Here is a 143,622-nt window from a genome sequence, read left to right on the forward strand (position 1 = left end):
AATTTTCTTCTATCGTGTGAAAAGACTTGCTCCTGTGTCAAGTCCCCATTGCCAAAATACTAGCTTGAGAGAATTTTCAAATTTTAATTATAAGCCACATGAACCTTTTAAAATTTACATATGTATGTTGACATTTGCAACCCCATGACTCTAATATAGCTCATAAGTGATGAGCCGTAAAATACCATTTTAATGCAAAAATACGTACATCTAGATTCTACTCTTGTGCAGACAAATGTTCCAAAATAATTCAGAATGGATTATTTTTGCAGTGAAAATGATTTGGCTATTTTAAAAAATGCACTAAAGGTCTTACTTAGAAATTTATCTAGCAACATGAAGAACTAGTATATCTACCAGGAATTCACTATGATGATTCATTATATAAGACTAATATCTTTATGGATAACTAGTAAAACTGGAAGCAAGTTTTGAAAGGTCTTTTTCAGTCTCTTGGTAGTTGGACAAAACATTTCAATTTAAAATAAACCTACAAGATTTTCACCATAAACTGGCAGGTTTTGTGAGGAAAATTCTGTCGTTGTGGAAGAGAGGAATATGTGTGAAAACTGTGTGAAAAATGTTTTCTTTCTGTAGAATGGCGAGCAAAGATTGTTCAATGGCCCTGTGAATATTTCAGAGTTGTAGGGCTGAATGAGACTAAGGTGAACATCTTTTGAAGGGTTCTGCCAGGAAATAAATAGCAAAACACAAAAGGTTTCCAAAAGAGTTTAATAAATAATGAGGTTCTTTCTGTACTGTATAAACTATAAATATACCATGCAGTCCTTTATAACTTAAAATAATTTACAGACTGAGGTAGGGGGGTAGGAAGATGTTGTCATGGGGTTTACATCCATCTCAGGGTCTCCCTGACTTCCTGCTGAGCACACACACACAGGCTGTGTCAATTCGAATAAATCGCCAGGCTGCTTGCTTGCCCTCCATTGTCAGCGCTTTGACAAAGGTGTGTGTTGTGGTGCAGTAAGAGTTCCAGTGCTTTGCATCAATCCCTCGGCACCCACTGGAGACTGGCTTAGGATCCCTGCACTTGGTCTCAAAAAAGTACTGCTTGAAAATGTTGTTGTTAATGTTGACCTCTCCCAACACTGTCACCTCTTTGCCTTTAATGTCAGTGGCTGTGGTTTTGTCTCCAACCCACATGCTGACACTGTCACACACTGAGAATTCTCCCCGGTGTAATACAGGATGCGTGGTCCTCTTGGTCCTGGCAGTCCTGTTGAGAGAATCTGCATTGCTGAGAAATGCCATATTCTGTCCTTGCCCAGACACTGGGGGGGGCTCTGTGCTGAACAGCACCCGAGGAGACCGGAAACGCCGCCTCTTAAAAAATTTTGGGTCCATGGTGATATTTACAGCTTCTCTTCTACCTATTGCCCAAGTAGAGTGGCCATGGGTTGTCAGTGGAGCTGCCTTGGGAGTGTGGTGTCTGTTACTCCGGTGGGTATTGAGCAGGGAGTGTTCTGCAGGATACTCCAGTGGAGCATTGTCCTCTGACTTTGGAGCTGCCTGTGTGCCGATCAAAAAAGCTATAATCAGAGTGTAGTACAGCATGGGCATTACGCTATGCACCTAGAATGAAAGAAAAACGTAATATTACTGTAAGCCATGCTGGCACAAATGGATGCCGTTGCTGTCAATAAATTTATAAAATACCCAGGATCATACAGATTTCATCAGGTATTCATATGGGTGCCAGATGTTGTTCTTCCGGAAGAGCTCATTCAGACAGCATAGATGTTCTTAATAAAGCGAGAACATTAGAAAATAATAGCTAGATTATTATTAATTCCTCTGGTATTTGTTATTAGAACACTGTTTATGAAGCACTTGTTTGGTGTTATTAATGTGGAGACCATATGGTGACAGCATGTTCCCAGGAGTAAAATCTGTAGTGATTTTTGCAGCAACCTTTTTGGCCAGGGCTGGTCTCTTGGCTGCAAATACCCTGCAGAGTAGTGAGAGTAGAAGCAGTTCCTTGGCTAAAATAGCTGTCCGTTCAGTTAATTTGTCTGCAGAGGTGTCCTTGGGGCTAGGGTGGGGACCATCAAGCTGGTACTTGTGGAAGGGGGGAAGCCCCAGTGAGTCGTGCCATTATCACACGCTCAACAGCCACACTTACCTGCCTTGTGGACAGGACCCACCACTCTGGCTGGCTCAGCAGCCTCCAGCAGCCTCCGTCTATCCCATGTGCCCTTTCGGGATGCACCACATTCCTGATTTTGGGCACATAAAGCCCAGGCTCCTTCCCAGAAGAGCTCAGGCATCACATGTCACAAGGGCAGATGGGATTTTTCCATGTTCAAGCTGCCTATTAGGACAAATATGGGTATTACATAGGAGCACCATGGGTGACAGGCTACTTCTGGGTTGGCATCTTAGGTATGGCATAGCTAAAACTATTGTGGCCGTAGTACTGGGAATTATGTACAGGGAAACGCCTGCCTTTTTTCAGTGCTGTGAGCAAGAAGCTCCACAATTGTCACTGCATAGCAGATCCAGTGCCAGCGCTAGTCTTCCTTCGATATGGAGAATACAAACATCTGTTTGGGTGTGGAAAAGCATAAGACAGATGTCTCAAACTTCGCTAAAGAACAATTTTATGCTAGAAGACCAGCAGCAGTAATACCTTGTTAGGTAATTACCATGTGTTTACTAATTCAGCCACATGTTGGGTTAACAAATCAGCAGCAGGCATCCTAGGACTAAGAGACATTAAAAAATGATCTGAAATCGCAGTTAAGGGCAGACATTGTATTTCCTCTGTGAAGACTTAATAAGCAGAGACAGGGTATAAACAGAAAAAAAACTACCAAGCGAGGCTCCTCCCCTGTCTCTTTGCCTTGTTTTGCCTGACATGTCTCAGCTGGCCCTGAATTACACTGTGTCCGGCCAGCAGGCAGGCAGCCGCACACAGACTGGACAAACAGGGTTTTGTAAAAGAGGAATCGGGCTCTGCAGTTCCACTGTGATTTCCCAGCATGTCTTAATGGTTTTTTTCTGGGTGTGGGTCAATTACTGTTGAAGTTCCCCCCCTCTCTCTTTCTGTTCATCTTTCTCAGACTAGAATCCCAAGCAGCACTAAAGCACTCAACCAGAGCTTTAGCTTTGCTAGATCACAATCTTGTAGAAAATGCAGAACCCTAAGATGTCCCATAGGATCTTGTGTGGATAGTCTTTATCTCAGACAAGAGCTGAAATGAAATAACAGCAGTGTTTGTGCAGGGCTGGGGAAGCATTTAAGAAATCAGCAGGAGATGCCAAGTGAAAGTAGTGACTGAAGAGGGTGAAGGCGCTACAGTCCTGCATCAAGGGAAGAAAAGAAGAGAAAGGCCAAAAGCCACATTAGCAGTTGTTTGTGCAACAGTTGGGCTGGAAGAACTGGGGACAAAATGATGATGAGGAGAGTCAAATCTCTCTCTCGGAGAAAATCCTTACTGTTCCAAAGCTACTTTAATTTGCTTAAAACAAGGCTGAGGCTTGCTGCCTTCCCACATGCTGCTCGTGCTTGAGCAGTCATCATCATCTGTATAAGGAAATAGAGCTGGGTGTAGCTCAATAGCTTGGCTATGCATGATTCGGAGAGTAACCCCTTGTTCTACAACCAAATTAAAATCAGATGGTTCATTACATCTCTAAAGAGTTAGCTTTCCCGACAGAAATGTTAATGGAAAAGGTTTGCAGAACAAAATCCAGGCACAATTTAGACATGCCAATAGCAGCCTCAACCTATTGTGTTTATACATAAACCCTTTTTTTATTATTTCCTTCTATAGGAAAGAGACGTTGCAATGTCAGCAAAGAGCTGTTTCTGGTTTTGTGCTATACAAGATTCACTGCTCTAAAATGCAGCTATATTTATCTCCCTTCTCTGAGTTTCTTATGTTGCATATGCTAAGATTATTGCTTTAAGGCCATTAACACAAAATCAGAAAGATCTTACTGCCTTTTTTTCTTTTTTTTTTTTAAACTTGCCTTGTATTTCCTCTCCTTGTGGTAAAGCATTCTGTGGGGAGTGTGGCCCAAACGCAGAAAAAATGTGTTTGGGATACCTGGTAGTTTTCCTGAAGATTCAAATTTGAATTTTTTAATCAATTACTAAATTAGTGGAGAATAGAAACTGACAGATTAAAAAAGTGGACTAGACTTGATGGCAACACAAGCAAAAAAAGTTAACATTTAAAGAATAGGTATGCCTTGGACTGTGAGGATTGTAGACTTTTGCTGAGACATACAGGTATTTCACAGGCTTTTTGGGGGGGGTATTTTTAAGCTTTTGCAAGTACTTAGTTACTAGACCCTTTCATGGTGCTTTCTAGAAGTGTTCACAGTGCATGTCAAATGCAGCCATCTGAACTTCCAGGGAGATGCACAGCTGCCAATACTAGTGCTGGTAGTACATGGGTATCTGTTTGTAACATTGGCCACAAAGGTTATCACAGGCATTTCAATGCCAAAAATACAGAAACTGTAGTAAAACAGAGGATGTTTAATGAGAACTGTGACTTCTAAGTGCACCGACTCTCATTATGAGTAAACATTCCCCACAAAAGATTCAGTGTCTGGAGACAGAATAAAAGACGACAGAATAAGTGGAAGCTCCCATTTTAGCCAGACAATAGCTAGCTAGTGGCTATTGGTGAAGCAACTTGTTTAATAAGTCAAAGAGCTAAGCTTTTCCAGAAATAAGAGTATTAAATGCACACTGCCCTTGTCATTCTTTAGAAGGCAGACCAATGATTTTTTAAGTTCAGGATGACAGCTGTCTTTCCCACTTGTATGTTGGTCAAGTGTCATTTAAACACTTCTGGTATAGCTGTTCAGGCTACTGTGTGATACTGGTAATGGACAATTTCAGTCTGTTCTGAGAAGAGTGTGTGTGTTGTGCTTACCTCTGAGTATACTGCACAAAAAACTGCTCCCCCAGCAAGGTCTTTATTTCATCCAGACGCTGAGCTGGGGTTGGCTGCAGCATGCCATCGGGCCAGTTTGACTGCGTAGCTGAGTCTGGGAGTTGCTTATTCTGCGTTCCACTAGAAGTAGAAGTATTTGTTTCAGTAAATAGCCAGGAAATAAGTGTTTTCAGTACTATTCCCCACTTGGTAGCAGGCATACGGGCACAAATTCACTTGCTTGGCTCTTTGAACTGTGCCTTTTTCACTGCTACAGAGTAGAGGTTGTCTAAAGTGCAGTTCTCGACTTTGAAGAGCAGCACATTTGTAAGACAGACCTACCTTTATTCAGCACCTTTACCAAACCATGGTTAACAATCCACTGCTCCCAATCCCTCGGGCATCTTCCAGGCTCACCAGAAACAAGAGTGATGCAGCGTAGTGAAGCAATATCTGCTGATGTCACTATCTGAGGTCAGTTTGCACAGTAGCGATAGACAAATGAGGGCTCAGACCCCCCATCATCTTCATCTGGGAAGCAAGTCCAGTAACAAGTAAAGGCACCGCAAGTTGTGTGCCAGCAACTGCAGCCGATGTAAAACTGAGCGGCTACTCTGCTTGGTTGTCCAGACTCTTCTAAACAGCACTATCACCAGCCCTGTGTCCTTTTTCTGTCACAGTACTTCAAAGTGATGCACTCTTATTGTCAATACTCAAACACTCAAAACCAGAGACGTTTGTAGTACCTGCAGGACATGAACCTATCTATGCCCTATCCACAAATCTGCCATGCACCCATCTTAGTGACACAGTTTATGTCCCATGCTTTCTCTTCTTAGGATGCCCCAAATGCTGGAAATTCTTCAGAGACCCTGAAGAAGGGTTGCCAGCATGCATACTACCATACATTCTGAACAGCCAGTGGAAAGTAACTTTTGTTTCTTCATTGAGTTTTTGTCAAGAAAAACGGTAACATTGTCAGTGATTGTAATATTCCACATGAAATACCAGCTACCTATGGGATAGTTCTAGCCTCTCCCATCCCCCCCATCACTGAGCTAAGTGTGAAGAAAGGCAGTTGCAAAGTTGGCTGGGCTGTTTTGTTGTAGTGTCAAGTTTAGTGAAAGTGAGTGGAGTAAAAAAAGTGTGCAGCACAGCAGATTGGAGTGATAACATCTCACAGGTTGTCCAGCGATAGCAACTGGACTCTGCTTGATTGTTTGGAGTGTGAGTTCCACTTGAGAAGCTGCTGTGGGTCTGTTTCAGTGAAGAGATGATGCCTGAGATCTTTCATTCAGACATGGAAAAATTAAAAAAAAAAAAAAAAAAATTCTAAGGCTCTTAACACTGCCAGAGCAAAAAGATGCTGTGTGCTAAAAGCTAGCAAATTGGTCAGCCTCAGTGCTGGATGTCTGCAATTTTAGAGGAAAAAAACCCAGAAAATCAGTGTGCTGTACGAAATGAAACTCGGAGACAAGCTTGGGATGACATTTTGGGGGGTGAACCAAGTGTGTCCTTACCTGATGGAATCTCTTTATCAAGACCTTTGGTAAACTAGCATTGGTGAGGTGAAAAGACAATGAGTTACCCTCTTTCTGTTGTAGGCAGGCTTCCTTTTTTCACTAGTATTCAGGCAGGAATCAGGTGAGGGCCAGTGACATACTTGAGTCTTCCTGGCGTAGGAGAGAATCTGAAGACCTTTCACAGGACAAAGACCTTAAACTTTGGGGTTTTTTTGGTATGTGATTCAAAGTGGGTCCAAAAGAGCTATTTGGCTGGGATACTCTTCAGTGAGGCAACATAAACTGTAGACCTGTTCCCAGATTTAGGAGAAATTGGCCAGAAGATAAGAGTAGCTGCTGAAGCCTAGTGAAGAAGAGGAAAGCAATGGGCTGAAAGCAACAGTTACAACAGCAGGGAAATCTCTTGGTCAGTTCAGTAGATAATCAGAAGGAGAATCACAGATTGCCATTTGTTGGCAGATAATTATCTGATTGTGGCTGATACTTGAGAAGAACTGAAGCTACAAAACCTGCAGACATATGAAGGCACATATTAAATGCTTGTCCTCTGGCTACTGTAAAGGCAGAAATAACTCCAGTCTTAATTACTACAGTGTCAATGGTCATATGGACCCCAAGTCAAAGGAAAACCATTATTTTCCTCAACAGTTAAATTCAGCATACTGACACCTTCTCATCAGAGTATGTTTCTGACTGTAATTCATGAGTGGCATTGAAAGTGATAGAAATACTATTTTATTAATCTTAAGTATTTAGATAGCTTATCTGTTCTACTTAATAAGGTAAATAAGGGTTGTATAAGGTCCTCCTGTACTGCAAAAGATCCTGCTGGATTCAGTGTGGAGATTCAAGTGCATTTGCTAAGGAGAACATGCTGCTAACATCAAAGCATGAACTGGTTTCATTTTACACCTGCACAATTTCTGTCCACAGGAGAGCTGGCTGCCAGTGGCTGTAGCCACTGGGTTTGGCTCTTACCAAGATCCAAATACAAGCTACTTAATTTTTAAAAATCTAACTGAAATCTTCCAAGACCGTTTTCAAACAGTGCAGGGCACAGGAGTCAATCTGTTATGTGCTCATTGTATCACGTTGTGCAACACTTCCGCAATGATTTGGCCACTCTGTGGATTTGCTGCTGTCTGTAGATCATGTTCTACTGTACCTGTGTGGTTGAAGTATTTAGGGGTTAAGCTAGTTACAGTGATATGAATGTGTCAGGTCAAACAAAGTTCTAAAATCCAAAGCTTCATGCTACCAGGCAGTATGCTACATTTTTGCAAGAATGTACTAGTAAAGTAATAACCCTTTCAGTCGACTCTTGACAGTTTAGTAACAGTAACGATAGAGCTATAATATGCTGGCCACTGCCAAAAATAATCCAACAACTTTTCCGACTGTTCTGCCACCCTGAGAAAACACTGCTTCAGTTCCAACTGGCTGGTTTTTAACCACAAAAGAGTTTATTTTCAGCAGGGCTTTTTTTAAAGTTCTTTTACTGTCGTCTTCCCGGATTCCGGCTTGTGGTGGAATCCAGTAAATGATGCAGTGTTGTTCAAATGATGCTGAAGACAACATCTATATACTATTCCTCTCTACCTACCATTCCCAGAGATTAATAAAATATCCTACTGAAGTAAGTATTTCTCCAGAATTTACATGCACTCAGGATTACAGACCTGGGGGGTAAAAAAACCCCCCACTTCATTCTTACTTCTTTGTCTCAGCACATATAGTAGAAGTAGTGGCATATTATAACTACAAAAAAGTGCTATTTGCACGTGAATGCTTCATAGGGGTTTACAGTAAAACAAATACAGCATTTACCAACTGATCTAAGGGCTGTCTGAAAAAGGTAATAGTAGAAATATACATGATCAGTCTCCCTCTTTCTTTGCTTATTTGGCAATCACGCAATAAAGATGTCACTAGTAAAAGTTGAAGTCTAAAAGCAATGTTACAAGGGGCTTAAGGTAAGAGTAGAGAAATGGATCACATGTAAAGGAAGTGGTTCTGTGTCTTGGAAAACTCTTTGCTTGCAGGCACCTGCAAGTGAAACAAGTGCCAAACAAACCAAGTATATATAGGGAATTCCCATTTTTTTAAACAGTTATCCTACAGAATCTGAGGAAGAACGGATGAAAAGGTTGTGTTGCCTGGAAACTTATTTAGAACTGAAAATTTAGTAAATTTACTAAATGAATTGCTTCCAGTAAGAACAGCAGTGCTTAAAATTGTTGCCAAATCTCTGTATAGATCTCTGTTCCATGTAAAACTCCCAAACTTGTAACTCTTGATTCCAGTGCAGATCAATTTCAATTCAGACTGCAGTACTTGGACAGTTAGCAACTGGGTTATAAAGCATGTAAAGATATATGTGAGAGTTTTGGAATTCCAAGAGCAATTAATTTATAGATTTGACGCTTCTCAGTGAAAACTGCCGTTGAATGTTGGCACCTCTGGTTTTGCTAGAATACAGAAATATAGCTTTTTTAAACCTGGAAGCATTGATAAAGTATCATTACAGTGGGGAGAAAAAACGGTGTACTATGTTGAAGTAATTCCATTTCATGACTACCACTTGTATAACTGGAAATACAGCATGGAAGATTGGACTCCAGGACATCACCCACTCTTCTTCCCCAGGACACTGAACAGTGCAGCTTCTCACCTCAAGAATGTTAATGTTTTATTTTAAACTTTCTGAAGGAGAGAAAATGGAAAATTGATTTAGCACAACTCCAGCAGACCAGTAGTATTGATGTTTAACCAACATAAACTCATGTCTCAGGTATTCAGCTCTGTCAGGACAAATCAGAAATACTTGTTTTGCACATCTGTCACAAGCCTAATGTTCTAAATAGATTTTCTAGGGGGTGTATTTTAAACAGAAGTGACTGGTCTTAACCAACCCAGGAGAGTCCCTTCCAGTTATGTGTTCTTCTAAAATCAGTTTTTTTCACAGAATAATATTATGTATACTTGATGGTAACTGGCAAAACATCAACACCATGTTTTGCTACATTGCAGGGGTATTTTTACATTTGTGTTTAAAGTGGATTGATTTTGCTCTTTCATTGACTCAGCAGGAAAGGCTGGGGGAGACAGATGAAAACCTGCTGCTTGAAATTTACTTGAAAAACATATAATTACATTTCAGAAAGTTCATGGTCTTCTGATGTTTCTTATTTCTGGTTACATTTGATCATGAACAGTGGACAGCTTTCCAGTACGGAAATTTGCTCTGGGGCTTATAAGAACTTCCCAGTATCCATCAGTCCCAGAGCATTCAGATTACTTTGAGAAGAATCATCCTTGAGATTAAGAACAGTTTTGTTTTTTCTCATACCTGTAGAACGAAGAGAAACAGCTGCTTTCTTCTTTGCTGCCAATGTAGTGCAGTTAAGATATATTTAAGTCTTAAAGGAACATGAATTCTAGTAAGTCAGTTTCCAGCAGAAATTGTAGTCTCACTGTACTGCCTTGTTTCAACTAGAAAGAGTACTCAGAAACTGGTCATCCAGGGTTTTTTGCAGGATCAACAATAATGCTGTTCTTTTATACAGCGTGGTACCTCTAGAACAATCATTGTGAGGTGAAGAAAAATTTTTTTGTCATGACCAAGAACAATAGAAGTTTTAGCCACAAGTGTATGTAAAGCTTACCTGCTAGGCCAGCTGACAATCAGCCAGCACTTTAGTAATGATAACCTCTAAGGTTTAGTTTACAAATTGTACTAATGCAATGGACAATTGCATTGTCCTACTGTCCAATTGACTCCTACTGTCAAATTGCAGTCCTCCTTTAGGGCAAATCCCTACCTTACAGTGTCTCTTACAGTTCTACACAGATGATTTATCCCTTCTTGGTGTTGGTATATTGGCTGAGTCCCCCAGACGCTCTTAAGTTAAAAAAAGGGATTCTGTCGTTAATAGTCAGACTACACTATGGCAGAATTTAATACGCATTCTCTTAAGATAAATGGGAGTGATCATTTTTAATCATATCTCACTTAAGCAAGTGAAACTTTGACTTTTTATTTTTAAGTTGCACATGATTTAGATCCAGCCACCAAACTTTACAGGTTAAAAAAAAAATGTGGTTTTTTACAGAATGATGATTTGCTTTCCACTCAGAAACACAGAAGAGTTTTCTACAGTGAACTCTAAAGGCTGAGGATGTGCATTCAGCACTGAAAACTTTTCAGTTTTCAGCCCAATTCATTTTACGATTAGCTTTTGCTGACAGCGTGATCTGAGTGTTTATTGCCACGTGCTTTTGCTAAATGTGAGTGGGGATAGGGTGGGCAGCAAAAAGTTCCTCATTATTGGTTTGTTAGAGATTAATGTACACTCTGTGTGTTAAAAGTGTGTATTCCGTCATGTCTGGTTGGAACGTATTCTTGCTTTCCTTGAAGAGTGCCATTTTTTTTTTTTTCCTTTGAGGTTTTTGTCTTAGCATTATACAGTTCTGTAAATATGAGATTGTATTGCTTTGTGAAATCTCACCATATGAGACTTGGAAGACCAGGAAAATAAATAAAAACCTGGTGGAGCAATCGGTAATTAAAACCATACTCCTGTGTTACAGTTCTACCAGCATGAAGTGAAAACTAAGACCAGGCCTTGATTTTAAAACAGGACACCTCTGACACCTCATGTAATTACTGTCATAGTACTAAACAGGTGGGAGCATCCTCAACTTGCATGAAGTGTGCTGCTGCTTGAATTCAAGGAACAAAATTTTCCAAAATGCTTTGGCAAGCCTTTTTGCTGTCTGTAGTCCATAATGCACCAGTAAAGCTTTAATTATGTTTCAGTTTTATTGTAGATACTTACTATTTATTGCACACAGAGTACTGATTAGGCTGTTAGAGCACAGAAACCAGTGATAATACGTAAGACCTGTCTGTCTTGTAGGTCTTGAGGTTCTTGGGTATCCCACTGCTTCCAGTAATGCCTGACGAGGTAAAGTGAAGCACTAGAATTGGGCTATCAATGTGGTATTACTATCTGTAAATGTTAGTAAAAATGAAGCAAGTTTGTCTGTAATACAGAATATTTTTAGTGCCTTATTTTAATAGAGAAGACAGTGCAGCCTTCTAATTGCACATTCACCAGATTCCATTAAAGTAGCTCCTACGTTAGTAAGAGAAAAGATAATTTAATGCTCAGTTTGGCTCAAATACAGCAAGTAAATTATTTTCTAAATAAAAATAAACACTGGCAATAAACATAGGCATAGAACGTTGTAATCTAATGCATGATACAATTTGGGATGTTGTTTTCTGTCATTCTTAAAGTTGTTGGCATACTTTAGGGATGTGCAACAAAAAAACAGAAATTTTTGAATTTGAATTTTTTTGTCTTTGTGATTACAGAAACACTGATATATCTTGAATTTATGAAATGACGTGCATTTTAGAAGTGAGCTCCCTAGTGCAAATAACCTAGTTATTCTCAAGTCTCATGCAGTTCATGCTGAAGGTGTGGAACAATAAGGGATTAGGCTTGTGAGAATACACATCTGATTTACCAATTTTGTAATTCAGATTACAGGAAATAGAAGAAAACCAACATCATAATAGCAGGAAATAATAGTTTTCAAAGTACTGTATGAGCCAATAGAGTCCCCAAAGTATTTGATTAGACTTCTCCATTTCAGAGATGAGAAGCGTTTGCTTTACTCAATGACAAAAGAAGTAGTTCACACTATATAGGGTTTGACCCAACAGTGAAGTTTGTGCAGTTCTTCCCAATGACACAATATGGAGCATGTGTGCTGTGCTAGGGCTACTGGTAGCAGACGGTTTGCAGCCAGTAAACTGCCGCTTGTTTTCCGGTATTATTTGCAATGATGAATGATGTGCTTGGCTTTCTGTGCAGCAGATGGGATCACGGAGGTCACCAAAATAAGCAACAAATAGTGTATTAGTTTTATCTCGCTGCTTCTGGTGGTAAGAGAGAAAGGAGGGAGGGAGGCAGTTGCTGCTGAAGTTGCTGTTAAAGAGAAGGTGTCTACTGGCTCACCTTCCTCACTGAAACACTTGAACAGGTATATGAATTAAAATCTAACAGTAGCAATTCAGAGAAAAAACTCCTGAGACCTGAGAGGCCTTGAAGGGAATCCTTAAGCCATTATGACTAAGAGCAGTGTCAGAGGCACTGCATTTCAGCTTTCCCTTGATCTTAGCTGATGAGCAAGAAAATGGGAATTTCTAATGGACTCAAAATTTCATTCCTCTATTATATGTACAGTGACTCATTCTGTAAATAATAGCTTTATGTGTGTTGAAGAGCCAGTTGGAAGCTACCTGTGTCTCATACACTTCCTTTTGTTCCAAATGCCTCCAGTACTGAAATGTTCCTTTGAGTATTTCTAGGGAGAGCAGCAGACTGAGAAAAATGCTACCCTGCAGCAGTGAGCATGCATCATGTCACCATGATCATCGTCATCACAGGATGTGCAACAGATAACTACCTCTAGATTTCTGCCTCAAGTTTAGTCTACGCAAGGGTAATAACAAGAATGCTTGATAGCCCATGATGTATCTGTCCATTTTGGGTACTTAAGGGAAAATAGCACTATGAGTCTTGACCTGCAGGGTGGGGATTCACCAAATCAGAAACCAATAAGGCTTTGAAAAATGCTTCTTAGGGTTTATTTTATGCGTATTGGGGCATAAGTAATGGGAATGGGCTTATTTGCAAGAGCCTAATTTTATCACTTCTATCCTTCTGAACCAGTACATAAATATTTCAATTGCTAGTGCCTCTGCAAAGAAGCCCAAAAAGAGGAAGACAAGTCTATTGCCCCTCACCTTCATTGACACTCCATTGCCTCAGAGCACAGGGTGCCAAGTGAAGCTACCTTATGGGAGAGATCCAGCCTGCAGCAACAGGTGGTGGTTTCTTGCAGTAGGTGATGGAGACTTGTGACACAGGACAGGCAGAGCTCAACTTTAAAAGGCTCGCTTTGTAACTACTGAGTTGTAAAACATAATTGAGACTTCTGTTTTTAAGAATGTGATGTTTGGCATCATGATACTCTCACGTGTAGAATACACTCATAGGAATTTAGAGTCATCAGCAGTCATCTAAAATGGGGCTTCCTTTGGAAAACAATACGTGATCTTCAGGTCATGATGGCCATACCAGTAAAAACTTACAGTGGGATGCAGCTCTTACTGTGACAGATTGGCTGTTAGTACAGTGTTAAACATGCACAGAGCCACCCTCACAGAAGAGAAAATTTTATCCTATTTAAGATAACAAAGACAAACTGACAGTCATTAAATAAAAGATACAGAAATTGTCAGGATAAAAATCTCTGAATACAGTGAAGGAACAAATGAATTAATGGTCACTTAATAAAACTAGTGAGAAATCTCTCTGAAAATAAATGACAGAAAACACCCTTAGAAGGAGCATGTGAATCTGATTCTCCTGAAGTTGATGGCTTCAATGGCATAAAGCTGGTAAAATTAAGTGAGCTAGGAGTAAGAATGCCAGCTACAAATAGGTTATCTGAGCATACTAGAATTGTATATCATCTATAAAGCAAATCCTAAAATTAATGATTGACATGTGATTATTACTTTGGAACTTTCCATATAGACTTCAAACTGTATATATATATATTTTATAGGACTCCAGGGTTTCATAAATCCTAATTCATTGACACAAAGGAGTGACTAAAGGATCTCAGGCACTAACTGACAGGAAAACTACTGCAGCAAAAATGGGATTAATCCATCCCACCTATATAAAGTTGGATGCCTTTGAGTTCTATGGAAACAGATGCCTCCAGCCTACCCAACTACCAGCGAGCATGAAAGATTGCTGCTGACTCACAGTTCCTGTCCAAACACAAGAAGAGGAGTCGTTCCCTAGTTGCTGCTTAAAACAGCGAGTCCAAAAGAAATGCATGAGGGTACACAGCCTGTCCTTCTCTCCCTCTACACCTTTCCCAAATGGATCTTGAGCTGGTTCTGCCACGTGTCTAGCTTGCTGTATTTGGACCTGAGGTTTCCAATACAAAATGACTAGAAATGAAAGAATGGGAATTTCAGACTTCATGAAACTACTAAAATCAAACTGAAATTCATCTGGGAAAAGAAAGTATGACGGCAATCAGACTACAATGTTACTATCCCATCTTACAGCCAAAAGTAGTTAAGGCAGAAAAATACAGTATCTTTAAGGGCCAGTAAACTTTTCCAACTCGTGATCTTATTCCAGCTATTCAGGAGGGAATATAAAGCCTGATTCATGTCCAAACCCTGATTAATAAGAACCAGCTGAATCCTAACAGCAATGTTAGCATTTAATTTTTATTCAAGCTCATAATTTTCATTTTTGTTATCCTTTTTCACTTTTCTACCACTGTACAAAGAAATTTGAAACAAATGAGATTTTTAGTGACTGGACATGTATTGTAGTGTAATGGATAAAATGTGATGACTCCAAAAATGAGGTAGAAAATAAAAATGAGCTGGTGTGTCATGATCAGATTCCCAGAGATAGGTTCCATCATCTGTAATGTTTCTCTAGATCTTGAATTTGGAAAAGAACATTATGTAAGTACAAAGAGCATCCAGAAATTATGGCCAGGATCCTCATGACTTTTGATACTTGATGCTGGTGTGTTTCAGGCTTTCCTTTTCTAGTCATTCTTTACATAAAAAAGGAATTTTATCTTCTACAAATCTTCCAATGCTTTTATAACTATTTTAAAAGCCTCAACAGTATTTTAGTGGGGCAGGAATTCTGAAAATACAAAAGGGAGGTTGAAGGTGTCTGTACTTGGCAAGTCAGAATACAGGAAGGATGCAGCAAAGAAGGCTAGAGTTGAGAGAACGTTAAAATGTATGTTCTACTGAAGATGAGGATCTGGCTGCACTTGATAAAAAAATTTTGTAGCTGGAGCAGTTCAAAATGACGTGTTGGGTTTTTTTTCCATTTAAAAAACCCCTTAAGGATATAGACAAAGGATTGGAAAATAAAACTTCCACCTTATGAAATGGAGATGCTCTTGTGTTCTTCAGAGATTTCTGAGATGGTGGAGAAAGAGTCAATACTGAAACAGAGTATTACTTTGCATATGTAGGATTTTCCATCCAAAAATGTCAAGACATTTTACAAGCGCTTAATCAAATGGGCCTCGCCACTAGCTTATGGTCTATCAGTGGAAATGACTTCTGTAGCAAGTGAAGAACTTGGAGAAGAACATAGGATTCTTGCCAAGCAGTAGCTATGTTCCTTTTCTCCTGTGCCCCTTTTTTTTTTAAATTTTTTTTTTAAACTTCTAGGATATTCCTTCCTATTTCTAAATCTATTCTACCTTCATGAGACCTATGAAATTCAATTACCTTCTTAGTGATTGAATTCCCTCTCCAGTGATTTACTTTACATGACAATATGGAAATTGTGACAAGCAAACTCAAATGAGAGCTTTAGAAATCGAATTCCTTATTTTCTTTGCAGTTGAAAATGGGTATTGACCCCACAGCAGTCACATTCATTCTGTGCCTACCTTATTGTTACTACATTTAATTCATTTTGTTAAGTCCGCATAAGGTATGGGAATAATACTTTTAGTTAGATTAAAATATTAATATTTTTCTTTAAATCAACATGCCCCAAGTTAAATTAAATGTATAAAAAACCTAAGTAATTGGGCAGTTGCTCATTAGCAATTTGACTTCTGTACTCTTCGACATATCCTGTAAATTTGAGAAGTATGTAATTTCTAGATGACTACTGGATATAAGCAATGGAGAGCAGTGAGCTGTGTCCTGCTATACATGAGGTGACATGCAAAGATTTGGGCAGATATTTGTATATCGTCTCATTGCAAAGTCCGAGCTGGTTCTGAAGTTTGTAAAGATGTAGCGATGCTCAAACTCTTGTACTCCACCTGCCTTTCCAATTTAATTTGTGTTGAAAACAATTTCCTTAGAATTTGTAAGTACTCCACTACAGAGATTTGAAATATGGTGGGTTTTGCCATCTAAACTAAGCAAATAATTTGAAAGTTACTAAAGAGGTGGAAAAATGGGTTTTCCTTCTCTGCACAGCAAGACCCTTTTAAATCTGGTGCAATTTTGAAATGAGAGGGTAAAATCTCCTAAGAACAGGGTCTATAGAAGAGCTGTCCACAAAAAAATCTGGAAACACTGCCAAATAAAACAAAGTAAAACACAGAAACACTGAAAGAGTTATCAGATTGCAGCATCATCTGTGTAACTGTTGTAACGTTCTCTGGAAGCACAAGTAGTTCTTGCAGGAGAAATAAGAGTCTCCTGACATCTAGGGTAGTTTACCAAGAAAAACAGGAGGTTCTTACTATTGCTTAGACCTTGAAGCCATTTGTTCTAATACTTTGGCTCATACGGACATGATCAGAAAAAGGAAACAAGCAAATAGGATTTCATCTAAGAGTTCTAGCACTTCAGAAGCAATGATGCTACATCATTTTCTATGAAGAGACAGAGCTGTTTTGTAAACTGTGGTGCTGCTGGAATTTTTACGCATGTGCATTCATAATTCATAAATTTGTACTTGGTTTCTGTGTAAACGTGTTGACATTATGCAAAATGTTCCATACCTACATTTTTTTTCCTGTATGTTTTCTGTTCTGAACTGTTTTCAGCCTAGAAGATCGTCTTGATTAATTGGCAGCAGATTAAACTGTTGCAAAGCTGATCTGCATAAGTGTTCAGGATGTTTGGGAAACAGATCCTATTTCTTTACACTCTTTTGTTTGCCTTATTGTCCTTATTTGTTTGTTACATTTTTGTGTGTGCGTGTGCTTCAAGTGGTAGAAAAACAAGTGTGTGTTTGTACCAGTTCCTTCTCTCTTTACCGTAATCTTCTTTTGCAACTTACTTTATGGAATGAATGGATTAAAAAGCAATAGGAGAATGGGATTACCATCACCAAGTCCAGCCTGTGACTGCTACTATGACTAAGTGGTACAGCAGCAAACACACATGATACGCACTTGCACTAAATCATTCCATCAGGGCTAGACCTGTGCATTCCCTGACTAAATAGAACAGTTGTTCTGTGCAACAGTTGTGGTGATTTGGTAATGATTAGCCAGGCAGCACACTCGAGGACCAAGCAGTATATTCCTGCTGGTAAAATCTCCTATTCTGTGGAACTTAGTCCTGCCCCTGGTCATGCTTAAGTCTTGACATACTCTTTTTTGTTTCCTCTCCAGCTCCAAGTGCTGTTGCTCCACATGCTTTTTGACTCTGTCCTCTCCTTTATTTGCAGGTCTCCCTGACTTCTTTCACACATTGAGACAGGCTGCCTCAGAGTTGCTGCCCTACCCAATCTTAGCTGCAGTGCATGTTGGACCTTTTGTCATCTTAAGCATCTTGGCTTTCATCTTCTGTGGAAGGTATTTACTCATTGCTGTATTAACCCATTGCACAGTGACTTGCGCAGTTACAATGCTAGACAACTGCTGGCAACCGTAAAGAGAGGTAGTAACAAAATGTAGTGGATTCTGTACATTAGCAACAAAATACATATTCAGAAAAACTAATTCAAACTGCATTTCCTTGTACTGACTAAGTAAATACAGTGACTTGATTTAGGAGATTGCTCCGTTCCTATGCTCTGAGAATCTCAGCTCTGCTGTAGTTGAGACCCTGACACGAAACCTATGAGGCCAGAAAAATACAGTCCAAACTTCTGCACTGTGCAAAGCTCCCAGCATCCTGAATGTGTCAGGCAGCTGCTGCATAAAAAACCTGACTAATGCTCCCAGAGAGCAAAGATAGTTTGAACTGGGTCCATATTTTAGCTAGTGTGGGCTTCTGGGCACAGACCCAGTGAGCAGTGGGCGAGTAGGAGTTTTCTATCTTTGCATTATGTCAGAGTTTGAGGGGAGGCAGCTGGTGTGAATGTTTTAAGATAGGAGGTTTTTCTTCCCCACCCAGACATTTAAGGTGAAATGAAATTTAAAGTGAAACTTAAATGTGGGAAGGGGTTTGTCTGGATCTTGAACCAGCAGCCTCTGGAGCCTGACCACTCTGCAACATCCTTACCTCACACAAAGCTTGAACGGTGATCAGTGTAATATGCAGAGAAGTGAATGATCATACGAAGTGCAAGATGTCCTCCCTTGCTGGGAGTCTGCAGCTGTCTCTGAAATAAAAGCCTGTGTCTTTGAACAGTTCTCCTGATCACACAGTTATTCTGTGCAAAAGGACAGTTAAACAGAAAAGTGTTTGTAAAGAAAAGATCGGATCCTTTCTCGCATTGTTCACTCCCTTACGCATGGGAATACTTTAAGCAAAGAACAAAGTGCAAAGAAGTTTAAATGAAGTTCAGGCTTCAGCAACCTCTGCTTAAGAATAGGAGACGGGGAGTTGGACTAACCTGTCAGCCTCAACAATTCTTATAAATCTGCATTTGGCAACACACTTGCGTTAGGAACGTTTGCAGGGTTCTTATCTGTTTCCTGGCATCATCTGGTTGCTAAATGCATTTTTTGCTACAGTCAAAAAGTATAATGGGGAAGACACATCTCTTTCCTTTTAATTGTGCACTTGCATGTTTCTGCCACTTTCTAGAGCTCTCTTTGGCCTTGTTCTACGTCTGAATAAATCTGAATGTCTAAATTGCAAAGCAATGCTAATCGCTGGTGTCGTTGCACGTCTTTACGCTGTTCACACTTCAACTTTCTGCGGGGTTCACTGACTTCCCTGGTATGCGGAGTTTGAAATGTGGGAATTCTAGTAAAAGTAGGCCAGGATTAGAAGATTACTGTTACTGTGTTTACCAGCATGTTATTTTCCTTGCTGTTTTTTATTATTTTAGGTATGAACCTTTTTTCCATTTCCATTGTGAGAACAATTAATAGATTGAATGTGTGAACTCTTGGAACTGGGATGGTTAAACTGCTGTAACAAGTTTTCTCATCCTACATTCATCAAAACAATCTTGCAGAAGCTGATTAAACAAAAACTTATTTTAGTACCGTATCACATACCTTATAGAAGATATGGGGGAAGGAGTCGGAGTGGGAAGAGGTACTTCTGAAAGTTGTGGAATGGTAACTTGCTATACGAGTGAGAACCTACGGCTACAGCTGGTAGGTGCAATGCAGCTTGAAGTTTAGATCATGCTTTTTCCAGTTCAGTAAGGGAAAAATGTTGCAAGCAAATGCACATATGTTCGTAGCATGACTAGATATGAAAAGCCTTTGGTTGCTTAAACTACTGAGAAGGATGGCCGTTCCAAAACCTGTAAACTCATCAGCTTGAGGCAGCACTGCAGCTAGCTATGGTATGCAAATGCTGTTGATACCAGTACTACAAAATGGAGCGTGTTATTCAAACCAGTGTGGATAAAGAGTCATGGCCTGCATGGAAGAGTGCTGTGTGCAAACTTTGATGTTAAAAAATGGTACTTGAACTCACAGATATACTGATTACCCTGCTAAAAGAAGACTTGGAATCTCTTGCCAGAATTACAGCACTTTAATTAGAAGAATGTAGGCAAAGTCTTAATCTTCTTAATAGGGATGGACACGGATAAGGCAGAAACGAAATCCACAGCAATATAGCCTAAACATGAAAATCAATGGCTTGAAGGCTAGTAACAGTAATGCTAGCTATAGCAGCAAAACTGCTCCCTGTCCCTACTTTTAGTACAAGACTTAAGCTTGACAGTGAATAAGTTGGAAGAAATACCTCTTCTGCCTTGTAACATTGAGCTATATCACACACAGCTATTTGAAAACACATAGCTGAGATGTAGGGAAAGGTATTTTAAATTTACAAACCAAATCTACAGATAGGTGATTATGTTCTTTAAATTTCCTTTTAGCCCTTCTAAATTCTTGTGACGTTCAGGGATCAATAAGAATCTCATCTGTAGCTTATTCTGATGGATGTTAATCTTTCCCTTGGCTTTGCAATCTGCTTGAAATAGTACTTGTTTCTTCATGTCAGGCCTCTGGCAATGCTTACTGGAGTCAGGATTACAGTCCCCAGTGAATCCCATTTTTACTGTCATTAACTTTCTAAACTGTTCCTCGTAGTTGGCAACCTTTCTGGAGACCTACTTAGTGGGGAGCTGGGAGAGTGATGTTTTTGTCTGTCTAGAATCATTGTGCCTTTAGTTGAGATTTGTTTAACTTTGTCATTAAGTCCATTTACATTGTAGGCATTTCATGACAATGATAACATACTTCGCTGACTGTGTTTCTGTTGTGATTTTACCTATTAATGAAAGAAAAGAAAAAAAGCTCCATGTTTACTTAAGATTTTTACAAGTAGCCTTTTTTTTTTTTCCCCTTCCATTAACTTGGTTAATAAATTCAGCAAATTTTTGGATTGGAAATTAGAGACATGGCTCATATGCAGATTCTGTGCTATGTTCTAGCTAAGGAAGTGGCTAGATTTATTTAGCAAAATACAGATGCTCTGGTTTCAGTAGCTACTTGTACAGATAGCAATTGATACTGCTGTCAGAACCCATAAACCCTGGGTTTATGGTTGGTTCCAAATTAGGGACAAATCTTGAGCAGAAAGCAGCAGGAATGGAAACATTTCTCCCCCAAATGACAAGGACTTTGTGGTGAACAGAAAACACTGGGTGCAGTATTGCTATTTGTGTTCATCAGTCATATAGCTGTGTAACAGATCATAGGTTACAGGTTACTTTCCTTCTCTTTGAATGTGAGTCAGGGGTGACCAAAACTCTGTGAGTTAAGACATGAGCTTGACAATGATCACTTTAGCAGTTGGGGAAGGCAAATACTTGCTTCTTAATAAAAAAAAAAGCAAGCTGATTAATCAGCTGAGTCATCCTGCTCTACTTCAGTGTTGGTATGAATGGCATTCCCTACGGATTGGCCTACACAGAGGGCAATGCCAAACCATAATCAAGACTGAGTGACTGAGTTCAATCAAATGTTTCAAAATATCACCCATGAGTTTTAGATAAAATAAAAAGTAGGAATATTCTCAGTCAAGGAGTTAATTGCTTCCTGAAAACTTGTATTGTTCTTTGCAATAATTTGAAGATTTTCACTAGGGCTCCCTCCAAGTAGAAGAACTTTATTTCCATTTTACAGGTTTACATTAGCTTACACTGTAATGTACAGATTAACAGACTGGCACATAGCACCTGCCCTCTCTCATATTCTTCTTTCTGAACAGTGCTGCGATGCTGCCTTGTTTCTGGGACAGATAATTTGCAGACACTCTAGGAATTAAAACAAGTTTTTAGAAGCTTTTAGAAAGATAAATATTTGCCAACCTCTTGCAAGTATTACTACTAGCAGCAAAAATCACACCTGAAAGGGAAATGGGGTATTTTACAGTTAAGTCAGTAGGTTTTTCCGTTATTATTTTTAGAGAATTAATCCCCAAAGGATATTTCTATGGGGATTGTTTCTTACATCTAGCAAAAATTGTTTCAAATAGAGCTGAAGACAGGTTATGTCAAATTTTTTGCAAGAGTTTGCCTGGTTGAAAATAATGGTGGTTGTTTTTTGTCTCGTTCCTGATGTGCCCCAGGTTGTATGCAATGATGAAGAATTTATCATCAGCACATCTGTAAATGAATCATCTTTCTTCCTGCACCCACATGGTTGCACAATTTTACTGACTGCTTGCTTTGATGAATATTTGATATTTGTCATATGAAGCTATTCCATCACATTTGTAATATCGGAAATTCCAAGCACACTTAACACCTTAATACAATGTCACAGTTAATGTATTCATAATCATTTTGTGGCCCAATACAATATGACACAGTAGTCTTCTTTAATTACTGATCATATGAAGCTAAAAGTTACAACACAGACATCTGGCTGCAAATTATGCAGCTGGATTAAACATTTTTCTCATCTGGCTGTACTATACTATGTAGCACAGACTGTGCAAAGCAGGTGGTAGAACCTTAGGTAAGATCCATTATTACAAAGTAAGCAATTGCTCTTCTTGGTTTTTTTTCAGTGGATCAAGATGATAAATTTATCTCATGCTGATAAGGCTTCACTCAACACAAATGCTGGAAATGGAAGATTCTTCCTTTTCCTTTTTATTTTATGATTTGTTGGATGGTGGCATTGCTGGGAGAAAAGTGAAATAAAGCTGAAGGAAATAGGAGAAAGAGGTTAAAGGGTTTTGTCAGAGCTCTTCTTCGGAGTTCAGTTCTGTTTCCTTTGCTTTGTGCTTTACCATGAGTCCATGCTGCATTGCTTCTAAAACAGGTAATGTGGAGCTCCCCCATATGAGTGGGAAAGGTGGGAAGGGATATAAATTCTCATTCCAAATTCACACTGGACCTTTTAGTAACAAGTAAAACTTGTTACTAACTCAGAGTATAAAACTAATTTTCAGTTCTGGTGTTCTGTGCTGGGTAACGTAAACCAAAAATTGTTTCTTTTTCTACCTTTATGTTCAACCCTAGATTTTGTAAAGAATCTAGGCACATTTACTCCAAAGCTTATATACTGCACCTACAACTTATGGTCTGCTGGTAACCTGCTGGTGATACATACAAGCTGTCTGATACTGGTTTTGGTCTCTGTTGTCTAGTCATTAGTCACAATAGAGGAAGCATAATAAAATGCATAATCCTTTCCCCACATAATTATGACTCTAGTTTGTATTTCAGTTTAGTACAGATCACTCAGCAGTGCGCAGGACAGAATGAGAACAGCTGCCTGAACAGAATACCTAAAAATATTTTCCCATAATGAAAAGTAGAAATTGCATCCTTTATGAAATGTATGCATTTGCACAGTAGGTGAAGTGCCAAGTGAACACATTCACAAAGTGTTTGGCACTCTTCTGCAGGCAGGACAGCATGTCATGTCTGGACTCTACACGTTCTCTAGCTCCACAAAAAGCATCAAGAAAAGTTTGATTTCAAATCTGTATTTCCATGTTTTGTGTGCCGATATTAATTAGTTCAAATAACCTGATGTATTTGAAATTCACTGTCATTATATCACTTCACACTGTATGTAACCACATATTTCCTTTGTCTGGATATTTGATGTGCACCTTGTTGTATTTATTACAGTATTATTTGTTAATGCTTTTGTCTGTTGAATCAATTGTCAGGAACAATCATAATAGTTACATGAAAGCAATTTTATTCTGATTTGGAAGGAAGGTAGTATGGATGAGCATATAGTGGAAAGAGACAAAAGGTGACATTTGTTGCCAGATGTGATCTGCAGTATGAAAATCCTAAATGCTGTTGAAGAGTGGGACTCCACAGATTGTTGTCATAATCATGGCATTAGGAATAGATTTGTCTTAGGTATTTGCCTATTTTTACTACAGTTTTCATCAGGTGGTGAACACATGACAAGTTAGATTGTCTAACACCAGAAAAAAAAGTTGGTTTTTTTGTTGTTTTTTTTTTTAAATAACGTATGCCTAGCAGGTTTCTGACTTAAAAATCTTTTTAAAGAGGCCTATTATGTTTGCATTTAGCGTATTTCCACTTTTCTGTGGTTTTTTTTGGATTAATATTACGTTCAAAGCAGATAATCAAGTTGTACACCTTACAAGATCATTTTCTGCCTGCTTAAAATGAAAACCAGGGGGAAGTTTTGATGATAAGGTGTGTACCTAGTTTCTGTGCACAATGTCAGATTTTAAATATATGTCACTTGGAAATGAGGTTTTGCAAATTTGTTCTATTTCAAAGATAGAGAGGTGAACTATAAATCTGGCCAACAATATTACATCAGTTTTTCTGTGCCATTGGAAAGGTGTTATTTTCTTAGAAAGTATTTTCTTTCATTTTCAAGTGATGGCATGATCATGGGTCGAGTGCTGAAGACTGAATTCAAATTACTTGAATTCTTTTAAAAATTTGAAATATTGAACAAAGGTAAGAAATTCTACAGTTCATTAAATAGCTTTCTAATTTCTTTGCTTTCAAATAGAAAAGAGGGAATGGGAGAAATGAGGAGAGGGCCACATGCTTTTCTCTCTCAAAACACACAGAGAAAAACAGTGGTCTTTAGCACAGTCCTTCACAACGCTAGTCTGTTTCACAAAGGCAGTTTACAGTGCAGGAATGCACATCTAGGGAGAGCTCACGGATCAAAGTCCTTCTAATGCGTGTGATTCTGCATGCTTTGGCAAAGCCAGAAACTCACACTTTTGGCATATATAAAGTGTCCTGGAATGTGAGGCTGAGCAGCGAACCTTTGCACTCTTCTGTTTACAGCATGTGCCTGAGAAAATGAGAGGAAGGTTTGGCAAGAATGACTGGGGCAGGGAGGCTTTGGATCTAGGCAGAACAAAAACATAGTTGTTGAATATTTATAGCATTGATAAGAAACACCAATAACAAAGAGAGGAATGGAGAGGATTCTTGACATGGAAAATAAAAGCATGCCTAGTTTCTGTGGCTTGACATTTCTGTAAATAAAACACAAGCTACCACACAAATGCAATGCATAACTGAGTACACAGTTTTCAGTTGCTGCATACACTTCAAACTGAGTTCAACTAAGAGCATCAGCTGTTTTTAGTCTGTTTTAATACAGAAATGACACTTGTGAAATTACACTGTCTTGTGAACCCTTGACCCAATGACCCTTGAAATTGTTGAGTGTCAATCACATCTGACAGAAGGTTAGAAGTTTTAAAGGTAATAGGTTTCTACATAAAGATAATATGTTAAAGATGATATGTTTCTACAAGTTTGATGAAAATGCGGGATAGGTAGAGGTCCTGACCAAAATAAAAGCTATGGTGTTAGAGGTCCATTTGATTAGAGAATTTATGTTAGGGCAGGCATGTGCACCTGTATGTCCTAAAAGTTACTGAAACCTCACAGATGCTTGCAAATTTAGTAGACACCAGAAGCTCTGACCACCACAGAGAGCAAGGTTTCATTATTTCTGCTGCTTATTCTACTGCTTGTTTTAATACAGTGAAGGGACTGAAGTAAAAATACAAACCCAGAGGAACAGAGAAGGGTAGACCCTAAACTATTTAACATGCGTGTCCGTGACCTGCAGCAACAAATAATATTTGCAGTTAATGTAAATATGAAAAGTATGACAAACAAAGAAGAGGAAAAAACTTTTCATAGAGCATTATGGATCGCTTAGTAAACTGAGCATAAGCAAATGACACATGTTATGAAACAGCCAGCATGTGGTAGGAATATCGAGGAAGGCCATCCATAGATGAAAAAAGAATACCAGCCTTATTTACAGGGCTGGAGTCTTTATTATGGGAAGAAGTGAGTATAAAACAACCTTGAATGAATGTTAGATAATTGATTGAAAAATAACTGGCTCCATGTTGTACCCACAGTAAAAAGAGTTAAAACAGGATAAAGAGACAGATTTCTCTCTGTACTTATTTATTTCTCCTGACAGTTTGTGTACTCTTTCCTTCCAGGTAAGAACTGCAGGTAGTACAATCAGTTTCGCTGAGGGAAATGAATAAAATTGCTAACACTATGATCAGAAGAAAGAATAATCAACTTGTTCCCCATTAAAGAGAACTCCTTTAACATACTATCACTACATAAGAATGACTGTGCTGGACTGCATGAAAGGCTCATCTTGTCGATCCTGTCTCTGACAGAGGCAAATGAAAGATCCTTAAGGAAGTGTCTAAGAGCAAGATAAGCATATAGTGGTACTTTTCCAACCACTCTCCTATCCTTCAGCAGTGTCTGGATGAGCAGCTTTCTGTGTCAGAGGGGTTTTCTGTGTGTTTAAAATCTTCAGTATATTTCCCTTCCACATACCTGTCTAGCTATTCCTTGAATCCATTTATATTTTTAGAAGCAAAATACCTTGTGACTAGGAGTTCTGCAGCGAGCAACTGCTTTCTGTTGTTACTGAACCTCTCATCAGGTGGTTCCCTTTGATGCACTTAGCTTTTGTAGCAGGAGAGGCACCAAATATCTGAGCCTTCTGAATCTGCCCATGATTTTAAGCCCCTTTGGACTTCTACTGTTTTGCTTAAGTCCAAAAAGAAGACTTGGGCCTAGTCCCCAGTACAGCAGCCAAATAGTGAGGAAAGAATCTAGCCACTGAAAGGATATCTTTTTTATAGGCGATGGAAACACTTAACCCGAACTCTTGGTCAAAGGCAATATATGATAAAAAGAGAAAGTACCAAAGCTGGTGACGGTACTAGCTAGCTGGAAAGGAAAAGCAAAAAAGAAACCCCTAAAACAAACCCCCAAACTGAGTAATGAGAGAAAGAATTGGGTGGCTTCTCATATAGAAAACCTTGTAGGTGTCAAAACAATAATAAATACGGGCCATAATTACATGGACATCACCCTTCATCAGTGGAGCCAGGAGTGAGTCTTACCTAGGAGACTGAATGTCACCCATAATGCTGTTCCTTGGTTCTGAGTTCCTTAAAGAGGAACAGCTGTATGGCTGTACTCTGCTCATCCCCAGAATTCTGCATTGGTAACATCTATCCCAAGAAAATAATATTGCAGAAAGTTTGCTGCTTGTTACTGACTACCCAATCCTAGTCTTCTAGTAAATGTTACATAGATGCTTCTTTGAGCAGGAAGCTGGGCAGATGACCTCCTGAGGTCCCTTCCAATTTCATTTATTCTTTGATTCTACACTTTTCAATATTTGAAGGCCGTCTTCCTCTCAGGGAACCCTGTATAACTGGCTAGCTTAATTTGTTCTGTATACCCTTTTTTTTAGCAAAAATGTATTTATGTTTGTCACTTTGAAGTATTTTCCATGTTGAAAGTCCAATACAAAGCTTAGTCCTTTTCTAGATGTGTGAAGATGGTAGCAACAATTAGAAAAAAAAAAAAGAAAATGTAACTATGCGTTTATTTTTCCTGCTACTTAAGAATTCTTAGATCAGAAACAAACGAAGTATACAAATGTGACATTTTCTTGTATCAGCGATCTGAACAAACTTATCAAACATGATGCTGTAGGTGGTGTCCATAATTCTACTTGTGTTCATAAGGTACTAGCACACACAAAAAAAGACAGAAAGCTATGAAAAACTTAAGATACCTGCTATGTTATTAATTTTGGATGTGGAATTTCCTGTTCTCTTACTGGTACATACGGAGCATATATCCATTGACCACAAAAGTCTCTTAAGAGATTTTCTTAATTCAGACAGAAAGCTGTATCTTTTGCAATGCAAACTGTTAACCACTGTCAGTGTGCAAGGTAGACAGTAGGGAGTACTCCCTTTATTCATGTGGGGCATGTGTGCAACATCATTCTCCAGCAAGGCGTCTGGTAGAAAATGGAAGTGAAATAAGCCTATACTTGGGTTACTGAAGTTATAACCAAGCAAACCTATGGAAGCTTGATATATTAGTACAAAACAGAATAAAGTCAGTGGTTACTTGGGAATCCATTGTCTTTCTAGAGAATCTGAAAATCACTCAAATTTAATGAAATGTAGAAGTACAAAGCACAAAGTAGAAGCAACAATTCCTATATCCACATGCATATTTAGTTCAAAAGCATTAATGTGTTAATGTAATTCAGAACATTTACATCCCCCTAAGATTACATGCATGCGTATTGTCTCATAGGTTTTGAGCACTTCACACTCATGGTGTACTTGATTCCTTGAGCTCTGTAGAGATAAACAGCAGTAAAATTTGAATGGAGTATGAAACTGTACTACATGTGAATTATTAGAAAGCATTTCTTTTGTTTGTTTCTAACTTACTGAAACCTTAGGAACAAATGGACACAAATTTAAACACAAAAGCAGCATGTATGGTTTGTTTCCTAGGGACTTCCAGAAATGCAAGTGGAAGCTGATACGCAATGCAATGTAAGTTAGCGTACTTCTCTTGGCAAGTGCCCTATAGAACACATTATTTGTGGGTATCTCAGTTTTTAAATGCCCTATTTTCAGTTCCTGGGATCGAATTTCCAAAGCCATTGCGCTCCCAAACTCTATATTGATTTTCAGATGCTTCAGAACCTGCTAAGTGGGTCCTAAATACGACACACAAATACAGTGCAACTGGAAATTAGTAGCTGCTTTTTAAAAAAAAATTGGCCTTTCTGTTGTAGATCATCCTGCCCTAAAGCAAGTTGTCCTATGAAGTCACAAATCTATGAGCAGCAGCTGCCTGCAAACTGTAGCAGTCCATCAATTGCAGTTAGAAAGTTTGCTTCATACACGTGAATAAGATGAAAAATTTGTACATTTTCAGAGATGGTTGTTCTATGCCCCCTTGCCCATTATTAATGAGGGAAAATACCATTGTCGAAAGGCTGCTGTGTAGAACTGTTAATTTTCAGTCTGAAATATGAAAGCACCAGAAAATTAAGGATATGGACAGCTGCAGTGTCAAAAGACATCCATGCTTGCACAGCTTGACAGTTAATTCTTGCCTACTGACCCACGGCAGCTGACATGCCCTGCTGACCCTCCCTAAAGGCCACAGTGTAATCATTTTCACGCTTAATGAAAGTACAGTTCCTAAATAGGGCTGAATTTATAGTTATGTTCATCAGAATTGTGAGTTGTTCTTGAAATGTGTTAAGCCATGAATAGTTCAAATGAGTGATTTGTATGGCTGTGGTAATGCACGTGCCTGAAACACCTTGCTGGTCTGGGGCTGATACACAGGGCGTCTCAAAAGGATCGTGAAATAATGGGCAGGAAATGATGCATTTTGGAAAATGTAGGCTGTGTCATTCACCACAGGGCAAATCTCTTTGTGAACAAACACAGGTCTTTTTTCATACCTGAATCATCCAGCACATAAGGCTTAAAAAAAAAAAAAAGATAAGTTTCAAAATAGAAAAACACATATTCTGTAAGCCAGAGCTGTTAAACATATCATAATCAAATTAATATATAGCAATGAGATGCTTGGCAAATTTCCATCACAAAAATTTCAGAACTTTTTTTTTTTAACAGCCTGGATTGCATATGGTTGTGTAAAGAACAAAATAAAGACAATCAAAGTAAATCAGTGAACCAGACCACAAGAAAATCTGTGTCACCTTTATACCTATACAATACAGAGGGAAAAATATGAAACAATTAAGAATGGGAAAAAATCAAAATAGTAATGTTTAGACTAGCAAATAGGAAGTTGTCAGAGAAATAATCTGCTTCCCAGCAGTATTTATACTGGGCTAATTTACTCATTGTAGGTTAGAACTGTCAGAAACAGTCTACTATTTTATTAGTTTTCTGAGCAGTTAACAACTAACTGAGCTAAATCAATTTTTGTCACATACTCTTTAACACAGCAACATTTCTCAAAAGTATGGCAGTTCAAAATAAATGACCAAGCCTGAGTGTAAGCAGCAGATTCATTTTATCCATTATTCATTCATTTCATTAATTTTATTACTGGAAGGAGCTTCGTGTTTGCATAATATAAATGTTCGTTATGATTTTGTCAATAATATGTAAACCAAGGCCCAAAACAAAGTCAAGGAAATTGTCTTACCTTGTATTTGATTTTTTTCTGTCTTTGTGCTTGAATCTTTTTCCACTGAAATCAATGGGAGTTTTGATACGTAACAAGTCAAGCAGAATCTGATCTTTTATTAGCACATTATTATGGACCCTACAGGAACACGAAATTTGATTTTGGAGCCAGGAACATAAATTAGGGAAAGATTTTTTGGAGTCAGTTTAATGGTTTGTGTTCAATGTTCAGTTTTAGAAAATCCCTGTACAAAAGAAGTCTTCAACTACATCAAGTGGTCTGGTTTCTGCAGGTACGATTTCTGACAGCGATCAGAGTTGTGTTCAGAAAGTATTTGTAGGGACTGTCAGACTGAGGGGAGACTGTGTTAGGGTTTGGGTTGCCAGGCCACACAATTCCTCAGGATTTTTGCTATGCGTTGTCACCATCTCACAGTTTCTTCCAGGGAACACCACTATGAAATGTGGAAGCCGTGTTCGTTCATATGATAAAACTGATCCCAGAGAATGTGAGTCTGATAGATCTTGATTTGGGTCATCTGATAGTGTCAACTACTATGCCATAAAATCTCAAAGCATTGTTGTAAATGCAAGAGCCTAGGAAAAAAAGAAGAAAGGCTCTTTACTGGGAAATAAACATTGCCTCCAAGATAAGGAAAAGTCAAAGGTGTTTCATTCATTGAACAATGGCACAGGAAATTCAAAGGATGCTACAGAAGCCTGGCAGTCAAGCCATCAAGCATGTTATTTCAAACTACTTCATGCAGTCATTTTAATTTTGGATTTAGATAATATGCCAGAGAAGTCTTGTTCATGTATACATGTATGTAGGGCCTGATTTCTACATGCATACAGCAATTTTCATCTTAATAGCTGTATACAGGCTCAAAATATTGAGCAGCGCTTTGCATATTTTCTCCTGCTGTACAGTAATGGTATAATCTAAATATCTTTCACATGAATATAGCCATACAGACATTATGCCTGAAGATAGTCAAGTACTGTATGTTTCTGTCTCATTCTTCTAAACATATGAAAGCAGCTGTGCAGTGTGGTGTACCTGGGTGTGCTTCATTTGGAGCTAATGCATTCAGAGACGTGCTGACTAGTGAATTGCTGTAGCGAACTCTGTATATCCTTAGTGACTTCCCAGCTCTCTGCCAATTCAGTCAGCGTCTTATGTCTTCATTTGTGTATCCATTAAATTTGATTTCATCCCTTCTCCTGTGTTCACATAATTGTGTATGAGTGCCAGGTGTTAACATTCTAGTACATCATAACTCATTTGCAAGTACTTAATAATCTCAGAGAAGCAAAATTTGTAGGCACAAAATCCCACTTTTACACACAGGAAGTTCTGTATAATTGTAGTGTCTCTTTATGTACGCTACAGGCCGAAAAACACATTTAATGCATCAACAGCAAGTCAGCTACACTTGGGTATAGGTTAGCAAAGTCAGGTTGACATCTCACGTCTCTGCCTTTCAACCTCCGAATATGCTGGCGGTTCTTGGCATTCAGGTTTCACTGTTTGCATTGCCATTCTCTGGACTGTTGCATTTTGCAGGGTGATGCAGTTCTCAAAGTGAAAGGTTTATTGTCAGTGTAATTAATGATGGAATATTTCCATGCTACTTTTTACTTAGGTGTATGTATAATATTTTTAGTGAAAGCAGTTAGAAAAGTTTTGAGTTCAATAATGAGTTTCAAATAAGGTGTCAGCTCCACAGATAAACAGGCCACAAAAATATGAGATAGAATTGTATTTTCCCATTTGCAGTATATTTCAGTGAATTTCACAAGATAACCAGTACTTTTGTAGGCCTTTCTCCAGTATCTCAGTCATAATCTATTTAGACATTGCTTTGCCTGAATAGCTGTAAATCTCAGCATTAATGGCTTTCCGTAGTGGAAACTTACATTAGCACATGCCTACACCTAATTCTTGAACAACGACAAAAAAAAGGAATGCTATCTTTACCTTCTCGTTTTGCCAGAATTGCCATTCTTTCACAAGTGAACTAGCAACCCATAGTAAATATTACATTGTCACCTTTTTTCTTGCTCGGACAGGTCAAGTATTTGACAGGCTAAAACACTGAGGAGAAGGTTGGGGTGTCTGTACTAGAACAGATGTTCATCCAGGTTAGTACTCTGTCTCCTGCAGTAGCTAATAATGTTTAGGGAGTGGTGTACGAATAGGACAACCCTATGGTTATCATCTCCTTGGTGTACTCTCCCACTCAGCAGTCATTTTTGAATCACAGATTTCCTGAGCCACAGGTGGTGTCTTTGCTTTTAGTATGTCTAATTATTTTCTGAACCCCTGCAAACTACAATATCCTGTGGAAAGGAATTCCATAGCTCAATTATGCATGGAGAGAGGAACCACCTTCTTTTGTTTGCCTTGAACTTGCCACCTACTAGTTTTATTTCCCACTCCTCAGTTTTTGAACTGGGAGATAAGACAACAGCCATTTGCTTTTAAACATCTTAAGGACAATTGTGGTTATAAATATCTTCATTATACCCCTCCTCAGCCATCTCTTTTCCAGACTTAGAAATCGTCATCTATGTAGTTTCTCTAAATATGGAAAATGTTCCAGGGCTTTCATCGTCCTGCACCTTTTCTTGTTTTCCTTTATTCTTTTTCTGACATGTAAATGGTGACTAGAACAAGCAATATTCAGGATGTGGGGACAGTATAGGTTTATATTGAGGGTCTGAGATTTTCTTCCCACCAGCTAAGTTACGTAGCTTTAGTATTAGTGGAACCGGGCAGGTAGGAGTGCACATAACTCACATTAAAAGATACTGTGATCTCTTAGCAACAGCAAAAAAGATTTTGCTTTGCTTGACCACATCATTTTTGGTATAAATACACACACAGGTAAATATTTAATGAATTCAGCAGAGCTGCACAAAGGGCATTGTGTCAGGAGAACAAGCCACACACATCCTATAGGACATCTATCCCAGAGGGGGAGATGCTTCTGTCATAGAGATGCTCTTAAATACACTGGCCTCTGTGACTGGGCTCAAGTCAAATTCAGCATAGGGAGAATTTCCTTCTTACTGTGAAAGAAATGCAGTTGTAGTAGCATTGTTACATGCACCTTTCACTTTCTTTACCATGAGGCAAGTTTCATGGGAAGAGATGTTATCTTACGTTTCTATAAGTGTATGAGCTGATCTAATAAATGTTTTAGTTCATGGTAACTTTCTGAATAAGCCCTTAAAACTTCTTTTCATGAGAGGGCAGTTGCCAGCAGAGGTCACCATTGCTGTAGCCGGTTTGAAAGAAGTTGAGTTTCACTAGCTTTTATTGGACTGAGATTTGAAGGATAGACAAATATTTCTAAACCCACCAATCCGGCATTGACTTTTGGTGTTAGAGTATTGAATCTTTTGGAATGAAAGCATTAAGTTTATTAACCCTTTATTTTTTATCAGCAGAGTTTGTTCTTAAAATATAGACTAAAAAAATAGCAGAATTATCTTAAACTTCTTAAAATTACCAGTATTTTTTCCACATGCCTTTAATTTAATTCAATTAATGCTAATTAATATGTATTCAATATTCTGTTAGCCCTAAAGGCATTTCATAAAGAAACAGAAAATCAATTAATAGAATTGCATTTAAAGGAACATTTTTATATGGGCAAAGCCATGGAGTAGTAGGGGAATTTAAGGGGCTTATTCTATTGATTGAAATAATATGGTTTTTAAATTTCTTCTATCTGACCCTTGTTCTACGTATCTCATTAAAGACAGACATTTTACACTTTAAAATGCTAATCTGAATACGTATCTTAGGTATTTTTCTGACCTGTTTTTTTAAATTAACATCTTAACAGTGATTACATAGACTGCCTAGTTATTCTATGTAACAATTGTTTACTTAGCGTATGGGTTAGAATGATCCTTTGTGCTCGTTGTCATTCCCTACTGAACTTAAATGAAGACATCTGAAAAGATAATTTAAGCTTTTGATTGGGAAAATGGACACTGCTTAGCTAAGAGGATGAGAAAAAGAAAGCCACAGTTACTTTCTTTACTACCTTATTGTGAGACTGACAGATCCCTTTAGGGTGAGTGGCTGGGATTGATCAAGATGTGAAATCACTATTACTCTCCTGCACAGATTTGTCAGGAGGGCGCCTCTCCAGACCTTGCTGAGATTTGTTATAAAATGATTCATAAAAATAATCATTAATATATTTAAAGGCTAAATCTTTCTTATCATACTCATGTGAACACTCCAGTTTATTTGGTTCTTCATTCCATCACTCTAACCTCTTTGTGAAAGTGCAGAAAATATTGTAACCTTCTGAGTTTCAGACAAATGTCTGAAATGGTAGTTGTCAGGGTTATTTTAAAAATCCTGTTTTCCATAATATCTGAAACAGCTCAGAAGTGCAAAGAGTTTGAATGTACAGGCAAATTAGCTTCCCCTCTGTCTTTTTGCAGATAATTGTCACATTTTATTTTGGCTTAGCAAAAAAGTGCCCAAAAGACTTTATTGTGATACTCTAATGCATGAAAACACCCATAAATTATCTGTCTAACAGTTACAATGCAACTTTGAAGTTGTGACAACTTGGAAAAACCAGCCTGACAAGCATGCTCACTTTCACTGTTTTTCTAAAACTTCTTGAGCATATAAGGAGAATTTAAAGTGAAGAAAGCAACTTAAGCACAAACACTTTTGTTCTCAGCACACAAATTCCTTCTGCCTCCCTGACTGGGGTCCCCATTTTTGTCTCTGAGTAGTGTGTCAGATAAAACAGTGTTATCACCTGGTATAAATCAATAAACATTGTCAGTTTCATCCTGTCACTAACAGGCAGGCAGCAGGGAGTTTGTAAGCTTTTCCAAGTGGACATCCTAGAGGATACACAGTCTCTAGTGAACTACTGCTCTGCCTACAGCTAAAAGGTTTCTGCCTTGGGCCAGTCATGCTTTGATTTACCAGAATTCCTATTTATTTATATTATTAAAGAAAGGAGTTCTTATCTAGAGTAGAATTATCATAGGAAAAAAAAAAGGAAAGTGTTAAGTAAGCCTTAATATTCAGAACAAAGACAGTAAAGAATTTTCATATAGGTATAACTGCTGTACAGTGCAAATAAATCTAAGTTCTCATATACGTGGATGAAAAGAATGAGAAGAATACTTAGTTTCTCTAAGATTAAGCTGTTCTTACTGAAGATGTTTTTCAAGCTTTAAGCTTAAACACAAATACTTTATGAACACCTTCCAGATGTGCGTGGAGTTTAACCTGCATTAGTAGACGCAATTTTCAGTTTTACTAGACCACGCTTTTCTTGCAAATGCTATTTTTAAGCAACGAGCACTCCGTATTTCAAAGACATCTGATCTGTTCCTCCTCAAGAGAGTGAAAATCACTGTACAGCAAAAACACATTGGCTAATTTTGAAGATACCAAACTTCCACAACTGGTGCAACAGCCGCATTACTTGCTTTGTGAAAACTGACTGTTGTGGGGTCACTCACCTCAGAGCAGTATCACTGGACGCCGGGGGTACAGGGAATCCGGAGGATTGTCCAAGCTGTTTTGTAGTCTGTAGCACCCCAGTCCGTGGACACTTTCCCAAGCCAGAAGAGCCATTCACATTCCCTCTGCCTTTCCAGCCTCATTCACTGCTCTCAGGCTCAGCTAGCTGCACTGACTCACAGAAATTAAGCTCCCTCTGGGTCCTAGTGCTGTAAACGTGTGGGAGCTGCATGGACTCGTAGGAATTCAGCCTTTGGCTTGGTGCCTAGTCCATGCAGTGATGCACAGATGTGCAGTGAAAGTTTCAAAGCGTGCACTAGTTGTATGACTATGCGTACATAATACCGAGAAAAACCTCCAACTTCCTGGTTCCACTGTCAAGAACTGAAACCCTCTTTAAGGGACGTTTTGTCTTCAGCCTTTCTACTTTGCATCTTAATCCTTGCACTCAATTTAAAGATGAGAGCTCACAGAAAGAAACTCTGAGCTCGCTAATGAATGGATCCTTTTGAAATCATCTCTAGAGTCCTTTACTCATGTCATGAGTCTGTAAACAAATCTATAGGAACACTAATAGTTAACTGGTGAAGCAGTGCACTGGGTTCCCTGCAAAAATTGTGCCGTTCCCATTATCAGCTGTCTTTAACAGGGGTCAGCCGAACACTGATCTAGAGTAGCAAAGAAATATTTGACCCTGACTTGGGGCAGAGGGAACGATCATATATGAATCCTTCCAGCCGTAATATTCTCTGTTTAACATGCTTACCTTAAGCAACAAAGAGATATGGAAATGTTTCCCATTATGTTTGTGGAGGAGGATTAGTGCTTTACAAGGAAACAACAGTGTGTTTGAAGTACTGATAAATATAGGAAAGAAATACAAAAGTGAAAAATTTCATAAGATACAGAAAAAAAAGCAAGTTGGCTAAAAACTCTACTCTAAAAAAAAGGTTGGCTAACTATGCAGAGAATTATGAAGCAGCCCCTCAGAATTTCATAGTTCTCATTCTGGCATAGTGTAACCTTTGTGATTACACAGACACAAGGAAAAAATTTAAATCGTCCTCCATTGAAAATCAGACCACTACATTTTATCTATGTGGAAATAATCAAACATTTTTGATTCCATCCAGAAGAGGGCAGCCATCTGGAGAGACTTGTCCTTAAAATCCTTTGGGGAGGGGAAAGATGCGTGGAAGGTACTGTGTAAAGGCGTAGAGCAAGAAGGCAAAGTAGCTTTCAGATTATAATGTTTCTTATTTGCCACATGGATATGCTGCTTTCTGAACCTGAAGCAAACACATCTTCATATATTATTAAAACTAGTAGACAAACCTTAAATTTCTTTCACACACTGCCAAATATAACAGTGGCTTCAGTGTTAGACTGTTTCTTGGAGGTGGTGTGCATTTAAAATTGCCTGAAATATCCTTAAGGAAGTTGCAGCACAAAATGCCTGATGCAAGTGCAAAAATTACCTTCCCAATTTGCCAGAATTATGCAGATTGCTTTGTTTCTCTAAAAGAAAAATGCTTTCCACACATGATAGCAGTCACAGGCCAAAGCGTGATGTCTTCATTTACACAACCAGCCATCAGAGTTTCTGAAAGTTTTGCCTGTAAAACTTGACCTCGGGATTTGGCCTTAGCTTCATATTTCATTGCAGAAATGCCAGGCTGTTCTTGTGTTGAGCATTTGTCTCGCTTCATTAGAATATCCTCAGATTAGGACTTTGTGCTGGAAAATTTGAAAGAGCATTATAGCTCATTGTGACTGTAGCAAACAGCGTCAAAACAGCGATATAAAAAGATACGCTTTTTGTTTTCCTTTACTTAAAAGTTAGTGCACACTTGGGTTTAGCATCCTTACAATTGATTTCTTGGCAAGAGCTGCCTTTTTTTTCTTAAAACTGTGGTCACAAAAGCTCATTGGGACACAGTAATCAATAATATACTGTGTTTGTACTTAATCTGTATCACAAGCACTTATTTCTGTCGTGAAGAAATCCTCCTCTTGTACCTTGTTCTTGTACCTTTTGAGTTTACACCAGCAGGCTGATAGCAAGCAAGGAAGACAGCTGTGACAATGTCTGGGAAAAAGCACTAGCTTGTATTCTCTTTTCTTATGTTCCCATGTAACCCAAACAAACACTGTTTCTAGCTTTTGGAGTAGGTGTGGCCCTACAGGCACACTAGCAATGCATGGAAGAATGCCTAATCCCAGGTGGACTACTACACTCTGAGCTGAGCGGCTGAAAGCATTGCACCGGGGTCATGTATCTTTCTCTTTTAGCAGTGGTCTGAACCACAGATTTAAAGGGAAGAGTCTTACTACGTGCATGGTTGCTTAACTTTTATCCTCCAGGAGCTGAGGATTTTCTTGCTTTGGCAGGTCACTGCATACAAGGTGAGGACTGGTAATGTTAGGCTGAGGAAGGAAAAGATGCGCTCTGGAATCAGAGAAGCAGCTGCATAAAGAGAACTTCTGTGAGCACAGAACTAATGAATCCTGGTTCTCTACAGATTTACATCCAGTTATTTCTCTGCCTCTACTACAATAATTCCACGTCTCCCATGGTCTCTTGTACGAGCTTCCTTAAACAACATCTCCAGTTCCCCCTAAGAGTAAATCAATCTAATGCATGCCTGAGTACTGCCATGTAGTGCACTAACACATTTCATTTCAGGAAAACAAAAGTGCTCAGACCAAAAGGAAGAGCAGCACTGTTGAGAGTCATGACTACAGGTAAAACGTTTTGTGCTCTCCTGACTGTAGTGCTGTCTGTTCCGACTGCTAGGCTCAGTTCAGTGTTTCCCTAAGCCCCACAACAGCAACCGTGGATCGTCACAGCCTCCTCCTTCCACATCAGCGCTTATGTCCAAGAAGGCTGAAGGGTGGAGGAGGCACAATGTATGAAAAAAGTGCCTTAAGCTTATGTGGTATGTTTAGGGTTGTAAGAGGGCTTGAGGACTGTAGGTGGATTCCTCCTGGAGTCAGTGTCTTTTGTGCTGCTGAAAGTCTCAGGGAAGGCGTTTGAGAAGTAGCTGGGCTTTTCTGTTTAGGAGCAACACCCTTCAAAGGAAAAAGCTGCCCAAAATTATGAAAGTCCTCATTTATTTCTGAAATCGTCCTGGGTTTGAAATTAACACAGGTGAGTACAGCTGCTGTTCCTAAAATCTCGGCACTTTAGAGAGGTGTGGGGTTGCTGAGAAAGGGGCACACAGTTTTCAGAGATCCCGTAAAAGCATAGGGGCATAGGATGAGGTTAACAAGTTTTATTTTCTTCAGAGACACTTATTTACATGTGTGTATGCAAACAGTTACATTCAATACTTCCTTGTAATACTAAGTTTCTGCACGAAGAAAGATGGATCAAAAATAACCGACTTCCCCTAGTTGTCCTGGAGGTGCTTTGATGTGTATGCAGGAAAAGTTTTAATCATGTCAAATGAGGCATTCAAATTATAAGACAGTGTCTGTTTTACCTAATAGAGTATTTATCATTTCCAGTTTTAAAAATTTCCAGAAAACAGAACATAGCTATCTTGGGTAAACTTGTCTGAGAGCTCTCTTCCTAAGGCTAAATTGAATGTAAAGAGATATTAAAATTTTCCCTTAATATTCAGTGGGAGGAAGCTTACCCATGTTTGGCTAAGTAGAATTTAATCAAGAGGTTGGAAGGAATGATCACAGTGCAAATTCTCTTCTTGTGTTAGTTAAAAAAAAATGAAAAAGTTGATACAGGAATTAAGTGGTCTGTTTTGTCTTTGTTAGTTTGTGTAGCATTGCTTTATAGTATGTGCATGGTAGATGTTACTAGAAAAAAGCAGAAGCTCACTTATGGGTCATGAATAAATAGGTCAGACAAACAAGTTCATTACTGATTTACTGTAGGACTCAGTCTCCTGTAAATATTTTCTTAACTGTTTCTGCCACATGGCTTCACAGTTGAGTCAATAACGCATACAGAATGTAGCTTGGGTGCGTCGGAAAATTGATCTGTACGTGATGCATTTCCAATACACTGCAATTCAAACCAAGTGGTGATTAGAAACATTCATTTATGGTGAATTATGGAAGTGATTTGCACTAATCTCTTCTTTCTCTTTTGGTTAGTTATATAGTACACAGTAGAAAGAAACCCTTTTACTATAAATGAAAACATTTCAAAAGCCTGAGCTTACTAAAAGCAAAATGTTGATTGTTGAAGTGCTGTTACAGACGGAGAATATAATTCTAATGGCAGTGGCATATAGACAGAGCAGAGCTACAAGAAAAGTTTTTCATTACTCTTCAGACTCAGCAGAGGTTTTGCCTGATAGTTGACTGGAAAGACAGTAACTACAAATATTTCTGGAATACACAAGGTCTGCACTTCTGTTGGAATACCTTTTTTATTAACGCTCAGCTATTGGTTGGCAGTGAGGGTCAAACGAGAGTGTATATGCTATTTAAAATATTAAAGGAACTATGGATTTTGAAAATCAGCACTCAGATGTTTATTCCATGCTCTTCTGTGAGGGGATAAAAAGTTTTAAGATATTCTGCTTAGTAGCTGCAAAGTTTTTTCCCAGGATGTAGCTTTTTGCCCTTGGCTGAACCAGACCTGGTTGGAAACCATAAAGAGTTTGTCAGTCAGAGTTCACTAGTTGTGGACTTTTTTATGAGGTCACTCTCCATGGACAAGAGCTCCTTTGATGCAGTTTTGTAGGAAGCACACATGGTCTGGTGTACCTTTCATATTCATCTCTGTGACAGGAGCATTTTGAGAGGTAGTAAAATGCATGCTTCCCCTGTTTTGGGGTTGGGGTTTTTTTTGACTGGTTATATGCTACTAACACTGTGCTAGCATTAATCTTTCTAAGATCCACAGAGTCTGACAGCAGTATCCTTTTTGGGGGGGTGTTAGCACTGTCAGTGCAGCTCATAGCTGTTTAAAGACTCACTCATCCAATGTCAGCATGAAATGAGACCATTCTTCAGGAGGTCTGGACATGCCACCTGTTGCTGGATAGCGAGGCTGTCGTTTGCAGATTCCCCGAGAAACCATGGCTTCCAGCATTGCTGCTCTGCTTGCTGCAAAGGATTTGGGACCAGAGAGGAGTATTGACTCTGGCGTAGAATGGCTCCTCTCTGCTCTGGTCTATGAAACAGGCTTCATGTTTTCTCTTCTTGCTCTCTACCGCTCTGCCACCATGCTCTACTAGAAACTATGTCTCCTTGTCAAAGTCTGGCTTCATCACATGTGCATAATGTGCACTGAGATAATGAGAGTAATTTGCCAGTACGGCCATACTTTGCTCATGACCTTTGGGAGTTGGCAGCCGCTTAAGAGATTTTATATCCACAGGGGATGAGTATTATAATCTGATCCTTTTTGCCATGTTAGTGGGCAAATGACATATGATCACATCAGAATTTTTCCTTCTTTCAGGCTTGCAGTACAGAATCTTCATATACAGCAGCAGGTCTCACTAGAGGGACAGGCACATCGAATATGATGTGTATCAGAGTCTGACCTACAGGCAATCCCCACAAGGCAGTATGTTGTACTTGTTCTTAAGGGAGGCTTCAGTGGCCCTGGATAGGAGGCAGCTTCGGAACATCACAGGAACTATGAGCACTGTGCCAAAGATTCTTCTACAGAAGTATCTTCTTTTTTCAATGCGCCCTAAAACATTTCAGGGTGCCCCTTGACCTTCTGTCATAAAGTAGACCTCAAGAGGAGAACTTGGTGCTATCAGGGAAGGTTGCCTTGTTGCTTAAATCTTGTGGAGGAGATAGGACAAACACTTTGGCATTGAAGTTGCTGGTATGTAATCTTTTTTAAGTGTAAAATTAGGCTTCTCATTAAATATCTTTTCCTGCTCTTTGGTCTGAACACGGCCATAAGGGGTCCGGCTTGCTTGGCCCACCTCTTTTTCTATAAACGTGCTGCCTAAAACTTCTTTCATAGGGGCACTGGTTTTGCTGAAAGTTTTTAAGAGAATATTTGTGCTGCAACAGAGAAGACTGAAGTACTAACTAGCAAAATTTCACCAAGCTGTGGAGTTGAGGTAAAACAAGTAATTGGTAAAGTTAGCAATTACTTTGTGATAACAGGTATTACATGGCTGCTTTAAAGTTCATCTATGATTTGTGCAAGCTCTGGTACCAGGACAGGCTTTACAAGATCAGCAAATTTCTTCAAACACTTAAGCTCTGTAAAAGTTTTCAAGCTACCTGTGCTTTATCATAAATCAGTTACCATGCTAGAGGCCATACACTGGGGAGAACCACAGATTGCCTCGCAGTCATTCAAGATTTAATTTTGTTAAGTTGAATTCAGTGTTTGAAAAATAATCCCATCTGCAGGATTCTCCCTGACCAGTGCTTCTCTGTGTTTCTGAGGAGGAGCACACTTAGGTGTTGCTGTAAAACATGATTCTCTGTTCCTAGCATTGTTGCATGGCAGTAATTAAAAACAGTACTGTTACTCACTCTTTATGTATTGATGCCTGAAAGTGTTAGCTTTGTTAGTCTGTAGTCTGTGGTAAATGTACTGGTTTTGGTGTTTTGTGTTTGGTTTTTTTTATTAAAGCTTTAGGAACAGAAAAGAGTGTTTAATGACTACAGCAGAATTAGATTAATAAAAAATGCACTTTGTCTCCAGAAGTGGCAGCAGGAGATAAGATTTACTCACAGTCACTGAAGTAGGGACGTTGAAAGCACACCCGTAGCCTAATTCCATTTATATCTGGGTGAACCTGGTGTCCGTGAACTTGTCTGGTTCTTTTTTCAGCCTACAGGCACTATTTGCTTCCACAACCTTTTGCGGCAGCAATATCCAGTAGTTCTCTACCATCTGCTTAAAGTACTTTCTTGTAGGTGTTCTGAACTGATCTCACGTAAGTTTCAGTGAGTGTCTACGAGTTTCAGTAATGTCAGGTTTCTTGAACAGCAGTTCCATATTCACCATATCCACCAACTTCATCATTTTGTAAACCTTCATCATGCCCTGCCCTACCTTCTTAGTCCCCAATCCAAGGAGCCACAGTCTTGCTAGTCTCTCCTTGTAAGGCAGCTGTTACCTCATCTTAATCTCTTTACATTCCCTTCTGTGAACCTTTTCTAACTCCACTGTGCCCACCCTGGGACTAGAACTGCACATGGACTCAGCATATGGATGCAGAGAGGTGCCCCGAGGTTTGTGTAGGTGATCTCTGAGGCATACTTATTTTCTGAGATGTCTGACATTTGCAAGCAGTGGTGACATCTGATAAAACCATTTTTATGTCCACAGTAGTCAAGCCATCTGTTGCACTAAATGTTCATTAAAAAAACAAGGAACGCCTTCACCCTTGTGCAGAAATCATTTTGATATTCTGCAAGAGTGTATTTCAGCTCATTAGTCTTGCATTTTACAAGTCCTTACAAGCTAATCACTACACCTGCTGTTCTGTCATTTATTCTTGTCATGGGGAAATTTTATTTTCAAAATGTTATTTTAATTAAAAAGGAAAATATGCTTGAAGAGACTGCCACTTTCTGGGGACACATAGGCTCGCATAATCTGATGGAGAGAAACCGTCCAAACCTAGAGACCACATTCACAACAATGAAGTGTAAAATGTCTCTTTTTTGCAGTGGCTTTTATTCACTGAAAAGAGCAGTGCTATCACTTTGTCAGGCTGATTCCTAGTTTTTCTGTTGGTTCAAATTCTGCAGATATTGACAAGGCCTTTCTACTTTCACAGTAGTAAGATCAGACCTTGACTGCAGTTTTCCTTCAGGCATGTGCACTATGTCTCAGACTGGACACCACTCCACCCTACTGAACACCACTCCATGTTGGTAAAAGAAGCTAGTTCTGTCTCTTTTGGAGAGAGCCCATTTTTTTAAGGCAGTCATCACTCATAAGTTTTTAAACTGCCTTTCTCTTACTAAATACCAGAATATGAATATTATCTTTAAGCATGAGGGTTATCTCCTGCATTTATAAGTGTTCTCTCACTATGTCAATGTGTACTCACGCAAAGGAAAAATTTCGTTGTCTAGCTATGACTGACCCTAGCTTCTGCACTCAGCTATGGTCCCTTCAGTACTATCTGGGGGAGTTACAAAGGATGTAATAGAAAGTCCTGCTATGAAATTAGGAACGTAGGCTTAACATCAAACTCAGAGTGAGATGCATTTGACTACTGAAGGTGGGACATTTTAAAACAGCTTAAAGAATGTGGTCAGTTGGAGGGATCCTGCCCTGACACGAGAAGACTCAAAGGATGGACTTGCTTTTCACAATCTCTGTGTCCAGTATCTTCTTGTCTTTAGTGTGAAATCTTAAAGAGGCTTTGGGGGAAGGCTGAAAAGAAGTGCAAATGATTGCATTTAAAGCAATGCTCTAAAAGTATTCCATATCATACTTGTCTTCCAGGACCTGAGCTCTGTATTGTGTTAACAACAATAGAACTGATGAAAGTGTAAAAAGCTGGGACTCCCTGCCAATGTTACAACTTGTCTTTACTACTAAAAAAGGCAGTAAACTGGGAGGGTATATCAAAGATTGAATTGCTCTGCACTTGCCCTGTTTCTTGCACTTGCTTTCTATGCATATTCTGGGCAATGTTGGAGACAGAGCTCCAGGCCAGAACTACCTTTAGACTGAGCCAGTGTGAGAGTGCCTACGTACGTTAAGTTGTTCTGCAGTAAAAGGCATAGTTCTGTGTGTGAGAAGTATTCTAAGCTGAAAACTGAATGAAGGCACAGCTTTTCAGTTTTGCTATGAGGAAAACTAGTTATGGAGTCAACCCTTGGTAGGACTGTAACACTCATGCACCGGGTTTTTCTTTCAGTAATACAGACATTGTTTCGTCTTCGCTATATTTTCACCTCTGTATTGCTGGGTAAGTCTTCTCAAACTCTGCAAAATTAAAATCCCTCAGCCTTTATCAGCAGTGGAGTGAAGCTCTCAACAGACTCACTTTTATGTGTCCTGGACTTTCTTGCCTTGTGCGCTAATGTGGGACCACAAGTATTAACGGGGAGGTGGGGGAGTCTGAGGAATACAAAGCTTTAAGGAGAAATAGTGAAAAAACTGTAGTGGAAATATGGGATGCTGCAGAGGATGAGATGAAGTAGTGGTGAGGGGCCAGGTGAGATGGGGAGAGAGGCACTCGGGAGAAGCAGAAGGCCGCGAGTAACCACAAGTCTGTGTCGGCACAGGGAGAAATTAAAAACGTGCATGTGCTGATTTATATTTTTGTATGCTGCACAGATCTACATAAATAATAGTATTTTCAGCGGGCTAGCAGGAAGAGGGAGAATCTTGGGGACAAAACCTTTTTTTTGGCCAAATCAGGGTAGTGGATGAAGCCTTGAAAATGGAAACAGCTATGCTTTTCAGGGGCACTTTCACACACACCCCCTCCTAGGGGTACCATGAAGAGGCTCTGTGGCATTGTCAGTGGACTTGCAATACCATGAAGTGAAAGTACATCTGTGAAAGTCAACCATACAAATCAATGCAGGTTTAAGACATGCAGCTGTAGCATTAGTTGAAAATGCTCTTTGCATGCACAGGAGGAATCCAAACCAATTTGGGTTTGAAGAAAGCAGGGTTTACTCAAGGACAAAATGTGCAGCGTTTGCAGATCATTGGACAGCTCAGTCTAGTACAGATCATGCCTTTTTATGGGGACATTCCAGCTCCAAAGAAAGCAAATTCTTCTGAAACACATTGTCTTAGTTAAACTTTTAATATGTTTTGATATTGCTAGCAGCAACTTTATATAATGTGGTCATGCAGTGCTCAGCAAACAAAAACTTACTCTGCGTGCTGTTGAAGAACTGGAAACTACAGATGAAGTGGATATATTACCACTAAGAGATTTGTACAGTATTTTATACCTGGAATCAATGGGTCAATTACCTTGCTGGCACTGCCTTGTTTCTGGTGAAGTACAGTGTTTCAATGCGAATGTTGTTCTGAAAGCAGTGGGAGAAGACACATGTTTTTGCTGGCTTATCTTGAGCCTGGATTACGAAACTCATGTGGGCCCTCTTTGGATGGCAGGAAGAACCCCACTTAGACCAGATGATCCCCAAACGAGAGACAGTTATTGGTTCTAACCTGGATATTGATTTTATTCCTCTTTTCCTTAATGCAATGCACATGTCATATCCTCTTTCCAAACATGAAGAAGATAAGACTAGAGCAGTCATTGCCATAAAAAGGAGTTTTGATTGTCTGTCTTATGATTGCTGTTTAGAAAAATGTGCAGGTGATCAGTATTGCTGAAGGCTCTTGCCTCATTTTGTCTTCATTCTTGTAATCTGAAAGACCATGCAGTGTAGTCGATGACTAGACACGGACGTGTAGCTGACTTGTGGATAGCATCATGCCTGGCTTCTGCATGAATATCCAAGATCTGTAGCGTTAAAGACTTGGCGCTGCATGAGTTCCTGCCGTTCTGCTATGTGTCTTGGCACCATTCTCCTCGCTATGCTGTGATTCTTTTGAAATGCTGAACCACATTATGTCTTAAAACTATTCTTCGTTATGCAAGAAGGGAGAGTTGGTATTTTGGGTTTTCCTCTTCTTACTATTCTCCTCGGGACATGCAAATACAATTTTACATTGCATTTGTCATTCCATAAGCCTTTCCAAAATTTGTATCATTCCAAACGCAAGCTGTCAGATGGGTAAAGTAATTCTGCTTGGAAATTAACCTAGGAATTATAAGTGTTACTATATTAAGAGCAGAACTCAAACTTATAAATCTCACATAATACATATGCTTAATGTTTTCCTATAAAGAACAGCTACTAAGGAGTTCTGGAGGTCCAGGGTAACTTACAGGATATTCAAAGAGTGCCTCCCTTATTCTTCAGCTCTAATCTTGATTTTATGCATGCAGCTCTTTAGTGGACCCGAAGTCATTGTACAACCTTGTGATCAATGTGAAACGTTGTGTGTGTGCCTTTTTTTTTTCTCATGTATTTTCTGTTTACATATGGCCTATCAGTTCCTTAACCACTTGAACTTTTGAAAAAGTATACAGTACTGTTCGCACACTGTCCTTTTGGAATGAAACCGTGCTTTTGTGACAGCTCTGCTAAGGAGGAAAGGACATTAGTTACCTGCAGTTTGCATGGAGTTTGCTGAAGAATAGGGAGATACTGAATTGGAGCTTATCATCCGTAGTCTTGGTTGTTAGTAAATCATCAAACAAATCATCATCCATGCTTGTAAGTCTTAACTCCTAGATTCTTAAAGGCATTCTCCAGGTAAAGCAGAAAGAAAGAGTGATGGAGGACCCTATTTTCAAGGTGGTGGAAAACACTATTACTTGACTGAAACTTAACCACAGGGAAAGCAGGGCATGTAAAGACTCTGCCCAGTGCTGGAGTGGAAGTGAACTGTTCATCTCTATTTTTAAACATCTCCCTTTCTTTTAGAATTATATTTAACGTTGTAATGCCTTTAGATGTCCAGCATTTAAATTACTAGCATTTACGTAGTGCATTGATGAGAGACTGCAAACCAAGTTCTAGCATGACTGGCAAAGAAAGTGTTTATGTAAGAGGTGACTGACAGCAACTTGTCCCACTCTGCTAAGTTTCTTCTCTGACTTCTGTGTCAGAAGGGAGTTCTTCAAAACCTCCAGCTCCCTTAGTTTTTTAACCTGCTTGCTGGGAACAGGAAAATTTCTCTTTCCCAACATTCTCCATTTCACATTGCCCTTATTACAAGGAAGAGCTGAGTGAAAAGGAGAAAAACCCAAACTAGAACAAAAAAAACCCAACACAACCTTCATTCCAGAGTCAAATTTGCAATGAGAATCTTTGAGTCTATTTTTGTCCAAATGGAATTGGACAAAATTCAAGAATTTGATTTTTCCCATTGCTTTACTTTGTACTCTAGTTGACTCGGAAAGCACAGGCTAAAACCAATGCTGAACCACAAAATTCAATTAAAACACAGGGAGTAAGCAGGGAGAAGGAATCAATGGGTGGATTATTCTATCAGCTGCTGTTCCCATGATCTTCTTATCTTACCCTGCACTACTAGAAGAGCTGTTGGGAAGTGGAATCATTGTAAAATCAGAGCAAACTGCTGCATCCTCTCAGCACATAGCAGAAAATTGGATCAATAGCATGAGCCCATTCTTCTTTGCTTTCCTTCTAAGCAGCTGGACTGCCAAATCCATCCATAGTATGGAGTCTAATCTGTTTTTTAATACTCTGCTCTCCTACTATGAAGTTAAACAACAGTGCCTGAAACAAGCATAAATCAGTACAGATGCCAGGCTTCTTAGGTATATATTTTACTGCTGTTATATGCATCTAGCAACTAAGTCAGATGTTTGGAACAGAAATGTTTATCAATCATGACATTACCCGTGTGTCTATCAAAAAAGAAAATCTAAGGCAGGAGGGAAATGTTCTAAAATGGCAATGTTCAGTTTTTAATTTGTTCCTACGTCTATCACATAGTGTCACTTTTCCAGGTAGAGTATAATAGCAGCACTTCTGAAGTTTGATATCAAGGCTCCTAGAGACCAGTGGCAGCTAACAGAAAGAAGAGAACATGTTCTTGAGCTAGTATGAGCTGTTGTAAAGACTGTCGATTGGTATAGGGACTTTTATTTAAATAGATTGACAGTCTTCATTTTGAAAAGGCAATGAGCGAAATGTGATCTTTTTCTTTCTCTTCTATTCACTAATTATGTTAAATTGGTTTACTGATGGAAAACAAATGATGTAAGCCTGTATGGATAGTCCTAAATCATGGAGTGGCCAGAACACTGGAGGAAGAAGAGATTGCTGGTGACTCCCTTTAAAAAGCTCACTATTGTGTATCTGCACTGTGCTGCAGAGCAACAGACTTCATGTGTCTTTGGTGATAAACAAACTGAAACATTTCACTCTAGTAAATGCAGTTCAGCACATTCATATACCTGGAATAATTGTTATACCATAATACCTACTTTGTAGTTACACAGCGCTTGTTCTGATCCTTCATTCCCTACTTGAAACTTGGTCTCTTTGAAAGTTTAATATTTTTAACTGGGTTCAAGTGGTAGATACCAATCTTTTGCTGTTGAATTGGGAGCTGTAAGGTGTTTGGGATGTGAGATGGCCTGCAACATTGTGTAGTGATGTACTCCATTCATAGACTCTCCTGTGTACTCAGAAAGTATGCCAGTGAGAGTAGTATCAGTGTCTGCTTACAGAAATAGATGGATAGACATAATCTACTAAACTTACTTTAGGTAGCTTGAATGGCTTCCTGACTGTTCATCGTAACAGTACATTGTCTTTCTTAAGCACCTACAAGCAACTAAAAACATGTCTTCCTTTCTGCACTTCTTTCAATATTTATTTTTGTAGCAGAAAGGGGGAGATGGAAAATCCCCTGTGCAGTAGCCACAGAAGCTGATCTACCACTGAGCAGGCACATGGCCAACTGGACGCATGGGCATATATGCAGACAGCCGAAAGGACAGATGTATCAAATCAGATTTATGAGGTCAGTTTTCCCAGCCAATAAAGTCCAGATTGCTGTCTGCCCTGTTATAACCTTCCTGTGTTTAAATGGATGTGAAACAGATAATCCAGCCTTTGGCGGGAACAACACTGATAAAACACAAACATTATTTCTGTAGCCACATAAGATTATTTTTCCAATTCAGCAGAAAGTATTGGCTTGAAAATTGTTAAAGAGGTCACAGTATTTTTATACTGGTTGTGTGTGAATAAAAATTTTCTCAGTCCAGGGGAAGAGACAGAGTATGCTTATTTAGTAGACTATAGCAGAAAGGAAATTTACATCTTACTGTAATGCAGCAATGACAGATATGTCCTCAGTAAACTTATGTAAATGCTATCTACTCTTCAAACACTGTAAATCAGCTCATGCTATTGTGAGCTTTCTGAGCAATATGAACAATATGCCAATTACAGTTTTGTGAACAAAGCATATTTGAAGTGTAAATGAAAGAACCATTTTAGTCTATGCTGCTGCTCTACTCTCAGGTGGAACTGATTCCATCTTCCTGGGTGTTTTTGAGTTTTGTATGTATGAAAATCTAGAAGGGATTGTGAGAGCGCTGAACTCAAATGCCCTTGGCACAAAGAATGGTCCTGAGCCCTAGAACAGGCTGGTGTTTCCTCCAGATGTGAACCTGAAGGTTCCCACTGCATCACCCTGCAACTGTGACAGCAGAACACAGGACTATGTGATGTGTGATTCCTTGCAAGCGTGCTGCTCAAACGTTAAGGGAAAATTGGGTGGCATGGGCTTAGCCACAGCATGTAATGCTAGGCCAGGAAATGCCAGTTTCATGGAAAAATGGCACATGCACAGAGATCCACACAGACTGCCTCTTGAAGGGCCAGTTGTAGCTGTTTAAGAGTTTGTTCTATGGAATGGGACAGTATTTTGAGAACTTTTCATCCTACCATTTATAATGATAACTGAGCATGTTATTTTCCCATACCTATAAAATTAAATGCAAATGTACCATTATGATGGTGCTGTATCGGTTATCTCCAGTGTAGCCATCTGAAACATAAAGTTGTATTTTTTCCTTTTTTTTTGGTGAAACAAAGCAGTTTTCCATTCTATAAAATTCTTTCTCTCAGCAAACAAGCCTAAATTCTTTCAATATTGTTGTTTGAATCTTTATTTACTTATCCTATGGGAAAAATGCAAATTAAAATATGAACATTATATGCAAGACACTTCAAGAAGATACTGAAATTGAATAGTAAAAATAGCTTTCTGATGGGAATATATTAAATAACATTGAACATAAAGGCTCATTGGCAGTGTCAATTGCCAGCTGCAAAAACATACAGTGTTAGGATGGGAAACATACTAGGAAGAAGCAGGCACTTGGGAAGAATACATAAGTAAAAATGCTATTTTTATTTAAAGGTCTATACAGTCAAAGTTCATCTTCCAGTGTTTTCTAAAGATTAGGATTTCAGTGACATTGAAACTTTTGGACCAAACACATTCCTGGAATCATATTGCCCTCACTAGAATCGAATGAGAAGAAACTAATGCATTATATTAAAACTTATTCTTGTTGTGGACTTCATAAGCTACTTTTTTTCTCAGATTTTTGTTCTGCCATTCCAAAACTGCAGAAGGAAGTGATAATTAGCACCCCTGGAAAGAGGCAGGTCATGTTGATTGTTAAAGCCAGTAGGCCACACTGGAAACTTATAGAAAAGAAACAGTAAAGACAGATAATTCAGATTTTAAGTTTTACAAAGCTGACACTAGAGTGAAATGTACGCTACGGCACCATCACAGTCAACATGCATCACTTTGCAAAACTGGACCTTGCCCATTTCTGTTGTAGCTCATGCAATGTGAAGAATGGATTTGGCTGACATTACAAACATTTTCATAGACAACTTGTCTCATGCCTTCTTTTATCATGCTGGAGCTTGTGTCAGATCTGTGACAGATTCCTTACCTAAACTAGCATTTTCCTTCACCTGCTGCAAAGAGGGCTTCTGACACTTTTCTTTGAGAGAGTTGTCAGGTGTGACTTTCTCCACTTTCTCTGGGAAGAGGACGCTCCTGTAACATCTTCTGAGAACTTTCTAGCATTTAGAGTTCTTCCATACTGAGACAGAGGTGTGCTAAATTGAAGCATTTGTGTAACTTTTCAAAAAGCTTTAAATTAAAATGTGTTTATATTTGAAATTAGAGCTGTGCATGTATTTCTCAGGCTGTGCTCTACAGCAGGCACTTCCAGAAGACCGTGTTCTTTCAAGCTGCCATCTCCGAGTAAGTTAGTAGAATAGGAAGCTTTTTAAAGCGAGAAGTGGTTCTCCTTAGTTTTCCCTCACAATAGGTAACACCTTGTAAGTGGTTGCATCTTGTTACCTAACTGTCATCATTTCAGGAAAGCTTCCATGAACATAGATTTCAAAAGGGAGGCACTATTTACTCCTGCTCATTTCCTCACTTCTGAGGTTTTCAAGGGCACTTCTCAATTTAGCACTGAGTGTATTTCAGCGAGGATGATTGAAAACATCAGTACCTTCACATTAGCTCCCAGCTAACAAAAAGCAAGCAAGCTGTTGCTTCTTAAATTTTATCTTGACCCTAGGACATAAGCCTCAACTTCTGTTGCCTTGGCCTGTGTTTGCCTGCCCTAGACAACTGTAGGTGTTCACAAAGGTGCTGCATGAATAAGATTGCATTTAGTACCCTATTGTGTGTTTGATGTCTTTTTTTGGGCTACTACTGATAACCTTTTGCCATTATGTAGGAGGTTTTGCTCCGATTTCTCCATTATTTTGTAATTTCTGTCCAAGTCATAGAGGTTTGTCAGTCTCCATCACCTATGTTGAGAGCACCGTATCTTGTCACTACTTTGTTGGAGGATCTCCATGGAATAGCACTGCTTATTCATTTGAGTTCAACTTCCTTTATAGGTCTGGCCCTTTTCTTTTCAGTCCTTTCATACAGTAAGATGACTATGTTTTTGGGTGTAAGTGATCGTGTACCACATTTTCAGGCTGTCCCTTGGAATTACTTTGCAACATGCTGACATAAATTGATACATATAAAAATATCCCATATTAAATTGATGTAATTAAAATAGCTCCAAGTTATCCCCACCCCACTCTGTTAAAGGCATACAATGCTCTGCTGCAGTTTTTGGTTTGTGGATGCATGTAACAAAAGAAAAGGATCCAGATGTTTTATCTGCTTGAGTTAAAATGTCACAGCTACACAGTGGTAAAAAGGCTCTGAATGTAGCATGGATTGGTTGACACATGCAGAACTGAGCGCCTGTTCAAAGGCCTCCTGTTGCAAAGTGGGTTTTGGAAGCTGAGGATATTTGATATGTAGTCAGAACCACACAAAATATTGCAGTTTTCAGACTTCAGGGTCCAGTTTTACTTCGGTGAAATAGATAGCATGACTGTCTTTGTACTTACAAACGTTTCCTACTCCCACTGACAGCAGTGGTTTGAACTGGCATAGTGAGAAAGGAAATACTAGTAACAGTTAATCTATTTGGGCCCAGTAGTTTTAAGAAGATTTTGTTCTCTGAATACCTCAGAGTCAGAATAGCTTTGCATTTAATTATATGTGGACTAATACTGTGTCCCAGTAAAAGCTGGATGAAAATGTGGCAGTATTTTGTTTCCTAGTGATTTAGCAGACATGATACTGTAAACCTGTATGCATCTCCAGCACCCCAAATCTACTCCAGCACACTGCTGTTTCTCTGCCTGAACATTTATGACAGTGGAAACAGCAAGTGCTTAGAATGTGATGCAACAGTTTCCTCAAGAGAAGTCAAAAACAGTTCTCTAGCAAACTTTAGCTAGAGGCTTGTTTGCAGGCATCTTGGAAGGGAATGGTAAATAAATCTTCTGCAGTTGGGAAAAGAATCAGTGACAGATTCTGTGTGAGAAGGTGCTTGCACCACAAAGGAAAAAGGGCTTCTGTCCTTTATCTTGTGTGCCTGCGGTTACAGTTATTCCATTAATTTTTGTGATGTAAATGTTAAACACATGGTGAAGATTACTTCAGAAGTCTGACCTTTTCCATTTTCTTATTTCCTTTCCTTTAGTTGAATGGGGGAGGTAGTTACGGTATTGCCAACAAACCCTGTGAGGACCAGATAACAATAAGGTGATAGTACACAAATGTCAGACTTCATCGAATTAATCCCAGGACAGTCACCCGGATGCGTTTATAGCAGATAATCTAAACGCAAACATAATGTTCTAATCTCTGTCACGGTGACTCAGTAACAGATGCTGAATGCATCCATTTTAACCTTAAGGCAAAGCATCAGCATCTGTTACATAGATGTTTAAGACAGTGTTTTGAAGGTATTGCTTTTATTTCTATTACAGTTGCAATCACATTTCACAGTATTCAACTGTCCCTTGAAATTCTTAAAAGTAAGAACAGTAAGCAGTGTGAAACATGGAGTAATTTCAGATGCAGTCAGAGCAATTAAGGAAGTCAAGGCTAGTAAACTTGATGTATTGCATTCTCTGGTTTTCTTTGGATCCTGTTTCTGGTAAAGGAGAAGTCTATCGTCTAGAGTATACCTGTGGCTCTTCAAAAATTATTAGACTGAAATGTAAATACGTGGTTATGTATCACAGGTTGCTGGAGTCTATTTCTTTTTCATCTTTTTATTGTGGGTGAAGTGCTTCTGTGGTCTGCAGCCCTCCAGTCACAGCAACTGTGGATTTTTGTTCCTTTTTCTGGATATTCTGAAATTACGCTTACTTGTTTGCATATGCTGTTGAATGAAGGGAATTCTGCAGTGCCTTCCACTTAGAAAAACAAAGAATGATTGCCTCTGTTTAAAGTCTGCACTCGTCCTTACAGGCAAGAAAAAGCAAAGTACGGAGTGGCATTTCTGAGGAGTTAATATCCTGAGGAACAGTGACTTTCCTTCTACAAAATTAAACTGCAGTGTAGCAGATCACCAGGTTCAACTTTTGATAGACTGGTATATTTTAGCCACCTAGCATTAGCAAATAATTCCCTATAGTCATTCCCTTGAAAAGAAAAATAAGATTCACTGACTGCCACTAGGAGATGAGAACAAATTCCGTATAGCTCCTGAAATGTTGCCAGCTGATCCACCAATGTAACATTTATTCTTAGATAGTGTCATGTTTCACCTTTATTGCTCATTTTGTTGTTTTCAAATTTTAGGCTTTAAATATGTCAGGATGGTTAATCTGTAGGCTCAGGGAATTAATGTCAGATAATAAGTTCTCCAAAGAGGGGTAAGGAAACCCAAACTTCAGCCTTGGGGGTGGGGGCATGACTCCATGACACAAAAAAGAAACTGAATGTTAATTCAAATACCGAACAAAACCACGGCAGAAAGTTCTCAGACCAAGATTCCCAGGGGACACGGACACGTAACTACAAAATAAATACTAGGGAATCTTGGACATAAAGAAGTTCCATAAAAATCTAATGCTGCCAAAAATACCACCTCCCATCCAGTCCAGATAACAGGTGACATTTGTATGTGCTCTTTCATATTCAAAAGACTTTACATAAAGAGCCAGATTCAAAGTTCAGAAAAATCAGAGGGCTAAGTTTGGTCACCTAATTTTAAAATAGTGATGTGGAAAAACCTTTGTGTATCTACTGCACTACCATCAGCTGTCATCTTACTCTTTTATTTTAATTAACTCCCTAGAGACGCAGCAATCTTGGAAAGGCTTAGCTGTTTAGTACATAGAGCCATGAGGCTCTGAAATGAAGCAGTTGCCTTCCTTGAGCTTCTCAGTAGGTAAATCGGATCAGATTCTAGAAATGTGGCGATTACCTCTCGCGATCCCAAAGGGATTGCATCCTACAAATGTTCTCAGAATGTGGTTAACACTGGCCTGTAGGTTAGGGGTCCTCAGAAACAATGGGGTGGGCTTTGCTTTGCTCTGCTTTGCACTTGTGCCCACTCCTAACATAACAGGTTGGCAGTTAGAACACTCTCAGAAGATGGGAGATGTGGGTTATTATGTTTTTACAGAAAGAAGAAATTCACCTTGTGCCTCCTGCTTCCTGGATAGGTGCAATAAAGACCGAGGCAGTGTAGGGAATGAGTGCAGTATGCTGTAATGCAAGCAGTTGCATTCACTGCCACATTTCCAATGAATGGGGGCTATAGGGAATTTTGAAAATAAAGTTGCAGGTGCCTAATATTGAGAGAGTGGTTCCAGTCTGTGAATCCTACATGGTTCCTTACAGACTTGATTAAAATACCCAGTTCCCAGTGAGCTGTAAGTTTTCAGATATGCTCTAGCCTCATTGTCACTTTTTGGGTAGTCTTTGCTCATTAGACTGAGCCAGTTGAACATGTGGCACGATCGTTGCTCTGGAGTGCCTTGTTCTTCGTGTGTTGCGGTACCTTTAATCTTAGCACATGGTTCTGAATTCTACAGTTGAGATCAACCATGCAAAACTTAGGTGTTTCAATCATTGATTTAAAATTGTCTGGAAAGATTTGAAGTGAAGACACATAGAATTCAGTAGAGCTATGAGTATTTACATCAGCTGAGAGAGGAACTTCCCTGGAAATTACTGGCAACACTGGTAAATTTTGATATCACTGTTTTTTATGAATTTAGCTGTTTAATGATTTAACTTCCTCACTAAAAATACATGTAAAATTATAGCATAGAATTGAAGTTCATAATCTTTATGTAATTTGTTTTCCTCACAAAATGGAAGAGCAGAGAAAGCGGAGGAGCTCCACAATTCCTCTTCATTTTCCTCTCCTGTTGTTCTCCTCTCTTCCCTTTCCCCTTCCCCTTGCCCATTCCCTTCCCCTTTCTTTCTGCCACGATATATGAACTACAGCTGTAGGCTGTGGAGGAGTACAACTGTCTTTCTCGCAGGAGACACCATTAGTTTCCACTTACTGACAAAGCATAATTCAGATACTTCGTGCAGTCTGCAGATTTATGAATCAGCTGTAAAACCAGTTATCTTCAGTAAAAATTATTCCTCAGTCTCTCTGACTATAAACAGGAAATTTACTATTTGTTCCTAGTTAGTGACAAAAGCAATATACTGCTAAAGCTTGTTTTTTCTTCTTGTTTTAGGGGACTTTCAAGTAAAATTTCACTTGTCCTTAGTGTGATGTCTCCATGAACTGAACTTACTCTAGTGACAGATATTTAATGTTGCTACGTAAACTATGACTACATACAGTAGTACATCTGTCTTGCTAAAGTGTTTAATTACATAAGTTCTCTAAGTAATGTAACAGTGTAAATTAAAACTATGACAAATTTTGGTTAAGTGAACATTACTTAGTTATACTTCTCTTTGGCGTACTTGAATTCCACATTTGCGGTATGCTGAAGCTATCCTTCAATAGAAGCCTTTAGCATTGAAGACAGCTCTACAGAGCAGAGAATAAGCTACCTCGTTACCTCGCTTGTTTGGAGTAGAAGTCGTGTAGTTATTGCTGAACAACTGATGTGCAAAATCCTGTTTATGCTAAAGCCTGGTAATGGGAAATGCACTTAAATAGAACCAAATAAAAACATTATAAAATTTTCTAGTCTGAAACTATATTAAAATCATTCAGAAACCACATTTCAGTACTGAAACCGCTAGGCTGTCATGGTCTCTGAGAGTAGAGTCCTTATACATTGAAATGAATGGTTTAGAAAGTAGGCAACAAGACCTGATGAAATAGTCAATTTCCAGGAAGTCCTGCAGGGGTCTTAAACCCAGGCTCATCAGCATTCATAAGTGATTGAGAATGGGAAAATAATGAGGAGACTCCATTTTCACAGTAGGCTCTAGTCTTCAATCTCCCTGAGGAATTACAGAAGGATGTTGTTACATTATGTGTCAAATGAAATGAAAGATAAAGGTCAATGTAGATAATGTGAAGTGATGTACCAGGATAAAAAAGCCCCAAACCTCAAAAACCTAATTTTACATTTATAGTAATTGGCTCTGAGCTGACTTAAAAATCAGGAAAAATATCTGTAATAGTCATTGGAGGTTTTTGCTTTTAATTACTCTGTAACGGTGAAAAAAAGCAAGGTGACTTGCAGAATAAATTCTGTCACTGTAAAAATTCCCTGTGCACACATGTGCAGTTCTCATTCCACTGCTTCAGAAGGAAGATAGTAGAACAGGAAAAGGTTTAAAGAAGGGTGAGAAGGACAATGAAGAGTATGCAATTAGTTTTCATGCAGAAGCAGCCTAATAAATTGAACGCTTTAGTCTGAAAAGGAGTAAAATAATGGGAAAAAAGGGAGATGTCTGACAGAATTCTGTTAAGTCATGAGAGACATTGCAAAGGTAATGCTAGTGTGCTTTCTACAACATGAGAAGTAGGGGGCAACAAAAGCCACTCTCAGAGTAAAGAGAAGATGACTATTCCTCCTGTTGCTGTAGAATGTTGTGAACATGGGAAATTTGTATGGGTTCAAGGGAAAATGAACACATTCCTGGAAAGGAAATCCAGGGAGGACCAATGCTGTCTTCTGATTTAAGAAACCCTTAAAATGCAAGTTTCTGGAGGGTGAGAGAATATTCCGGAGCCCTTTAATACATGAATGTCCTAATCTTATACACCTCCGTGGTTACCCTTTAGACATTATTGTAGGAAACAAGATATTTAGCTAAACAGATGTTTGGTCTGATTCATTATATGTGAAGGCACTTTGTGTTGGAGGGAAGTTAAATATTTGTTACATTTACTTGCCACAGTGTAATATGGAATTTATTGAAAAAGGAAATCCCATTATGAATTTTGCGGCTTTTACATTGAACAAGACAGTTGAAGGTGGACATTTTCTTTCCATTCAAGTTTTTTGCCTCCACAGAGAGTTGAGTCGAGGAGGGAAACCCTACTTCCGTGTTGCTTATTTACATATGGCTTTTATACTATTCAGTTCTGGACAAACAGTGCACCAGCACTTAAAGCTGTGAGCAGAGAGTAGCTCGCTACCTGAGGTACCTATGACTCTCAGTGTAAGCACAAAAAAAAGAGTAAAAGGGTACAGAAAAATAGTGGATACTTACTGTAGTACAAGGATTTCTAACAGTGAGAGAGTAGTTTTTATATTCTGTTGTATTTCTGGTGATTACATAGACATAATATATAACATAATATATAGCATATAATGTATAATATAATATTATACATATTACATTATATTCCATGTAATATATATCTATTATATATCATTACATATATATATATATATTTCTGGGCAACGCTGTTAGTCATATGATTTAGTTTTAGGTAGTCCTGCGTGGAGCAGGGAGTTGGACTCGATGATCCTTATGGGTCACTTCCAATTTGAGATATTCTGTGATTACTTAAGGCAAAATATTGTGGCTTGTATGTAGTCGCAGCCCAGAGCAGGCTTGTGTTATGGCTTGTGCTGTACTCTAATCAGACATGTTGAGACCAGGCTTTTCCCTGCTGTGGCGAGAGCCCACTGAGCAGAGCATGCAGACTGTGGCTTTCGTTGTGTCTTCACACATTCATGCAGGAAAGTGTATTACAGTTTCAGACCTCCATGCACATAATGTAGCTGCCCCCAGGAGCCAGTGGGATAGTGGCCTCTACAAGCACTAGGTGGGTCTAGCAGCACCAGCAGGAAATACTTTTAAAGCAAACAGAGGAGATGCTCACGGTGCGGAGGCTGGAACTGTGCTGCTGAAAGAACATTAGCATACCTGTGTTTCTGGGACAGCAGATCCAGACCTTCCGTGAATTTTGTGCTGAGAGTGCATTTTACCCATTCAAAACACACCTAGAGATCCATGCTAGCAGCTGTGTCCCCTCTGGCTGATGCAGGCATCAGTGGCTCACTAGGTGGTGCAAAATCTCTCTAAACCTCACATCCTCCCTGTGGAGAACCTGTGACGGGAATTTGAAGCAGTCGCAAAAATTGGATAGACAAACTGTTTCATAGGTTTCACTTAAGAAAGGCTAATCATAACCCAACAACTAGTGAATTGAACTAAAAAAAAATAGTGTACTGCAGTTGGTTAGTTTTAATATCTGATACTTAGTTTATTGAAAAATTCTCCACATTTATCAATGTTACCTTGGTCTGTGGTGACTTATGATAAAAATGAGACTATACTAACCAGGAGTTTTTTCCAAGAAACAATAGCGGTTATCATTAGCCTTCAAAAGGCCTTGCATAACAGTCATGTCCAAAAATTTTTTGAGAAAATACGCCATTAATGAAATGCCATGCACATTTGTATGAACGTTGGGGGGGAGAGGATCTGAACACTTGTTAAGTGCTGATGTTACTCAGTTTAAACATATTTACACATACATGCTTCATAGATGTATGGATCACCAGGAAAGTGCTTGGCACTGGTTCTACACTGTTACTTACAGCGCACTCCGAACACCAAAGGGCTAAGCGTGAAGGGTAGGGATCTGCTGACGAGGCAGTGTTAGATTCTCTGTGCATGTCTGGGCTTTTACACTCTCCTGTGGGAAATACTTATTGAGTGACATACATTTTTTTAACTGACTTTTTTCTTTCTGGTTTCCATGCCTCATTGGACTGATGAGTGGCTTGGTGGAAAAAAGTGAGAGTGTCCCTGGAGAAGATTTCTAATTTTGCTCCCTGGGTGAACAGAAACTTCTACAGAGCAGGCTACAGGCTGATACTGGTGGAGGAGGGCTGGGAAAGGTCAGGGACCCCTGAATCCTGGCTCTTTTTTCAGCAGCTTCACTGGTAAAGCCCCATAGACATTATCCTAGGCGCTCTGCTCAAGACAAGAGACAGATCATTTCCCCCTCTAGATTTATAAGACTGTTCAAGGTTATGGCATCCTTAGAACCCATGAGGCAGCCAGGATCTATGGAAATAGCTGGGAAAACTGCAAACACAGAAAGTGAATGAACGCTGCCGTTTTTGTAAAAGCAGTGTCAGTTTCAACTTCGCTCACCAAGTGGCTTAGACAGAAGACATGCCTGTGTGCTGCATATGCTGTGCACAGTTGTAGACTGTGTTGAACAGTCTACACGTGGAAGGCAAAATCCTGGAAATTTTGTTTCTCTAACTCCAAAACATTCTGGTTTTACTATTTGTTTTTTAAAAATAATATGGTGAGGCACATGTAAATATAGTGATGCTCCTTCTGTATCTCATATATAATACCAGCAAACTAGTTGTCAGATTGCTTAAATTAATGTTATATGTAGCAGTAGATTTATTACATTGTTCCATCTTGTTTTTAAATAGATTAAAAAATGTTGAGTTTTTTTGAAATCAAAGCTTTCACAGCAGTGTTTTTTTTTGTTGTTAAATTGGTGAGATGAAGCATTTAATTTGAAGAATTACCTCTTCTGACAATTGTAGGAGAGTTTATACCAATAGAGCATTTCATTTTAACATATAAAATCTAAATCATGTAAGTAATGTCATCTATTTTCATACTCTGTTTAGACAGTCTTGCAGGCTACCAAAGTACATTTTCTGGAATGTTGAACCTAGTCAGTTTTCTTTTATACCAGAGAGACATGAGGGGAAATATCAGATATCTGGAAGGAAAACTTGTGGTTTTGTGCCCCTCTTCCCTGACACACACTCAGGCAGGGTGCCTGTGATAGTGGCAGATTCAGGAACCCCAGGAAGGCCTTATTTGCAATGCAAGGTTAAAACACACTAAGTTTAACTTAATATTCCAGTGTTCTTTATGGAAAGTGGAAGCAGACGGAATAGACAAAGGGATAGTAATCGTGTCTAACGCTAACCAGAGGGAAAAAACCCCAAACCAGCTATTCCCACATTGGTGTTTGCCTTTTCATCTTGAAGATGTTCACGCAGTTCAACATCTGTTTTAAAAACCTTAATGAGCACATTCATATCTCTTGGCTGCTGGCCTGACAATGAATTAGATATGGGTATCCTTGCAGAAGGGTGATTGTCTTGCGTGGTATCGGTAGTGGCACTAAAAGATGCTTTCTTAGTCTGAAGCCATATCTTAGCTTAAAGCAGGAAAAGGAAACATAAGTAACCGACTGTGGTAAGAGTGAGCAAAAGTCTGGTTAATCAAGAAATAATATTATTTTTGTCTAAGACTTTTTCATATTAGAGGGGAAATTTGGTAGTGCCTTTCTTGTTAATTACAAGAAAAAGGTGACAGGAAGCACTATTCTGCGCAAATCTACTGACACTGAAGTATGTTAAAAAAGTTCACACAGATGTCAAGAACGGTAATATCAAAAAATGTCTGTAATTGAGAATCAGTGAATGAATTATAGTAACACATAAATAGTGTATCTGAATGACAAAAAATCCTAGTTTTTCTTATTGAAGGAAATATTTAATATTTCTTTATTAAATATCGAAGGAAATATATACTAACACATTAATATAAATATATTAATATTGCCAATAGATATTGGAATTAATACAATAACAATTAATATATTAATATATTAATATTTCCAATATTAAATATTGAAGGAAATGTAGGACTTGGGGGTATTGGTTGACGAGAAGCTCAACATGACCCGGCGATGTGTGCTCACAGCCCAGAAAGCCAACCATATCCTGGGCTGCATCCAAAGAAGCATGACCAGCAGGTCGAGGGAGGGGTTCTCCCCCTCTACTCCACTCTGGTGAGACCCCACCTGCAGTTCTGCCCCCAGCTCTGGGGTCCTCAGCACAGGAAAGACAAGGACCTGTTGGAGCGGGTCCAGAGGGGGGGCCACAAAGATGATCCGAGGGCTGGAACACCTCTCCTGTGAGGAAAGGCTGAGGGAGTTACGGTTGTTCAGCCTGGAGAAGAGAAGGCTCCAGGGAGACCTTACAGCAGCCTGCCAGTACCTAAAGGGGCCTACAAGAAAGCCGGAGAGGGACTTTTCACAAGGGCATGAAGTGATAGGACAAGGGGTAACGGCTTTAAACTGAAAAAGGGTAGATTTAGGTTAGATGTAAGGAAGAAATTCTTCACTGTGAGGGTGGTGAGGCACTGGAACAGGTTGCCTGGAGAAACTGTGGATGCTCCATCCCTGGCAGTGTTCAAGGCCAGGTAGGATGGGGCTTTGAGCAACCTGGTCTAGCGGAAGGTGTCCCTGCCCATGGCAGGGGCGTTGGAACTAGATGATCTTTAAGGTCCCTTCCAACCTGAACTATTCTATGATTCTATGATTTTTTGGCACATGTAAGGTATGGATCATAAATAAATGTTTTTGAAAAAATAACATCTATAGCTGCTGTATTATACTAAATTATTTTTCTTAACCCATCATATTGAATTGCATTTTTCTTAACCCATCATATAAAATTGCATTATTCCTGGGTGTGTTAATATCTGAGCTTAGGTTTTGTTGCAGAGGGTTTCTTTTTCTTTCACCGCCTGCTTATACGGTTCATCCTTGAGGGTAAGGCTTTTTCCACATCTAGAATATTTCCTGAGGATAGTTCACTTCCTCTGTACCATGTGAGTACTGGCACACCAATCAGACAGCTGGATTTTATCCGTTTTCAACTGCAAGGAAATTAGTTTTAAGAATTCTTCATTTAAACCAGTTCAGCATGCAATGTAATTCTTTCATATTTGTATTGATTCATTAATTTCTAAGATCAAACTTATAAAGTAACCAAAGCCGAGACTTCCATCCCTCTTTTGCTGTCTCTTTTAATTTTTTTCTTAACTGTGTCATATCACACATCGTATTGCTGCTCAGTATTTATATGTATTTGGATTTCATCTGACCAGAAGTAGTTTGGTTTGACAGATTCTGTATTTGCAACATCAAAATATGTTGCTATGGAAAAAGTTAGGAGTTCTAATTAAAAATGCAGAGGTCACAACTTTCCCAGAACCAGTAGGGCATAGATCCTAGGAGACAAAAATCACAACATAAAAAATCCAGAGATATGTCAATCTGCAACTTTCCAGATCTGAAAGGAGAACAGCAAGCATTCAGAAGAAAACACGAGGCTGCAATTTTGATCCAGCTCCGTCGTGTTCATTCAGATGCTGTATGTCTCCCTTCCCACTGGCACAAGTTGCTTCTGAAATTCATGCAGAGCACTGATATTTGAAATGTCATCCTAATACAACTCAAAAAAGAGGAGAGAGAGAACTTAGATGGAAATTAGTAAAGAGAGAAGTTAGACCTGCCTGGTCATCCTTTCAAATCAAATACCAATATTGAAATAATTGCCACGTAATGGTGTTGAGTGTTTTGTCAACTACATGTGTCCATCAGTTCCTTTGAAAGTTCGTCCATGTTCAGTTGTCTCATTGATTTCTCTTCAATACCTGTTCAGTTGTTTAACTGTTTACATTTTCCCTTTTAATAAATGTTTATTTGTAAACAATTATTGTGTCTTTCCACCCCTTTTGCTCCAGTTTAGCCAAACTACAAGAATCGTTGGTACAAGCGCAGGCTTGAGTTACGGGTGCCTGAGCAGTCCACAGCTGTGACAAGGTGTGCCCACGCAATATCTTAATCAGAGCGCAGGATTTAAGAGCAGCTCAGCTGTAATGAACTCCTGCTCAATACCACACTGATATGAACACACCTGTTCTGTGCTATGTTGGAGATTTCTGCAGTAGTGCGTTACATGACATAGTCAAGACATAACCATTTTTGCTCAAAATGTATTTAGCTTCTAATTTTTTTACTGTGTTGGAGGTCTCAGTGCTTCCACTGCAGTCTTTTTTTTTTTTTTAAATGACAAATATTGTGTAATTGTCTTCTAAGTGTGTGCTCTCTGCCCTCCAGTAGTAGGGCAAAGCAGTTTGTCTCTTTGAACTCAGTTCTGCAATTCAAAAGCAGTGATGTGTTGCTACTACAGCACAGTGCCAAGTTATCTCCAGTTTCCTCTCAGGATAGCTGCTAAGTATATTTCTGTCTTATGGAGATGGGAAGCTTGGAGTCTGATGGGTGCTGCTCACCCAATTACTCTTCTAGATACAAAAAAAAATAATTAAATGTCATTTCACTGATGACTGAGCTTGCCAAAGTACAAAATGTCTGTGAGCACAGCACTTTGTTCTCCAGTGGGAAGTTGCCATTTAACAGCAGGTCTCATTATGCACATGTGCAGCTTTTTGTAATCAGCCAAGACTCAGCCCGAGATTCACATAGCCCATAGAGAATCATTCTCGTGATTGAAGGACAATCAGAAATGTTCCTTGTAGGTAAGCAGACAATTGTTTTTATGTATGTTTTCATAAACCATATGTGAACTTTTGCTTAAGGTTTCAGTTATCTGCTAGAGGTCTTACGAAAGGTACAGCATGAGAATTGTGAGGTAGACTTACCATTCAAATTTATTAATGCATGTATGCATACAGGATTTTTTTTTTTTTCCAGTTCCTTTGAGAATTCTATACTTGGTTTTTTGCCGGTGTTATATATAGCTCACTATCATGACTTTGGCCTCAGGCCACATCCCTTATACTGAGGAGATAGTCAAGTGGAATACCAGAACATGAAACTAAATTTGTTGTAAGCATAGCCCTTTTTTCATAACTACAGAAACTGGCTTTGGGATTATGTATTTCAAAGCCTATATGCATCATTTTAGTCTAATAGAAAATGCCATAATTGATAAATCAACCACAGATATCTGCGCGCCCCCCCCCTTTTTTTTTAGGTTTTAAACTACCATATCTAATTAGGAAGAGGGCTAGATGCCTTCATGAGGGCTTACAAATGCTGATCTGTAGTTTTATGAATGTAGGAAATGTCATTCTTCTGTATTTAATGAGTCTTGTTTATATTTTTGAAGTCTATGAACTGAGCTAATTACCATGAAAAATTCTAGGCAGCTGCCTTGAAACTGTTTTACCAGCTATTTCCTTTTACCATTCTTTGTTTTTTAATAAGGCAAGAAGTTTTCAGATAGTTACAGAATATGATCAGGATCCACAATTAACGTCTTTCTATTGAACTGAAGCAACATCAGATCTTAACTTCCTTGCTTTAATTCTAAGTCACACTAGATGAGAGACTGTGAATTCAGATGGCAGTTTAGAGGGCAGCCATACTTCTGAGAAGGTACAAACTTTACACTTTACCCATTTCTACGTTAATCATTTACTTTATGCTTTTTAATAAGTGTACGAATTAAGCTCATCATTTAGGAATCCTTCCTGTATAATATAATATTAGAGACTGAAAATAATAATGTTCTCATTTTTGTGTGCAGATAGTACAGATCTGTTTTCTATCATAAAGCAAAAAACCCCAACATACTACAGTCATTTTACATAAGTGTAGTATTTCCATTTTCCCATGTTAATTGTGGAGGTATTTTTATTGCTGTCTTTCCTTTCAATTTATTTAAAAAAAAACCAAGCAAGATACTCTGAAAGAGCAGTATCCCAAAGGGAAGCTGTGGAGATCTTTCCTTGAATGGAGTCTCCTGAAAAATTTCTCAAGAAGCCAGAGTAAAACTGTTCCAGAGAGCTTGGAGTAACAGGATAGACTCTGTAAACTGATTTGGTACTAAAAATTCTGATTCAGAGTGTTACTAAGTGCAAACAGAAATATTTTTCTGTTAGTTGCCAAACAAGTGGAAGACTTCCTGAGTTTCTTTTCACCATTTGGAACTCTAAAAAGGGGGGAGGGAGGGAATTCTGTCTAGCCTATCAGGATCTGGTTCCCTTACCAGGCTTTTTATAACCCTGTTTGTGTTTCCCCAGAAAGGGTGTAAACCCAGCATCAGACCAGCAGTCTCATAATTGGAACCCATTTTATTCAAGTACAAGGCAACAGAACAATGTGAGGTGCTAAGCAAGGCATTCTGTCTTCTAAAACAGACTAGGATATATACTGGAAATTAAAATAAAATGTAAAGTCACTTAGTAATAATTCCATGTGAAGATTTTCACAGCAAAGTTGGGCCAAAGATACTTCTTATGTGCACTGATGATTTAGGTTAATGAAGACTATTATGTGAAAATGTTTTTATGTGATTATAGGATGAAAAAATCTGTGAAGTCATTAAAAGAACCATCCATTTCAGAGCAAACCATATAAGGCGCATAGAATTCTATCATGCTGACATAGACTAGGCAGTTGAGCAACACTTAAAGGAAAAGACTTCTTAGAACACAGAAGTAGCTGTCCTCTTTGTGCTTCCTTGGCCAGGCTTTCAGCAGTGATCCTGTCACTGTTTATTTCATGAGTCTTTTTACACCTCTGTTCTGTGTCTGTATGTTCTAAGGTCTGTTATGTCTCTTAGCAGGTTTTTGAGGGCCCTAAGGCTGAGGAATACCATGCTGGTATTTTCACTTAACCTACCTATATGAGTGAGATAATATTTAAGCCATATGCATGAAAAACCTTGCCAATCAGTACTGAATGGCTCTAGTTGCCCTTTATGGCTGCACCTGGAAGGAGCAGGCACACCCGGAGATGACTGGCTCTGCTCTTGAAAAGGGAGCTGGAAAACTGGTTTAAGGTAAGTTCAGGATAGAAGGCAGCTGTGGGTGGCAGATTTGTATCTACACAGCCCTCAGAGAGGCGTTAGTTCCAGGTAGGGGCCTTGAAAATGTATTGATGACAAGGGGGAGCTTTTTTAGCATCAAAGCTTCTTGGATTTTATTTTTGACCTTATTAACAACTGGAATACTTGGGTATAAGCTGCAGCCAGTAGATCACATGCTCCTCTGGAGAGGAAGGACTCTAGAACTTGGGTTTAGTTGAAGTGCATTCTTAAAACAGTGCTGCTATTATCCCAGAGCCATGCTGGTTTTGGCTTAGAAGACTAGCTTTGTGGGAGACAGTTGGCCTTCCTGCTGGAATGTTATGTCTAGAAGGTTAAATTGTAGAAAACAGCTGTAAGACCTCTATCAATACTTACAGGAGGTGGCAGGTGAATTATGACAAGGATGTGGTAAGATGACTCCTGGGCTTGGGAGAAACTGATTGAGCACTAGCTCTAAGTCTAGGCAATAAGGAGCATGGCAAGAGCAGGCTATTGTGGCACTATGGTCAAATGAGAGGGCTATTTAATGAAAGAGGAGTTATCAGCAATATGCATGAGGTCTGTCTGGATTAAAGGGGTATACAATAGGTGTGTATCAGTAGGCAGATTGCTTCTCTTGCTCTGTAAATTTCTCATCAGTGGCACACCTCTGACAGCAATCCTGCAGGTGCTCTTGTTCCAGACTCTCAGGTGCATTTCCGTTACTTTGTCCCTTGATGGTCAATGCTGGTAGTACAGCGTGGACCATCAAATGGAATTGACAAACAGGAGCATGACTTTGTATTGATTTCTATGCTGTGACAGATTGTGCCACAGGCTAGTTTCAGTGTAAGGGCTAGAAATAAAATCTGGGAACTTCCCTTATCATAATGCAAGTATGGATCTTAGAAGAATCTGGCCAGTGTCTTAGTTAAGCATGTTGCTATTAAGTAAGTCTTTGCCAACCTTTAAAAATGAAAGCATGCTTATGCAAAACTGTAACCAAACCCCATTTTTTGGTTATAAGCTATGAGTCAATTTACTAATGTCAGACTATAGATTAGATACAACTTGCCAAAAATAACTATCAAAGCAGGTCACCATTGTACATATGAGACAAGTTTTTCCAGAGGCTGTACTAATACTGTCGTGGTATTCTGTGTTGGTTATGCGAATTAATAGACTGTAAGCTCACTGCAATTTAGGACGAATTAAGCGTCTTTTTACTATGCTCTTAAATACTATCCTACCTGAGTTGACTGGCTGCTTGTGGCTGTTAGTTTAAAAACACACACTTTTTAACAAACTGTGCGCTTGCTAGATCGGTGGCCTATGTTCAGATCACTTGACTGGAAAAAGCAATTCAGCCTTGTATTTGCTGTCTGCCAAAGCTAATCTAGTATGCCGCAGTCAATCTGACCTCCTGAAAAACCTCCCATAGTTTAAATTTAATCAATAATTTGGGATTAACCAGCATGCTGATCTTTGTATTCTGAGCTATGTACAAGTTAAATGCGTATCTTCGATCAACTTTCGACAAAACTTGCAATGAAAAGAGCGGTCTTTTCATTACAGTGCTCAAGCTTTATTCTGCCAGAGATGTTGCTTCTCTGTCATCATTCCTTGTAAGAAATTCTGAATAAATACATTCTTACAGGTGCACTTAAAAAAGGACGCAGAATAGTTTACCAGTACATATTCCCAGTAGCACACACCAAACTCCCAAAGTCCCATTGCTTTCTGTAACCCTAACACCAGCTGGACTAAAAACTGTATGAAGTGGTCCTTAGTTACAGTGCTTCATAAAAAATAATTGGAGCCAACTCTCATGCATGAAATGTATTGAGTACCTGTGGTCCTGTTTCTCATCAGTGCCAGTTTAGCATAATGTCATAATCTACAGCAAGAGACAAGTGGTTTGGTCCTGTTTTGTTGGTTTTTATGCAACAGCTAGAAAAACTGCATGGAGTTACTACTGAGAAGATGACGGGGGAATTTAAATAGCTCCTATAAACATATTGGATTTGAAAATTGAAAACAAAGGGAAGTTTACTTAGTATACTTACTTGGTAAGGGAAGTTTCTTCGTACATCTCTTACAAAATTTAGCAATGTTTATTGCAAGGCTTAGCAATGAGGTTACATCTACTCATTATGTGTGCGCACATGTGTATTTGAAAACAGGTTGGGAATAAGAATTGAAGTTTCTTACACCATGACCCAGTATCCTATTGGACAGGTTAGTTCCTGCTCATGCAAGCTTTAGTGACACTTTAATTTATGCATAGCACAGTGCAAGGTTCTCGGTGAATTAAAATCTGGTCACTGTCTGGTTGGTCACTGTAACAAATAGGCATAGCTAATTCCCAGGTGACAAACGTGTTTTCACATACAGAAATATTTTTGAATACATTTCTCCCAAATGTTCATCCCAGTTAGCAATGAGAGAAGAGAATTATCGTATTGTCTTTGTGTCTGACACTTGGAAGAAGAAAAAAAAGTCATTCCCTTTCAGTCACTTTTACCTGAAGAGTTTTGATTATAATGTTCTATACATAAAGGTCTTTGAAATAAAAAGAGTAAACTCATTGCTCTTGTAAGTGGATTTACTGTGATAGCCAGCAGGAGACACCAGCTTGCTGAGGCAAATCGTATTGACGTGTGTTTTGAAGTATATTTCTCACAAACAAAAGTAAACAAAGCAGTGAAATATTCTCATCCTCTTTGAGCTTATCTACTCACAGTGTGTGTTATTTTCAGGGGAGGGAAGTGCACAAAGAAGTGCCTTTCTCCCAGAAAGAGGCAAGTACCCCCAGCAACAAAGGAGCTTCCTGGGGCTGATGGTACGTAAGTTCTTCTTTATTGCTATTTGCAAAAGCAGCATCCAAGGAAAGGAATGCACAATTCTGTCTGCTCGGTTAAGGCCGCTTTAATGTATCTGTGTGGATGTCAAACTTCTTTTTGAAAGAATAAATGCATTATTGAAACATACATAGTGCCACTTGGTCCTATCGAGCAAAATAAAGATGAAAATATCCTTTGCACTCTTTCAAGTTAACTTAAATGGGTGCTGTAATGCGTGTGAGTGCCTTGGGCAGCAGGGTGTTACACAGTATTCTCGAGACTTTCACACAAGGCTGCCTTTTGTCTTTGCTTTGAGTCATCCATTGATTTTCAGCAGAGAATCAGCCTGCTGAAACCATACAATAGAGTAACTTTTGTATTCTAGAATACATATATATAAAATATATATAACATATATATTTTTTATATATATATATATATACAGCTCAACCTGTGCAGATGGAAGGCAAATAACTTAGATTAAGCAATAGGACTGGTATATGGTAAGGCAGTATTTATGTTCTTCAGAAATTGACATGATACATAAACATGCATTTAGCATCAATCTCTGTACCCATATAACAAGATTCTTTGTTTTCCTACTTCTTAGGCTTATGGTCTTATTTTATTTTCATTAAGAAAATTGGCATTTTTCTAGCTGTATGTTTAAACTGACTAATCCAAATTCTAAATCCTGAGGAGGTGGGGTCAAGGAATGCTTTCAGACTAGAACTGGAGGTAGTACAAGATGGTAGTTAGAACCTTCCTGTTTGATTTCAGGGTTTTTGTTTGCTTGCTTGCTTGTTCGTTTTGTCTGTCAGAGGAACTATAATACTGCGTAATGACTCATTTAGTTAGGGCTCTGATACTTCAGAAAGTTATTGTGAAAAGTCTTTTTCTAGGTGGATATTCTGATGTGGATGGGATCTCTTTTTAGAATCAAGCTAGCATGAAGTAATAACTAATATCTCATCTCTCACTTCCGTATCAAGGGACCAGATTAGCAGGCATGGACAGGTAGAGAGAAAAAAGGTTCTTTCAGCTCCATCATTAGAACTGATGTTGGCTATGATCAAATCAATATAACGAGATGTAACATTTTCCCCACCCTTAAGAATTTATGTCGCAACTTTTTAAAACACAATCTGACAGGTTCTCTTAAAAAAAAAAAGAGATTAAAAAAATAATTATACAATATGTAGTAAACTTTTTTTCTTTCCTAGCTTTATTGTCAAAATTCAAAGGCTGTAGGGGTTCAGTGTCAATCCTCAGGGGGCAGTATTAACAAATTCTCATGGCAACTAGAAAATATCTTTGCTAACAGGTCACTTTTCTACAGTAATAAACTTCCATTAAAATGATCTTTCAGCATTCCATTTGGCATAAGATATATAGATTCTCACCAGAGCCCATTCCTGTTTCCTATTGGGAGTATGTGGCTTTTTCAGCATAGAATCATCTGGGATTCATAGGTGGCACTGTTAAAATGATATAAAAATACAACAAATGCAACTGATTTTTTTTTCTGTATCGGAATAGGAGCAAGGCAATGAGACATGGGAAGAGTATGTGGTGTCCACAAGGATACACTGACATGGATGCTTATGCAGTCCTGCAGTGTTGGAGGGGAGCAAACTGCAGGAGCTGATGCTTCATCTGCTACTAATTGCAAAAGCCATGCAGCTATGCTTTTACTCCTGATGCAGGCCAGCTAAATCAAAAATGGGTAGCTGCAGGATTGGGCCATGCTAGTGGAAAGCACTCTCAGGTTCCCCATTATAAGCGAGATACGGAGGTAGCTGTTGGAGAGAGTCCAGTGAAGGACCACTGAGATGATTAAGAGACTGGAGCATCTCTCCTATGAGGAAAGGCTGAGAGAACTGGGACCGAGAAGAGAAGGCTCAAGGGGCATCTCATCAATGTGTACAAATATCCGAAGGGAGGCAGTAAAGAAGACGGAGCCAGGCTCTTCACTGGTGCCCAGTGACAGGGTAAGAGGCAATGGGCACAGACTGAAACACAGAAGGTTCCATCTGAACATCAGGAAACGCTTTTTCACTGTGAGGGTGACCAAACACTGGCACAGATTGCCCAGGGATGTTGCAGAGTCTCCATCCTTGGAGATATTCAAAAGCCGTCTGGACGCAGTCCTGGGCAACCAGGTGTAGTGTCCCTGCTTGAGCGGGGCGTTGGACAAGATGACCTCCAGAGGTCCCTTCCAACCTCAACCATGATCTGGTTCTGTGAAAGGGCTCATTGTCCACTCAAGCTTGTGTCCCCAAGGAAGCCAAGCTACAGAATAACATTGGTCCTTTTCTAAGCTTTAGGTTTTTAGCTATTTATAGTTCCTCCTATGTCCTTGTCTTGAACATTGTGTGCAGTAATACTGGGTGGCCCATCTTAAAAATAATTATTTCAGAAATAAGAAAGCTGTACAGGATCGATGACAAGGACGATCAGAGCTATAAGCCAGAGACGGTTAAGTCAGCAAACACAGAGAAGGTAAAAGTGGGGAGCGATTATTTCTGTAATTCTTGCAGTGCAAGAAATACAAGCTCCCACCTAAATTGTCTGGTAGGTGCTTAAAACAAGCAAATAGAAGGATAATAGGTATTCTGTTGCCAGAGGGTACCGTGAAAGGTAAAAGTATAAATTGGTACAAAGAAGAGTTAGGCCACAGAAGAGTAGTACAGTGAATGTTCTTGAGCACAATAAACTCAGCTCACAACAGACAAAAACCTCAACTGTTTTGTTACTGCATTATTCTCTATAAAAGTATTCCCATTCATGCCAGAGGTGAATTCAGTCCAGTGTTTTTTTTCCAAATAACTTGGATCAGTATGAGATGTGCGAGCTCTTCCTCCTGTTCATTGTCCACCACCCAAGAGTTACCCATTTAACTGCCAAATTTTAAATAGTTGGCCAAATAGCTGCTAACTGTTGGGATCCCCCCCAGACTCTCTACCTCATGCTTTGACAGATTGACCTTCCTCATCTGACATTGAAATAACAACTCGTGGAAGAGATGCAGTGTGACCACTTAAAATTTTTTAAAATGAGGAAGGTCCTTCATTTCCAGTTTGGCCATTTAATGTGCTGTTTCACCAGACTTCATTTGTTTTGATGGTTTGCAGTGAATGCGAAGATACAGATAATTCCAGAGCGTGTGAGTCAGAAGTTAAGCAATTTGCCCAACTCCGTTTCTATAATTTCCTGTTTGTTAGTGCCTTAGGCTACAAGAGCATCAAGAAAGGGACAGAGAACTATGCAGAGCAGAAAGCAGTTGTGCTCCTGTACAAATATATTTTATTCCAAACAAAACCTCTTAGCATTGATTATATGTATTGGAACAGCAACGCTGTGTGCAAAAAATGAGATGAGAAGGGCAATTCCCTGCTTTCACATACTAAGGGGGCAGTAGAGTATGTCCCTCGTGTGCTTCAATCTTTCTCATTTGTGCTTTGAAACTGCAGTCTTTGGAATGCTTGTCAAAAGGAACCTAGTACAAAGTAGGCAGGTTCTCATCCTGCTTATTGTTTCCAAAATACGCTACTACAGCACATCAGTTTGAAGCAGCAGAATTCAGATTATTTCCTCAAAGGGCTGTGCTTTAAAGCAACAGTTGTCACAAATATAAATCTTTAATTTTCTATTGCACTTTCATGCTGCTCTCTGAAGCATTTAGTAAATGAAAAAAACATATTAAGCAGTATTTTGTCATCAAAACACTAGAGACAAAAGATCACTTTTCAAATTTGTCAGCATTAGATTATTTTAATGAATGTCACAAATAATAGCAAGCTGTATTTCTTTTTTTTTACCCAGACGTTAAATCTATTCTCCTATTAATACATATGACTTCCTTTACAAGGGATTTTATATAATCTGAACCAAATAAATTAATACAGGTTACAAAAGACTGCTGGAAATGTACTTTTAAGGTTAGTTCTCTACAGTCTTTTAAGCAGTGGCAGTGGTGGAATCAAGGCGGAAGGGATATTTTGCCCCTTGGTTTTCACTTAAAGGTTTCTTTCTTGAATTCCTTTTCACAAGCTCTGAGTAACTTGGTCTGACCTTATTCCTGACCCTGCTTTGAGCAGGAGCCTAGAGACCTCCATAGGTCCTTTACAACCTGAATTTTCATATGATCCTAAGAACAAACACAGATAAGGTTCCACTACATTTCTATGAATGTAAGTAGTTCAAATTTATGGCAGCTATGCTGGAGTGATTTTTCTACACGATACAAGGTCTTATTCATATTTCTAATTTGCAATCATTTAACTGGCCTGAAGGAATTAATTGATTGAATTTGAAGTTGAAATTCCAATGACCTTTTATTCACTGGCCTCATATAGCAAGCCAATGTTTCAAAGTGAAACTTGGCTATAGTCACTGCCTGTGCCCCAAACTGTATTTTCTACTGACAGCCATACTAGTGACATGTGATGGTTGGCCCACTTTTTTCCAGGCTTTCAAATTGTCCATTTATTCCTCATGCTGATGCATGTAATTTAGTAATTTTACGTACAAACTGGATGATGAAACATCCGCACATTTCCACAGCTGAGTATTTGATATACTCAACTGTATCTTACACAGGCCCCTTAATGTGGAAGAGATGTTCCACTGAGGACAACACGGGAGGATGTATGCATACATTTTTACACAAAGAAACATCTTTCTCAATGCACTTGACAATAATGTGTCAAGAAACCTCAAGTTTAGCTGTAGTGCTACAGAATGCAGCAGGCCCTTTAAAGACTTTAAAATGCAACAGAAACTTAAGCAAAGACCTTCAGATACCCTTGTGCTTGGAGGTTGGGGAACTGAAGACACTGCCTAAGACACATTCTTTTTATCCTCATTGCTTTGCCTCAGGCTCACTGAATCCTAAGTGAATTTATGAAGTATATTTGGTTTTGCCATGCTAGAACCACCTTTTGTAATTATTACTAGATGTAACTCTGAAATTATTCAGAATTGGAAGAGTGACCTGTCAATAAACAGCTTGTATTTTCCATTGAAAGCTGTGACAGTCTGGGGAGTTGGTCTTACAGAACAGATAGTCTAGTGAATTTTTTGAGGCAGATTCTGTCATTTGAGGGCCATGTCACAGCTGGTTTTGAGCAGACAGAGGTTGTTGACTTAAAACTATTACTTCTACAGCTGGGAGAGCTCGTTCTGTACCGTTCTCTCAGACAACACTAGAGCTTTGCATGGAAAAAATCCTCAGCACAGAACAGTAAAATGAAGCTGTCATTACTGACCTTTTAAGAACCAAAAAATTTTTGTGCTTGAGAGTGCCTCACTGAACTCAAGAGTGTTTTTGTATGATAGACACTTGAATGCAGTCAGTGATATCTGGATGCGTCACAAGTGTGTATTTACTCTTAAACTACTGAGAGAATAGCTACTTTAGATTGGCAGAGCAAAGACATCTGTGAATAGACTGTGTGCAGGCAATTTACTACGGATAATATTTCAGAAAAGCGCTCTTGCAACTGCTATTCAGTGAGATTTGCATGCCTGTGAAATGTCATATTATCTTCCTGATTCCTTTTCTCCTTCTCTCATGAATGAGGCACTCTCCGTAGTTGCCTAAATGAAGGCTTTGTTTTTGTCTTCAACATTCAGCACAAACTTTCTGGTGATCAGAATGAAAAATGCTGTCATAACAGAGATTTTTCTTCTCAGACTGCCAGTTTAGAAATATTGCTTACTGGTGGATAGAGCTGAGCATTTACTGAAAGCATTTGGATAAATCCACTAGCCTTTTCCTCTACGGGGCCTGATGCGTGTGTCCCACCAATAATGCTTTTGGAAAGATTATTGTGATACTATGCGTAACACTTGAGGACTTCTCACTTTTCTTTTGGATGCTTGGGTCTGTCATGTTGCATACTTTTTTCTTCGCTCCACACAGGACAAACAGGGAGGTTTGTCCAAGGCCACAAAGCATGAGTGGCAGTGCTCAGTAGTATTGCTGTGCTTTACTGACAGTCCAAAAAGAAGGGAGGAGGACCAGTTTAACATTGCAACACTTGGTATTATAATCTGTCACACTGATACCCAATTTGGGATTACATGTTCAGAAATCAAGAGGACCTAATAGGGAAGTATCTTAACTGCAAAACTCTCTGTCCTTGGTAATACAAAGGAACTCAGTGGAGAAACACACTTACTCAAGGGAGTTATCATAAGGGGACTTCCTGTAAATGTGTCTCAAAAGCATTTTCTAGTAAGATAAATAACATGGGTGACTGTTCTCAGAGTCTATACTGATGTGTTTAATTTTCTGTGAATGTGGGCTGCGTAGATAATAAAGACAGACAATGGTAAGAGGCTTTCTTTTTTTTAACTCTCTGCTGCACTACAGATTCAGTCTGGGAAAAAAAAAAAGCCTTTTGACAGTAAATAATTGAAATGGAAATACTGCCTGAAATTCACTTATAAAGTCACTAAAGCTCAGTCACTGTAGGAAAAAATAAGGGCTATCTAAGCAAGGGTTGTATGTCTATCTGATGCATCTTTTATAAAATGGGGGAACTATTTTTAGCAGAATAGAGAAATCTATTTTCCATGTGCATTCAAGAGAGGAAGGAGAATCAGTGTGGCTGAAAACACTGGTGGAGGCAGCAGACACATCTTTAGCAAAGCGAGTGGGTGTCAGGAACAGTAAACAATGAGAACATGGGAATAGGTGGAAAGTCAGTGTTCTGGCAATCTTAGAAGCTGTTGACTAGAGGTGTGTATTCAATGCAGTTGATCGGATGGCTTAAATACAAGAGAAACATCTCAAAAGAGGACAGGGGAGAACAGGAGCTTTTGACCTGTGGAAACTTCTCTTTCCGTATTATCTCTAGCCTAAATGCATCTCTGCCAAGAAAAGCTTGTAAATATGCACAAGGAATGTAACCAGTTAGGTTTAACTTCCAATGGCAGTTGTTCAAAACAAATAAAAGAATGCTACATGTTTCTCTCTTCTTCCCATACCTTCCCCCTCAGCTGGAATTCAGGGTGCTCCAAAAGAAAAGAGTTTTCACCCATCATCCCAGGCACTTATGGATAACTTAATAGGGAAAGCTAGGCATCTACTCAACCAGAGATCCAGGAAATTTTTTCTGAGCTGTATCACAGTAGAACAAAAACCTTCCTTGAGCTGTAGGGTCTAAGAGAAAGGAGGTTATATATGGCATTATTTTTCTGTTCGCTAATGGAAACTATTGTCTGACTTTGCTACAGCCATGGTTTCCTAATTGTTGGAAGTAATTTGCCCAGATTAATGCTCTCTGTTCAATTCACTTAATGTGACTTAATTTCATAACACTACAGGCTTTATCAGTAGTCAAAATAACCCCTGGAAAACCCCAGGAGGCAAAAATGCTTGTCGAGTTTAGCTGTTGAGGCTGGATGATGCAGCTTCATGAAAAATGAAGTAATTGTTTTGAGCGAAAGAACCATCAGAAAATTACTGGGTCTATCAGAATTCTTTGTCTTCCATCAGAGGTGTTATTTGGTCATAACTTGGCTTTTATTTTTATGTTTATCACAATGCCTTTTTTTGTGTCTCTGGTAATATGGGAGTACTGTGAGACTTCCCTAAGCCTATACTGCAAAGTATCATACAGTTAGTTACCCATAAAAAAACCCTTATGTAATTTTTTTTAATCAGATTGAATTTGGGATATTACCTATTGCAAAGAGGCACATAAAGGCACGGAAATTTTCTGTTTCAACTTCGTGTTGAAAGTGTCAGCTTAGATAAGATCATAAAAGCTGTTGTGTTTGTTCCCCCCCCCCCCCCCCCCCCAAAACCCCCAAACTTTCTAGTATGTACAAGTATCCTGAAGTGTTCTCTGCATAACCAGTATGGTAGTTCTTGTTAGCTTTCCCTATATACCATGTATAGTTGTTTGCAATAGCTATAGCTAAGGAATTGCGTGTAGTTAGGAATGTTCTCTGTAATATCTTTTCTCCCTTAGATGTGGTAACAAGTACTCCCAATTCTGCCCTGGAACCCATTTACACCAGCAATAGCTATCAGTCAACTGTCTTGGCTTTTACTAATCACTCTGCCGATTCTGAATGCTAAAAGTAACCTTTGATTTGAGTTAATATTATCTCACATGTAATTCAGCATTGTTTTGACCCCTTTTTTTCCTGAGGCTGGTCATACAAAGTACCATTCAATGCCTTTATTCAGAATAGGAAAAGGTCTTTGGAATTGTAAACATGTTAAATATGTTAATAGTGTATGAGACTTCTCAGAAATAACATTTTGCAGCCAGAAGCTACTATTCTGCACTCCCCTTTGGAAAAACAAAAAAACAAAACAAAAAAGTTGTAAAACAACTCTAACAACATTTCCAGGTTTTCACCCAGCTTTAGTGGTTATTGCTTAGTGTTGATGGTTTAGCCTTCAGTGTTTGCCATATATTGCCAGGAGTTTATGACTTACAGGATATCACTATGATCCAAGGCTTATGGTTTATCGATCACTGTACTCTCAGGCCTCATGCTTTATCATTTAGGATTCAGACTCTGTGTTTAGTATTTTGTGGTTTGCTAAAGTAAATTATAAACTCCTGAAAGATACAACTCTTGAACTCTAACCCTTAAGTAAGATTTGTTATCTTCTTCCTTCACTATCCAGGGTTCATCTCTCTGTGGTCTGATTCAAGATTTGGTTTTGATAGTTTCATTATATGCACTCAGACTTCTCAGGAAATTGCTAAGTTGTTGGAGAGAGCTGTGAGGAAGTATATACTGTATAGCAATGTGGAAAAGATAGTGGAATCACAGACCCATGAGCCTGAAATGGGGCTGGGTAGTACCTCAAGGGTTTGAGAAAGAGGGTTCGTGGTGGTTACCTACCCACAGAGACCCACAGAAAGCATTGAAATAGTAAAAATCTCAGTAATTTTGAAGGAAAACTTTAGGAATTGGCAGCTAGTGTCTCAGAAACACCAGAAGCAGAAGCCAGTCCTTCTCTGAGCAGTAGCTGCCTGGGCAGTGGCAATTGTTTGGATTTTGTCAGCATGGTCATGGTGAAGATAGGCAGTGAGCATATCCTGCTAGCCCAGTAAATCCTAGTTCTTGTCTGCTTTACACTCTGTGTAGACACTCCTTTTGTGCTGCTTGCACACAGTAGAAGTTGTCCTGGATAAGCTGTCCCACAGACAAGGTTATGCAGCATCTCTGAGGCCACTAAGGATTGTAGGAGGGAGTGCTTCCAGGATTTGTTGGATTACTGTAGGGTTCCTGGGGATCCTTTGGTGTCTTTGAGGGGAGTGGGGTGGGTGGAATCAAGATAACACACAGATCAACACCCCCCCTCCAACCAGTGTTTTCTCCTGCTCTGTCAGGGACCACGTGTTAAATGATACTGGGACTCCTCTTAATTTAGCTAATGAAGCCCACAGAATAGATCAGACACTGGAGTGAGGGAAAGGGTGGGTGGGAAGGGGTCAGACAGGACATCCCCCTGTAAACCCAGCCTAAGTATTTCTCTTTTAAGAGGTGCTCCTGGGGAGAGAAAGGAGAGGCAAGAAGAGACTCTCCTATCTCCTGAGATTCCCCTTCCTCCTTCAGTAGTCGTATTCAAATCAATACATACTATAGTTTATTTGATCACCTTTATGCCAGGGAGCACAAAGCACTCAAAATTGAACATTGCCGGAGCCTGGGGTGAGTTTTTCCTTGCCTGTGGTGGATAAAGGCCATGGCAAACATGTTCCTCTTTGTCACCAGGATTTCTCTTGTCCACGCACTGAGGATGACCCTGCCAGAAGGTGCTAGGGAAAGGGGAGGATGACACCACCCAGCAATGGCTGCAGGCAGCCTGGGGTTAGCCTGGGTGGCCTATTTGATCCTCCCCAGCTTTTCTTCTCCCCTTCTGGTCTGAGGTTCCTTCCCAATATGGGCTGGTGCCTGTACTCTCGGTCCTACAGACACAGACACCTTGGAGCTGTGAGGAGGCAGTTGGGCCCACAGGCAGGCTTTTGGCACATCAATGAGGGGAGAGCCCTGCGTGCTGGGTGGGCGAAGGGTGAGCGGGGTTGGAGCATGGCATGGACTGGTCTGAGCTGTCTGATCAGGGACAAACATGGAAGGAGGGGAAAGGAAGAACATCTGATGGAATATGAGGTGGAATTCTGTGCAGGGCTAGCTTTTTGGAGAGGGTATGGAGGCAGTGGTTTTGAGCTTATTCAACCCAACTCACTGGTGTGATTTCCTTATGCTCATTATTTCTTAAGGAGAAGAAAAAAAATTGTATTTCATGAGGACCAAAATTTTAATGGTAAATTTCCTAAGCACCAAAGATGGTGCAAGCGAACAACATATTAAAAACCCAGCAACCTCAGAGTCAAACACAAAGGAAGAGATTCTAAGCAAAGCCTCATCAGCAACTGACAGTAAATTCAAAATGCATAAAGCATTGTCTGATAAAGCCCTAGGATGTCTACCAGACCGCTCACCTCTATTAAAAAAAAGATTTTATTTTCTGTTTAGTCTGTGTTTTACTTCAGAAATTATTCAATATATTTCTTCTCTGCACTAACTTGAGATTTCTATTGCATGAGTTTTTCACAACATCTAGGCAAAACTTCTGTCAGTAACCCTGTGAGGCAGCGTGACAGAAGAAATATTTATACAGTGTGAGTGGACGACTCAAAAGTCAGTGTAGCATGACACACACCTTCTAAGGTCTTAATTTCTTCCTCCACAAACTTTGTGTCAGCAGCAGAACTGCAAAATGACAAGCTGATTTGTAGAGAAACAACAAGAATCTTGTAACACTTTAAAGGACATTAGAATTTACTGTCACCTTATTGTCTCTTCAAGATAAAGGCTGAAGTTACTTTTGATGCTTGGCTTCCACTTGGCGTACATATTTTCAGTCCATACTTTTAATTTAATTAGCAGAGATGTCCATCTAGCACTCAGTCCTGCACAGTGTTAGTGCTGATATCCATTAAAAAAAGAAAGAAAATAATCTCTCTGCATAGAAGATACCACGTTGGACAACAGTACAGAGATCTAGTTTGGGACAGCTGTTTTAGAATTGAGTTACGGTCACAGCAACACTGGTGTTTTTAGGGTACCACCTAGGAAATGAGCATCTAGCTTGCAGCTGGCAGTGCAGCAAAGCAGAAAAGAAATAACTTTTCAAGGGGGTGATGGGTAAAACCTTACACACTGACACCCGTCTAGTACCTCAAAGCACCAGAAGAACAGCCTGGAAGCGTAGCCCCTTCCTGCCTTCAAAGCTCTGGCATGCCTCGGTCACAGCTCCACCGCTGCTCTTGGAGACTTCGAATCCCCTATTTATTCGCTTCCTTATCCTTCCCAGCATCTCCCACCAAGTTCCAGACCGAGAACCATCTATCGCTGTCTTGAGACATGCAGCCAGCGTTTTTTCACAGCATCCCATCCGTGATCTCAAAGACATTCTCAAACGACCATTACCATCTTCGATCTTTGAACAAATCTTCCCTTAGAACCGCTTAAAAACCACCCCTGTCCCTCCCCTCGTCTTCAAAATTCTCACAAAGGTCGATCTTTTTTTCTGTAGCGCTGCGCGGCCGAGAGCAGCCCGGCGGAGGCACTACCCAGCAGACTGCGCCGAGCCGCCCCTCGGACCACGGCGAGCCGAAGGACAGCTCCTCCCGCCGGCAGCCGCCCCGGACCTCCGGACGTGCACCGCGCCCCGGCGGGGCGGCGCCCGGCGCGCTCCTCCCGGCGCTGCGGGCGGGGGGCGGGGGGGGTGCGCCGCCCTCCCGGTCCCGGCGGCACTTCGGGTTCGCGCACTGCCCCTGCCCCCTCGCTTCCCCGGCCGCTGCGGAGCGCGGGGTGTAGCCGCGCCCTGTGCTCGGTCCCGCAGGTTGCTTCTCGCAGTAACTCATTTCCCCTCACCCTCCCTTCCTCTTCTTCCCTCTTTTCTTCACTTCCCACCTGCTTTTTTGCCCTCTTCCCTTCCCTTCCCTTCCTCTCCCCACTCTATTTCTTACTTCCGTCCTTGTTTCCTTTCCCTGTCTCACCCCCATTTTCCCTGCCATTCTTTCTTCTCTCTTTCCTTCCCCCTTAGAATCATAGAATCATTTAGGTTGGAAAAGACCTTTAAGGTCATCGAGTCCAACCGTCAACCCAACACCACCAGGCCCACCAAACCATGTCCCGAAGTGCCTTGTCTACGTGTTTTTTGAATACCTCCAGGGATGGTGACACCACCACTTCCCCGGGCGGCCTGTTCCAATGCCTGACAACCCTTTCAGTAAAGAATTTTTTCCTAATATCCAATCTAATCCCTTCTCTCCTTTCCTCTCACACTTGCCCCCCATTTCTCCTTCTCCCCCCTTCCTCCCCGTCTTACAAATTCGCCTTCCCTTGTCCCTCCCATCCCTCTTTTCTTTTTTCTTTCTTCCTCCTCTTTCCCCCTTTCTGCCACCCCTCCCTTCAGATCTTTAGACCCTCAGGCGTAGACAGCCAGGGACCACTCCCACACCCATGTACAGACTGGAGGTGCCAGCTAAGGTGAGCACCAACTAAATCCTACCCCAAAACACCTAAGACATCCTCAAACCCCGCCTCAGTGCTCCCAAACTAACTCTGAAACAGTGAGACTAGGCTGGGTAGATTTGTTTCTTTTGCAGGGTAATCATCTGAGGACCAAAAACTTGGAAGAGAAGCAGTGTGACCTGATTTGTTCATGTCAGTGACGTTTTTCTAAGGAAGTACGTAAGTATAGAAGGGGCCTAGAAGGGGTAGCAAACAGAAAAGAAAAGAGCAAGGAGTGTTTGAGAGAGGAAGAGCTAACTAAATGCCATCAGCACTTAAGTTGTTAAAAGCTGAAGGAATGGTTGTTAAGCATTGTTTATAGGAAGGTCTGAGGGGGCATAACGCACAAGGAATGGAAAAATACCGTGGCTGAACCCAGGGTTCTGCCTCAGGCCTGCAAGCGGGCTTTTGGCATGGAGTCCTCGTGCTGAGCCCAGGCACGTCAGTGTGGGGAGGGCCCTGCATGCTGGGCGAGTGAGGGGTGAGTAGGGCTAGATCTTGGCGAGGGCTGCTCTGTGCCAAACGCACATGGAGGGGAATGGGAGATGGGTCTGAAGGAATAAGGGGTGTGGGCTTTTAATCTCCAACAAGGTCCCTGATGTTTCCACTGGGTTCCCCCGCAATGTACTTGAAGACAATGCTTCTTCTGGGGTCCCCCAGGACTTCTCCTGCAATATCACTAGCCACAGGTGGTACCCAAGGCACTGTCACCTGCACGCATTTAGAACCCCTCTGGTAGATAGCCCCTACCCTGACCTGCTGCTTGCAAGCTTTGTCACCCCGAGGGCTCTGCAGGTGCTACTCAATCCAGCCCCCGAAGCCCCTAGCCACTAAAACCTGCCCCAAGACCACCACCAACCTCTGAATCCCTGGACCTCAAAACCACCCCCAAACCTGAACCAATCCCCTCCTACAATCTTAAAACTGCCCCTAAGGCCTGCCCAAGACCACCAATGTCTCTGACAGCACCCCTGAAGCCTGCTGTAAACTGTAAACCCCCATCCCCAATCCTGCTTTCATTCCCCTTCAAGTCCACCCCAAACAATGCTCCAGTACTCACAGCAACTGCAAACCACCCACAATCCTGCCCCCAAACCCCCATGACTCCAGATGTCTCTTTATCTCCCTTCACCGGTTGAAGTTGGCTTCTTGGTGCCCACGTGGTCCTGTGTGCCCTTGGTCCCGTGCCAGAGGAGAACGGGATGGATGGCTGGACACGGCTGGGACTGAGGCACAGACCATTCAGAGACCCAGCAGCAGCAGAGGATGGGTCGCTCCCTGAGGTTCACCAGCATTTCCTTTTCCCATTGCAGTAAGACAAGCACAAGCTAGCCCTTGACTTCACTTTTTTGTCAGTTAACACCAAAGTTAGATTACATCGGGGAAAGAGTGAGGCTCAGCCAGGTGGCTCCCAGCCTGACTCCAATATAGGCTCTGCTGGAGGCTGATGTGCTTCCTACTATGCTCAAACTGTATTGGGGTCCTCCTTGCTGCCTGCAACATGACCGCATCAACTCGGCAGTCCCCTAGCACTGCTGCACAGCTATGTTTTGTTGGATGAGCGTGGGGCTGTCAGAGGCAGAGGGGAGCAGAGTGTAGTCCCTTGCTTCTCTGCAAGGTGTGATTTCTCTCAGCCTAGCATGCTCCCTGTAATATTCCTCTGGCCGCCTGTGGTCAGAGTCAGTTGTCTCTCTCCTGGCAGCACTTCCACTTGCCCTGGCCCAGGAAAGTGGGGAAAAAAAATGTGCTTTGAAACCGACAGCAGCTTCTGGATTCATTAGTCAGCTCTCTCCAAGAATCACACCTGCTCTGGTGGGGCACCATCAGGCTTTAGAGTATGGAAGAAGCAGGCAGGGTGCGAGGAAGGATGGAGGCTGCAAACGGAAGCACCAAGGGGTGAGTGCAATTACCTGAGCAGGTTGTTCAGTGGGTGACATGTGGGCTGGGCTGGGCTTGGCTGCTTGGGTCTGTAGTGGGGTCTTGGGTGCAGGTTTGCGGTTACCTGTGCATGTGACGAAAGGTTTGTGGGGGGTAGCGTGTGGAGGAGATGGGATGCTGTGTGTGTCTGGGCTGTTGGGTGCATTGTGGTGCTGAGGGGAGTGCCTGCATATGCCTGCAGGATTACTGCACAGTGCTTTTTTCCATGCTGGTGTCTGTGTTGTCAGCTGTACCAGTGTTCATGGACGAGCGTGCATGCACCAATGTCTGTATGGGAGGCTGTTACGCCTGTAGTGCCCTACCCATCCCTCTTCCCCTGGTCATGGCATCTGTCTGCTGGACAGGTGGAGAAGTTAACTGTCTGTGGGTGGGTGTATGTGCCCATGTTTGTGCTGGCCATGAGGCAGAGCTGCTCCCTCACTGGGGCTATGCCAGGTATGCAGAATGTGTCTGCATGTGTGTGTGCATGCATGTGCTTGCATGTTTTGTGGTACGGGAGGCTCTTCCCCTGACTCTGTGTGCCTGTGGAGATGTTTTGGGGTCTGCAGAGCAGGTTTTTCTGGGTCCTCTGTGGCTCTTTCTGCTTCCAGGGAGCCTGGGATCCCTGAAGTACTCTGGTCACCTCTGTCAGACTGTTCCAGGGGCCTGTGGGGGAACACTTGTGGGTCTGCGGGTACTGTGATCTCTGGGACTTTGTCAGGGTTTCCGGTAGGTTTGCAGGAGCTCCTGGGGCTTTTACTCACCTTTGAGCTCTGTTCTCAGTGTGGGGGTGCTCATTTGGGGGTCTTCAGGGCAGTTCCTACCACTTTGCTCCCACATTTGGGCTAGTGCAGGGGTCATCTTGAGTGTCTGAAGATTTTGGTGGTTCCCTGGGGCCGTGGTGGGGTGCCTTGAGGTGTTTGCCATGTTTTTCAGACAGCTTGGCGATGCCCAGACCTGGTCTCTTTTGGGAGAGTTGTTTCAGAGTCTTTGAGTTCCTTCCCACAGGCTTGTTGAGCAATCAAATGTTAAGTATGGAGGGCTCTTTGCTAAAGCTCTGCTCAGTGAGCTTCACTGCCAATCTGTGAATGCTGACTGAAGCAAGCAAAGTGGGGAAATTACAGAAAAACTGTCATAACCAGCATTTTGAAGGGCACAATGCTTGCCCTGCCTTATGCAGCAGGAGAAGTGTATTTGGAAACCTTTTGAGCGTGAACTGGTTTTGAGAGCTGGTGGTTAGCGAGACCTTCATCTTACCCTAACTGGCATCCACAGCAGAGCAGCAGTGACCTGAGGAGGGTTAAGGTCAGACTCTGCTCCTCCTCATCTCCTGTTCTTCTCACTGCCTTCTCTCGCTGTCTTTCAAATGGAATGGCATCCAGTATCTAGACTCAGCACAGTAAGGGCAAATGCAAGGACTGAGGGGCAGAGGGTGTTTTATGACTGGCTGGCTGGCCTTCTGCCAGTGGCCTGATCCCAGATAGGCAGACTGGTTGCAGGGCCTGTTCTGCAAATGCAGGCTGGAGAAATGGGCTGAACCTCATGAAGTTCAACAAGGGGAAGTGCAGAGTCCTGTACCTGGGGAGGAACAACCCCATGCACCAGTACATGTTGATGGCCCCCCAGCTGGAAAGCAGCATGAGCCAAAAATGTGCCATTGCTGCAAAGAAGGCTGAGGGTGTCCTGAGCTGCACTAGGCAAAGTATTGTCAGCAGGATGAGGGAGGTGATTCTTCCCCTCTGCTCAGCACTGGTGAGGCCACACATGGAGAGCTGTGTCCAGTTCTGGGCTCCCCAGTGCAAGAGAGACATGGAAATGCTGGCAAGAGTCCAACGAAAGGCCACAGGGATGATTAAGGGACTGGACAGTCTCTCCTGTGAGGTGGGACCTTGGCCTCGCTTGCTGCTGCCCACAGGCGCTTGCCCGCCCGCAGTGCAGGTGGCCATATGCCCAGCTGTCATGTGCGCTGCGGCCGTTGCCCTCGAAAAGCCTGGCACTGAAGTACGCCGGCTCGCTCCTGCGCACTGCAGCCCCGGTAGTCGCTGCTGCCCTCCTTTGGTCCTCATGGACCAGAAGCACGGACTGTCTTTGGCCATTGTCTCTTCCCAGTGTCTGCAAGATGGTCTGTGCAGTCTCACTGCGCTTGGGCCTGTTTGTCAGCTCTGTGGAGCAGACTGCCCGTCCCCGGGACACCGCGCAGGTGTGGAGGTAGCATACAGTGTGACTCAGGGGGTGAGGGCGCTCCTATGCACATGTGAGCGAGCAGAGCTCTTCGGAGCACTCGCGTAACTGTCCGACGGTTCCGCAGCCAGAAAGCGCTGGTCTGTGCCCCGCAGCTTGACGTGCTCGCGGCTGCCCTCGCTCGATCGGAGTCTGGCCGGGGTCGCAGCCTGTGGCTTCACGCATGCGCAGCGTGCTCGTGGGTGCCCTTGCGCCATGGGAGGTCAGTGCTGCGGGCGATGGGATGACGCGTGCGAGTTTTCGTTCGCCGTGCCCGGTGTTGCCCTCTCCCGTTGCGCTGTGGTACTGCGGGCCGCCCCATCGCGCATGCAGCGTGTCATCTGTATGGCCCACTCTTTCTGCCACGTGATTTTTACACAGCGCAGCAGGCAGGCAGCGTGAGTGGCCGCGCTCCCCGCAACCTTTCCGCCCGTACACCGAGTACCGCAGCCAGCCAGCGTACGCAAGTGCGCAGCGGCCTGCGGCGCACCGCTGCTCCCGCGCGACGACGGCCTAGTAGCGTAGCTGCCGGCAGGACGCATGCGCATTGGGGCCGGCCGTGCCGGGACTGCCGCCATCAGACTCCCGCATGCGTAGTGCACCATCCGGGGTCCGGCGTGGACGTTGCTGCTCGGCGCGTTTGGTCAACTCGCGCGGTGTTTCGGTAGCGGGTAAGGTAGCGCTGATGCTCATCACCCGGTCCTGGGGCTTAGAGTGACCGTCAGCATAGCCAGTCTGTGTTCGGTGGCGTTCCTCCGTGTCGCCGGGCTGCTCGGCGGCGAGCGCGGCCGGGGTCGGCCTCCCGCCGGGGTCTGCTGCCACCTGCTGCCGCCTGTGAGGGGCGGAGGCTGCTCTGCGCATGCGCGAGCGGCCCGTCCGCAGTACCGCCCCGCGTTTGCCGGGGGCAGTCCGCAGCGCCGCTTGTCCAGGCGCCGCGCTCCCCCGGCTGGCGGCAGTGGCGTTGCCTGCGGCGTGGCACGCTGCTCGGCAACCCTTGTGCTCACGAAGACGTTTGGAAGTACCTCGGTAGAAATCTGTGCTTTGGTACTTTAGAAGAAACCGGCCTAGGCCGCATCCTGCTGCCCACGTGCAACTATGTGACTTTTATTACTCACGAGGTACAGGAGCCTGGTTTTGTGCTGGCTTGTGAAAGTTTAGAGTTTTTCGTGGGTATTTTAGCACATTTGCCTGTGGCCTTAGGGCTGCCTCTTGGTCCCTTCTTTTTTGGTAGTAACAGGCAATTTTCCTAATCTTGTGACACCAACAAAAAAAGGAACGTAAACAGCGCTCGCAGTGTGAATCATCACGTTGACGTTCATAGCTTATATGTGCTGCGCTTTTAGAGGAAATGCACTAATATGTTTAGTCCATTGCTTTTTAAACAGTTGTATGTTTGTCTTCGACAGTGATGAGCCTTGAAAATAACGATGTGTGTCCTATAGTAATATCAGTAATATCAGTACTGAAAATTTTGCAGGTGTTCCCTGTAAGCTTGTTCGGTACTGAATTACACACACATTTAAAAACTGTCAGCAAACCATTTTGTGGAGACGGAAAAAACACATGCCAAAGAAACGTACCTATGTGTGAATTTCTCAGACTGGGCAGCTTGCTGTTGTTATAGACAAATCCTTAGATAATCACTTGAGCCATACATCATCACACACTGCAGTCATCTGGAAATAATACAGTTGTTCTTCACAAAATTCTTTTTGTGAGGAATTGCAAGCAAAGTTTTCTGTATCTTATTAAAGCAAGTCAACTGCAAATACAAATAAATACGTACTTTTATACCTGTACTTTAAAATGTAGAATAATGAAATACATGTAGTTGACTAGAGATGACTATTTGGAAGAAGTCAGAAGGGAAACCTGACCTTTTTTAAGTATTCATCCTTGTGCTATGTACACCATCTAGAAACTGGATACAGGAAAATTATATTGTAGCAAGACTACAGTACCGTAATGTGCTGGATTCACAAAATACATAGAAGCAAACTAAATAGATTTTCAAGATTCATTTTGGTATTTGGTAAAGTTCTGTGTTAACTTATGCAAGAATATAATTTTTAATGTGAATGCCATTATGTTCTCACAATTATTTTAGCCTGGGGAATAATAGATTAAAATTGTGGTATCTCAGGGTTTTTACAGTTAGGATCTGTAATTTAACTGAGTCTATGCTAATTACAGGTAGATCCCAAGCTGCATGTTACAGGCTTATTATTAGTCTTTGAATAGCAGATTATTAAAGACATACTTGTTTGGTTCTATATTACCATTTAGAGTATCCTAGTATTAAATATAGGTGGTAATATTATTGCTGTCACACTATGCTTATGTAACTGTGGTCATCGTCAGACCCTAAATAAATATGGAATTTATACTGATATTCGTTTATGGAAGCCATTAACATTTTGAGTGTACAGACAGAAAGGATTTTGTGAATGAAATTGTCCTTAATAGAAAGTATATTATTTGTAATGCATACTCATTTAATTTAGTGAACTGTTTAAAGTTGTTAACTCTTTTCTATACTATAGCATTTCTGCGATGGTTTACAGAAATCATGGAATTATTTTTATTACCAACATGGAAATAAAATTTTTATCTTTATTTCTGAGCTATATTGTGTTTAGACACTCAAAAATGTACAGGTATGTTTTCCTCTGCAATCTAATTATGGCATTCCTAATCATTTCAGAGTTTCAACCATTGGGATTGGCATTTACTGTTTCAGTGGAGAAAGAGGTCTAACTATGATACACAGAAACTGATTTAGCAGAACAGTCCATAAGACAGATGCTGTCAAAGTAATTAAAACACAACCACTTTTCCATTCCGTTCTTCTCTGTACTGCATGTCCTAAGAATATACGAAATGTCCTGCTGGGCTGGAGCTATCGTCATAAGTCTACACCAGCATTCTGTCCCTAACAGTGGCAACGGGAGATGCTATTTAGGAGGAGCACATAAGTCTTGCCTCTTTCTGCAGTCCATTCCTCTCATGCCCTCCTCCAGTGTTAGGGATGTTAGAACCTGCAGCCTATTTAGGCTCACCTTACACAAGATGGTAGCTTTGTACCTTTCCAACTTAAACTTTGTCCTTCATAAGATGCAGAGAATGTGACAGCATGCAGTACTGAGGATGTGGATTCACCAAGGTTTTCTGGAGATGTGAAACAGTAGCTTCTTGATCTGTTACCGTCCATATCCCTCCTGGTAATGCCCAGGACTTTTTCAGACTTTTTCAGACTTTTTTTTTCCCCCAGCAGCCACTGCACATCTGGCAAGGCAAGTAGATTAAAGTTGGTTACTAAAAAGTCTCAGCTTACATGCTGTCCTTACATGAGAAATTCCATAATGAAGGTGAGGATAGAGTGGTGGGAACAATGCCAACAAGGTGGAAGGGAGAGAAACACACACAATAAAGCTGTAGAGATGCATGCCTTTCGGTCTTCCACGTGCCTTCCCATATACCCCAGGGCCTTGCACTTGCCCTGCAGGAACCACCTTTTTCATCTAGCTGCACCATAAGGCCCCCCAGTTTGCTTTCTGATGTCCTTAAATTTGGAGGCATCTTGTAACCCCTGTTTGCATTTTGGTGTGCCCCAGAACCCTCAGTTCACATTTTGGGTTGCCCCCAAGTCCTCCATGTGCCTTCTGGTGAACCTCCACCCCCTGTGTTTGTCTTGCAGTGGGCCACAAACTTCTCCATTTAGGTATCTCCCCTCTCCCACGGTTTTCTGGGTGCTTTTTGGTGTTCTTCACGATCAGCTGTTTTCCTTTCGGTTTGCCCCAGGAGCCCTCCTTTACCTTGCCGTGCCCCAGAAAGGAGAACTGCAGCTCATGGCTCCAGGAGCCAGCTGACCAGCTGTTCCCTGCCACCCCGACGAGTGCGGCTCCAGGAACGGCTGCCGTGGTGTCCCAGGGGCAGGGGAGCATCGGGGGCCCCGAGCCCCGGAGCAGACTCGCTCACAGGACTGTTACGTGCGTGACTGAATAAACACTCGCCGACAGTCCCCTTTGCCCTCCGGGCTGCGTTTGCACTCCCTTTGCACGGTGCGAGGGGCCGTGAGGGAGCCCAGGGGAGTCGGAGGTGAGGTGCTGTGGGGGTCGGGCGATGCCCCCCCTGTTCCTGCTGGGCTCCAGCTGCGGGCCGGGGCTGGAGGACCCCCAGGTGCGGGCAGTGAGGCTGATGGCGACGGCCCCTCCCTGTAACGGGGGGGCTGCCGGGGGAGGGGCCGGTACTGCCCTGCCCCAGGTGGCCGTGGCGGGGCCGGTGGGAGCCCAGGGGGGAGCGGAGCGGTGGCCGGGCTGCGGCTGTCCCGAGGGAGAAGGTGAGCGGGGCGGGTCGCCCCTCGGACCGCGAACGTCCCAGGCGGCGGTGGCCCGAGAGAGGTGGGGGCCGCCTGTGCCGAGGCCGGGGGGGGACCTGGGGGCTCACAGGGGGGCTGGGAGCACGTGGGCGGGGGGCGGGGGGCGGGGGGGGGCCCGGGCCCCGTGGCGGGGCTGCGCAATCGCCCGGCGGGTCCCGGGGAAAGCCCCGAGGAGGACGGCGGGGGGTGCCGCGCCGTGCCGGAGCGGCGGCGGCGGGCGCTGCCCGGAGCCGGGCGGGGGGTGCCGCGCCGTGCCGGAGCGGCGGCGGCGGGCGCTGCCCGGAGCCGGGCGGGGGGTGCCGCGCCGTGCCGGAGCGGCGGCGGCGGGCGCTGCCCGGAGCCGGGCGGGGGGTGCCGCGCCGTGCCGGAGCCGGCGGCGGGGACTGTCCGGAGCCGGCGGCGGGAGCGCGCCGGAGCTGCCCGGAGCGGCGCTCGGTGCCCGGCGGGGATTGCGGCTGCGCCGGCGTGGGGGTGGGCGGAAACGGAAGCGGCGTCCCCTCGGGGTCAGGCAGCAGGGCAGGCTGCCTCCCGGGGCATGCCGGGAGCTGTAGTTTTCGGCGGCCGGGCAGCCGCGTGGCTCTCGGGCGCGGCGTAGTCCTCGCTGCCGCCGCGGCCCCCGGAGTCCGACCAGGTCAGACTCAGGAGCGTTGCCGGTTTCGCGTGGTTTTCCGCGGGCTTCCCGCTGCGCCCGCTCCCCGACCAGCCGTGCGGACGCGCCTCCCGGGCGCATGCGCCGTCCTGCGCGTGGGGCCGCCTGGCGTTCGCGCGCCGGCTCTGGCCCCTCCGGCGCATGCGCGGTCCCCGGGAGCAGCGTGGCGGCGCGCAGGGCGCGGGTCTCGGCGGCAGCGGGCGAGCGCCGGGACCGCGGGTGAGGCGAGCGATCCCCTCCGGCGGGGGCGGGGGGTGCCTCCTGCCCGCTGGCCTCCCGGGGGTGGCGGGACAGGAAGCTGCGAAGCGGCCGCCGCGGCAGGCTGCCGGTCCGCCGGAGGCGAGCCGGGCCAGGGCAGCCCCAGGGAGTTCCCCGAGAGCCGGTAGAAGGGAAGAGGGGACGGAGGCGGGCACCCCCAGGCGCGGCCACCGGGCGCCTCCCCGAGTCTCCAGAGCTCCCTTGGAGCCTCCCCCGGCCCCGCTCGGCCCGTGCGGCTGCCCCCAGCTCCAGCCCCTCCCCCGAAGCCTGCGCTGTAGCCGCAGGCAGCCCCCGAGCCCTGTCGTGAGGGCAGCAAGCTGGCCCTGCGGTGTTCTCGTGAGACAAGGGGAGTCAAAAGAATCTCAGTAGACATAATAAGGGGGCTGAAGGATGATGTCTGGCGCTTACATTGTTGAAATTAGCTGAGGCAAAGACAGTCTTTGATAAGAAGAGCTAGTCCCAAGGACCAGCTAATGAAGTAAAGACAGCTCCTGATAAGAAGCAGGAGCAGGCCCCAAGAGCCAGCTAAGACTGGTCTTGCGGCTTGGGTGAATACCAAGAAATCACTGAGCCTGCGCAAGAAAAAAGGTTACTAGCGGTGACGAAGAGGAGTCATCTCTCTTCATCTCTGCGACCACCAGATGACCACCATAAAGAGGCCCTGCGCAAGCGCAGTTGAGAGGAGACTATGGCAATGACCTCTCGGAGCTAATTTTAATAGGAAGCGGGGATAGGTCATGCATATGTATAGGTGTATTGTGAATATGTAACACTTGACTGTATGAACTTGAGACAAACTGCCGAGTCGGGCGCGCACGACTTTGGTGGGACTACCCCCTGTGCGGCCCAGCGCTGAATGAACATACCTACTTTACAATCTCAGTGATTGTGGAGTCTGTTTTCCGCATGTCACTCGAGTCTCCCTTAACATGGGTGCCGTTAGCAGCGGCGCGGGGAACAAGCGATGTCTGCGGAAGCCCCTGCGGAAGGAGGGGCTCCGGCCAGGGTCGAGCTATGGTAATAACGGTCACTGCTGCCTCCTTCCCTCTCCCAGAGGCCCCGCTGTGGATGCGGTTGTCCATTCGTCCCCTGGGGATGCCGTTGACTGCAGCAGCCTCAGGCTTGCATGTGCTGTCTCTGCCTGGCCTCCCTCTCCTCGCAGCATGGGAGCACAGAGGGACAGGCGGAGCGCTTACTAGCTGTGGACGGGAGCTGCTGATGCTGGAGAGGCCAGAGAAAGCTAAAGAAGCAGAAATGGAAGGCCATCCAGCCAGCGGCTGCCTTCTGCTGCAGGCAAGAGAGACCCTGCCTCTCCGCCTGTGGAAGGATCCCTCTTCGTAGTCCACAGCAGGTCAGACTGCCAACGTGCACCACAGGGTCTGTATGTGTCAACCCACAGCATGGTATGGCCGCGTAGTGTGCGAGTGAGCGAGGCTATGTGTCTAGGAAGCCACATCTTATAAGAGCTGTGAGACATCCATTTATTCTTTTAGGTGGAGGACAGTCAAGCGACAGGAGTTACAGAAGAGGAAGGGAAGAGAGAAGGAGAAAGAAACGTCTGAACTGGCAAAGGCTTCTGGCAGTGCTGACAGCAAGAGCTGTGGTGAGTCCTAGTCCCTACCTGCCCCCCTCCTGGCCCCCTTTTTTTCCCATGCTGCTGTAATTTTTTTTTTTTTTTTTTGCTTCCTTGTACCTCTCCTCTTCTGCCTATTCTCTTGTCCTGCTCCTTCTTCCTCTCTCCCTTTCTCTCTTGTTTGACTGCTCCCTTTTTTTTTCCTCTCTGGGTTCTTGTCCTGTTCCCTCTCCCTCCTTTTTTTCATCTTCCATCTCTCTCCTGCAGCCCATAGGTGGTTTTTTTCCTTTTCCATCTGTCCTGGTTTCAGCTGGGATACTTAATTGTCTTCCTAGCAGCTGGTGTAGTGCTATGTTTTTGAGTTTGGTATGAGAAGAATGTTGATGACACACCGATGTTTTCAGTTGTTGCTAAGTAATGTTTAGTCTAAAGTCAAGGATTTTTCAGCTTCTGATGCCCAGCCAACAAGAAGGCTGGAGGGGCACAAGAAGTTGGGAGGAGGGACAGGCAGGGCAGCTGACCCAAAGTGGCCAACAGGGTATCCCATACCATGTGATGTCATGCCCAGTATATAAACTGGGGGGAGTCGGGCTAGGGGAATCGCCACCTGGGGGCTAACTGGGCGTTGGTCAGTGGGTGGTGAGCAGTCGCATTGTGCATCACTTGTATATTCTAATCCTTTTATCATTACTATTGTCATTTTATTAGTGTTATCATTATTAGTTTCTTCTTTTCTGTTCTATTAAACCGTTCTTATCTCAACCCACAAGTTTTACTTCTTTTTCCTGATTCTATCCCCCATCCCACTGGGTGAGGGGCAGTAAGTGAGCAAGCAGCTGTGTGGTGCTTAGTTGCTGGCTGGGGTTAAACCACGACACCATCTGTTTGTCCTGATCTGCATCCGTCTCTTTTTTTCCCCACAATTTCTCTGGCCTGTTCCTTGGCATTCTTTTCCTCTCTGCGCCTGTACATGCTGCTCCGTGTCCCTGCCTTCCTATCTCTCCCTCCTTCCTTCTCTTTTTCTCTCTATCTCTTTGTCTTGCTTGCTGTTGCTGTTTTGCTGGGTTTTTGGGGTTGTTTTTGTTTTTGTTTTTTTTATTCTGTATCTCACTGTCCCCGTCCTCCTTCCTGTTCATCTCTTCCTCTCTCTGACCCTTTGTGCTGCTCCCCGGCCCTTTTTTATTCATCCTTTGTCTCTCTGCAGGGCTCCTAATACCTGTGTCTCTTTCTCCAACCCCCTGTGCTTCTCACGGTCTCTGTCTTTGTCTCTTGTCATTATTCTTGTCTGTCGCTCTGTCTTGCTTCCTGTCCCGTCGTTTCTTGCTGTGTCCCTTTGTCCCATTCCCTGCCCATATTCATGTTCCTCTCTGTCCTGTTGACAATCCCAGTTTTGTATCTCCGTCCTGCTGCTGTCCTGATTCTTCTTTCTCTGCCCAGCTCCCTGTCCCTCCTTCTGTCTCTTTTCCTCTGTCCCTGCTGCCTATTTCTCCATCTCTGTCCACATCCCTGTCCCTTCCCCCCCCCCGCTGTCCCTCTGCCCTGCTTCCTCTCACTATCTTTTCTGTCTTTCTCTCTCTGTCCCATTCCCTCTGCTATCCTGTCTAACTGTATCCCCCCGTCCAGCTAGCTGTTCTTCTCTCCTTTGTCTTCCTCAGTTTCTTTTACTTTCTCTGTATCCCTCCAATGCTGGCCTGCTCTCTGTCCCTTTTTTCTTTCTCTGTCCTTCTGTCATGCTCCCTGTGTCTGTTTTTTAATTCCTTCATCTCTGTCCTGCAGCCCACCACTATTTTTTTCTCCTGTTTCATCCCTTTGTCCTGCTCCCTGTCCTTGTCTCTCTTTCCCTTGGTTCTGCCTCCCATCCTTTTTTCCTTTCTTGCTCCATCTGTCTGTCCTGCTCCCTATCCCTCTCACTCTCTTTCTGTTTCTCTGTCCTTCTCCTTGCCTTCCCCCCCATTCTCTGTCTTGTTCCCTCTTTGGTATTTTTTGTTTTCTGTCACTTTGTCCTGCTCCCTGTCACTTGTGTTTTCTCAATCCATCTCTGTCCCGCAGCTCAGTGCTTTTTTCCCTTCTCCAGCTATCTGTCCTGCTGCCCATCCTAGGCTTTTTCTCTTCCATCTCTGTCCTGCTCCCCGTCTCTTCTTTTTGCCTGTCTTCCACTTTGTCCTGCCTCCCTGTCCCTTTTTTCTCTCTCTGTATCACCTTGTCTTGCTCCCTGTCTTTCTCTGACAATCTGTGTCCTGCTCCTTGTCCCCACCCACCCCCATCTCCCATCCCTCTTCCTGTCTCTTTTCTCTTTCTATCCTTCTGCCCCAATGCTTCTTTCTCCACCTCTGTCCTGCTCCCTGCCCCTTGTTTCCTCTCATTGTCCCTCTGTTCTGCTTCCTGTCCCTGGTTTTTCTGTCTTTATTTCCCTGTCCCACTGCCTGTCTGTATATTTGTTGCTATACCTCCTTGTCCAACCAGCTCTGACTTTTTTCCCTTTCTCTCCTCCTCTTTCTTGCTACCTGGCCCTTTATCTTCCTCTGCCTCTGTCCTCTAGCCCATTGCTGTTTTTTTAATTTTCCCTTCTTGGTCTCTTTGTACAGATCTGACCGTTTCTTTCTTTCTCAATCCCTTTGTGCTGTTCCCTGTCCTTTTTCTCTCTCTGTGTGTTCTGCCCCCTGTCCCTGTCCTTCTCTCTCCTTTCTCCCTCCTCTCCTTTCCCCCCATCTCTCTATCCCTCTGTCCTGCTCACTGACGCTATGTTTTCTTGTGCCATCTCTTTGCAGGGCTTCTCGTCCTTATTATTTTTCTTGATTTTTCTACCTTTCTGACCTTATCCTTCTACCTTCCTTTCTCTCTCTGCTCCTCAGTCTTCTCCCTTGTCTTATTTTTCTTTCTAGTTCTCTCTCCAGCTCTCCACCACTATTTTCATTCTCCATTTCTCTGCTCCGCTGCCCATTCCTCTCTTTCTTTTTGCATGCTGCTGTGGTGCTCGCCATCCGTCCTTCCCTCCCTTCCTCCGTCTTTCTCTGTCATTATACTTGGGTCCCTCGTTGTCTCTCCAGGACCCGTCTGTCCTGCTCCCCATCCCTAATTTTCCTTTTCCATTTCTCTGTCCTGCTCTCGGTCCCTGTTTTTCCTCTGACTCCATCTCCCTGTCATTCTCCCCATTGCTCTCACTTGTTCTCTATCCCAGTGTCCTGCTCCCCGTCCCTCTCTTTTTCTCTGTATCCCATTTTCTTGCTCCCTGTCCCTCACTTGTCTTCTGTATCCCTCTCTCCTTCCTCCTGTCCTTCCTTCCCCCTGTCCCCCTCTCTGGCCTGCTGCTTGTCACTGGTTTTTTCTTTCTCTTGCTGTCTGTCTGTGTTCTGTCACTCTGTCTTAATCTTTATCCATTGTTCCCCTCTGCCCCATCCTTCTTCCAACCTGTGTTTTCTTCTCTCTGTCCCTAATGCTTCTTTCTCCATCTCTCAGTCCTGCTCCCTGCCCCTTTTTTCCTCTTCCTGTCCATCCGTCCTGCTTCCTGGCCCTTTTTTTTTTCTCACCATCTGTCCTGCTGCTTCTCCCTGATTATTCTGCCTTTGTGCCTCTGTCCTGCTGCCTATTGTTTCTAGTTATAACCCCCTGTCCAGCCAGCTGTCCCTTTTTTCCTTTCTCTCTTCCCTACTCTGGCCCTACTATTTCTTTGTCTGGCAGCCCATCTCGGTTTTTTTTTTTTTTTTTTTTTTCCCCCAACCCTTCTCTGTCTCTTTGTCTTAATCTACATCTGATTCCCCCCTCCCCACGACCCTTAGTCCCTCTCTCCTGTTCCTTATCCAGCTTTTTGTCTTTCCATATCCCATGCTCTATCCCCATCTTTTTTTCTCTCTCCCTCCTTCCTTTCCCCTCCTCCTTTTTCTCTATATCCCTTTGTCCTGTTGCTCATCAGTATTTTTTCCTTCCATTCCTCTGTCCTGTTCCCTGTCCCTCACTTCCCTGTCAATGCCTCTGTCCAGTTGCCTATCATTATTTTTGCTGTCTGCATCCCACTGCCCTGCTTCCCATTCATCTCTTTTGGCTCTCTCCTCCTGCGCTGCTCCCCAGCAGTATTTTGTCTTTCTCCAGCTCTCTGACCTGCTCCCCACTTGCCTCGTTTTCTCTCTGTCAGTCTTTCCACTTCCCTGTACGTCTCTCTGCAATCTTGTGTCCCGCTCCTTGTCCCTCTCTGTGTATATATTCCCCGCTGTCCTGGTCCCTGTCCCTCTCTTTGCCTCTCTCTCCCTGTCCCTGTTTGTTCTTTCTTTCCCTCTCTGTTCCCTTGTTTTATTTTTTGCTTCCCAGCCCTCCGTCCTGCTCCCCGTCGCTGTATTGAACACAGGCGGGGGGCGGGGGGGGCAGGGGGGTTGGCGGCGGGGGCCAGCAGAACGGCGGCGGCGGCGGCTGCCCCGGCTGCTGGGTTCCGCTCTGCTCCGGGCCGTGAGGGAGCGGGAGCCGCCTCGGGGCGGGGGAGGCGCGGCGGGTCGCGGAGGTGGGATCCCCCGGCCGGAGCCTCTGCGGGCGGGTCCGGGCTCTGCTCTCCCGGGGTCGTTGCGGGGGGGGGGGGGGGGGGGTGGTTCAGGGCCGAGCCCGTGTCCGGCCGGGGGGGAGCAGGGGCAAGGGCAGCCCCATCCTGTCCCCGGCTGCTCCTCGCTGGGGCCGGGCGGCCTCTACTGCTCCTGGGCGCAGGTCGGGTAGCGGCGGCCCGGGGGGGGCTCCTGCGGCGGCGGGTGGGTCCTGGTGCCTGCAGGGGCGGGGAGGGGCCTCGGCTGCTGCCGGCGGGGGGTCCTGGAGCAGGTCCAGGCTGGGGGTGGCTGGGCCCGGCTCCCCGCGGGGGTGCTTCGGCTGGGGTGTTTGGGGTGCGCGCCTGGTGCTGCCAGTGATGCCGGGGAAAGAAAGCTTGAAATGGCAATAATGAAGCGACGCCCTGCCTGTGCTGGGGCTGCTCTGCAGAGGCGTGGGGCCAGGCCTTCCGCAGGTCTCGAGCACTCCCCAAAACTGTGTGTGGGGCCCCGGGTGTGCAGGGCTGTGGGGTGGCTACGCTCCCCCCAGCCCTCAGCATCACCCACGGGGACTGCAAAGGGGGTCAGCTGGTTTGGGGGCCAGAAATGGAGACCAAGTTTTCTGTTCCTGGGGCTTGAAAACAGGCTCATGTGGCTGATCTTGGGGCTCAGAAACAGATGGAGTTGCATGGCTTTGGGCTCAGAAACAGAGGTCCAGCCCTGTGTTTTTGGGCCTCGAGAACAGGCTCAGCAGCTGGTTTTTTTGGCTCATAAATGGGCACTGAGTCAGCTGTTTTGGGGGCCAAAAGCAGAAGCTGGCGTCGCTGGTTTTGCAGGTGGGTGGGAGGGTGTTGGGGGCTGTGGGGGAAAGCAGAGGGTGGGCAGGGTGCGTGGACCCTCCCTGGAGGTGGCGGTCTGGTTGTGTCGGACGCCGAAGTTCGGGAGGCCAGCACGCAGCAGGCCGAACTCAACATCTGTGATGGTCTATGGGGGGAAAGGCGCTTTTCAGACCCCACGTGCCCTCTTTGAGTCCAGCTCTTCTTTCTACACTGCTCGGAATAGTTTTTAAGTAATTAATCACACAAACTAACGAATATTTATACAGCGTGTAACTCTGATGTTTAATCCTAATGCTCCAGTTTTGACAGCAGTTGATACACAACCTTATCGAAAGCCCAGACCGTTGCACATAGCTGGAGCGTGTAAGGAGAAGCAGCTGAAATCAGCTGGAGCTTCAGTGCCAAGCTAGGGCTTCAATTAGCCAGAACTGTAGCAAGCGGGAGCTGGAACGAGGTGGGGTGTCTGCTGTTTGGAGTGTTCATTAGCCAGAGGCAAAATTACCTGCGGCTGTAAGGAGCAGGAGCCAGTCTGCCTGTCCTCTCCTTCTCTTTCATGGCTGTAATTGTCATTTGGATAATTGTAGAAGAGCAATTAAGTTACTTGCCTTTGTGAATGTGCTGGTAATACCAGGAAGGCAAATGCTTGAACCAGTAGGGAATAACTTGGCTACAAGTAGAATTTCTGAAGGAAGAACAACAGCAGCAACAGGAAGCAAATAGCAAAGTTACCAAATATTTGTGTGTGTCAAACGCATCAAAGCTTTATTGCCAAAGGTTGTTTGGCAATATGTTCCAAATGGCTTTTTTTGGTAAACATAAATTTTCAGGAAGTTCAGGGTTGTGTGTGGCAAAACACGTCCCTCTGCGTATGTGTCCTGCTACATAAATAGCATGGGGCAATGGCAAGTCCAGTGGCAGGGCTGTTGTTCTGTACTCTCGACGTTGCCATAGTAGTGTTGTGGTATTTAGACCTTAACGGACGGGCTGAGGAATGGAAGGAGAATGCCCGTTTTCTGTAAGGGCTTGGAATGCCGACCCTTTTCTCTGCCTGCTGCTCCCCTGTGTGTGAGATGAAGCTGTTTTATTTTTCTCCCTTGTTCCTGGTCTAAATATTTCTGAAGCTGTTGCTGCTGTGGGTTTGCAATTTGTGTTACTGCATTTTTGTAGCGTTCTAGTGATGGGTCGTTTCTACTGTGGCGAAACATCGAGATACGGTTTTCGGTTTTAAGCGTCAGAAACTACGTTCACTGAAACCGATCTGGCGTGTGCAGCTGTGCTCGCAGGGATGCTCGGTGGCTCCTCATCAAAACGGCAAGGTGTGTGTGTAGACATCTGTAGGGTTGCGCTCTGGGTCCGAGAGCGTTAACGTATTTTTGCTGTTGGAAGATGGAATGGAGCGTGTGCCTGTTAAATCTCAGGGCAGTCAAAAGCTAGGAGGGACCCTGAGTGGGTTTGGTGGCACAACTGCGGTTTTAAAAGATATTGACCGTTTGGAGCAACGACCTGGAAAAAATCGTTCCTTTTTTGCATTGAGGCAGTTCACAAGGACAGATGTGTTGCTGTGCTCTTAACAAAAATACTCAACTTGTGACATAGAGGGTGAGGAAGTCTTGGCTATACTTAGGCTTGAGAAAATGTATGTAGATACCTATGTCTGTGTTCTGCATGTATCTAAGAAAGTGAGTTCTAGTGAAACTAAACCTGCTAATGAGTCAATAAGGAAAAAAAAAAGGCATGGTTGTTTAAAAAATGCAAAAGCTCTAGTGGTCTGTGTCAACAACTGTACTGAACATGATGCAAAATACTTTTTCCTTCACTCAGTTGTACTGTCTTCACAAACCTTCACAAAAAAAAAGGCAGCTTTGGATTCCTACCCAGCTTTATGCTAAAGGGTTTTTTCTTCTCTCAGCTGGATGTCAGCTGGCACCGTTTTGCTGTGGTTGCCCTTTCTTCTGCCATGACGGTATGAGACAGATGGAAAGAATCCATAGTGGTCTGCAGGTACAAGGTACATCTATCATGTGTGTCTGCATTTTTCCAAAGGTACTTGCAGTATGGACTTTAACATTAAGAGTGTGCCAACTCTCCTACATTTTTTTTATATGAAATATTTTAACACAAATACTAAAAAGTTCTGTTCTGGAGCATGTTACACCTATGCAAAGTTTACCTCCCTCCGTTTATTTTCTCTTCCTGAAAGCATAATCTTCTGTTTCTGTGCATTTGCTAGTAAATGATACTGTGAAAATAATCGTGCACTAAAAGAAGCAAGAAACTGTTCGTAAGAGTTCAGCTGTTCAGAAGAAACAGACTTTGTTTTCATGATAAAGGCTTTATGCTTTTGCAGTCAATGAGTTTTTTAAAATATCTTATAGTACTCAAAAAGCTTAGTGAGATAATTAGCATCTGTACTAAAAGCAATCGAAGTCAAAGAAGAGATGTGGACAAAACAGGACAAATTGGTGTTGCATCGGTGTGTTTTCCAGGCTTTCCCAGGAAGCATTAGCAGCCTTGTAACTGGTGACAGTGAGTCCTAAGGTGTTTTTGATGAGTTACTGCTTCAATAATGTATTTTTTCCTTTAACCTACAGTGTGTAATTTTGACTTCAGTTGGAAAGAGATTTTTCCAAAATGGAAGTCTTTCTCACTCAAAGAAGTTTTGTTTTATGAACTTCCCATCAGAGTGGATCTTCAGAGGTGATCGCCTTGTCAGTAGAAGTTATCAGTAACAAGACTTTTCACTCTCTTTAAAAAAAGAAAAAAAAAGTCAATTTCCTTCCAAAGACCCAAGCACAGCCCATCTTCCTAAAGTTGGTGGCATCGCTGGTCTTTGGTTTCTCAGCTGTAACAGTTGAGATAACGTGAAAATGTGTTGCTCTGCGTGCTTCAGTACAGCCAAAAGCATTAGGAAATCCGCCAGTCCTTTCTGGTAGTCTGAGGTATTGCAGCACTGGGGATTTTACAAATTGACTTGCATTACAAGTTACAGTTTAAACTGTAACTGCCGAATAGCTGTAGTATATAATTTATTAGGTGTGTGTAAGCAGTTAGGTATTTTTCTAAACGTTTAGAAAGAAAGGCAACTGAATGTTATGGGGTTTTTTTCCTGATGTTTTGACGGAGTGCTCTGAAGTACTTTCTTTCTGTCTCACTTTCAATGGTGCGTTTCCCTGACAGTTCAGTAGCATCTCTCTTGGGCAGCGCAGCTGGCCAGGTGTCCCTCCTCATTATGTAACACACACAAAAACCCCTAGTCAAATTATAACTGTGTACTTTGGAGATAGATAATTTTAATGGTATGAATTCAGAGCTGTGCAAGTTAAGGTAATGCAAAAGGAAAATCAAATACTTTTATAGTATAAGTATTTTTATTGGATATATATAAACGTGGGCACACCTTTTTAGTATAAAGTGAATTATTGAGATTTATTCTTTATTTTTCATTTTGCTTTTTGAAGTTTTCCACTTCACTTTCAGCTTTATTCACCAAACAAGCAAGATGAGCAGCAGCAGCGCAAGGGCTGTAGCTGTTGTGGTGGATCCATAAGCGTAGATTCTGATTGTGTACAACCTCGTCCCACAGCCTCCCAGGGTTATGTCCCTGCAGCAGTGCTGTAAGGAAGGGAGGAGACGTTTTCCAACACCGGCAAGAGTGTTTACTTGTATGCTAAGAAGGTGTTCAAAATCATATCAATTAGCCTAAATGCTGATTTTAAGTGTTCAAATCAGTCTTAACTTTTAAAGGAGGTGGTGTATTTCGAGCTGACCTGTTTACCTGGAATCCTCCTTTAGCTCAGCGACTCTTCTTGTGCACCCCCAGCCTCTGCTGGCAGGGCGGTATGAGAAGCTGGAAAGTCCTTGACTTAGTATGAACACTGCTTAGCAACAACTAAAGCATCGGTGTGTTGTTGTCCTGGTTTCAGCTGGGATAGAGTTAACTGTCTTCCTAGTAGCTGGTACAGTGCTATGTTTTGAGTTCAGTATGCGAAGAATGTTGATAACACTGATGTTTTCAGTTGTTGCTCAGTAGTGTTTAGTCTAAAGTCAAGGATTTTTCAGCTTCTCATGCCCAGCCAGCGAGAAAAGCTGGAGGGGCACAAGAAGTTGGCACAGGACACAGCCAGGGCACCTGACCCAAACTGGCCAACGGGGTATTCCATACCATGTGACGTCCCATCTAGTATAGGAACTAGGAAGGGGGGGGGGGGGGAATCGCCGCTCGGGGGACTGGCTGGGTGTCGGTTGGCGGGTGGTGAGCAATTGCACTGTACATCATTTGTACATTCAATCCTTTCATTATTGCTGTTGTCATTTTATTAGTGTTATCATTATTAGTTTCTTCTTTTCTGTTCTATTAAACCGTTCTTATCTCAACCCATGGGTTTTGCTTCTTTTCCCGATTTTCTCCCCCATCCACTGGGTGGGGTGGAGTGAGTGAGCGGCTGCGTGGTGTTTAGTTGCTGGCTGGGGTTAAACCACGACAGTTGTCAACATTATTCTCATCCTAAATCCAAAATGGCCCTGTACCAGCTACTCAGAAGAAAATTAACTTTATTCCAGCCGAAACCAGGACAACCCCAAACCCCCTGATTCTGGGTCTGCAACGGAAAAAACCAAACGAATTTGGGACTCCTGGGAAAGCCAAATCTGCCTGGATTTGTGCAGCTGGAAAGGAGAAAACCCACCCCATTTTCATGCACAAAAGCACAACCGAAAGATCACCCCTTTTTATGTTGTGGAAAAGCACTGAAACGCACCCAAAACTGAGTATTTTGAAAAAGCAGAAAACTCCCCAGTTTGGGGAAGATTGGGGGTGAAGCACAGGCAGTTTGAGGAGCACTGCTGGGGTTCCTCCCAGTGTGGATGATCTGGTGTGGATTCTCTGTTGCGGGTTATCCCAGGTGAGTTACCTGCTGTGGATCATCCCGGGTGGACTCCCTGGGGTTGGTCATCCCCACCCGTGTCCCCCCATGCACCTTTGTACCCTCACCTACCCTCCCCCCGTGTGTGTTTCTCCCCCATATGCCCCCTGTTGCTCCAGCCCACCCCCTTCACCCACGCGAGTTTTTAACCCACGCGAGTTGTTTCCCCCCGCATCCCCTGCTCTCCTATCTCCTGCCCCCACCTCCCTCCTTTCCTTCCTCCGTATTCCACACCACCGCCCCCCATCATCCATCAGGCTCCAGACCCCTGGCATGCTGCCTGCACCCCATTCTCTGTCATTTTTTTTCTTCTTTTCCTTACAAGTTGTTGTTGTTGTTGTTTCTTTTTGATGATTCAACTGTTTTTGTTTCAAGCCACAAGTTTTCCCACTTCCGCCCTTCCGATTGTCTCCCCGTCCCACTGGGGGCGGGGGAGCGAGCGAGCGGTCGCGTGGGGCTTCGTTGCCGGCTGGCGTTAAACGACGACACGAGGTGAGTTGGAAGCCCTGCCTGGCTAATGCTGGAGGCTCTCTGTGTTCCTCCTGCCGTCTTGACGGGCCGTCCTTGTTCTTCATTGCCGCTTTATAGCGAGCGCCTCTTGCTCCGTAAGCAGCAGTACTCAGGCCGTGCAGGTACTGCGCGTTGCAGGCAGCAAAGGGCAATTGTGACGCTCGCTGGCGGGAGCGGCAAGGAGTGCAGAGCCACGCTCCTGTAGGGAGCAAAGATGGAACCTCGAGGGCTCTACGGTCATCTGCTGAGGACATCTAATATCCCGACACGCCTCTTTTGCTTTCCCTGCTTCCCGTCTAATTACTTTGCACGCCGGAGGGCAGGGCGGTAAGTAACACCGTGCAGCGTCTCTTCGATAAGAGACGAGCCCCGCACAAGAAGCCTTGCGTGCGTGCAGGATTAGGAGAGCAGAGTTGTGATAGCACAGAGGTGAGGAAAGGTGCGCCTACCCCAACAGAGCCCCAGGATCGCCAGGGTATCGCTCACTTGCAGGTCGGCCGCTCGCATTTGGTCCGCTGGGACGCGCCGTTTCCTGCTGAACAGAGCTGCCCCTCTGGCACGAAGCAGCTTTGGGTCTCTCGTGGCCTGCCTTCAGGCTGTCACCTGAACCAGGCGTTATTTTTTTTTTTTTTTTTAAATCTCTCGCCAGCATCTGTTGACTGGCTGCTGTCCCTCCCACAACCCTGATGCCACATGCAGATGGATACAGCAGTCCCTGGGGCTTGGTCCAGGGCAACCCCCCCTGCCCCCTGGCATTTGCAGGTTCCCTGTGCTGCTTCTCCTCTCTAGATGATGGGGTGGGGGGGCAGGGACAGAAGCGACTGCCTGCATTGTCTGTTGTTTGCGCTTGACTGCTGTAAAGGCTCCAGCCACTCGGGTGCTTTTTGGAACGGAGGCAATGAAGAGGACTGCCCGGGCTGCGAGTGGGGAAAAGGCAGGGAAACGTAAGCCCTGTGCCCCCAGTAAGTAGTTGCCGCCTGTGGCTGGTCTCTACTGGGCTGAGCTGTCAGTGGTGTCTCATCCAGCTGATGCTCAGAAGAGGATCGTTGCGGGGGTGCTGCTGCCCGGCGAGCAAAGGTGGGAACTGGCGTTCCGGAGGCGCGCTTGCGCGGTGGCGCGTGTGGCTGGGCCTCCGCTGTTGCCTGGTAACGGAGGCTGTACGGCAGGTGTGGAGGTGCGCATGCGCGCTGGTCCTTTTACGGATCTCGCCGCTGTTGCCTAGCAACCGAGATGCTGTACGGCAGCTCGGAGGCGCGCATGCGCGCTGCTCCTCTTATGGCGCTCGCCGCTGTTGCCTAGCAACCGTAGCGCGACAAGATGCCTCTGCAAGCGCGCATGCGCGCTGCCGGGCTTTACGGCGCTCGTGCTGTTGCCTAGCAACCGAGATGCTGTACGGCAGCTCGGAGGCGCGCATGCGCGCTGCTACTTTTACGGCGCTCGCCGCTGTTGCCTAGCAGCCGTAGCGCGACACGACGCCTCTCAACCGCGCATGCGCGGTGCCGGGCTTTACGGCGCTCGTGCTGTTGCCTAGCAACCGAGATGCTGTACGGCAGCTCGGAGGCGCGCATGCGCGGTGCGCGTTTTACGGCGCTCGCCGCTGTTGCCTAGCAACCGTAGCGCGACACGACGCCTCGGCAACCGCGCATGCGCGGTGGCGCGGTTTACGGCGCTCGTGCTGTTGCCTAGCAACCGAGATGCTGTACGGCAGCTCGGAGGCGCGCATGCGCGGTGCGCGTTTTACGGCGCTCGCCGCTGTTGCCTAGCAACCGTAGCGCGACACGACGCCTCGGCAACCGCGCATGCGCGGTGGCGCGGTTTACGGCGCTCGTGCTGTTGCCTAGCAACCGAGATGCTGTACGGCAGCTCGGAGGCGCGCATGCGCGGTGCGCGTTTTTACGGCGCTCGCCGCTGTTGCCTAGCAACCGTAGCGCGACACGACGCCTCGGCAACCGCGCATGCGCGGTGGCGCGGTTTACGGCGCTCGTGCTGTTGCCTAGCAACCGAGATGCTGTACGGCAGCTCGGAAACCGCGCATGCGCGTTGCGCCTTTTGCGGCGTTCGACGCTGTTGCCTAGGAATCGTAGCGCGACACCGCGTCTCAGCAACCGCGCATGCGCGGTGGGGCGGTGTACGGCGCTCCTCCTGTTGCCTAGCAACCAGAAGGCGGTCCTGGCGTTCGGGAGCCGCGCATGCGCGGTGGCGCGTTGTGCCGCCCTCCTGCTGTTGCCTGGCAACCAGAACGCGGCACAGTAGCTCGGGATCCGCGCATGCGCGCTGCCGGCGCGTGTCGCCGCCGCTCTCTTCCGCCACCTCGTGACCAATGTTCGGTACTGCCGCTGGGGAGCCGCGCTGGCGCCTCGTGCCAAGCGCTCGCCGCTGCCACCCTGCGACCAATGTTCGGTACTGCAGCTCGGAGGCTGCGAGTGCGCGGGGCTGCCCCCGTCCCGCACGTGCCGTCCGACGGTAACGGCAATGCGGCGCCGGCGGGAGGTGCCGCCGCGCTCGTTGCTTCCTCCCGGTAAGGAAACGCCGCCGGAAAGGAAAGCTTGCATGGGCTGTCTCTGCCTGGCCTCCCTCTCCGCGCGGCGCGGGAGCACAAAGGGACAGGCAGGGCACTTACCGGCTGTGGGCAGGAGCTGCTGCGGCTGCAGCTGGAGAGGCCAGAGAAAGGTAGAGAAGAAGAAATAGAAGGCCGGCCGGCCGCCCGGCCGGCAGCTGCCTCCCGCTGCAGGCAAGAGAGAGCCTGCCTCTCCGCGTGTGGAAGGATCCCTCTTCGTAGTCCACAGCAGGTCAGACCTCCAGGGTGCACCGCAGGGTCCGTGTGCAGCACCTACGGTGCGGTACGGCCGCGTGACGTGCGGGCGAGCGAGGCTCCGTGCCTAGGAAGCCTCGTCTTGCAAGACCTGTGAGACACGTGTTCTCCTAGGGGGAGGACGGCCGTGCAGCCGGAGTTACGGAAGAGGAGGGGAGCGGGAGAGGAGCTGAAAGAAGCGTCTGAACTGGCAAAGTCTCCTGGCAGCGCCAAGAAACAGAGCTGTGGTGAGCCCCGGGCCCTCGGGGCCCTGTCTCTCTCTCCCCTCTTCTGCGTTCTGGTCCCTCCCTGCCCCTCCCCTGGCCCCCTCTCTTTCCCACAGCGCTGCTTTTTTTTTTTCCTTTCCTCCCTTGTACCTCTGATACTGAAAAGCCGGTCCAAGAAACTCTCTAAGGCTCGTTTTGGAGTTTTAGAAAGCGGGCATTCTTCATTGCAGCGCTGGATGCACGGGGGATAGTTCCACCTAGCGTGCGTGCCACAGTTTAGCATAAACAGGTCATATAGACTAACTAATTGCATATGAATCAGATTAGTATACGTATACATAAAAACGATGGCAACTGATTATCATAGCACTGCCTACATCCGATCACGTGCAATGAAGGATCCATTTGAGACGAAGGGCTGCTTTTGCGACCACCGACCCATTTGAAGTTCTTGCTGGCTGTCCTTGAAGTCTTTATTCTTGTCCTTGTTCTTTGATCTTGAAGCTTAACGCAGTTTCAATCGCATGCGGTCAGTTTCAGCATTGTTCTCATCTAGTCATAAAAGCAAAGAACTGCAAAACTTAGGAGTACCTACCTCTGCTAGTTAATTGCTTGGCTATACTTTTGTCTATTGTTTCAATCATCGTGTTAGTGTAAGATTTCTAATAATTATTTACTAAATCTCACTTTTACAGTCACCTAGCAGCAAACCAGTTTCCACGGCTGGCACAAAATATTAAAACCATCCAAAAATATTTAGACGTGCCATACAGAATGTATGGAAATATGCTATCAGAGGTGTCCCAGGGGCAGGGGGAGCGTCGGGGGGGGGGCCCCGAGCCCCGGAGCGGACCCGCTGGCAGGACTCGTTAGGCGCGTGACTGACCGAACGGACGCCGGCCGGCCGGCCCCGTTGCCCTCCGGGCTGCGTTTGCGCTCCCCTTGCACGGGGCGAGGGGCCGTGAGGGAGCCCAGGGGAGGAGGAGGTGAGGCGCTGGGGGGGGTCGGGCCATGCCCCCCCTGTTCCTGCTGGGCTCCAGCTGTTGCAAATATTCTGGTAAAGAAATCAAAATTTAATCACATAGAAGAGTTAGGTTTGATTAAGAAGTAAAATTGTGAAGCGTAACATATAGGATTGTTACGTCTGAAACGTAGCCATAGAAACTTTAGGAACTGCGTTACATGTGACTATCGGAACCTTAATATTGTTAAGGTTGGAAATAGCTAACCCTAGAAACCTCACCAGGAAGTTACAGGTTTTTCTATGTTCCGTTTCAAGAAACGAAGGAAACCGTCGTGGATGCCAGTTTGCTGCTTGGAAACCCCCTTACCCTTCCCATCTTGATTTGAGTATCGAAGATTGCAGTCAGTAGAGCTAAGTGTAACTGACCAACGATTGTTTTTAAATAAGAATATTGATAAGGTTATATAATCAAAGGACCAATCCTTAGAAAGGTTAAATTTAAGAACGAGCATAGTATGCCTTTTTATGGAAAGAGCTTACGTAACAATGACCTGACAGAAAAAGTCTGTAAAAACTGACGGATTTTGATACTAAGTGGGACACGCCTTTGGAGGAGCGATCCCCCGTGTCCCCAGCGCTGCGATAAACGAAGTGCCCGCTTCTTAACTTCACGTTGGTGTTAAGGAGTTCTATTCCGGATTTCGGTAACGGTTTTGGCGACCCAGACGGGACCTTGCGAGTGAGACCGGACGAGATCGAGTGTCGATCGAACTCCGGCCGGCGCCGAGGTATTCTCGGGGAGAACCATCGCCCTCGACTCACAAAGCTCCTCGCGGCGTTCCCTGGAAAAAAGGTAAGGCGCTGCTGCTTTGGAATTTGTTTGGAAAGCCTGCCTGTGAGGCGCGGCGAAAGCTTCGCAGGGTTGGGGCTTGGAGGGTACCCGTTTGCAGTGGAAGCCTAGGCGTCTGCCCCTAAGTCGTAAGCGAAAGCTATTGCTGGGTTGGACTTTGTGTATTATTTGGGACAACTGTCATTTGCGTTTGTTTGGTATTTGGGATTTGAATGTATATAAGTATAATGGCATTAGCAAAATTGTTTAAGAATAAGAGTGCAGGAAATAGAACTGCTGATGAAAAGATACCAAAAACATCACCGTTGGGATGTTTGTTGGCACACTGGGGTGAATTGCAGGAAAAATGGGAAACAAACAGAACTTTGAGTTATAATACTATATTGCAATTACTGTTGTTTTGTAGGAGAGAGAGTAAATGGAATGAAGCGCCATATGTAGATTTGTTCTTTTTAAGTGAACGTAGCTGACGGGGACCGGAGGGGAGTCTCCCAGCAGAAGCTCTGGTTACAGCTAAACTGGGAGAACAGAAAATTGAATTTGAATTGACGCTAGAGTCACCTTTTCAGTTTTAAATACCTTAGAGGGAGAGTTAAGTTTTGAAGAAATTGGTGGTGTTGGTGCAACAAGTGAACGAGAAACTAGACCCTTCTTTAAATCTTTAACAATGAAATTAGGAAAGCAATGGGTCACTCAGCAGTTTTTGTATGTGCCAAATTCTCCTAAACTCCTGTTAAGGGGAGATCTACTGGAGAACTTAGAGGCAGAAATTAAATTAAAAAATGGAGAGATTAAAATTTTAATTCCAGAAACTAAACGTATTGAAGCAGTGGCTTTGTTGTTACAGGATGGTTACCGAAAGCAGAAGATCATACCAGTCAAAGTATAATGCTGTAATTCCAATCGTCTGGACTGGGAAGTTCCCGGTAAATCCAAAAAGCAGAACCTGTGAGACTTGATGTAAAGCCAGGATCGAATCCGCTAAGAATTAAGCCATACCCCCTAAAACTGGAAAGCCGGAAAGGGTTAGTATTGATAATACAAAAATTTTTAAGATATCAATTGTTAACAGAATGTGAATCCAAATATAACACCCCGACCTTGCCTGTTAAAAGGCTAATGAAAAAGATTATAGATTAGTTCAACACCTCAGAGCAATAAATCAAATAGTACAAGATATTCATCCGGTAGTAGCAAATCCTTATACTTTGTTAACAACCCTAACAGAGAAACGAGAACGGTTCACAGCGTTAGACTGAAAGGATGCCTTTTTCTGTATTCCCTTGGATCCCAACAGTCAAGAGCTTTTTGCTTTTGAATGGGAAAATCCTGAGACTGGGAGAAAAAGACAATATACACGGACAGTCTTGCCTCAAGGCTTTAAGAATAGTCTTACCATTTTTGGAAATCCATTGGCACGAGAATTAGAGCTTTGGAAGAAAGAAAATAATCAAGAAATCTTGTTGAAATGTATGGATGATCTGTTAATTGTAGCTGAGATGGAAGAACAATGCACAAAGTTAACTATTAACTTTTTGAACTCTTTGGGAATCAGTGGATAGCGAGTGTCAAAAGAAAAAACCCAAATAACCCAGAAAGAAGAAACTTATTTGAGTTTTAAAATCCTAAAAGGACAGAGACAATTAGGAACTGAGAGCAAAGAGGCAATTTGTCGTCTCTCCGAACCTAACAAATTAATGATGAGCATTTCCGGGAATGGTTGCGTGGTGTCACCTGTAGATTATCAGTTGTGGCTTGCTGGTCCGACCTTTATAGGAGCAGCTCAAAACCTCAGACAATGGATTGGACTGATGAGACAAGGGGAGTCAAAAGAATCTCAGTAGACATAATAAAGGGGGATGAGAGATGATGTTTAGCGCTTACATTGTTGAAATTAGCTGAGGCAAAGGCAGTCTTTGATAAGAAGAGCTGGTCCCAAGGACCAGCCAATGAGGTAGAGACAGCTCCCGATAAGAAGCAGGAGCAGGCCCCAAGAGCCAGCTAAGACCGGTCTTGCGGCTTGGGTGAATACCAAGAAATCACTGAGCCTGCGCAAGAAAAAAGGTTACTAGCGGTGACGAAGAGGAGTCATCTCTCTTCATCTCTGCGACCACCAGACGACCACCATAAAGAGGCCCTGCGCAAGCGCAGTTGAGAGGAGACTATGGCAATGACCTCTCGGAGCTAATTTTAATAGGAAGCGGGGATAGGTCACGCATATGTATAGGCGTATTGTGAATATGTAACACTTGACTGTATAAACTTGAGACAAACTGCCGAGTCGGGTGCGCACGACTTTGGTGGGACTACCCCCCGTGCTGCCCAGCGCCGAATGAACATACCTACTTTACAATCTCACTGACTGTGGAGTCTGTTTTCCGCACGTCACTGATGCCGAGAAAGCTACTTTCAAAGAATTGAAACAGGCTGTAATAGGGGTGCCAGCCCTAGGCCTGCCAGATCTCACAAAGACATTTGAACTTTTCACTCGCGGAAGAAGAGGTATAGCTCTGGGCATCCTGGCCCAATATTTAGGGCCAAGGGGGCGAGCTGTGGCCTACTTCTCGAAGCGATTAGATCACGTGAGTCTGGGATGCTCTGGTCGTCTGAGAGCCGTCGCTGCAACTGTGCTACTGATCCAGGAAGCTCGTAAGTTCACCTGAGGACAAAGGATCGCTGTACGTTTCCCATACGATAACTGTTGCGCTAAAACAGCAAGGGGGGCATTGGTTATCCCCTAGCAGAATGCTGAAATACCGAGTGGTGTTGCTGGAACAAGACGATGTTTACTTAAGAACTACTACCACCGTTAACCCTGTTGCGTTTTCAACAACTGATCAAGTTAAAGGAGAACTGGAACGTGACTGCTTGCAGACAATCGAAAGAGTTTACCCCAGCTGACTGGATCTCGGAGATGTGCCGCTAGAAGAAACAGACTGGGAACTCTATACCGACGGAAGCGGTTTCACCTGTGAAGGAAAACGTTTATCGAGATAGACAATAACAACCGAGGAGGTAATTGCGTTGCGAACTTTGCCTTCGATGATATCTGCCCAAAAGGCTGAACTGAGAGCTCTTATTCGAGCTCTGGAACTAAGTCAAGGAAAGCGAGTCAGCATTTGGACAGGCTCAAAGTACGCTTTTGGAGTAGTACGTGCGCATGGAGCGATATGGAGAGAGAGAGAGAGAGGACTGTTATCTGCACAAGGAACCACCATTCAGCATGCAGAACAAATACCGAAATTGTTAGAAACCGTTCAAAAACCAACAGCAGTCACGATAACGCGCTGTAAAGCGCATCAGTTAGGTAAGACTGTTCCTAACGCAGGTAACCGACTGGCTGATAAAGCTGCTAAAGAGGCTGCAGAAGAAGGCATCCTAGCGCTAGTTCCAGAGAAAAGTATAAAATTGCCTAAAGAAACTCCAAATTATAATGAAAAAGATGGAAGAATTAATTGTTAGATTGCAGGCTAACAAAATGAAACAGGACAGGCTGTAATACCGACAGGTCAAATAACAGTCCCGCCCACAATAATAAGAGAAACTGCCCGAGCTGAGCATAACAAAGGCTATCGGGGAACAGAAAGTAAAATATGACAAAGATTGTTTAAACATTTATAAGCGGATGTGAAATTTATATATAAAATGATCCCCAAATCAGTAATAAGATTATCTTTGGAATTATTAAATAAGGAAATTTTTTAGGGGAATACTTGCAAATTGATTTTATAGAATTGCCTTGAAAAGAAGGATCTATCCTAGTTTTAGTTGATATCTTTACTGGGTGGCCCGAGGCTTTCCCTTGTCGCACCGACAAAGCAAGAGAAGTAGTTAGAGTCTTGCTCAAAGAGATAATACCAAAATATGGGGTGCCTGTAAGAATGTCATCTGACAATGGCCCTCATTTTATAGCAAAGATGATGAGACAAGTTGAGCAAAGTATTATCTATAGATTGAGACTATCACACCCCATATAGACCACAAGCAAGGGGGGGCGGGGGCGGGGGGAAGAAAGAGAATGAACTATACCCTTAAGCAACAGTTGAGTAAAATTTGTCAGGAAACCTCACTCACTCACAAGGGTTAAAGCCTTACCCATGGCTCTATTAAGAATCAGAGTATAGCCAGAAGAGAAAGAAAATTTAAGTCATTATGCAATGTTATATGAAAGACCGTATCAAGAGACCTATGTTCTGAGTATCTTGAGTGGCTTTGGAGATATGTTTTTAAAAGGTGTTATGATTTCTTTAAGAAATTCTTTTCAAGAACTTCGTCAGTATGTCTCCGCAGCTGGACCCTTAGAATTGGACGTAGCAGCGCATCCCTTCCGACCAGGAGATTGAATATATATAAAATCACTGAGAAGCGGAAAGGACCGTATCGAGTCATTTTAACAACACTTACAGCAGTAAAGGTCTGGGAGAAGAACCTTGGCTTCATTATTCAAGACTAAAGAAAGCACCAACAGGGAATTGGAAGTCTAAAGAAACTGGCCCTTTGAAACTGAAAACCTGTAAGTAAGTTTCACGTTATCTATTTGGGAAAACAATTGTGTAAAGTTTATAATATTGGGGTTGCTATTAGGAATATTGTCAAGGGCAGTAATCTTTTTGTGTGTTATAGGGTTTAAGTATTTTTTTTGAGGGGTTCTAAACACAAGATAAACAAAATGAAACAATTATTGTTTGAGCTATTAATCTTGATATTAACCGTTTCTGTAATTTTGATTAAAAAAAAAAAAATTCTAGTTTTGGAATTGATTCAAAGTTTTGTAAAGACACAAAATTTAACCTCGATAACAGCCTGCCTTCCGATTCCAAAGTCAGATGAAAATCTAGTTCCGTGGAGAATACTGACATTGAATTTAACCAAAACTTGAGAAAAGACGTAGAACAATGAGAATCATTTTAGCAAATGAAATTGGATGGATTTAAAAGGCAATTATTTTTTTTAAATTTGAAAGAAGGAATTATAGCATTTTGAATTATAACATTACCAAACCATCCACCTCACGGACAAAAGAATTAATTTATCGCCCTTCGGGAGAGACTTGTACAAACACCCCTTGGGGCGGTCAGCTGCCAAAACCGTAGAGACAAGTGCGAAAAGGAACTTGGGATCCTATTTAAAATATAAAACGATGTTTGGAATTTACTGGAGTTCCAGGATCCTTGTTAGATCCACCCAGAGTCAGGACCATCTACGGAAATTTAGATTGGTTTAGACAAAGAGAGAAGAATCACACATCCTAAAGAGAAGGGTATGAAAGTTTAGACTCGCAACTCCTCTGACCCCAAAATCCAAAGACTTTCTCTAGTAGCTAAAGCTCTAAGATGGGGGATGTATTTGTAGAAAGTAGAATAATATTTTAAATGATCCTGGGTCCCCTCTTAATAGTGGAAAAAAATTAGCTTGGAATTGACTGTAGTAAAGGACAGGTGAAAAGTTTAGGGTTAACTGTTTGGGTGACTAGTGATGATATACGATCCACTCACCTTTTCCTGAAGGACAAAAGCAAATAATGGACTTTAGACTTAATAACTCTCTCCTCTCTCTGGAAGAAATCTCCCTTGTGGCCTCGACGGTGGACCTGGGTAAATCGAAAAGATGATACCTGGCAATTGCCAAGTCTTAGAACTAAAATAAGACGGGTATTAAAATCTGTATTTTTACCCCAGTGAACAGCTCGTCAAGAGTCATCTTACTTTGACATCTTTCATTCCATAAACGAAGCGCCTGCTTCTGAACTTCCCATGGGTGTTGTGGAGTTTTATTCGGGATTTCGGTACCACAGCTGCGGGCCGGGGCTGGAGGAGCCCCAGGTGCGGGCAGTGAGGCTGATGGCGACGGCCCCTCCCTGGAAAGGGGGGGCTGCCGGGGGAGGGGCCGCGGCAGGGCCGGTGGGAGCCCAGGCAGGAGCGGAGCGGAGCGGAGCAGAGCAGAGCAGAGCAGAGCGGTGGCCGGGCTGCGGCTGCCCCTCGGAAGAAGGTGAGCGGGGCCGGGCGCCCCTCGGACCGCGAACGTCCCAGGCGGGGGTGGCCCGGGGGAGGTGGGGGCCGCCTGTGCCGAGGCCGGGGGGGGGCGGGGCCCTGGGGGCTCGCGGGGGGGCCGGGGCCCTGGGGGCTCGCGGGGGGCCGGGAGCACGTGGGCCGGGGGGGGCCCGGGCCCCGTGGCGGGGCTTGCGCAATCGCCCGGCGGGTCCTGGGGAAAGCCCCGAGGAGGACGGCGGGGTCCGTGCCGGACGAGCGGAGCGGCAGCGGGGCGGGGCCGCGCCGTGCCGGAGCGGCGGCGGCGGGCGCTGCCCGGAGCCGGGCGGGGGGTGCCGCGCCGTGCCGGAGCCGGCGGCGGGGACTGTCCGGAGCCGGCGGCGGGAGCGCGCCGGAGCTGCCCGGAGCGGCGCTCGGTGCCCGGCGGGGATTGCGGCTGCGCCGGCGTGGGGGTGGGCGGAAACGGAAGCGGCGTCCCCTCGGGGTCAGGCAGCAGGGCAGGCTGCCTCCCGGGGCATGCCGGGAGCTGTAGTTTTCGCCGACTCGGCGGCCGGGCAGCTCCGTGGCTCTCGGGCGCGGCGTAGTCCTCGCTGCCGCCGCGGCCCCCGGAGTCCGACCAGGTCAGACTCAGGAGCGTTGCCGGTTTCGCGTGGTTTTCCGCGGGCTTCCCGCTGCGCCCGCTCCCCGACCAGCCCTCCCGGGCGCATGCGCCGTCCTGCGCGTGGGGCAGCCCGGCGTTCGCGCGCCGGCTCCGGCTGCTCCGGCGCATGCGCTGTTCCCGGGAGTAGCGTGGCGGCGCGCAGGGCGCGGGTCTCGGCGGCAGCGGGCGAGCGCTGGGACTGCGGGTGAGACGAGCGATCCCTTTCAGCGTGGGCGGGGGTAGGGGGTGCCTCCTGCCCGCTGGCGGGATGGGAAGCTGCGAAGCTGCCGCCGCGGCAGGCTGCCGGTCCGCCGGAGGCGAGCCGGGCCAGGGCAGCCCCAGGGAGTTCCCCGAGAGCCGGTAGAAGGGAAGAGGGGACGGAGGCGGGCACCCCCAGGCGCGGCCACCGGGCGCCTCCCCGAGTCGCCAGAGCTCCCCCGGCCCCGCTCGGCCCGTGCGGCTGCCCCCAGCTCCAGCCCCTCCCCCGAAGCCTGCGCTGTAGCCGCAGGCAGCCCCCGAGCCCTGTCGTGAGGGCAGCAAGCTGGCCCTGCGGTGGTCTCGAGTCTCCCTTAACGTGGGTGCCGTTAGCAGCGGCGCGGGGAATGAGCGGCGTCTGCGGAAGGAGGGGCTCCGGCCAGGGTCGAGCTGCGGTAATAACGGTCACTGCTGCCTCTTTCCTTCTCCCAGAGGCCACGCTGTGGGTACGGTTGTCCGTTCGTCCCCTGGGGATGCCGTTGACTGCAGCAGCCTCAGGCTTGCGTGGGCTGTCTCTGCCTGGCCTCCCTCTCCTTGCGGCGCGGGAGCACAGAGGGACAGGCGGAGCGCTTACTGGCTGTGGACAGGAGCTGCTGAAGCTGACGTTGAAGCTGGAGAGGCCACAGAATGGTAAAGCTGCTGAAGAATAAAATAAAGAGGATCCAGCCACCAGCTGCAGACAGGAGATAGCCTGCCTCTCCAGGTGAGGATGGATCCTTCCTAGTGTAGTCCTCAGCAGGTCCGATCACCAGTGTGCACGGCAGGGTCTGTATGCATAACCAAAACCACAGTACAGCCATGTAGTGTGTGTGCATGTGAGGCTGTGTTTCTAGGAAGCCTCATATTGTAAGAGCTGGAAGACACCAATCTATTCTCTTAGGTGGATGACAGTCAAGTGAGTGCAGCTACAGAGGAGGAAGGGAGAGGGAGAGAGAGACAGACATGTCTGAACTGTCAAATTCTCCCAGCAGCTCCAACAGCGGGAGGTACAGTGAGTCCTGGACCCCAGGGCTGTGTCACCCCTCTTCTGCATCCCAGTCCCTCCCTGCCCCCACCTTCTCTTTTTCTCAGTGCTTTAATTTTTTTGGTTTTTTTTTTTTCTGTACCTCTCCCTTTCTTGTTCTCTAAGTCCCCCTCTTTCTCTGTTGTTCTGCGCCTCTGTTTTCTTTTTCTCTCTGCACTTCTGACCTGTCCCATCCTTCTTTTTTTTTATCCTCTGTCTCTGCCTTGCAGCCCATCACTACTTTGTCTTTCTCCATCTATCCGTCTGTCTTCTTATCCCAATCTTGTTAATTTCTCCCTGTCTGCCCTTTAGCCCTTCACAATTCCCACCGCTCTCACCTGTCTGATGCTGTGTCTCTATTTTTAAATTCCTTTCTCTACCCTGTATTCTGGATACACTTTTACTTTCTTAGATTCTCTTGTTCCAGGTCGCTGTCCCTATGTTTTAACTTCTTCCCTCACTGTCCCATAGCCCATTTTTGTCTTTATTATTCTCTCTCTGTCTGGTTCCCTGTCCCTATTCTTTATTTCCCCTCTCTCTCCCCTTTAGATCATCAGTGTTTTTGATATTTCTCAGTCTCTCTCATCTACCTCACTGTCCCGTTTTTTAATTCTTCCTTTTGCCCTGTGGCTCATCACTAATATTTGTTTTTATCCATCTCTCTGTCTGGTACCCTCTCCTTTTTTATTAGTTCCTCCTCTCTGTCCTGTAGCCCATTGCTATTTCCCCACCCTGTCTCTCTCTGTCTCCCTTTCCTTACTTTTCAATCCCCCCTCTCTGCCCTGTAGCCGATCACTGTTGTAGTGAGTTTGTGTGGCAAGCTGGGGCAGGGGAGTGGATAGGGGCTGCAGGGGTGGGTTCTGTGAGAAGACACCAGGACTTGCCCCCATGTTGGGCACAGCCAGTTCCAGCTCCAAGATAGAGCTGCTACTGGTCAAAGCTGAGCCAACCAGCAACGCTGGTAGCACCTCTGTGATATTTAAGAAGGGCTAAAAAAAAGCTGTGCAGAAGCTGTCAGTCCTGCAGACACCAAGGTCAGTGAAGAAGAAAAAGGAGGTGGTGATCCAGGTCCTAAAGCAGAGATTCCCCTGCAGCCTGCAGTGAAGACCATGGTGACACAGGCTGTCCCCCTGCAGCCCACGGAGGTCCATGGCAGAGCAGATATGCACCCTGCAGCCGATGGAGGACCCCTCGCCAGAGCAGGCGGATTCACCCGAAGGAGGCTATGACGCTGTGGAGAGGAGCCCCACACTGGAGCAGGTTTTCTGGCAGGACCTGCGGCCCCATGGGAGTGACACCACACTGGAACAGAAGAAGAGCACAAAGAAGGAAGGAGCAGCAGAGACAACTTGTGATGAACTGACTGCAACCCTCCCCTCCTTCTCCCCCTGTGCTGCTCGGTAGGAGGAGGTAGAGAAGTCAGGAGTGAAGATGAGCCCAGGAAAAAAAGAGAGGGGTGGGGGGAAGGTGTTTTTCAGATTTGTTCGTATTTCTCATTGTTGTACTCTGATTTTGACTGACAATAAATTAATTTCCCCAAGTCCAGTCTGTTTTGCCTGTGACAGTAATTGGTGAGCGATTGCTCTGTCCTTATCTTGACCCACAAGCTTTTTTGTTGTATTTTCTACCCTCCGGTCTTGTTGAGGAGGGGGAATGGTAGAGTGTCTTGGTGGACGCTCGTCAGCCAGCCAAGGTCAACCCACCACAGTTTCCTTCTCTCAGGCTCCCTGTCCCTATTTTTGAAATCTGGCCTATGTTTCTTGTATGTCGTCACTTTTGAAACTTTCTACCTCTCCATCCTTATTTAAATTCTTGCATGTTTCTTAAACCCAGTTGCTTTTTAAATTTTCTTGCTACTTTTCCTTCTCTTTGTCTCCCTGACCTTATTTTAATTTCTCACCTGTGTTTCTTGTACCCTGTTGCTTTTCAAATTTTGTTCTTATGTCTCCCTCTATGCAGCTCCATGTACCTACTTTTTGATTCTTGTACCCTGTTGCTTTCAAAATTTTCTGTTTCCTTCTATCCATCTCCCTGTCTCTAGTTCTTAACTCTTCCCTCTCTGTCCTGTACCCTGTCACTTCTTAGATTTTCTTTCTACGTCTCCCTCTTTCTATCTCCCTGTGCCTATTTGTTAGTTCTTGCCTATGTTTCTCGTATGCTGTTGCTTTTTGAAAATTTTCTCTCTACCTGGCTCCCTGTTTCTGTTTTCTAGTTCTTGCTGTTTCTTCTCCCGTATCACTTGAGAATGTTTCCCTGTGCCTTGTCCTGTCTTTATCTTGTTGTCCTGCCAGTCCCTTCACCTTCTCTCCCCCACTTCCTATTATTTATTCCTCCATCTCCATCCCTGTTGTTTTGCTCAGTCTCTCTGCGCTTCTCTCTCTACACTGTTTTCCTGCTTCTTGTCCCTCTCTTGTTCCCAGCATCCCATTTTCTGGCTCCCTGTCTTGCACCTCTGTGTCCCTCTGTCCTTCCTCCTGCTTTACTCTTCCCTTTTATCACCCCATCCTGCTGCCTTTGGGCACTGAGCCTTGTAGCCAACTCATTGCCAGGATTTCTTATATGCATTAATGAATAAATTTTTCCTGCCTCCTCTGTGTGCCTGGATGTGGGTAGGTGCAGGGGCAGGGATAATATGCTGTGGGGCTTTGGCAATGGCCCCTGTTCCTGATGGGCTCCAGCTGGGGCTGGGATGGCCCCAGGTGTGGCCAGTGAGGTTGAGGATGGGGCTGGCCCTGCTGTGTGAAGGGGCTCCAGCTGTAAAGGGGGCTGCCTGGGCAGGGGAACTGGCTGAGGAGGGAGTCCAAGGGGGTCTGGCTGGTAGGTGCCTGCAGCAAGGAATGGCCAGTCCCTGTGGCAAGGAAGGATCTCTCTGAGCTGTTCCTGGCCTCTGTTGGCTACATGCGTGAGCTGCCACGTATCAAGGAAGCCTTGTGGATGAGGAGCATTGAGGCGTCCGCTGCGTGCTGCCGAGTGGGTGAGGGTCAGGCAGCCGGCACTGGGGAGGAGGAAGGGGCAGAGGCAGAGAGAGAAACGTCGGGGCGGTGAAGGTCTCCTGCCGGCACCAGGAGCTGTGGTGAGTCGCACATCCTCTCCTCTACATCCTGGCCCACCTCCGCCTCCCTTCCTCCGTCTCCCTCTCTGCCTGCCCACCTATGTGTATGGCTCCTCAAAACTTGTTATTCTTCTGTCAACTCTGCCCAGTACCCTGTTGCCTTTTAAATGTTTAATATGCCTCTCTCTAACCAGCTGCTTCTCCCTGTTTTTTATTTTTTCTGCACCGCCTTGTACCCCATTACTTTTAAAATTTAATTTCTATGTTTTCCCCTCTCTGTCTCCCTGACCCTATATTTTAATTCTTCCCTCTTTGTCCTGTACCCAGTTGCTTGAGACTGGCTGGGCATCGGTCAGTTGGTGGTAAGCAAATGTTTTCATTTGCTGTTTTTTTTTTTCTGTTACAACTTTTAAAAAAAAGTCTTTTTAATTATTAAACTTTTTATATCAACCCATGAGTTTCTCACATTTACCCTCCTGATTCTCCCCCTATCCCACTGTAGGAGGGAGTAAGTGAGCAGCTGTATGGTACTTAGTTGCCAGCCAGGGTTAAACCACGATGCTACATCTACATTTATGAAGCTGCCTATTGCTATTTTTTAATTATTTCCTGTCTGTTGTGTACCCTGTTGCTTTGAAAATTTGCTTTCTATGTCTACTTTTATCCAGTTTACTGTCTTTATTTTTTATCTCTCTGTCCTGTGCCCCTGTGATACTTTTAAATTTCCTTTATATTTCTCAGTTTTAGTTCACTGTGGCTATTTTTAAATTTTTTTTCTGTCCTGTACCCAATCACTTCTTAAATTTTCCTTCTATGTCTACTTCTATCGAGCTGTGTATCACTGTTTTTTAATTCTTTCCTCACTATTGTGTACCCCGTTGCTTTTTACTTTTTCTTTCTATGTCTACTTTAACCTATTCACTGTCTTTAAGTTATTCCTGCCTGTCATGTAGCCCATCACCTTTTAAATTTTCTTCCTATGTCTGTTTGTTTAGTTAGCTGTCCCCATTTTTTAATTCTTTTGTCTCTGTCATGTACCTTGTTGTGCTGGTTTTGACTGGGATAATTTTCTTCCCAGTAGCTAGTATGGGGCTACGTTTTGGATTTGTGCTGAAAACAGCGTTGATAACACAGGGATGTTTTTGTTATTGCTGAGCAGTGCTTGCACAGAGTCAAGGGCTGTTCTGCTTCCCACCCTGCCCCACCAGTGAGCAGGCTGGGGCTGAACAAGGAGCTGGGAGGGGACACAGCTGGGACAGCTGACCCCAGCTGACCCAAGGGCTGTTCCAGACCATACGATGTCATGCTCAGCATATAAAGCTGGGGGAAGGAGAAGGAAGGGGGGACATTCAGAGCGATGGCATTTGTCTTCCCACGTAACCGTTACGCATGATGGAGCCCTGCTTTCCTGGAGATGGCTGAACACCCGCCTGCTGGCGGGACGCTTCAAGGAATGAATTCCTTGTCTTGCTTTGCTTGTGCGTGTGGCTTCTGCTTTACCTATTAAACTGGCTTTATCTCAACCTGTGAGTTTTACTTTTTTTCTGGTTTTTCTCCCCCATCCCACTGCAGGGGGGCAGCGAGCAAGCGGCTGGGTGGTGCTTAGTTGCCAGCTGGGGTTAAACCATGACACCTGTCACTTTTTTCCAATTTGCTTTCTATGCCTACTTTAACCTATTCACTGTCTTTGTTTTTTAATTTTATCCTCTGTCCTGTACCATCTCACTTTTAACATTTTCTTTCTGTGTCTGTTTGTTTGCTGTCCCTATTTTTTAATTCTTTCCTGTATGTCCTGTAAGCAGTTGCTTTTTAAATTTTCTTTCTATGGCTAGTTTTATACAGTTCACTGTCTATATATTTTTAGTTTTTTCATCTCTGTCTTGCACCTCATTGTTTTAAAAATTTTCTTTCCATCTCTCTATTTATCTATTTTTCTCTCCCTATTTTTAAATATCTTTCCTGTCCTGTATGCCATAATTTTTTAAATTTTCCTTCTATGTCTACTTTTATCAAGCAGTGTATCACAGCTTTTTGATTCTTTCCTGGCTGTCGTGTACCCTGTCACTTCTTACATTTTCTTTCTCTGTGTCTCTCTATTATTCACCCTATCCTTATTTTTTATTTTTTTTCCTAGCCTTTCTTTAATGCTGTCACTGTTAAAATTTTCTTTCTGTGTCACCTTTTATCCAGTTCACTTTGTTTTTAAATTTTTCCGCTGTCTTGCACTCCATCACTTTTACATTTCCTTTCTATTTCTCTATTTAGTGTGCTGTCACTATTGTTGAATACTTTCTTGTCTGTCCTGTAGCCTGTTGCTTTTTAGATTTTGGTTCTACATCTTTATTTCTTTAGTTCGCTGTCCCTATTTTTCATTCTTTTCCATTTTTCCTTATTCCCATCACTTTTTAAAATTTTCTATCTCTGTTAACCAGTTCTGTCCCTATTTTTTAATTCTTTCCTGTCCTGTACCCCATCACTTTTTAAATTTTCCTTCTATGTCTACTTTTATGATGCTGCATATTACTGGTTTTTAATTCTTTCCTGTCTGTCCTATACCGCATCACTTTTAAAATTTACTTTCTATGTATCTCTCTTTCAGCCTATCAATATTTTTAAATTTTTTCCTTTGTCTTAGACTCCATTGCTTTTAAAATTTCCTGTCTCTGTTTTAGTTTGCTGTCCCTATTTTTTCCCTTTAATTCCTTAATGCTGTGCTTTTAAAATGGTCTATGTCGTCTTTTATCCAGTAACTGTTTCTATTTTTTAATTCTTTCCTGTCTGTCATGAACTGCATTGCTTTTAAAATTTTCTATGTCTACTTTTATGTAGTTCACTGTCCCTATTTTTCAATTTTTTCTCTCATAATTCTTTTACTTTTCAAATCTTTTTTTCTAGGTGTACTTTTATCTTGTTTTCTGTCCCTATTTTTAACTTTTTCCTGTTTACTGTATCTTGTCACTTTTAAAATTTCTGTTCTATGTCTACTTTTATCAAGATGTCACTCCCTTTTTTTAAATTTTCCTGTCTGTCCTGTACCCCATCTCTTTTAAATTTTCTTTCCTCGTCTATTTTTAGCCAGTTTGCTGTCTTTATTTTTTAATCCATTCTAGTATGTCCCATACCCAGTTGCTTTTAAAATTTTCTTTCTATGCCTTCGTCTGTCACATCTCACTTTCTCAGGATGACAACTCAGGTTTGCCGATTCCCAGGTCAGGGTTAAAGTGAAACGACACTAGGGATCCTTTAACTCACAAAACTCAACTTTATTCGCTCACCACAAAAATTGGCATGAAACTACATCAGTAAACTGTGTAACCTGTGCTAACCCTACATCACCAACCATATACTACAGGCCTTGCTTATTTTGGGATCAGTTCAGGGAAGACAAGAAGGAGAGCCCTCCGGTCGAGTCACGAGGTTCAGAGCAGACCCCTTTGCTTTCTAGACTCCTTCTCACAGAGGAGCCTGGGGCAGCTGGATTCACTCCTAGTCCCAGACTTGGTCAACGGTTTATGTTTACAGGGATAATATGTAGGGATTATAGAAAAGGAAAAAGAAAGAGAGAAACAAGACAGAGAGAGAGAGAAGAGAAAGATTTCACCAGTCCTGGGTGCAGCATTGGTTCAGTCAACTGAGGGGTCCAGTCCTGCTGGACTTGCACACCTGGGGCTTCAGTTTGTGTCCTTTTATTGTCCTTGCCCCTCCTTCGGGCGGGCACTCAAACTTGTTAGGTTAATTAGGTGTCATGAGTGAGCGGTGTGTGAGCCTTTGGGACTTGGGGGTCGTTTGGGGGGTAACTTCCCCTTCCCTGCAGATGTGATCTTTTGTCATGCATGGTGAGCTGTCCTGCTCAGCCTATCAGAACAGCATTATCGGAACAGGGAGCTGTGCACCCTCTGGCATGCCCTTCCCCTCCTGTTGCTGATGGGTGCTGATCCGCTTCTTTTCACCTGTGGTTCCTTGCTATGCAGGGTTCCTTGTTATGCAGAGTTTGTTGTTAAGCAGAACTTGCCCCACCGTGATGTTTGAGACATTAACTCTTTCAGCCTCTCACACCGTCTATTTAGGGGTTTTTGCTATTTTAAAATTTTTTCCTCTCTTAATGCCTTCACTTTTGAATTTTGTTTCTTTGTTCACTTTTATGTATTTTTCTGTCTCTATTGTTTCCTTTTTTCCTATCTGTTCTCTATGTTATGACTTTTAAAATTTTCTGTCTACTTTTATCAAGATGTCTAACCCTATTTTTTTATTTCCTGTGTCCTGTTGCTTTTATTTTTTTATCTACTTTTATCCAGTTCACTGTCTTTATATTTTATTCTAGTCTGTGCTGTGTAATTTAAAAATGCTGTCACTTTTAAAATTTTGTTTTAGTTTGATGTTACCATTTTTTTTTCCTTTATTTTCTTAATCTTGTTGCGCTTTAATTTTTTTTTTCTCTACATCTGCTTTTATCTACCTCCTGTCCCTACTTTTTAATTCTTTCTTGTCTGTTGGTGTCCTGATTTTGGCTGGGATAGAGTTAATTTTCTTTCTAGTAGCTGGTATAGTGTTATGGTTTGGATTTATTTTGAGAAGAATGTTGATAACTGTCCTGGGTTCAGCTGGGATAGAGTTAATTTTTACAGGAACCCGGGAGGTGGGGGGGCATAGCCGGGGCAGCTGACCTGAATTAGCCAAGGAGCTATTCCATACCATGTGACATCATGCTCGGTATATAAATGGGGAGCGGGCCGGGGGGAGCGCTCTGGACTTTCGGTGGGGGAAGTGGTGGAGCGTCGCGTTCCGGGCGGTGAGCAGTTGCACTGTGCATCACACTTTTTGTATATTCTTTCATTAGTACCGTTGTTGTTTTTGTAACCTTTTTTTTTTGTGTTGTCCCAGTAAACTGCCCCTATCTCAACCCTCGAGGTTCCAGTTTTTTTTTCTTTTCTCTCCTCTGTCTCCTCCCTATCCCACCGGAGGGGGCGGGAGGAGTGAGCGAGCGGCTGCGTGGTCCTTTGTTACCGGCTGGGCTGAAACCACGACAATAACACACTGGTGTTTTCAGTTGTTGCTAAGTAGTATTTAAAACAAGTCAAGTATTTTTCAGCTTCTCATGCCCAGCCAGCAAGAAGGCTGGAGGGGCACAAGAAGTTGGGAGGGGGCACAGCCGGGACAGCTGACCTAAACTGGCCAAAGGGATATTCCGTACCTTATGATGTCATGCACAGTATATAAACTGGGGGGAGTTGGCTGGGGGTGGGGAGCAGGGGCCCCGGATCACTGCTTGGGAACTAACTGGGCATCGGTAGGTGAGCGGTGAGCAACTGCATTGCACATCGCTTGTTTTGTATATTATCTCCAAGTATTATGTTTTGTATATTATTATCTCCAATTATTTTATTATTATCTTCATTTCTGTCCTATTAAACTGTCTTTATATCAACCCACAAGTTTTACTTTTTTTTTTTTTTCCCCTCGATTCTCTCCCCTAACCCACTGGGTGGTGGTGGGAGTGAGCGAGCGGCTGCTTAGTTGCTGGCTGGGGTTAAACCGCAACAGTTGGGTAGGTTGTCAATTTTAGAATTTTCTTTATGTCTCCATTTACTTAGTTTGTTGTCTCTATTTTTAAATTTTTTTCCTCCTTTAATGCCTTCCTTCTTGAATTTCTTTTCTATGTCTACTTTTATGTAGTTTTCTGTCCCTATTTTTAAATTTTTCTCCTGTGCCTTGTACCCTTTTATTTTTTTTAAATTTTCTTTCTATGTCTACTTTTATTTTTTGGGGGGCTCTTTTCTTGGTTCATCCTCAGGCTTTAGAGGGTCTCCTCGGCATGCTTTTATCTCTGGGGTGTGATTTGCACCCCCCTTGGTTTGTCAGAACGTTGCCTCTTCCTCAGAGCAGTCTTTTTGTCCTCTCTTCCATCTCGCTTGCCTCCAGTGGGTCAGTCTCCCTCATGATACCTGTACCGTGTTCAAATCTCCTCCCGAGTATCTTTGTGCCCTCGAGCCTTCTTCTGTGTCTCTGTCTACCTCAGCACCCCTCTATTTCTGTCACAATGCTTCCTGCGAGCATCCTTCTGTTCCATCGCTATCCTTGAGTTCTGTAGCAGGCTTTGTTTCTTTCGTATTCAGAGACAATTCTTCCCGAGGCTTTCATTGTGCCCCAGAGCACTCTTACCTTATTCACTGCCATCTTGGATGTCTCCATTCTGTCGCTCATCCCCTGAGGACATCTGTACATTGCTGGGACACCTTCTTGAGTTTTGCATTGTGTCCCAGAGCTGCCTTCTGTCTTTCACTCTCAGCACCCTTCTTCTCCCATCATCATGCCTCCTGAGGCCATCCTTGTGTCCCACAGCCCTCTTTTGGCTCTGTTGTGCACTTTGCACCCTTCTCCCTCCCTGAGAACCTTTCCTGATGCCATCTTTCATCTCCAGAATGCTCACGTTGTCCTCTATGCTAGCTAGCATACCTCTGTTCAGTCCCTAGTCCCCTGAGGACACCTGTAGTCTGTTCAAATCCCTTCTGGACTTCTTCATCATGGCCTCGAGCCTTCTTTTGCCTGTCCCTCTCAGAAGCCCTCTGCTACTGTCACAATGTCTCCCGACGTCTTAGATTTTCCCTGCAGCACACTTTTAGCTCTGTAAGCCCCCTTTGGACTCATTTTGTTGCAATTGCACCTCTCTGATACTGAAAAGCCGGTCGAAGAAACTCTCTAAGACTTGTTTTGGAGTTTTAGAAAGCAGGCATTCTTTATTGCAGCGCTGGATGCACGGGGGATATTTCCACCTAGCGTGCATACCACAGCTTTAGCACAAACAGGTTATATAGAATAACTAATTGCATATTAATCAGATTAGTATACATATACATAAAAATGATTGCAACTGATTATCTTAGTACTGCCTACATCCTATCGTGCGCAATGAAGGATCCATTTGAGGCAAAGGGCTGCTTTTACGACCACCGACCCATTTGAAGTTCCTGTTGGCTGTCCTTGAAGTCTTTATTCTTGTCCTTGTTCTTTGATCTTGAAGCTTAATGCAGTTTCAATCACACGTGGTCAGTTTCAGCATTGTTCTCATCTAGTGTACAGGACCATCTAGTCATAAGAGCAAAGAACTGCAAAACTTATGAATAATTACTCGTTAATCACTTGACTACACTTTTGTAACTATGTCCCCAGCTACCCGTTGTCTACTGTTTCAACCATAATGTTAATATATGATCATTTATCAAATCTCACTTATACAGTTATCTAGCAGCAAACCAGTTTTCATCAGTCTACCTTCTAAAGGATGTGTCGTATTGTGAGCTGACCTGTTTAGCTCGAGTCCTAATTAGGGCACCTGCTAGCCTCTCCCTTTGCTGGAATTCTTCTACTCATTTGGTGTTACTTTTTTAATATGCTGAAATACAATTTGTGATTTTAATTTTTCAGATGTGTTGTCGTAAGGGTGTGGTGATGCTCAGCAGATGCCCCATCCTGTGGGAAGCACCCCCTCCATGGGGCAGGCAGTGTGGATTATCTGGCGTTGGGTCAAGAACCCAGAGTGGAATTGCTGTTGCAGATTATCCCAGACGAGTTTACCTCCTGTGGATTACGTGGGTGGAGCCCCTGGTGAAGGTAAACCTCATGCATGCCCCCCCCAGCCTGTGCACGTTCTTGCGCACATATCTTTCCACCCCAAACTATCCATCTAACCCACCTTCCATGCGAGTTTTTTCCCATGTCGATTGGTGGGGGCGTCACCCCCTTCCCCCCACCCACCGGGTATCCCTGAAGTTCCATGTTTTCTCGGTGTCATTTGTGGCTGCTGTCCCCACGTAAACTGCGGGGGGCGTGGCTGCTGCCGACCCTTTGCTGCATGACTGCAGGGGGCGTTGTTGCCCCACGCCCCCGGCCTGTCCCTGTGGGGCATGGCTGCTGCCTGGTCCCCCCTGTGTATTTCCATGTTTTTTTGGTGTCTTTTGCGCTTTGGGACTCTTGTACCTCTGTTAAGGGAGTCAGTTGGAGACACGCTCGGGGGACTCTGAATCATTGGCTATTCACAGTAAATAATTTATTTTGCAACCAGAGATATTTTGGAGATGGAATTCTTAAGGGATCTAATTCTGCTTTTTGATTAATTCCTATCCAGAAGGTAGTTCTGGTAGAATTTAGGTGGTATGCACAGTCTTGCTAGAAATGAAGCATAACCCCAGAGTGTTTTGGCTTTTTTATAGGAAACTAAAGCACATCAATTTTGATAACAACATTGCCATTGCATTTAATGAGCTAGTTTCTTACATAGTTTAGAAGGACATCTATTGTTTTCTATCTACACCCCAGAAAAATTAAGTTTAATTCTCTACCCGGTCACATTGCTGATGCAATAGGTGTAGCTGTAGTACAGGAGCAAGTAGTGTCATTTCCTGCAGGGGTTACTTTCTCTGTTCAGGGCTTTGCTTGCTGTAAATTTAAGGCAGGTGAGAACAGTGCTGCTGCTCCTCCAGCTGACTTCATAACTTCTGGTGGTTTGCCCTTCCCCTTTCCCAGGGGATTGTGCTAAGGGTGGTGGGCGGAGGGTCAGGGTATTTGAGCCACAGCCTCTGCTGAGAGAGTTCATTGTGCTCCTGGGTTTCTCTGGTGTTGGTGCTCAGCTCTTCCTTGAGTCCTTTGCAGCTTTTGAGCTGGCTCAGCCCTTTGGGAAGAGGTGTCTGCCTGAGGTAAGAGCTTCAGGACCAGTCAAGGTTCAGCAGCATGTGTAGTAGAAAGTAACACTTGTATGCAGCTTTTTTTTTTCCTCTCTTTTTTTCAGGTCAGTAATTTTGTTTTGAGTGTTCAGGGGTAGAAAGAGGGTTTAATAGTATGCTTTTTTTTTTTTTTTAATTCTTCATGCATTGTGTTTTCCTGGAATCCCCAACTTTATTGCAAACGGAACCTTGTTTTTTTCACCAGTTCTGCTGTATGCTGTGTAAGTTGCTGATATCTCTCTTAACGGGACCGATGGTGACGTTGTTTAGCAGGGGTTAGGGTGAGCGTCTCATATGCATCTGTATATGGAGTTTTAGTATTTCTGAAGAAAGCAGAAGGGCCAGGAGGCACAGTGCCTTTCAGGCCCTGGGATGCCTCGTCGCCTTTCCTCATTGCCCACAGAATGCCATGTTGTCCCTAGAACCTTTGCAGCTTGTGGCAGGCCCCTCGTGGATTATAAGCCTTAGGACTTAACTTTATTTTGTGGACGTGTGGCAGAGCTCAGAGTCTCTGGGAAGTTGTAGGTTAGGAGGTGCCCCCAGAATTTGGGATGTGGCTCAGAAGAGCGGCTCCTGAGGAGCAGCCACTGAAGGGGGTTCAGGGGTGCAAATGGAGGGCAGGAGGTGTCAGGAAGCAGTGGGGTTGCTTTCCTGACAGTTGAGAAGAAGAAAAGGGGTTTCTAAAGTTTTGGGACTGATGGGGAAAGGGAGGAGGGTTCACCAGCCTTTCTCAGATGAGTTTTGCAGTTGAATTTGGATGTCATAGAATGGTTTGGGTTGGAAGGGACCATAAAGATCCTCTGGTTCCAACCCCCCCAGCAATGGGTAGGGACACCTTCCGCAAGACCAGGTTGCTCAAAGCCCCATCTGGCCTGGTCTCGAATGCTTCCAGGGAGGGTGCATCCGCAGGTTCTCTGGGCAACCCGTTCCAGTGCCTCGCCACCCATAGTGAGAAACTTCTTCCTAACACCTAAACTAAATGTACCCTCTTTAGGACTAAAGTTGTTACCACCTTGTCCTATTGCTGTACACCCTTGTAAAAAGAGCCTCTCCAGGTTTCTTATAGGCACCCTTTACATACCATGAAGTCTGCTATAAGGTCTCCTGCAAAGCTGCATGCCAGTGAGCGGTCCGAGAAGGTGAGGCGGTTGTCGGTCGGGTCAGTGTTGAACAGCAAAGTATTATGCGGCTGCTCGGTTAAGCATTTACCTTCTGTTTTGGAGGCGCTGTGTGGGCTATCTTTGAATTGGATGAGCGTTTGAGGAGAGCTGTGGATTAGCGAGGAGGAGCGTGGGGCCGATGACTTCTCACGAGCGCCATGCTAATTTGGTGTGTCTTGGTACCTTAGGTACCAGGAGTGACGATGGCTGCAGGGTCTGATTCTGGAATGAGCGGGGAAGTGAACACGGTGGCGCTTGTGAGGAGGGGGGAGTTGGGGAAGTAGTTGGCGTTGGCTGGCGGGATGCTTACTCCCTTTTCTGGTTTTTTTTTTTTCTGTGCTTGTTCTATTGCAGATGCTGAAGACCAATGCGTCACCTTGAGGAACATCCCAGTTAGCCTGTGTGGTTTTTGTGGAGGATGGACTCAGCCCCTCGGCCCTCTGAAAGCTACGTTGAGGGACCAGGGCTGGGGAGAGGCTGGGAGGAAGGGACGAAGCTGGGAATTGCAGGGAGGGAGGGGTTTTAAAGTTAGCGCAGGAGAGAGGGCTGTCCCAAAGCAGTCCCCTTTAGGCAGGCAAAGGGAGCGGGTTGCTTTTCAGCGCGAGACCTGCGTGTGCCGGGCAGGGCAGTTCCGACCTGTGTCCGCAGTGGTGTGTAGTTTGCGTAGTCTGTCTTCTGTGCCTTTGACCTTCCTCGGGTCTCGATGTCCTCGTCGCGCTTTGCGCCGGAGGAGCGTGGCATGCGCTTCGGTCGCCGTCCCTAGGGTCTCGAATGCCCGTACTCATCGGCCCGGTGCTAATCGGGTGCTTCTTTTCTTGCGCTCGGAGCTCTAAAGCGTGGATCGGTCTCGGCGGGTTCCGGTCGGTCCTCTTTTGCGGCGTTCTTCCGGGCTGCGTCGGCAGCCCCGCTCTCTAGCCGTCCATTTTCTCGGACTGGGACTTCTTCCCCGCATCCTGACGTCCTTAGGTCTTGACGCCAGGCTTCTGGCACATCCGTCATCTGGGTTTTGACAGTGCCGTCTTGTAATGGGGTGTTACGTTCGACTCCTCTCCTGGGGATCTGCCGTAGAGCCTCCTGGCCTCACGGTGGCGGCCCCGTAGGTCGTCTTGCCCGACGGCACCTCCCGTCCGGGGGTCATTCTTTTTGCTGAGAGTTTTTTCTCTCTTTGAATCGCCTCGTTGGTAGCGTTCCACGTGGCGAGGTTCTGTGCATGGGTGTGTTTGGCTTGGAGCTGCTCTGCCCGGGGATGTAGAGTCAGGGGTAGGTGGAACAGCGATAAGAGTCTGGGTGAAACGATGTGCCTAGACTGTTTAGGTGAGGGTCGTACAGTCATCTTGTTGCCGAATTCCGGAATAAAACTCCTTAACAGCAATGAGAAGTTAGGAAGCAGGCACTCCTTTATTGCAGCGCTGGGCACACGGGGGATCGCTCCGCCTATCGTGTGCACCTGTCTTGTCTAACGATACAATTAAATACACACCTGTTATACATATTCATTAAGTTTCTGGGAAATGTTATACATAATCATCAACTTTCCAGTAAATCATTAGCATATGTATATGTCTCTTCACGCAGGCGCAGCAAAGGTCTCTGGTGGTCTTCAGAAGCCCTCTGGTGGTCTTTCATAGTCTTCCTCACTTGTCCGCTTCTTGACCTCCTTTAGCTGATTCTGCGCAGTATGATTCTCATCACTATCTATATTAGTTTGCATAAAAATGTATACTATGTTCTCTTTTGAAATCCAACCTTTTCAATGATTGGTCTTTCAGTTTGTTATCAAAATGGGAAAGGTAGGGAGTTTTCAAGAAGCGAACCTTCTTGGCTTCTTAAAAGAAAATATAAGCCAACGATAATCAGCTAAAAGTACAGTACTGCACATTCTTTAAGTTCTTTATCTACTATGGTTACACCCCACAACTCTATATTCCTAATATTTCAGTTGTAATCAGATTTGATTTCTTTTAAAATGTAACAATCTCAGCTCAAGTAGGCGTCAGCGGGCTGTGTGGACAGCTGTGCCGATAGTGTTTTACGGAGACGATTGGAGCCGTGTGGCAGGGGTTGTTGAGGGGTAGTGAAGCGGATTTGAATCTCTAAGGTGTTAAGTTTTGCACGTGATGGGCTTAAAGTTTTGCCCTGGTTTTTTTTTGGTTGGCGTGTTTTTGGGTTTTTTTTGTTTTGTTTTCTTTTTAAATAGCAGGCTGTAGTTGGACTCCAGATGGTCTTTGTAGATGGAATCAAGACCTCTGGAGTTGTTAAGCTCTTGCTCTGCATCCAGGTGACTTGTTCAATATGGTTTTTTTTTTTTAGGTGCGGAGGGACAAGATGCGTGCCAGAGAGCGACGGGGAAAGGCAGCGGAGCACCGTAAGGAGGTGGGTCTGTGAGTGGAGTCAGAGGGAGGATGTGGCCGGTGGCTCTATGATTAGGTGATAGTGTTTTTACTTTTTTTATATTTTGAAGGTGCGAAGGAATGAGCGGAGTGGGCTATCGGCATCGGAGGTGACTTGGCAAGTTGAGCCGTGACTACTGGGTTGAAGCAATGGTTCCTTTGGAGGTGGTGTATTGTTGGTGAAGTTGGCAGCATCCCTTGTTATTTGTTTTTTGCAGGTGGTATGGAGGCTTCAACGTGGCAAGCTGTCGATGGCAGAGGTGGGGTGGTTGAGCGGCCAAGGTAAAGGAGAGGGAGTTGGGAATCGGTGCGGGCGGGCTGAGGTTTCGGGCGATGTCTCGGCATGCGTCTTCTGCTTTGGTTTTTGCAGGTGGCGCACGCAGCCTTGGAGGGGCGAAGCCGCAGGCCGATGAGCAGTCTGAGAAGGTGAGGTGGTTGTGGGCTGGGTTAGTGTTGTGTATCGAAGTATGATGGGGCAGTTTGGTTTAAGCTTTTCCCTTTTGTTTTGGACGCGCTGTGCGGGCCACCTTTGGAATTGGATGAGCGTTTGAGGTGAGCTGTGGATGAGGGAGGAGGAGTATGGGGCTGGTGACTTCTCACGAGTGCTATGCTAATTTTGTGTGTCTTGCTATCTCAGGTACCATGAGTGATGATGGTCGTAGGTTCTGACTCTGGAATGAGCGGGTAAGCATAACACTGTGGTATGTGTCATTAAGTGGGGGGTTGGGAAAGTAGTTCGTGTTGTAGAGGAACGTGTGTGTTGTAGAGGAACGTGTGTGTTGTAGAGGAACGTGTTGTGAAGCTTTAGGGTTGCTACTGTAAAGCTGAGTTGTTGTTGTGTAAAGCTATTGTAAAACTTCAGGGTTGCTACTCTAAAACCCGTGTTGCGAAAACCATTATAAAACTTTGAAGTTGCTGTTGTAAAACCGTGTTGTAAAAAACCGTGTTGTGAAGGTTTAGGGGTGCTACTGTAAAACTGAATTGTAAAACTATTGTAAAACTTTGAAGTTGCTGTTGTAAAAACAATGTGTTGGAAATAACTGCATTGTAAAAAGAACCGCGCGTTGTAAAAAGAAGCGCGCGTTGTAAAAACAATGTGTTGGAAATAACTGCGTTGTAAAAAGAAGCGCGCGTTGTAAAAACAATGTGTTGTGAAGCAACTGCGTTGTAAAAAGAAGCGCGCGTTGTAAAAACAATGTGTTGTGAAGCAACTGCGTTGTAAAAAGAAGCGCGCGTTGTAAAAACAATGTGTTGTGAAGCAACTGCGTTGTAAAAAGAAGCGCGCGTTGTAAAAACAATGTGTTGTGAAGCAACTGCGTTGTAAAAAGAAGCGCGCGTTGTAAAAACAATGTGTTGTGAAGCAACTGCGTTGTAAAAAGAAGCGCGCGTTGTAAAAACAATGTGTTGTGAAGCAACTGCGTTGTAAAAAGAAGCGCGCGTTGTAAAAACAATGTGTTGTGAAGCAACTGCGTTGTAAAAAGAAGCGCGCGTTGTAAAAACAATGTGTTGTGAAGCAACTGCGTTGTAAAAAGAAGCGCGCGTTGTAAAAACAATGTGTTGTGAAGCAACTGCGTTGTAAAAAGAAGCGCGCGTTGTAAAAACAATGTGTTGTGAAGCAACTGCGTTGTAAAAAGAAGCGCGCGTTGTAAAAACAATGTGTTGTGAAGCAACTGCGTTGTAAAAAGAAGCGCGCGTTGTAAAAACAATGTGTTGTGAAGCAACTGCGTTGTAAAAAGAAGCGCGCGTTGTAAAAACAATGTGTTGTGAAGCAACTGCGTTGTAAAAAGAAGCGCGCGTTGTAAAAACAATGTGTTGTGAAGCAACTGCGTTGTAAAAAGAAGCGCGCGTTGTAAAAACAATGTGTTGTGAAGCAACTGCGTTGTAAAAAGAAGCGCGCGTTGTAAAAACAATGTGTTGTGAAGCAACTGCGTTGTAAAAAGAAGCGCGCGTTGTAAAAAGAAGCGCGCGTTGTGAAGCAACTGCGTTGTAAAAAGAAGCGCGCGTTGTAAAAAGAAGCGCGCGTTGTGAAGCAACTGCGTTGTAAAAAGAAGCGCGCGTTGTAAAAACAATGTGTTGTGAAGCTTTATGGTAGCTACCGTAAAACTGTATTGAAACACGGTATTGTAAAACTTTAGTTGCTACTCTAAAACTGTGTTGTAGAAAAACGGGTTGTAGAAAAACGCGTTGGAAACAACAACCAACTGCGTTGTGAAGCTTTAGGGTAGCTACTGTAAAACAGTATTGTAAAACCGTGTTGCAAACCTATTGTAAAACCTTGAAGTTGCTGTTGCAAAACTGTGTTGTAAAAAAACTGCGTTGCAAAAAAGCGTGTTGTAAAAAAACGTGAAACTTTAGGGTTGCTACTCTAAAACTGTATTGAGAAATGGTATTGTAAAACTTTGAAGTTGCTCTTGTAAAACTGTGTTGACAAAAAACTGCGTTGTGGAAAACATGTTGACAAAATGGTGTTGTAAATAACTGTGTTTTAAAAACACGTGGTGTAAAAACAAGTGTTGTGAAGCTTTATGGTAGCTACTCTAAAACTGCATTGAAACACGGTATTGTAAAACTTTAGGGTTGCTACTGTAAAACTGTATTGTAAAACCGAGTTGTAAAACTGTATTGTAAAAGTATTGTAAAACATTGGAGTTGCTGTTGTAAAACTGAGTCGTAAATAATTGTGTGGTGAAGAAATGGCGTGGTGAAGAAATGGCGTGGTGAAGAAATGGCGTGGTGAAGCTTTAGGGTTGCTACCTTAAAACGGTATTGTAAAGCTGAGTTGCAAAACCGTGTTGTAAAACTGCATTGTAAAACTTTGTAGTTGCTGGTGTAAAACCGCGTGGTGTAAAACCACGTTGTGAAGCTTTAGGGTTGCTACCTTAAAACGGTATTGTAAAACCGCGTTGTGAAGCTGTATTGTAAAACTATTGTAAAACATTGAAGTTGCTGTTGTAAAAACCGTGTTGTAAAAACCGTGTTGTAAAAACCGTGTTGTAAAAAAACATGTTGTGAAGGTTTAGGGTTGCTACTCTAAAACTGTACTGTAAGACTATTGTAAAGCTTTGAAGTTGCTGTTGTAAAGCTGTGTTGTAAAACACGTGTTGAAAAACCTGTGGTGTAAAAACACGTGTTGAAAAACCTGTGGTGTAAAAACACGTGTTGAAAAACCTGTGGTGTAAAAACACGTGTTGAAAAACCTGTGGTGTAAAAACACGTGTTGAAAAACCTGTGGTGTAAAAACACGTGTTGAAAAACCTGTGGTGTAAAAACACGTGTTGAAAAACCTGTGGTGTAAAAACACGTGTTGAAAAACCTGTGGTGTAAAAACACGTGTTGAAAAACCTGTGGTGTAAAAACACGTGTTGAAAAACCTGTGGTGTAAAAACACGTGTTGTGAAGCTTTAGGGTTGCTACCGTAAACTGTATTGTAAAAGTATTGTAAAACTTTAAAGTTGCTGTTTGAAAACTGTTGTTGTGTAAAACTGTGGTGTAAAAACACGTGTTGTGAAGCTTTAGGGTTGCTACCGTAAAACTGTATTGTAAAAGTATTGTAAAACTTTAAAGTTGCTGTTGTCAAACTGTGGTGTAAAAAACGTGTTGGAAAAACTGTGTGGTAAAAAACGTGTTGAAAAACTGTGTGGTTAAAAAACTGTGTTTTTAAAACATGTGGTGTAAATATACATGTTGTGAAGCTTTAGGGTTGCTACTGTTAAAACTCTACTGTAAAACCGAGTTGTAAAACTGTATTGTAAAAGTATTGTAAAATTTTAAAAGTTGCTGTTTGAAAAAGTGTGTCGTGTAAAAGACGTGTCGTGTAAAAGACGTGTCGTGTAGCTTTAGGGTTGCTACTGTAAAACTGTGTTGTAAAAGTACTGTAAAACTATTAAAGTTGCTGTTTCAAAACTGTGTTGTGTAAAGTTTGTTGTGTAAAACTGTGTTGTAAATAATTATCTTGTAAAAAACTGTGTTGTAAATAATAGGTTGTAAAGAAACGTGTTGTGGAAAAAGAGCGTTGGAAAAAGAGCGTTGGAAAAACCGTGTTGAAAAACAGCGTTGGAGAAAACGGCGTGTTGAAAAAACAGCGTTGGAGAAAACGGCGTGTTGAAAAAACAGCGTTGGAGAAAACGGCGTGGTGAAAAAACAGCGTTGGAGAAAACGGCGTGGTGAAAAAATACGTGCTGTGAAGCTTTAGGGTAGCTACTGTAAAACAGTATTGTAAATCCGAGTTGTAAAACTGTTTTGTAAAACGTTAAAGTTGCTGTTTTAAAACTGTGTTTTGTAAAACTGTGTTGTAAAAAAGAGCCGTTGTGAAGCTTTAGGGTTGCTACCTTAAAACGGTATTGTAAACTTTAGTTGCTACTGTAAAACTGTATTGAAACGCTGTATTGTAAAACGTTAGGGTGGCTACTGTAAAACTGTATTGTAAAACTGCGTTTTAAAACTATTGTAAAACCTTGAAGTTGCTGTTGCGAAAAAGTGTGTTGTGAAAAAGTGTGTTGCGAAAAAACTGTCACAAAAAACTGTTGTAAATAATGTGTTGTAAAAAATCGTATTGTAAAAAACGTGTTGTGGAAAAACGTGTTGCGAAACTTTAGGGTTGCTACTCTAAAACTGTATTGGAAAATGTTATTGTAAAATTTTAGAGTTGCTACTGTAAAACTGTATTGTAAAACCGTGTTTTAAAACTGTATTGTAAAACTATTGTAAAACTTTGAAGTTGCTGTTGTAAAACTGTGTTGTGTAAAACTTGTGTAAAAACGTCTTGTGAAAAAACTGTTGTAAAACAACTGTGTTGTAAAAAACCGTGGTGTAAAACCGTGGTGTAAAACCGCGTTGTAAAAAACCGTGTTGGAAAAAACGTGTTGGAAAACTGTGTTGGAAAAAATGTGTTGGAAAAAACGTGTTGAAATAACTGTGTGGGGAAAAACTGTGGGGTAAAAAACTGTGTTTTTAAAACACGTGGTATAAAAACACGTGTTGTGAAGCTTTAGGGTTGCTACTATAAAACTGTATTGTAAAAGTACTGTAAAACTTTAAAGTTGCTGTTTGAAAACTGTGTTGTGTAAAACTGTGTTGTAAAAAAACGTGTTGTGAAGCTTTAGGGTTGCTACCTTAAAAACGTATTGTAAAACTTCAGTTGCTACTCTAAAACTGTATTGAAACACGGTATTGTAAAACTTTAGGGTTGCTACTGTAAAACTGTGTTGTAAAACCGTGTTGTAAAACTATATTGTAAAACTATTGTAAAACTTTGAAGTTGCTGTTGTAAAACTGTGTTGTGTAACACTGTGGTGTGAAAAAACGTGTTGTGAAAAACGTGTTGCAAAAAACGTGTTGTGAAAAAACCGTGTTGCGAAAAACCCCTGTTGCTAAAAAATCTTGTTGCAAAAATAGTGTTGTAAATAACTGTGTTGTAAAAAAGTATGGTAAAAAAACGTGTTGTGAAAAAACATGTTGTGAAACTTTAGGGTTGCTACTCTAAAACTGTATTGTGAAACTGTATTGAAAAACTTCAGAGTTGCTACTGTAAAACTGTATTGTAAAACCGTTTTGTAAAACTATTGTAAAACTTTGAAGTTGCTGTTGTAAAACCGTGTTGTAAAAAATGTGTTCTGAAGGTTTAGGGTTGCTACTGTAAAAGTGAATTGTAAAACTATTGTAAAACTTTGAAGTTGCTGTTGTAAAACTGTGTTGTAAAAACCAGTGTTGTAAAAAACGTGTTGAAAAAACATTGTTGGAAATAACTGTTTTGTAAAAACAGTGTTGGAAATAACTGTGTTGTAAAATAAATGTGTTTTAAAAACACGTGGTGTAAAAACGCGTGTTGTGAAGCTTTAGGGTAGCTACTGTAAAACTGAGTTGTAAAACTGTATTGTAAACCTATTGTAAACCTGGAAGTTGCTGTTGTAAAACTGTGTTGTAAAAAACGTGTTGTAGAAAAATGTGTTGTAAAAAACTGTACTGTAAAAAAACTGTACTGTAAAAAAAATGGTGTTGCCAAAAAATGGTGTTGCCAAATAACGTGTTGCAAATAACGTGTTGCAAAAAAACGTGTTGTAAAAAAAGTGTGAAACTTTAGGGTTGCTACTGTAAAACTGTATTGTAAAACTATTGTAAAACTTTGAAGTTGCTGTTGTAAAACTGTGTTGTGAAAAAAAGTGTTGTGAAAAAAGTGTTGTGAAAAAAGGTGTTGTGAAAAAAGGTGTTGTGAAAAAAGGTGTTGTGAAAAAAGGTGTTGTGAAAAAAGGTGTTGTGAAAAACCCTTGCTGAGTCCATATCCGGTACCCCGGTGGGTCTTTCTGTCCCGTCATCCGTTTGGTGCACCTCCATTTGGTCCCCGATCCCCTGAGGACACCTGTTCTTTGTTCAATTCCCTTTTGAGCTCCTTGCACCCCCAAGGCTTCTTTGGTCTCTCTGGCCCCTTCCGGATCTCTCTAATCCCTGCGACGATGCCTCTTGCTCTACTGGAGCCTTTTCCAAAGCCATCTTTGTGGTCCAAAGCAGTCTTTTTTTTTTTTCCCACCTTACAGTATGTTTCTGTTTGGTGTCTGGTACCCCAAAGATGTCTATGGTCAGCTTAGATCTTCTCTTGAGTTTTTCAGAGGAGGCAATAGCCTTCATCTATTTTTATCGACACATCTCCCGTGGTGGTGTTTATTGTGTTTTGCAATTTAGTTTTGCTTTAGCTAGTAAGGTATTAATTAGGCTGCTTCATACAGTTCCTGGTACGTATCTTGAATTTCCCTGTTTTTTTTGGTGGTTTCTGTCCTTTGGGAATCATCTAGTTCTCTTAAGGGAGTCAGTCAGAGAGACGATCATAGCGACTCTGAAATGTCAGCGATTTACCGTAAATAACTTACTTTGCAACCAGAGATATTTTTGAGAAGGGATTCTTAAGGAATCTAAATCTGCTTTGTGCTTCAGTCCTATCCAGAAGGTAGTTCTGGTAGAAGTTAGGCGGTACGTGCAGCCTTGCTAGAAATTGGTATGCACAGCCTTGCTAGAAATGAAGCGTAACCCTACAGCATTTTGGCTTTTTTTATAGGAAACTCAAGCACTTCAATTTTGATAACAGCTTTGTTATTGCATTTAATGAGCTAGTTTCTTACATCGTTTAGAGGGACATCTATCTTTTTCTATCTACGCCCCAGAAAAATTAAGTTTAATTCCCTACCCGGTCACGTTGCCGATGCCATAGTTGTAGCTGTAGTACAAAAGCAGGTATCGTTTTTGCTAGTAAGGATTGCTTTCTCTGTTCAGGGCTTTGCTTGCTGTAAATTTAAGGCAGGTGAGAACACTCCTGCTGCTCCTCCAGCTGACATTGTAAGTTCTGGTGGTTTGCCCTTCCCCTTTCCCAGGTGAATGTGGGAAGGGTGGTGGGCAGGGCCACAGGGTGTATGAACCACAGCCTCTGCTGAGGGAGTTCATTGTGCTCCTGGGTTTTTCTGGTGTTGGTGCTCAGCTCTTGAGTCCTTTACAGCTTTTGAGCTGGCTCAGCTCTTTGGGAAGAGGTGTCTGCCTGAGGTAAGAGCTTGAGGACCAGTCAAGGTTCAGCAGCATGTGTGGTAGAAAGTAACGCTTGTATGTAGCTTTTATTTCTTTTTTTTTCAGGTCAGTAATTTTGTTTTGAGTGTTCAGGGGTGGTGAGATGGTTTAATAGTATGCATTGTTTTGGTTTTTTTTTTAGTTCTCGATGGATTGTGTTTTCCTGGAATTTCTGACTTTATTGAAAATGGAACCTTGTTTTTTTCACCAGCTTTGCTGTATTCTGTGTAAGTTGCTGATACTATCTCTCTTAATAGGACCGACAGTGACATTATTTAGTAGGGGTTAGGGCGAGCGTCTTGTATGCACGTGTCTATGGCGTTTTAGTAGTTCTCAAGAAGGCAGCAGGGCCATAAGGCATAGTGTCTTTTAGGGTCTGGGATGCCTCGTCGCCTTTCCTGATTGCCCACAGAATGCCATGTTGTCCCTAGAAACTTTGCAGCTTGTGGCAGGCCCCTCGTAGGTTATAAGCCTCGGGACTTGACTTTGTGGGCACGTAGCAGAGCTCAGAGTCTCTGGGAAGTTGTGAGTTAGGAGGTGTCCCCAGAATTTGGCATGTGGCTCAGAAGAGCGGCTCCTGAGGAGCAGCCACTGAAGGGGGTTCCGGGGTGCAAATGGAGGGCAGGAGGTGTCAGGAAGCACCCCAATATACGCGGACAGTCTTGCCTCAAGGCTTTAAGAACAGCCCTACCATTTTTGGAAGTTAATTGGCTTGAGAATTAGAGATTTGGAAGAAAGAAAATAATCAAGGAATCTTGTTGCAATATGTGGGTGATCTATTAATTGCAGCTGAGACAGAAGAACCATGCACCAAGTTAACTCTTAGCCTTTTGAAGTTTTTGGGAATCGGTGGCTATCGAGTGTCAAAAGAAAAAGCCCAAATAACCCAGAGAGAAGTAACTTATTTGGGTTTGGGAATCCTGAAAGGACAGAGACAATTAGGAACCGAGAGAAAGAAGACAATTTGTTATCTCCCCGAGGCCAAGACTCTGAAAGAATTGCGAGCGTTTCTGGGAACGGTCGGGTGGTGTCGCCTGTGGATTGCAAATTACAGCTTGCTGGTCCGACCTTTATAGGAGCAGCTCAAAACCTCAAACAACGGATTTATAGATTGGACTGGTGCCAGGAAAGCTGCTTTCAAACAAGTAAAACGGGCTTTAGTGGAGGCGCCAGCCCAAGGCCTGCCAGATCTCACAAAGACATTTGAACTTTTTACTCATGAAAGAAAAGGTATAGCTCTGGGTGTCCTGGCCCAATATGTGGGACCAAGTTGGCGAGCTGTGGCCTACTTCTCAAAGCAATTAGACAACGTGAGTCTGGGATGGCCCGGTCGTCCGAGAGCCGTCGCTGCAACTGCGCTATTGATCCAAGAAGCTCGTAAGTTCACCCTAGGACAGAGAATTGCAGTGTATGTTCCCCACCTGCTGATCGCTGTGCTCGAACAGAAAGGGGGGCATTGGTTATCCCCTAGTAGAATGCTGAAATACCGAGTGGTGTTGCTGGAGCAAGATGATGTTTCCTTAAAAAGTACTCCTATCGTTAACCCTGCTGTGTTTTTAACAACTGATCAGGTTGAAGGAGAACCGGAACATGACTGCCTGCAGACAATTGAAGAAGTCTACTCCGGCCGACCGGATCTCCGAGATGCGCCAGCGGAAGAAACGGATTGGGAAGTATATACCGACGGAAGCGGTTTCGTCCGTGAAGGAAAACGTTTATCAGGATACGCGGTAACCGCTACCGAGAAGGTAATTGAATCGCGAGCTTTGCCTTCAAATGCATCTGCCCAAAAGGCTGAATTGATAGCTCTTACTCGAGCACTGGAACTCAGTCAAGGAAAGCAAATCAACATTGGGACAGACTCAAAGTACGCTTTTGGAGTAGTACATGCGCGTGGAGCAGCGTGGAAAGAAAGAGGACTGCTATCCGCACAAGGAATCACCATTCAGCATGCAGAACAAATGCCGAAATTGTTTGAAGCCATTCCAAAGCCAACAGCAGTCGTGATAATGCACCGTAAAGCACATCGGTCGGGTAGGACTGTCCCTGAAACAGGTAACCAGTTGACTGCTAGAGCTGCTAAAGAGGCTGCAGAAAAAGGCATCCTAGCACTAGTTCCAGAGCAAGCATAAATTTACCTAAAGGTGCTCCAAGTTATAATGAAAAAGGTGAAGAACTAATTATTAAATTGCAGGCTAACAAAAATGAAACAGGATGGGCCGTTAACACCAACAGGTTAAATAAGCGTCCCACCCGCAACAATGAGAGAAATTGCCCCGGCTGAACATAGCAAAGTACATTGGGGAACAGAAAACCTTGTTAAACATTTACATACGTGTATTTTGAATAGAGATATGATAAAAAGTATCCGAATAATTACAAGTAGGTTTGTATATGTAATAATCCCCAAACCAATAATAAAATTTTTTTTGGAATGACTAAGCAAGGAAATTCTCCAGGAAAATATTGGCAAATTGATTTTACAGAATTGCTTCAAAAAGAGGGATACTGATATATCCCAGTTCTAGTCGATACCTTTACCGGGTAGCCTGAAGCTTTCCCTTGTCGCCCCAACGAAGCAAGAGAAGTAGTTATCATCATTGTTATAATCTGTGTCGCTTTTAGCTGTCTTAAACGAGCTGCGGCATGATCTCTGTTCAAGCGAGACTACTAAAAGAATTAGTAGCCTCAAGCGGGAAGGGGGGGGAATTGGTAGCATATTTCCGTACATTCTGTATGGTATGTCTAAATATTTTGATGGTTTTAATATTTTGTACCAGCCATGGAGACTGGTTTGCTGCTAGGTGACTGTAAAAGTGAGATTTGGTAAATAATGATTGGAAATCTTCTACTAACACTATGATTGAAACAATAGACAAAAGTATAGCCGAGCAATTAACTAGTAGAAGTAGTTACTCCTAAGTTTCGCTGTTCTTTGCACTTAGGAGTAGATGTTCCTGTGCGCTAGATGAGAACAATGTTGAAACAGACCGCATGCGATTGAAACTGCGTTAAGCTTCAAGATGAAAGAACAAGGACAAGAATAAAGACTTGGAGGACAGCCAACGAGAACTTCAAATGGGTCAGTGGTTGTAAAAGCAGCCCTTCGACTCAAATCGATCCTTCGTTACGCGTGATCGGATGTAGGCAGTGCTATGATAATCAATTATAATCATTTCTATGAATATGTATACTAATCTGGTTAATATGCAATTAGTTATTCTATATAACCTGTTTGTGCTAAAGCTGTGGTATGCACGCTAGGTGGAATTATCCCCCGTGTATCCAGCGCTGCAATAAAGAATGCCTGCTTTCTAGCAGTCCAAAACGAGTCTTGGAGAGTTTCGTTGACCGGCTTTTCGGTATCACTTGTCCGTGGGTTGGTGTCTTTCCTCCCCCATGCGTCTGTGCGTGAGTGTCTTTCCTCTCCCCCGGTGTTTCTGTCAGTGGTTTTCTCTCGATCCCCACTCCGTGTGTCCGTCAGTCGGTGTCTCACCCCACCTCGTGTGTCCATCGGTGAGCGTTTTGCCCTGCCTTCCTTGTCCATCAGTGTCTTGCCCCGTCCCGCCTGTCTGTCGGTCTGTGTCTCCCCATTCCTTGTGTTTCCATCAGTCAGTGTCTCTCCTCTCTCTTTTTGCGTCCGTCAGTTGTTAACTTCCCCCCCCCCCCCTTGCTTGTCCGTCAGTCGGTGTCTCCCCCTGCCTCGCCTGTCCCTTGGTCCATATGTCCCCACACCGTGCTCCGGCGTGTCCGTCGGTCGGTGTCTCCTCTCTTCTGCTCCTCCTGCCTGTCTGCAGTGGTTTATATTCACCCATACCCCCCCCAAGTCGATGGGTGTGGGCATTTCCTCCCTGAACCCCTGTTTGGCGAGCGCTGGCCATTCTTCCCTGCCCCCTGCGTGTGAGTAGGCAAGTGTGTTTGGCTTGGAGTTGCTCTGCCTGGGGATGTAGAGTCGTGTAGGTGGAATAGAAATAAGTGTCTACGGGTGAAATGTTGATGTGCCTAGACCGTTTAGGCACGGATTGTACAGTCATCTCGGCTCGAGTAGCCGTCGGCGGGCTGTGTGGACAGCCATGTCGATAGTGTTTTACGGAGACGATTGGAGCCGTGTGGCAGGGGTTGTTGAGGAGTAGTGAAGCGGATTTGAATCTCTAAAGGTGTTAAGTCTTGCACGTGATGGGCTTAAAGTTTGGCCTTTTTTTTTTTTTTTTTTTTTATGGTAGGCTGTAGTTGGATTCCAGATGGTATTCCTAGATGGAATCAAGACCTCTGGAATTGTTAAGCTCTTGCTTTGCATCTAGGTGACTTGTTCAGTAATTTTCAGATGAGGAGGGACAAGATGCGTGCCGAAGAGTGACAGAGGAGGGAAGTAGAGCACCGCAAGAAGGTGGGTCTGTGAGTGGAGTTGCAGGGAAGATGTGGCCGGTGGCTCTATGGCTAGTTTATAGGTTTGGGGTTTTTTCTTTTATTTTGAAGGTGCGAAGCGGGATCTCGGCACCAGAGGTGACTTGGACAAGCTGAGCCATGACTGAAGGGGTGAAG

The 143,622-nt window shown here is 43.4% G+C and overlaps 1 protein-coding gene and 2 long non-coding RNA genes across 11 annotated transcripts; 1 reads left to right on the top strand and 2 right to left on the bottom strand.

Annotated features, from left to right (window-relative positions):
• Positions 1-713: 713 nt before the first annotated feature.
• On the bottom strand, positions 714-35,690 carry NGF (nerve growth factor). 4 transcript variants are annotated; one of them, XM_052814435.1, is made up of 4 exons: positions 35,388-35,678; positions 29,890-30,009; positions 4,914-5,054; positions 714-1,593 (listed from the first exon to the last, which is right to left on the bottom strand). In XM_052814435.1, exon 4 carries the CDS (start codon positions 1,579-1,581, stop codon positions 862-864), a length of 720 nt encoding a protein of 239 aa, XP_052670395.1. In that variant the 5' UTR covers positions 1,582-1,593; positions 4,914-5,054; positions 29,890-30,009; positions 35,388-35,678; the 3' UTR covers positions 714-861. The 4 variants fall into 4 exon arrangements, 3 of the variants coding, with proteins under 3 accessions (XP_052670395.1, XP_052670393.1, XP_052670394.1); XM_052814433.1 differs by lacking the exon at positions 29,890-30,009; XR_008239282.1 differs by lacking the exon at positions 29,890-30,009 and having other exon boundaries at positions 1,425-1,530; positions 35,388-35,690.
• On the top strand, positions 17,552-89,777 carry LOC128154194 (uncharacterized). Of its 6 annotated transcripts, none has more exons than XR_008239284.1 (5): positions 17,554-17,845; positions 69,090-69,172; positions 80,752-81,710; positions 81,830-83,630; positions 88,576-89,777. It is a non-coding gene; the product is annotated as an uncharacterized LOC128154194 (long non-coding RNA). The 6 variants fall into 6 exon arrangements; XR_008239285.1 differs by having other exon boundaries at positions 88,742-89,777; XR_008239287.1 differs by lacking the exon at positions 88,576-89,777 and adding an exon at positions 85,761-85,857.
• A 17,033-nt stretch (positions 89,778-106,810) lies between these two features.
• LOC128154195 (uncharacterized) lies at positions 106,811-114,016 on the bottom strand. Its single transcript, XR_008239289.1, has 2 exons — positions 113,827-114,016; positions 106,811-107,069 (listed from the first exon to the last, which is right to left on the bottom strand). It is a non-coding gene; the product is annotated as an uncharacterized LOC128154195 (long non-coding RNA).
• Between the last annotated feature and the right edge of the window lie 29,606 nt (positions 114,017-143,622).

Source organism: Harpia harpyja, chromosome 19 (assembly GCF_026419915.1).
Source record: "Harpia harpyja isolate bHarHar1 chromosome 19, bHarHar1 primary haplotype, whole genome shotgun sequence".
Lineage (NCBI taxonomy): Eukaryota > Metazoa > Chordata > Aves > Accipitriformes > Accipitridae > Harpia > Harpia harpyja.

What these genes read in the sequence shown, in the direction of transcription:
- NGF (XM_052814434.1), bottom strand. Translation starts at nt 1,581, where the DNA reads ATGCCCATGCTGTACTACACTCTGATTATAGCTTTTTTGATCGGCACA.